The sequence below is a fragment of the Ricinus communis genome, chromosome 6, assembly GCF_019578655.1.
Source record: "Ricinus communis isolate WT05 ecotype wild-type chromosome 6, ASM1957865v1, whole genome shotgun sequence".
Taxonomy (NCBI): Eukaryota; Viridiplantae; Streptophyta; class Magnoliopsida; order Malpighiales; family Euphorbiaceae; genus Ricinus; species Ricinus communis.
Genome location: NC_063261.1, coordinates 21,481,744 through 21,592,398, shown reverse-complemented (window position 1 = coordinate 21,592,398; position 110,655 = coordinate 21,481,744). Strand labels below are relative to the sequence as shown.

The 110,655-nt window shown below is 32.8% G+C and overlaps 17 protein-coding genes, 2 long non-coding RNA genes and 2 other non-coding genes across 29 annotated transcripts in view; 10 read left to right on the top strand and 11 right to left on the bottom strand.

Moving 5' to 3' along the window:
- Positions 1–4,811: 4,811 nt before the first annotated feature.
- On the bottom strand, positions 4,812–6,106 carry LOC8276645 (uncharacterized protein At5g39865). The gene has a single exon (XM_002520724.3). The coding sequence runs from the start codon at positions 5,887–5,889 to the stop codon at positions 5,074–5,076; it is 816 nt and encodes a 271-aa protein (XP_002520770.3). The 5' UTR covers positions 5,890–6,106; the 3' UTR covers positions 4,812–5,073.
- A 1,536-nt stretch (positions 6,107–7,642) lies between these two features.
- LOC8272075 (sister chromatid cohesion 1 protein 1) lies at positions 7,643–14,010 on the bottom strand. Of its 3 annotated transcripts, XM_015720224.3 has the most exons (21): positions 13,611–14,005; positions 12,851–12,919; positions 12,708–12,766; positions 12,591–12,635; positions 12,492–12,511; positions 12,294–12,373; positions 12,054–12,174; positions 11,021–11,096; positions 10,732–10,810; positions 10,487–10,596; positions 10,230–10,294; positions 9,984–10,139; positions 9,605–9,773; positions 9,437–9,519; positions 9,177–9,357; positions 8,983–9,061; positions 8,690–8,823; positions 8,483–8,567; positions 8,276–8,388; positions 8,073–8,161; positions 7,643–7,948 (listed from the first exon to the last, which is right to left on the bottom strand). In XM_015720224.3, exons 1-20 carry the CDS (start codon positions 13,661–13,663, stop codon positions 8,079–8,081), a joined length of 1,860 nt encoding a protein of 619 aa, XP_015575710.2. In that variant the 5' UTR covers positions 13,664–14,005; the 3' UTR covers positions 7,643–7,948; positions 8,073–8,078. The 3 variants fall into 3 exon arrangements, with proteins under 3 accessions (XP_015575710.2, XP_048231365.1, XP_048231364.1); XM_048375408.1 differs by having other exon boundaries at positions 9,984–10,127; positions 12,708–12,919; positions 13,611–14,010; XM_048375407.1 differs by having other exon boundaries at positions 12,708–12,919; positions 13,611–14,007.
- LOC125370352 lies at positions 8,941–10,224 on the top strand. The gene is made up of 2 exons (XR_007216240.1): positions 8,941–9,078; positions 9,319–10,224. It is a non-coding gene; the product is annotated as an uncharacterized LOC125370352 (long non-coding RNA).
- Positions 14,011–15,697: 1,687 nt separating the features above from the next.
- On the top strand, positions 15,698–17,919 carry LOC8272076 (protein VAPYRIN). The gene is made up of 2 exons (XM_002520726.4): positions 15,698–16,815; positions 17,288–17,919. The coding sequence occupies exons 1-2, from the start codon at positions 15,838–15,840 to the stop codon at positions 17,717–17,719; spliced, it is 1,410 nt and encodes a 469-aa protein (XP_002520772.1). The 5' UTR covers positions 15,698–15,837; the 3' UTR covers positions 17,720–17,919.
- A 143-nt stretch (positions 17,920–18,062) lies between these two features.
- Positions 18,063–20,017, top strand: LOC8272077 (peptide-N4-(N-acetyl-beta-glucosaminyl)asparagine amidase A). The gene is given in 3 exon segments (XM_025157630.2): positions 18,063–18,971; positions 18,974–19,081; positions 19,084–20,017. Coding segments are annotated over 3 exon segments (1,155 nt in total). The 5' UTR covers positions 18,063–18,682; the 3' UTR covers positions 19,842–20,017.
- Positions 20,018–20,197: 180 nt separating this feature from the next.
- On the top strand, positions 20,198–22,241 carry LOC8272078 (peptide-N4-(N-acetyl-beta-glucosaminyl)asparagine amidase A). Its single transcript, XM_002520728.4, has one exon. The coding sequence runs from the start codon at positions 20,339–20,341 to the stop codon at positions 22,103–22,105; it is 1,767 nt and encodes a 588-aa protein (XP_002520774.2). The 5' UTR covers positions 20,198–20,338; the 3' UTR covers positions 22,106–22,241.
- An 824-nt stretch (positions 22,242–23,065) lies between these two features.
- On the bottom strand, positions 23,066–27,475 carry LOC8272079 (probable methyltransferase PMT23). Its single transcript, XM_002520729.4, has 8 exons — positions 26,797–27,475; positions 26,240–26,389; positions 25,768–26,038; positions 25,533–25,643; positions 25,100–25,271; positions 24,470–24,724; positions 23,601–23,795; positions 23,066–23,522 (listed from the first exon to the last, which is right to left on the bottom strand). Exons 1-8 carry the CDS (start codon positions 27,265–27,267, stop codon positions 23,336–23,338), a joined length of 1,812 nt encoding a protein of 603 aa, XP_002520775.1. The 5' UTR covers positions 27,268–27,475; the 3' UTR covers positions 23,066–23,335.
- A 1,057-nt stretch (positions 27,476–28,532) lies between these two features.
- Positions 28,533–28,614, bottom strand: TRNAS-CGA. Its single transcript has one exon. It is a non-coding gene; the product is annotated as a tRNA-Ser (tRNA).
- A 77-nt stretch (positions 28,615–28,691) lies between these two features.
- Positions 28,692–28,764, bottom strand: TRNAK-CUU. Its single transcript has one exon. It is a non-coding gene; the product is annotated as a tRNA-Lys (tRNA).
- A 798-nt stretch (positions 28,765–29,562) lies between these two features.
- Positions 29,563–32,966, top strand: LOC8276643 (protein MID1-COMPLEMENTING ACTIVITY 1). 3 transcript variants are annotated; one of them, XR_007216377.1, is made up of 7 exons: positions 29,563–30,209; positions 31,387–31,739; positions 31,829–31,938; positions 32,119–32,190; positions 32,284–32,444; positions 32,600–32,693; positions 32,827–32,966. XR_007216377.1 is itself a non-coding variant. In XM_015720296.3 (7 exons), the coding sequence occupies exons 1-7, from the start codon at positions 29,829–29,831 to the stop codon at positions 32,877–32,879; spliced, it is 1,170 nt and encodes a 389-aa protein (XP_015575782.1). In that variant the 5' UTR covers positions 29,564–29,828; the 3' UTR covers positions 32,880–32,966. The 3 variants fall into 3 exon arrangements, 1 of the variants encoding a protein (XP_015575782.1); XR_007216376.1 differs by having other exon boundaries at positions 32,284–32,488; XM_015720296.3 differs by having other exon boundaries at positions 29,564–30,209; positions 32,284–32,390.
- Positions 32,967–33,144: 178 nt separating this feature from the next.
- LOC8272082 (multiple inositol polyphosphate phosphatase 1) lies at positions 33,145–38,649 on the bottom strand. Of its 2 annotated transcripts, XM_048375773.1 has the most exons (12): positions 38,449–38,648; positions 38,196–38,283; positions 37,029–37,322; positions 36,582–36,740; positions 35,902–36,042; positions 35,730–35,786; positions 35,511–35,649; positions 34,843–34,947; positions 34,504–34,694; positions 33,921–33,962; positions 33,703–33,790; positions 33,145–33,540 (listed from the first exon to the last, which is right to left on the bottom strand). In XM_048375773.1, exons 1-12 carry the CDS (start codon positions 38,547–38,549, stop codon positions 33,518–33,520), a joined length of 1,428 nt encoding a protein of 475 aa, XP_048231730.1. In that variant the 5' UTR covers positions 38,550–38,648; the 3' UTR covers positions 33,145–33,517. The 2 variants fall into 2 exon arrangements, with proteins under 2 accessions (XP_048231730.1, XP_002520778.1); XM_002520732.4 differs by having other exon boundaries at positions 33,145–33,790; positions 38,449–38,649.
- A 5,859-nt stretch (positions 38,650–44,508) lies between these two features.
- Positions 44,509–47,215, bottom strand: LOC8272083 (ferritin-3, chloroplastic). Its single transcript, XM_048375677.1, has 8 exons — positions 46,779–47,215; positions 46,375–46,458; positions 46,230–46,290; positions 46,015–46,102; positions 45,396–45,457; positions 45,142–45,207; positions 44,962–45,025; positions 44,509–44,788 (listed from the first exon to the last, which is right to left on the bottom strand). The coding sequence occupies exons 1-8, from the start codon at positions 47,051–47,053 to the stop codon at positions 44,736–44,738; spliced, it is 753 nt and encodes a 250-aa protein (XP_048231634.1). The 5' UTR covers positions 47,054–47,215; the 3' UTR covers positions 44,509–44,735.
- Positions 47,216–56,823: 9,608 nt separating this feature from the next.
- On the top strand, positions 56,824–58,582 carry LOC8272084 (LOB domain-containing protein 12). The gene is made up of 2 exons (XM_002520734.3): positions 56,824–58,091; positions 58,186–58,582. Exons 1-2 carry the CDS (start codon positions 57,936–57,938, stop codon positions 58,549–58,551), a joined length of 522 nt encoding a protein of 173 aa, XP_002520780.1. The 5' UTR covers positions 56,824–57,935; the 3' UTR covers positions 58,552–58,582.
- A 7,312-nt stretch (positions 58,583–65,894) lies between these two features.
- On the bottom strand, positions 65,895–72,712 carry LOC8272085 (cytosolic endo-beta-N-acetylglucosaminidase 1). The gene is made up of 11 exons (XM_002520735.4): positions 72,081–72,712; positions 71,522–71,659; positions 70,669–70,778; positions 70,466–70,577; positions 70,271–70,378; positions 69,856–69,968; positions 69,236–69,317; positions 68,423–68,503; positions 67,796–67,851; positions 67,432–67,567; positions 65,895–66,846 (listed from the first exon to the last, which is right to left on the bottom strand). Exons 1-11 carry the CDS (start codon positions 72,585–72,587, stop codon positions 66,097–66,099), a joined length of 2,193 nt encoding a protein of 730 aa, XP_002520781.3. The 5' UTR covers positions 72,588–72,712; the 3' UTR covers positions 65,895–66,096.
- A 5,383-nt stretch (positions 72,713–78,095) lies between these two features.
- LOC125370389 lies at positions 78,096–78,755 on the top strand. The gene is made up of 2 exons (XR_007216290.1): positions 78,096–78,463; positions 78,649–78,755. It is a non-coding gene; the product is annotated as an uncharacterized LOC125370389 (long non-coding RNA).
- A 1,335-nt stretch (positions 78,756–80,090) lies between these two features.
- Positions 80,091–84,614, bottom strand: LOC8272088 (cytosolic endo-beta-N-acetylglucosaminidase 1). The gene is made up of 13 exons (XM_002520738.4): positions 83,957–84,614; positions 83,595–83,732; positions 83,363–83,472; positions 83,138–83,249; positions 82,922–83,029; positions 82,708–82,820; positions 82,500–82,581; positions 82,290–82,370; positions 82,072–82,127; positions 81,793–81,928; positions 80,978–81,713; positions 80,634–80,746; positions 80,091–80,528 (listed from the first exon to the last, which is right to left on the bottom strand). The coding sequence occupies exons 1-13, from the start codon at positions 84,338–84,340 to the stop codon at positions 80,286–80,288; spliced, it is 2,412 nt and encodes an 803-aa protein (XP_002520784.3). The 5' UTR covers positions 84,341–84,614; the 3' UTR covers positions 80,091–80,285.
- Positions 84,615–85,425: 811 nt separating this feature from the next.
- LOC8272089 (DEAD-box ATP-dependent RNA helicase 18) lies at positions 85,426–90,564 on the bottom strand. The gene is made up of 11 exons (XM_002520739.4): positions 90,170–90,564; positions 89,154–89,390; positions 88,558–88,815; positions 88,083–88,162; positions 87,880–87,985; positions 87,674–87,787; positions 87,458–87,556; positions 87,227–87,316; positions 86,751–86,857; positions 86,454–86,597; positions 85,426–86,163 (listed from the first exon to the last, which is right to left on the bottom strand). Exons 1-11 carry the CDS (start codon positions 90,440–90,442, stop codon positions 85,893–85,895), a joined length of 1,779 nt encoding a protein of 592 aa, XP_002520785.2. The 5' UTR covers positions 90,443–90,564; the 3' UTR covers positions 85,426–85,892.
- A 968-nt stretch (positions 90,565–91,532) lies between these two features.
- LOC8272090 lies at positions 91,533–93,358 on the top strand. Its single transcript, XM_002520740.4, has 6 exons — positions 91,533–91,697; positions 91,787–91,859; positions 91,957–92,067; positions 92,177–92,275; positions 92,707–92,832; positions 93,069–93,358. The coding sequence occupies exons 1-6, from the start codon at positions 91,662–91,664 to the stop codon at positions 93,206–93,208; spliced, it is 585 nt and encodes a 194-aa protein (XP_002520786.2). The 5' UTR covers positions 91,533–91,661; the 3' UTR covers positions 93,209–93,358.
- Positions 93,359–94,646: 1,288 nt separating this feature from the next.
- Positions 94,647–99,620, top strand: LOC8272091 (putative disease resistance protein RGA4). Its single transcript, XM_002520741.4, has 4 exons — positions 94,647–95,150; positions 95,628–98,753; positions 98,868–98,907; positions 99,324–99,620. The coding sequence occupies exons 1-3, from the start codon at positions 94,848–94,850 to the stop codon at positions 98,874–98,876; spliced, it is 3,438 nt and encodes a 1,145-aa protein (XP_002520787.3). The 5' UTR covers positions 94,647–94,847; the 3' UTR covers positions 98,877–98,907; positions 99,324–99,620.
- Positions 99,621–100,341: 721 nt separating this feature from the next.
- LOC8272092 (40S ribosomal protein S28-2) lies at positions 100,342–100,771 on the bottom strand. Its single transcript, XM_002520742.3, has one exon. It carries the CDS (start codon positions 100,768–100,770, stop codon positions 100,573–100,575), a length of 198 nt encoding a protein of 65 aa, XP_002520788.1. The 5' UTR covers position 100,771; the 3' UTR covers positions 100,342–100,572.
- Positions 100,772–106,936: 6,165 nt separating this feature from the next.
- LOC8272093 (RNA-directed DNA methylation 4) overlaps positions 106,937–110,655 on the top strand; it is a 4,039-nt gene continuing 320 nt past the window's right edge. Inside the window, exons 1-10 of one of the 4 annotated variants that reach the window (XM_015720217.3) lie at positions 106,937–107,115; positions 107,246–107,338; positions 107,742–107,830; positions 108,116–108,187; positions 108,302–108,343; positions 109,214–109,353; positions 109,418–109,617; positions 109,996–110,074; positions 110,196–110,272; positions 110,379–110,655. The exon at positions 110,379–110,655 is cut by the window's right edge and continues 320 nt beyond it. In XM_015720217.3, coding sequence (XP_015575703.2) covers positions 107,001–107,115; positions 107,246–107,338; positions 107,742–107,830; positions 108,116–108,187; positions 108,302–108,343; positions 109,214–109,353; positions 109,418–109,617; positions 109,996–110,074; positions 110,196–110,272; positions 110,379–110,655 — 1,184 coding nt within the window. In that variant the 5' untranslated portion in view covers positions 106,937–107,000. Of the gene's footprint in view, positions 107,116–107,245; positions 107,339–107,738; positions 107,831–108,115; positions 108,188–108,301; positions 108,344–109,213; positions 109,354–109,417; positions 109,618–109,995; positions 110,075–110,195; positions 110,273–110,378 lie in introns of all 4 variants that reach the window. The other 3 variants (XM_015720216.3, XM_015720218.3, XM_015720219.3) reach the window with 3 other exon arrangements.

Genomic DNA, 110,655 nt, shown 5'->3' with positions numbered 1-110,655 from the left:
TGTAACATTTTTATATTCTTTTTTTTTTTTTTTGCCACTTACATATCTCAATCAACTTATAAAATTAATATTTATGATTTGATACTAATATTCCTTAGTTGTAAGCCTAAAAAATTTATAATTAAACTTAAAATTTATTTGAAAATTTATCTTTTAAATTAACTATAAATTTTTAAAGTATATATTGTTTTTATTTATTTAAAGTCCAAAACAATTAGTTAGTTGTCAAATCACTTGAAAACAACTATTGTATTATAAAAATATGATACCAAAATATTAGAGCTAATAAACGATGTTACTATGTTTAATAGTAATTTATTAACGGAGTAAATTATAGAATAGTATTTTTTTATAAAATAAATTATAGGCCCATTTTTGCAAATGAGTGACACCTCAAAATAATTTTTTTATGTGTACTCTTAAAAAATTTGTGTGTCTATTATCAAGTGCATATATTTTTACTGTGTATATATATTAATTTTTGAAACTTAAATTTTTTTTGACATATGTACTTATTTTGACACAAGACATTCAAAGTTATAATAATTTTGTGATTTTTTATTAATTAATAAATTATATTTCTAATAAAATAAAATAATTCATTTAAAACAAACTTTAAGATTTATATATTATAACTACAAATTCATGGTAACATCAAGGGTCACCATCTTCTCTCTTGAATCAGCCCAAGGATAAAGCTTAGTACATAGTTTATTTGGCACAAAATTTGAAATTTTTTTGGACCAACCAATTTCATATATAAAACAGTAGAGGGATAAGGCAACTATTGGAAATCAATAATGAGTCTAGATTGTTGCTATTAGTCAATCGCACAAACTCACATTTATTTTATATATTATACCAAAATTTATAATTTACGAATAAACGTCTTAATAATAAAATTTAATTAAATTTCAAATAAAAGAATTTTAAATTAAAGACATACATTAAATTTCGACATAACATTTTATTTAATATTTATATGCATAAATATATTTATTATTATTATTATTATTATTATAGAATTTATCGCGTTTATTAGATGGTACGTACTATATATCCAACTCAACAATTTGTCGTGGTCGGACCCGCAACTCATTTGCATTTGCTTCTTCTTATGGAAATATGTGGGATCTCATCTCTCAATCTCTACCAAATTTATGTTGGATGTGTTCAATTTTTTTTTTCAAATTCTTTTTTTAAGATATTGTTTGAGAAAAAATAATTTAAAATTTTAACTAAAAATAAAATCAATTTTGATGCATTTACTCCGTATAATAACACTGGATAAATTAAACTTATTTTTTATATAATACAGTTTATATTCTCAGTTTTTATTTTATTCTATTATCTTATTTCTTCTCATATTTTGAAATAGACTCGCTTAGATTATTTAATATGATGCAAATAGTAATTTTATTTTTAAAAATATGAAATACAATAAATTATTTTAATTATTTAATTTTATTTGGCATGTAATTATACTTATTTTCGTTAGACTTGCCACTATCTATTTTCTAAAAGAAATATAAATATGAATATAAATATTTTATTAATGAGAATTAATAAGTTCATTTTATATAAAAAATAAAAATAAAAATTAAATCTTAAAAATACATATAAAGAGATTTTCTCATAATAATCATTAATCATACTAACATAATAGTAGATTGCAATTATAGGGAAATAATACTCTATTCGGTGGCACTAAGTCACATATCGACTTTATAGGTGCCTTTTGACGAGTCCGATTGTTTAAATGTCGGATTGAATCTTTTTTTTTTTTCACCACTCCCATAAAGAGATAATTCAATACCTTCTTAATAAATGACCATAAAACTCCTATAGACGAAGAATTCAACATCTCTATAATTGAGGATCATAAAACTCCCTAAAAAAATATTAATATTTACTTTTAAAAATTAATTAATAACAAAAAAGGAAAAAAATAGTCCTAGACCGATTTAAAAATAATCGATGGTGAATTAAAATATAAAACTTTAATATACAACAAGAAAAATAAAAAATAGAAAAGAGAAGCGAGTAGGGGATATTTTAAGCCATTTTTTCGATTAATTACCAACTTTCGACTAGGTCTTTGGTATAGTGAAAAGAGGTCGGATGGAGGCTTCAAGCTCGAACATTTCTCTTCTTATAATTAAAAGAAAATATAAAAAAGAAAATGTTTTTCTTTGGATAGCCCCGAACTGGATATCTTTGGAGGAACATTTTATATTGGGCTGCCTGGATTTTCATTATTCGAAGCAATTCAGCTGGGCTCTGTTGTTTCAGGCCTGTAATGTATTTTGTGCTTAATTCTTTTTATGGGCTTTATGGGTACACCTTCTTATAATAGTGATGAAATATTAGACTTCTTTATCCTCAACCATGAAAAAGAAAATCTTTGATCATATTTAGACATCTCAAAGCTTTATGAACTTGGGTATGAAATTATTATTATTATTATAATATAGCATGATCAATTATTAGATAATCAAAGTGTAGAATAGAAAAACAAGCCTTTTTTTTTAATTTATTTTATTTTCATTATGAAACCTAATAAGTTTAAGTGGGTAATGATTTTTTATATTTATTTTTGGGTTATGTTTGGTTTTTGGCATTTCATTAATTTAATTTAATTTACTGTTTATGATTGCCATGAGTTGCTTAAATAAGCAAATCTAAAGGGAAAAGAAAGTAATGAAAGGATGAGTTGTCGTTTTGGATAAGATACATCAAAGCTAATTCTTATTTGTCATTCATAGTTAATTTGTAACCGCAATTATCATCGCATCAAAAATTAGTAATAATCAATCATTGTTAGAGTTATCATTTAAGATTTTGAAAATCTTACATTCTCCAAAGATAAACCAAAACAGGGTCCAAAAAAAGAAGAATATTTTGTAATTGTATGGGGTAAAGCCACGTAGGATCAATTTTATAATATAATTTTTTTTTGAATAAAGTATTAAGATCCTGTTTACTCAATAAGAAAATTTTCTCATCTTTATCTTTTAGATTTTAAGAAAAATAAAAACTTTCTCTTTTCATCAAAACTTATAACATATATTTACTTTATAAAAAATTATTTTCTCTTTAGATAATATTTAAGTGAACAAATAAAATAATATTAAAGATAGATCTAAAATAAATAAAATGAAGATTCTTTATTTTTATTTAAAAACAAGTTACTTTCTACATAAAGAAAAACATAAAAAACATATTAAATTAGTTTTTAATTTTTTTAATTTTAATTATAATTTTCTCTTTTAAGTAAACATAAAGTTTTATTTTATGTTTTTATTTAAATTTTTTTAAAAAAACTTACATAATTTTTTTATAAATAAATAGACCCAAAATACTCTCCTCTTTTAATTTTTTAATCTAAATTCTTCTTGAGTAAATAAAAACTTTCATTCAACAAAATAATCAGGAGTAGAATAGCAAAGATACATTCTGAATAAGTAATAATTTTTGCTCAAAAGATTTCAAGTCTCAATTACGTGACTTACATTCGTCTCTTCTGCAATTCATTTTCGATATAGTGAAATTAAATAAGTAAAAGATCCATTTAAACCTTTTTTCGAGCACAATATTTTTACATCACATTAAAAATTATTATAATTTAAAAAAGATAAAAGAAATTTTTTTATTTGTATTTAGTATATGTCATTACTTATATACCAAATCTATTATCATCTAATATCAAAATGTAAAATATTAGAATAATACAAATATTCTTTTATTTATTATGTTGTATATATCAAGTCTAAATAAAAAAATTTAAAGATAAATTTAAATCCAGATAAACTATTTTAAAAAAAGACAATTTCGAATATAGAAAAAAGATAAAAGAGTCGAGTGAATAAGGAAATTTAAATCAAAGGTAGGTTAGACCAAATATTCTTCATCCACTTTTTAATATTAGTGCAAATCTTCAAATCTTGATGTGTGATACATCTAATTGAACACTAGAATTGCATATGCTCATAAATTGTTGAATATTTAATTAACATCTTAACAGTTAATATCTAAATTATTATCACTTAAAAAATATCTAACTTCAACCATATGCTTTGTTCTACATTTCTAATTTTTAACAATTTTAAAATTTGAATGATAACAAATATTTGTGTTGGCCGATTCACACACAATTTAAGTGTAAAACCGGTTCCGGTTCTAATATCTTTTGAGCCGTTTCCAATATGATTCTAAAATGGACCTCCGCCCACCTCATTTTTCTCCTATTTCTCTTCTCTTTCCAACATAAGACAAGTTTCAAAATCTAAAAATGGCAAAATACATTTTTAAATTCTTAAATTTTTTAATTTTATTTTATTCAATCCTTATATTTTATTTTACTTATATTGAAAATTCGATCCTTAATCAAAATAAAAATAAAAATATAAACATTTAATAAAATATATAATTTTTTATGAAATATATAATTTTTTTTAATAAAATTAAAAATAAAAGTTTAGAATTCAATAAATTAAATTAATATTTTAAAAAGTTAATAAAATAAAGAGAAAAATTCAAACACTTAAATAATGATTCTGCCTTTAAAGATTGAATTTTAAAAGGACCCATGAAAAACAAAAACACAAGAAACATATTAGCTGAGTTGTCTGCTACCACAATTGTCATCTCCATATCTCTCTCATTCAAACATATTCAGCTCCCACAAATTCCACTAAAATACATGGAATAATAAGCCATACAAAACCCACAATTCCAGTCTTTGAAAATTCAAAAATAAAAATCTAACAAGATTAAGAAAAGTAAATTACAAAATTTCAGTCAACAAAGCATTAATGACACCATTAAAATATTCTTGTTGGTAAGCCTAAACAAATTTTCCAATTTACAAAAAGGGAAAAAAAAGAAAATCTAAACAAACAAATCCCATAAGATAATTAACAATTAATCCATACATGGGATTAATTATCTCTATTTTCCTATATTCCACACAACTGTTAAATTAAAAAGTAAGAAAAAAAAAGAAAATTAAAAAAGGAAACTGCTAAAAGCCTAAAACTATCCTTTTTTTTTTTTTCCTTAGACATTGAGGTGCTATGATGACATACGTCGCCGGAACAGCGTATAACACAAAGGACACCTGATCAGCCCGTTGACATTGCAAGAATTGCAGCTTCTAAACCCATACTTCTCCGTATAGATCTTGTGGCTACCATTACACTGTTCGCAGAGAATGAATCTGAGCCCTCCACAAAGATCACAGTTATTACTACTATTACTGCTGTCGACAAAAGGTAACCCAGTAATCATTTTCTTCAAATCTCCATTTTCATTCATATCTTTAATCTCTTCAGCGCCGCCCACAAATTTTCCTCCTATAAAAACTAAGGGTAATGTGACTTTTTTTGACCCTGTGATTTCTTGTAGCTCATCTAAATGCTTACTGTCCATGGATAAATCTCGTTCGTCAATTGGGATCCGGAATCCACGGAGGATTGATCTGACGGTCCTGCAGTCTTCAAAGGTTTTTCTGACAATGCGGAGGGTAGTGAAGTAGAGGATTATGTTATGGTCATCTATGTTAGGTGGGGGTGAAATGATGGAGAGCTTTGAGCTGTTGTTTTGCTGGTTGAGGTGGCGGTGTGTGCGGAGGAGGGAGGTGGCGATCCGTACACGGTGAAAGATGGAGGGTATTTTAGGGGAATGGGGTTGTTGGGATATGGATCCGTATTTGGCGGGTGGGTCTTCTAAAACAAGAGTATGGATGTCTTTAAAAGATGAGCAAGAGAAGTATCTTGGGTTTGGGGATGGTGATGGCGGTGCTGCTGCTGCTGCTGCTGCATCCGCTGGTGGCGGCGCTCTTGTTGAGGTGTGACCCCTACTCGGTGATCTCAACCACTCCGGCCACATTAGAGAAAGAGAGCGTGTGTGAAAGGAATGGGTAGAGAGAGAGGGAGAGAGAGAGAGGATGGTAACTTGGTTAGGGTTATAAAATGAGAGTGGGTCTTTTTATGTTATATACAGAAAGGGGATTAGGATGATAATAGTAAGTTGTTTTCTTAAGCCAGGACCTCAAGTTTTGGTATTTAATTTATGGGTTTTTGATAATTTTATATATATTTTTACAGGAAAACTGGAGCTACTTTGGCTAAAATGGCAAGAAGTAATTGCAATTTTATTTAATTATTCCCTTGGTTTGGAGATGTTTAGGAAGATTTTGACTTTATGGGTGTGCACTGAGATCTGCCAATTTTAATTTTATTCTTTATTCTTTATTAATATAGGAGCTAATATTCTTTTCTTTTATATATATCCAAGGAAAAAAGAAAAAGAAAAAGAAAAGGTACCATTATAGCTAATCTGGAGACTGGAGGGATGCCAGTAATTCTGTTTGCCACTATGGAGCTTAATTGCTCGACCTTATACTTCTGCAGAGCATGTGCACTTTGCAGGCACACCTAAAACATTATTATTATTATTATTATTATCATATTTCAATACATTACTTATATATAGAAATTAGAATATGAGTTGTTCTAATGCAAATTAATATACTTCTATTCTTTTTCATACGGAATTAATATCTTTCTCTCACTTATAAAATTTAACATATGATAAATGCATCAATCGATTTAGGCAAAAAAGGATCTAATATTTTCTTCATAAACTTAGAACAAGGCAAAATGACTATCACGAGTTAATAGAGTTATTACAGATAAAAAAGGATAATTACTTCTTGTCTAATTATATTCATTTTGTAAATTAAGAAAAAAGTCACTAGCTAATAGCTGATTGGCTATCTAGCAACTACTACTAATTGTACTAAATCTATTATCCTTATCAAAGATAATAAAGTAATTTTCTGACTAATTTTTTTTTATAATTTTAAAATATTGTATAAAATATTAATTAATATATTTTTATATTTATAGTTTATTTAAGAAAAAATAAGTTTCATATAAGTTAGAATTTATCTTTAATAATATAAATAATAAAGTTAATTATAATATTTAACACTATATTTCATTTTAAACATTTCTTTAGTAAATAAATAATATAAATTACATTGAACACATTATACTCTTAATAATTTATATCACAAACTAACAACAACTAATTAAAATTTAATATGTAATTTAAATTTATTTTGCTACTCAGCTATCATCTGTTATAATAGCTATTGGTATAATTGACTATGAATAACTCAATCAAATTATTAGAAATGACTTATTACTTTTGATGTATTACACTATATATATTTAAAATTTTCTCTCTACACCATTAAATTAAATAACCTGGTGATAATAAAAAAAAATCCCAAATAATTGGCCTGCCTCGTTATGATTTTACTTATTTTCATGCTTCCATGAATCATCCATTATAACAACCGAAGTATTACCCAGTAACTTGGCAAGAGATTTCAATACTTATTTCCTTGCAAAATTCGGCAAACTTACAAGAGCTTAATAAAATCACAAGGTGCAACCAATATTAGTTTGCCAACTCCGATTTTCTTTTACGATTTTTTGACGCCTTTATGACAATTCAACCAACCTTTGACAAATGACTGAAAACAGACCTCTCAACAAGTAAATCTTTTTACTTACAAAGATGAAAAAACAAGTAAACCTTTCTACAACAAGTATCCATGTCCCAAGAAGGATAAAGGAAACAATGACTTGCAACTAATGCTAATAACTTTAATTACCAATTAACATTCAGAAATTACAAACTATGGGCCATAAATGCAGTGGCAAGTTAGAAATTTACAGGAGGGAGAGAGCCATTCAAAAGGATGTGGAAAAAAAAAAAATATTGGGGTAAAAGTAGAAAGAATATATGATCAGGTTTTTAATGCAAGAAGCAAGAGAAAGGTTAAAAAGAAAATAAGAAAATCTCTCAATCTAATATTTTCACTGTGATAATTCAGCACTAGTGTTTAAGTTCAGGTTTTTCCCCAGACAATAAGCTGTAACATGGAAGAAATAAGTGAAGTTAACAACCATGTTATGATAGAAGATAAACAGGTGAAAAATGCAAGATAAAAATGCTGAGAAGTATATGCGTGTACAATACCACCAATAGGTACTGACCTTATATCACAATTTTTCTCCTCTAGAGATTAGAATCTCCCCATAAGGCACTTTCTGTTCAACTCGTAGGCAATCACGAGAAGCAAGGACTGCGGACAAATTAGCCACTCGTCTTAGTATTAATTTGATGGAAGTTATTACAAAATTAAAATGAGGATACTACTGTGGCAGTTAGCATGGAGAGAAATTGTGTTTTTGCATACCACAAGTTTGATAAAAGAGCATTGCTGCTCCTTTTCGGTTCATCCCAGCAGCTAAGTTGTTCAAGGATTCTACTGCAGGGGCTCCTGGCGTTTCAAAATGTGTTTTCATCTGCCTGTATGAAATTAAAGTCCAAGCAGTATGTGCCCACTGATCATACAATATAAATTAGTAGCATGGACAATAGGTAAATCTCAAAAGAGCTGTACATTCGGATGGTGTCAGTCATCTTATCCACAGGCGGATTGATGATCGGCTTCTGAGTTTGGGTAGGTCCAGTTTCGACCAATAATTCTGTGAACAGAATAAGAAAAAAGAAGAATTCAAGGAGTTTTATCCCTTTGATGCCTGGAAAAGGTAAATTTCAACAGCTAACGTTGCTGCAATCAAAAGAAATCACTATGCCAGGAAATTACCTTGATCAGGTGTTAGGTCCTTCTCAGACAGCCTGGCTAACTTGAAATTTGGATCAGGAAACTGCCATGAATTCTCTTCTTCCACTGGTTCAAGGCTACTACCACTGTGTCTAGATCCGGAATAAGGCCTTTTCCTGTTGGATTAGTTAATTCTCAGTATTACAAATCCTCAACTCATGTACATAATATTTTCAATTTGCAAAACTAATTAGTTCAAATTTGATGTCTGTTCCTGAAAATTTCACACACAGCATGACTTAAATCTAGTTGATATTACAGACAGTTTCCCTAACCTTGCTGAATGGACTTCTGACTGATGGGACGGCATACCGTGTCCTGATCCTGAGCTTGGAATGGATCTTACTTCATCTCCTGTAAATTTACAGAAGGTAATATCCTATATAATTATTATCATAGTCCTCTATTTACCACAGGACTTCTGACTAGACAATGAAGCATACGACATAGGAAACAAGATGGAACGTGCCAGAATTTCCAGGTGTTACCAAATTGGCCTCAGTTGTCTTGCTACCATTGTTAACAAGTTTGCTTCTTAATTCATTCATGAGGGTTTCCATTGGCATCACTTCATTGATGATGGTTTTCCGCTGTTTCTCTATGGCACCCAGTGACTCGGAGCCAATTCCACTCTGAAAGTCTTCAAAGGGCTGTAAGTCCCCACAGTCAATCAAATAGGCTGCAGTGCTTTTCCTTGGAACAAGCTAAGGTATTGTTGGAATGACTTACATATCCTGTTGGGTCTTGGTAATCTCCTCTCTCTAGCGGTGATGATGATGATGGTTCTGGAGGCAGAGGCGCAGAAGTCCTTGCTGCTTACACAAGTAGAATATGGATTACTCTTCATTGTCTTTTTTAAGATAATAATCTCAACAGCAACCGTATGTAGACTCTCACCAGAAGGTGAGTCATGGGGGGGTTGGGTACTTTTCATCCAAAGCTCTAAAAGGGGTGCTGGATAATATATTTCTCCATTTGCATTTGCAGATAAATCATCAATAAGTACCAGAGGTGGCAGCTCCATGAGGTTAGCTGTCTTCATTTTAGACATGATATCCCTGCGTGCCTGGAAAGCATACAGTATAGTGTTCAAGACTGCATTTTCTTTTTTGCTGAGTTTGTTATGCATGCAAGTCACATTGACAATCTAAATAATTACAGATAGGGTAGCTCATCCCTTATCTATCCAATTGTCTCCTGACATGCAAGAGTAAGGAAATTCTCAAGTTGTTAAACTTCTTATAAAGGTGAACTGTGTTGGAGAACAAGAAAATACCTTTCTTTTTCTTCCTCTTCTTGAGACAATATCGGAAGCATTCTGAAGCCAGGACTGGTAAGTAGGACCAGGAATAATGGTTTGTTCATAGTCCATTGCGGGGGTTGCCTGCCTTTTTATTCTCTTTTTAGTTGGTCCTTTCCTCTGTTGATCCTCCTTCATCATGCTTTCTAGGTCAGTCAAACTTGTATTATTTTCTTTAATGGTTACGCATAATCAGCCCTGGAGTTGCTTTAGTTAATTTACCTGTTTGGTTACCTTGCATTCTTTTGCTCGACTGGTTTGTTCTTGACGGTCTTGGATTTCATCAGCTGCACTAGGTATGCTAACATATATAAACATCTAGATGATTCTTATGCAAATGTTTATCAAGATAAATATTTATTCTATCAGTTGAGACTAGTAGCCATATTGACTACATATGCATCTCAGTTTGTTGAATTGATCGACGAGTAAAAGAAATGGTTTTAAAGTTTTAAAGGAACTTTATTCATATAACTGACCGCTTGGAGCTTCATCCTGTTTGGGTGGGGATGGTATGAGACTCGTTGGGATCTCTACATGTTCTCCTGAAGTGAAGTTCAGCTGTGTCTCCTCCTCTTCAATATCGAATCTGCCAAGATTAAAAACTCACAGGATGACAGTTCCATAATTATGAAATGTACAAGTTTTTCTGAATTGGAACCGTATCATTAACAGTAATTATGCAAATTCAGATACAAAGATTTCACCATAAAACTGAGAATACCTTTCATAGCGATTGTACATTTCTGTGTGTGTCTGATATAAATCAAAACGTTCAAACAATCTGATATGTTCAGGATCAGCTGAGAAAATAGCACTAAGTTAGAGTATAAGGAACAATTACAACATAACTAAATTTCTGTACCTTAGTGATTGACAACTAGTGAGGAAGACAAGTTAAGGAACTCAATTGTTGTGGTATATGATGTGTTTCAACCTTGGTGGTAGTTTAGAACTCTTTGTTCCACATTGCTAATTAATTACAACATTAATAAAATGCAAATAGAAGATACCTTGATGAAGTTGCTGGGATACGTCTTCCTCCCTGGAATCATTGTTAATGAAGGGCTCGTCCACATCGTCAAGTCGCTGCATATGCAGAACATTATACAGAGATTATCTCCAGGGACTAATGCCGAATAAGCTTAGCAGGCACTATCTCTAGGAAATTTATTGAAATGAACGCTTAAAGGAAATTACCATTATCTCCTGTTTACTCATGCACTATACCAAGTTAGATCATAATTTTTGCACCAGGCAATTATAAATTTAACAGACTAGGAAGGAGGAGGATGCTAATTTATATATTACAAAAAAGCAGGAAGAACGAGATAGTCCTGGCAATAAATCAGGATACATCAACAAACCTCGAAAAGTATCTAATTATGTAAGTTTTATTTCTGTGATTAGAAAAGATTAAAGGTGAATCAGATGAATAATGGAGAAGTTTCATACCCAACACCCAGATATACAGGGGAAGTTTATGTGATGGACATTGCCATGTGGTAAACTTGACAGCCTTTTTCGCTGAATAAATGAATGTAGACAGGAAAAAGTCCAGTCATAGACCTGCAAGTACTGCAGCTCTACTTAAGTGGATGGTTTATTTCCTACAGTAACCAGATTTAAGTCACATGATCAAGTGACTCGCACTGTCAAAATCCAAACCTGTAATCTAATGGTTTGGATTTTGGACTAATCCAATATTCTCTTTTATTTAAATCTGTAAGGATTAAATAAAGACCCTATGTGGCTTCATGGGTTAATTGAGTACATTAATCAACTTCCTCCCAATCAAGAAAAATGAACTCGCAATTTAATTCAATCATAAGATCCAACAAAAGTTCTTTTGGAGTCAATTGCTACCATAAACATTCTTCTTCTTTTTTTTTTTTTCAATTACAAGCGGGTAGGGAATTCCAACCTGAGAGTTGAAAATATGATTATATTTGAAAAATGACACAAACACCCAAAATAATAAATCATTAACTCACTAATACTGCGGGATTTAAAAAACCAATATTGAAGGTTCAACAAATGATTTACCATTGCAAAATAGGCTGTTCGTTGAAACTCCATTGCAGCATTTGCATTGGAGAAATTAACAGATTGCTCAATCTCTCCCGCGTCAGTATCTTGGTTTTCAGGTAAAGTTACAGCTTCTTTTCTATAGATAAAGTAGGATTAAAAAAATAAGAAACAATTTACCATTTTATCTTCAATGATCATTCTAATATCAGTAACCATTAACCAAAAACTCGTTTATTTAGTGAACTAGTGACAGACTTGGCCTGAGATTTCCCTTTAGGAAGAACAGTAGGATCTGGAGGAGCTGAGTTTACTTTCCATGCTTCATTTACTTCAACCTGAGAGAACGACAATTTATCATCAACAATAAAACAAATAAGCTGAAAAAATAGTGGAAATGGGTTTTGTTTTATTTTATTCTCTTATGGGTATAGATTGAAGGTTAGTGCCAAGTACCAGTAAACGAGTAACATCATCTGCAAGAAAACACAAAAGAAACTGTTAAAAGTCGAAATTAAAAGAATAAGAAAATAGTAAAACAGAGATTAGAATTACCGTAAAGGAGTTTCACTTTTCGTTCATAAACAATAACAACTCCACCTGAGAAAAAAATAAAATAGTTATTTTGGTTTTAATTAGGAAATGATTTAAAAAGATAAATAAATAAGGTACCCATGAGAATTCCAGAAAGTCTAAGAGCCATTGGTACAGAAGGATTTAAAATCTCTTCACTGTAAACAAAAAAAGATGTTAAACGACATAGATTGGAAACAGAATTTAAAAATGGAAATGACTTAGAAAGAGTAAGTCTTAACCATATTTTAATGATGTTGAGTTTATCAAGCTTCCTTCGATTGATTTTCGCGTGCATAGTTGCGGCCATCCTTTGTCGTAGCAATACATTAACAGAGAAAGTATAAAACAGAGATTCATGTTAAGTTAAAAATAACTTGAATGTCTAGCAACTACAATACACAAACTCTAATTATCACACACAGACACACCGAAAAGGAAAAAAAATAAAAATCAAACATTGAAAGACACAAAATCCTCAATAGAAACTGAGATACGTGCTTATTTTTAAAAGCAGAGAGCCATTGCTATTAAAAAGAAAATCATATAACGACATAAAATCAGAGAAGCTGATGTAGCTCTGATGAAACAAAAAACGGACACGTTTTATATGCATTAGAAACACAGCACACATATGCAAATAAGAAGTGAGAAAACACTTCAAATAAACACAGAACTGGTACACATTGAGATTCAAGTTCATTTTCCAAAAAACAGAGAGTCATTATTAACAGAGCAGAGAAGCTTCTGTAGCTTGTTTAGACCGCAAACGGTTCAAAACAAAAGCCAACACATAATATATAGACACCGAAACGCTTCATGAAACAACAAAACGCTACGTATAATGGCATGAGTTTTAGATTCAAGCTCGGTTCATCATCTTGAAAGTTTCAAAATGTAGAATCAAAAGCAGAGAAACTAATGCAGCTTATCAAAACGGAAAAAAAGAGAGTGACGTAAAACAGACATAACAAGCAAATAAAGGCCAGGTCATACACACACCATATCTGGCCAAGAGGTGCTTTACGAGCTAGAAGCTGATGAGAATAGAACATGATTACTGCTATTAATTGATAACTGTTAAGTTTTTGTTTTTCCGGGTTCTTGAGATTAGAGAAAAAAAAAGAGGAAAGAAACTAATCTGAAAAAAGAAAATCGTAAACTGTAACAAGAAGAAGATAAAGTAGAAGGAAACAAAAGGAAGAGGAAACGAGAAGAAGAAGAAAGTAGAAAAAGAAAATGAAGTTGATCAACTGTTCTAATTCAGAGACTGTGAGCTCTCTCATGGCAGAGAGGGCGTGTTTCCTTGAGCGAAGAGAATGTTTTAGGTGCTAAAGTAACCGGAGATTAAACAATAATATATTTATGAAAGGCTATGTGAGAGGAAGGTGGACAGAGATTATTGGTTCGTGTTGTGACTGTCGCGTGAGATTAGTAAAAAACTTGTAACGATTTTAAGTTTGTTATTTTGGAGGTTGGGCCTACAGAATCAGCTGCTTGCTTTGCAAGCTTTTTTTTGGTATTGCTCCTGTTGTTCCTCGTGCCATGGGATTCAACCATGCTGACGTGGACTTTGTAAGAAAATACAAACTGTGTAATGTTGTATTATGCCTTTCCATTTCTCTTGTAATTAGGCAAATTAGCTTCTAACTTTAATTTATGAAAATTGTGTAGATAATTGTATTATTTTACAAGATAGACAAAATTAGATTATTTATGACTAATTTAATAATTTAAGTGTCTTACTCTAGATAAATTATTATGTAATTTATATTCATCTTGTCATTAAAAGACTAATCCAATAAAATAACCATATTCATAGGTAAATTTAATATCAAACTCGAACTAGTTCGATTTAGTAAAAAGAAATCAAAATTCCATTTTAATAAAATCCAATTTGAAACCATAAGAAAAATTGGTTTTGTTTCAATTATTCTCCCTTAAAAAATAAGCAAAAATTTCTATCTTTTATTAGTTGGAACCGTAAATATTAATAAGTAAATAGGCCAACATAGCTTTAAATAGGCCCGTCCATGTCTTTTCCTTTTTTAAAAAATCAATTTAAAATTGTTTAATTTTCATTCCAATCAAAATAGAACCACAAGCATCTTTTGGAAGGTAGTTTGATTTTAATATGGGGGACTGTAGATAATTTAATATAGGCTAAAGACATATTTATGCCTTCAAATCTTGATCATTTAGTTAGTTTAATATTATAACTTTTAATATAACCTATCAAATATTTAAATTTAATTTTTTATAAAATTTTAATAATTTTTAACATGTCTTTATTCAATACATTTATATGTATTGCATATAGATATTTAAATATTATTGAAAAATAAGATTTAGATATATATTAGATTAAATTAAAAATATTTATATATTAAGTATTTATTATATTAAATTAAAAGTTGAAGTGTTAAATTAAGGATATAAGGTGATATATTTATCAAATATGATGGTGAGCACATTCATTATCTTTCTTTACATACCGTGATTATTCGAACAACCCTTATTCTTAATAATTCAGAGTTTTAAATTGCTTCGCATGCTAGTATGAGGCATTAGTTAATCTTTTTAGTTGACCTTTTAACTATATTTTTTAGATTATTACACAAGAGTTTAGAGAAGAATTTGATGAAGTATTAGTGCATTTCTATATTCATCAAAGAAAATAATATTACTCAATATTTTGGAAAAATATAAGAAAATAAAAGAAAAAAGAAAATAAATAAAAATTTATTTTTTTCTTTATATTTTGATAATGAGAAAAAAATTTGTGATTTAAATTTTTATTTATTAAATTATTATAGGAGCTTAAGTTGTAAACTCCATTATTAAATTTATAAATTTTATTATATTGAAGTTTTAAATTTCTACTTTATTGTATTTTTATTTCTATTTTTATGCCTATTCTGATTATAGACTGCCGAATAAAAATTTAAAGCTAAGTAGATAAAACCGACAAGTTTAGAAGCTTAACAATGGCTTTTCCCCAATTTAAACCCTTTTTTATGAGTAATGCCAAAATTTTGTGTTCTCCATGTCGTTTTCACATTCTACCGTAGCTGACGACAACTTCAACTTAGCCCCACAATATCACGTGCATCCTCTCCATAATCAAACTCTATAGTATCTATGCCATCCAGCTGCCTTCCTTCCCCTCTCCAGTTCACCATTAACCAAAACTCAAACTCCACCCGCTTCTGCACTTTTTTCATCTCCAATGGAATTAGAGAAGCCACTCGTACAAGTGTCAGATAAAGAAGTCCGCTTAAACTTTGCACTCAACACCAAGTGCAGAGCCAACATTACTTTAAGCTCACTCTCTTCGACAACCCTGGTAGCATTTAAAGTCCAAACATCATCTCCGCGCAAGTTCTTAGTCAATCCACCAACTGGGTTCGTCTCTCCATCATCATCCACCACAGTTCAAATCATTCTCAAACCCCAAACCCATCTCCCTCCCACTTTTCCTCGATCTCCGGCCGACAGTTTCTTGATCAAAACCGCACCTTTTACTCATAATCATCGCCCTGATGACGACGACGATTCTCTCAACTGTTGGTTCTCTTCACTTCCTCATGGATTAGTTACTCAGAGTTTTAAACTTAAGGTTGCTTTTGTGGGTCCATTTCTTCTCCGCCACGCCGTCACTTGTGGAGATGTTAACTCAGCAAAGAATATAATAAAAAAACAGAGGTCAGTTCTTGCTGAGTTGCCACCCGTCGAGGCTGAGTCACTTCTCCGTGTTGCGACCGAGTTGGCTCACCCAGAAAATATGGTGAACTTGCTGCTTGAAGCTGGTTTAAAAATTGACGCACGCGTGAAAGTAGATAATGAGGTGGATAATAAGTGGGAATCTAAGGGATGGAGTGAGTTACACGTGGCGGTTGCTTTTAATCGGATGGAGGAGGTTTTGAATTTGGTGCAGACGTTTGTGCCGTTGGATTTGAGAGATAGGGAGGGGAGGACACCGTTGCATTTGGCGGCAAGTAGGGGAAATATAAGGTGTGCTAAGGTGTTGGTGGAATCGGGTGCTGATAAGGATGCTAGGAGTAAGGATGGCCGGACTGTTTTATATAGGGCAGCGGCAAATGGTGACCGTAGGATGGTCGAAATGTTAATTGAGATGGGTGCTGACCCCACTATTGCTGATGATCGTGGCCGTTCAGCATTTGATGTTGCGCGTGATAAGGGACATGTAAGTTTGGATACTATTGTGCAGAGACCAACTTGTCTTTCCTTTTTTTCTCCAAAATTTTCATTTTATTCATTTCATAAATTAATTTATTTGGTATTATATCGAAATGTATTTAATGATTTGAATATCTGATCTTATTTTATTTGGTACATCAAAAAATTGTAATGACTTAAATATTCAATCTACTGCTTTACAAGATATATGATTGGACTGTACACATTTATATTCCAGATTAACTAAATGGTTGTGAAAAAAGATTATAATAAACTAATACTTGTCACATTTATATTTTATCTATGCTACTCATCGTTAAAATCTAATATTTAAGAAATAATTTGTACTTCAGACTTTCGTTTTCTTTTATTTTTAAAAAAGGCTTGTGGTTCGAGTTAAAATTGAAGTGTGTGCCTGTAACATTAGAACATTTACGCTATACTAGTAGCTCAAAAAACAAAATTGCTAAATGATGCAGGAGGAGATTGTGGGGATTCTGGAACAAGGAGAAGATGTGTTGAGGGCAGCAAGGGGCGGGGACTTGAAGCTACTTGAATCATTACTACGAAAAGGTGCAAATGCTAAATATCATGACCAATATGGTTTAACTTCTTTGCATGCAGCAGCTATCAAGGGACACAAGAAAATAGTAGCAATGCTAGTTGAAATTGGAGTAGATGTGGAATGCCAGGATAATGAAGGACATTCTCCAATACATTTGGCTGTGGAGGGTGGTAGCTTAGAGACAGTTGAGGTGTTGGTCAATAAAGGAGCTAATATTAATGCCAAGAGCAGCCAAGGTGCCACCCCACTCTACTTGGCTAAAGCCATTGGCTACAGGGAGATATCAGAGTTTCTCATAAACAGGGGAGCCTCCTCTTCTTCTCCTCCTCCTTCATTTCATTCTTAATAGTGATCTTGTGTCATGATCAATATTAGTTGTATATATTTTTAGATGGGTACTTCTGATATGATGCGCATATGCATTTTCATGAACAATATGGCATGTGGTTGGGTAGTTCTTAGCTTTCCATTGTCGTTGTATAGAACTTTAGGCAAGAGTAGCATATTAACAATGCTAATGCTAAGTCACTTAATTAGTCCTTCCGATTTGAAGTGTTTTTACTGTTCTGTGCTGAATGGTCAGCCATGTACTTCATACAGAATGAGTTTCTGCAACGGAAATATTCCATATCACACCATGAACAAAACGATTCTAACTGTTTCTATTTCCTAATTCACACTATCTCTGAAAGTGAAAACTTTGACTGTTTTAAGAGACCTTGTCGTGTGCTGTGCAAGGTAAAGGATGCATGATTAATGACCCATTTAGTGCATTTATATATGCTTATTTGTTTATATTGGATAATAGAAGAGAGAGCCTGAAATATCAGATCAAACACTTAGCAAGTCACTTTCTTGCTCCAAAAAATGAAAACATTTCTTGTTCTGCTCGCCTTCCTCTGTATCACTCCATTATCCCTGACGTCTCCAATTGCTTGGATTACCTCACCAGAATCTCAAGAATACTTTGAGATCACCCCTCCGCTACCATCAGATCATCTGGAACCATTATGCGTCCTCCCAGTCATCAACCACAGTTTCACTACTTCCAGCATCTCCCTCTTATCTGTCCCTTACTCTCCCCCCCTCCAAGTGCTCCTCTCCATGGACCTATGTTGTTCTTGATCTCCGTGCTGAATGCAGCAATGACACGTCCTATTGCATATCTGGCTTGTGGCTGGGTGGCATAGAGCTGCTTCGCACTAGCACACCCAAGCTGACTACCAGCAAATTAAGAGACATATGGAAAGTCAGAAAGGACATTACTAGGTATGCTTCTCTTTATGAGCAGACAAACCTTAACCTCACAATGAAGTTTCACACCATTGTTAACAGTGTCTCCAACGGTGTTTGCAATGTTTATGCAACTCTCTTGTTCCACAAAAATAGCTTCATTACTGTTCCATTAGACAGTAAAGGCCTGAAACTTCCAGTGTCATCTGATCAACAAGAAACTAGTGATATGGCTAGTGTGATAGAACGTGCATTGGATTTCTATGATACACCTTCTGATTTAATTATCCCAATATCTAATGATGGAGATAATGGGTTTTGGTTCAGGATGAAAAATGAATTAGATTTGCTTTCAAAGCAAATCCTAATCCACAAAATACCCGTCGGGCTGTTCTGGAACTTTATGTTTCATTTCATGGACATGATGAGTATTGACACTCGAACCCACCAAGTTCCTACATGAGATTGAATAATGTTTGCAAGGTAATGATGCCTATAGAGAGGTATTAGTGCCGATAGACAGGTCCTCTTTGGGCTCAGAGCCACCATTTCCAGTTGTGTTTGCTAGTGAAATTAATCCTTTATTTTGGAAACCGATTGTTGCTATTGGTGCTTTCAATCTCCATTCCTATGATTTCGAGGTGACGCCATTCCTGGAAAAGGTTCTGGATGGCAAGGTTCATGAGTTTGGTGTTGGAGTAGGCAATGCTGTTCCTCATTGGCTAGTTGATGCAAACTTCCACCTGTGGTTAGACAAAGGCTCATCCCGTGTCACATCAGGAACTCTGGTTGCTCATAATCCTTCTCTTTCTTTAGAGAGACATGAAGAGTTTAAGCAGCTTGACGGGTCATTTGAGATAAAGGGGAAGGGAAGAAATGAATCCAAAGGATGGGTTATCTCAAGTGCAGGGAACCTAACCACTCTTATTCTGCAGCAGTTCAAGTTCAAAAGCTTTATAAGATTTGAAAAGAATGGAACTTGCAGATTTGTTAAACTAAAGATCAAGGTATACAAGGAAGTACAGGTGTTAAACAACAGAGGAGAGTTGCTCAACCGCATTATTGTTAGAAGGAAATGCCCTCTGAGTATGATCACTTCAACTCTATCAGGAAGAATCGTCGCGAATGTTTCTCATGCTTTTGAGGAGAGATGTTCTAATGGTAATTACTTGTCAAGTTATATATACAATAACCAGATATCCAATGGATGGATGCCTATTGTGGAGCAACACTAACAGGCTAGTGATCTTGCTGAGGATGCAGCGACTGCTCGGAGGTTGAGTTATAAACACGGGTCCATCTGCTGCTCCAGGACTGATGATGTTGCAAATGGGGTGGTCTCTGCAGATGATTTAAGCTATGGCTGCATCTCAAGTTTCTAAATTATCTTCTTTGCTAATCAGCCTTCCCACCCACTTCCTCCTCCTCCTTCTATCTATAGTCACTAGTATCTTCAATCTGAATCATGTTTGAAACGGTGGACAGAGGACTCGAACTCACAACTTTCTGATTATCATTTAGTAATAATACTATTGGGTCACATTTTGATTTTCAGTATCCTACTTATTTTTAAATATTATTATCACCAGCTTACACTATTATTGTTTGTTATTAGCAGTTAATTTTTATTTAATTTTATATATACTGATTACAGTACCAACGATACCTAACAAGATAACTAACAAGAAGCCATCTTTCTTCACTATCTTCCTTACCCAACACAAACAAAAACATGGAAACACCTTCTTCACTTCTCCTCCTCCTTCTCCTCCTCTTAACTCCCATTTTCCCACTCACACTCTTCTCATTTCCGGATCATTATCTCAAACAACCATCATCATCATCTCCAAGACCTCCTTCATACAAAGAATCCTTCGAAGTAATCCATCCATTACCGTCCGATCATTTAACTCCGTCATGCGCACTCCACATCATCCACCACACATTCGGCAACACAATCAATCATCCACCTTACTCCGCCCCTTACTCTCCGCCCTCCGATTGCTCCTCTCCTTGGCCCCACGTTGCTCTCGAATTCCGCGCCAACTCAATCGGTAATCAATATGATCGTATTTCCGGCTTATGGCTTGGTGGCGCTGAGCTTCTCCGTACCAGCACAGCCGAGCCGACCGAAACCGGTATTTACTGGTCCATTAGAAAAGATATTACTCGTTACTCTTCTCTTCTTAAACAACGAAACGTTAATTTCACTGTCATGCTTGAAAATATCATCAACGACGTTTATACCGGCGCTTATCACGTCGACGTCACCCTCTTCTTTTACAAAGACGCCACCGTTAGTCTTCCGTTTAAAAAAAATCACTTGGCCATGCTTCCTCATCAAATACAAGCTAAAGTTGTGTATGAAACGCCGTCGGATTTGATAATACCGATCTCATCATTTCATGATAATAGAGGTTACTGGTTCAGGATAGAAGACGAATCAGATGTTCAATATAAGAAATTGAGGTTCCCGAGGAATACACGTAAAGCCGTTTTGGAATTATACGTGTCGTTTCATGGAAATGATGAGTTCTGGTATTCAAATCCGTCGAACACTTACATTAGAATGAACAACCTAACTAGTTTACGTGGAAACGGTGCGTTTAGGGAAGTCTTTTTCACAATTGATGGTATGTTTGTTGATTCTGAAGTTCCATTTCCAGTTATTTTTAGCGGGGGTATTAATCCGTTATTTTGGGATCCAGCCGTCGCTATAGGTGCATTTGATTTGCCTACTTACGATTTCGATTTAACGCCGTTTTTAGGTATTCTGTTAGATGGTAAAGATCATGTTATTGGTATAGGTGTTGCTAATGGTATTTCGTATTGGCTTGTTGATGCTAATTTGCATATTTGGTTAGATAAAGGTGCCGCTAGTGTCGTCGCTAAATCTGTTACATATCAAAATCCTGGTTCTTCTGTTAAGCGGCAAGAAAGTTTCAGAATGCTTGATGGATCATTTGCAATTAAGGGTACAAGAAAAACTAAGTTAGTAGGTTGGATTAAGTCGAGCGTCGCAAATTTGACTGTGGCTGTTAGTCATGGGTATAAGTTTAGAAGCTCAGTAAGGTTTGCGAAAAATGGCACTTACAAGCAAGCTAAACAGAGTATGAAGTCAAGTAGAGAAGTTAGAATCATGAATGAGAAGGGTTTGTTGCTTAGTCGTGTTACAGTTAAGAGAATGTACCCTCTTAATGTGATTACTTGGAATTTGCCTGGACCTGAGAAGGATATGTATACACTTATTACGAATGTTTCCCATGCTTTGGTTGATAATATTTCAAGTGGGAAGTTGTCGAGTTCGGTTAACAACAAACAAGTTGCTAATGGTTGGATGGATGTTAAGGGTCATTATGTAGTTTCAGGGAAAGCAATTATGAACCAAACTTTAACTTCCAGGGATGATGAGTCTGGTTGCTATGTTCGTACTGCTGCAGCAATTGATGGTAGCATTGTAAGAGACAATTCAACGTATGCTTGTCCATCTTTTATGTAACATTTGTTTGTTTTTTAAAAAAAATATGTTGATCTTGTTGTAGGTTGTTTCTCCTCTTGTATCTCTCTAGTTAATCCTTCTTTCATATAGTATAATTTCTCAGCATGTCTAATCCAATTCAAGGTTTATTGTTTGAGATTGGCTTGTCCTTGGGCGTGATAAACGGATTGAGATTCCTATAAAAGGGTTGAAGGTATCAAGGTTTCTTGTTTGAGATTTAAGTAAATAACCTGATAAAAAGATAAGAGAGAATGATTCTTTTGACAGTATCCATGGTTATATGGTGGATGCTTGCTTTCCAAGGCTAACCATTAATTGATAGTTAGAAGCGGGGATGATTAGCAAGGACTCGATAAACTCTGTCCTGAATGAGGACAGCCTTTTTTTGTTAATTCTTGTTAATTAGCTTAAAAAGCTATAGAGCAATGTTAATTATGCTATATTGAGATTCCTATACAGCTAGGAAAGCCAAAAGATGGAATCTCAGGAAGATGGAGATAAGCACAGTTACAACCTGCACTTGATAATGCCAAGAGGCCCTCCCTGTATATGAAGTTTCACTGAAATTGCATATTGTCCGGATTCTTTAGAGGCTTAAACTTGAGGATGACAATTGTAGATTGAGCAAATCCACATGTAATTGTACCTATCTGTCGGATCCAGGAAAATTCTATGTACATTTGGTTTGTTTGTCTTTGGTAATTTTAGAATGGAATGTAGAGGGTGAATATTACCATTTCAGTGTCATTGGTTATTTGGCTGTGGCATATACCAAATAGAATTCTTACATTCCCTAGGTGTAATTAATTATCAATTTGTACTAGATTTCTGTCTGAGAGCTTTGAATTATTTATTTAATATCAAAATATGGATGTAAGGAAGAAGTAAATAATACAAGCAAAGGGATCAAGTAACCAAAACAATTAACCAAGTTGCTGCTGTGTCTTGCTAGAACACTGATTTAATGAAGAACAAGCAAGCATCACACAAGTCTTGTATAGCTGAATCAATCAATACAATTCCTTTGGTGTTCCTATGATATCTTCATTTGATTTACACTTTAAAAAGCAGTCAACTGATAGAGGAGAGGAATAGACATAGATTTAGATTTAGATTTCTGAGCTAAAATTGTGCAAAAAGAATCATTTATAGCTTTCGTTTTCTATCAAAACTCTAAAGTGCAATTGCAAGTGGAAGTAGCATCATAATTGGTAAGCTTTGGTTTTGGCATCAGCTGGGGCGCCAGAATCCTTTCCTGCCAATGAGAAATTGCCCTTGATACAGACTTGTTGACCACCGAAGAGAACTCAACATGGAACTAAGCTTTTGAATCATCTCCATGGTATCTTGAATCACAACATATCCACCAGGTCTCACAATGCGATCAATCTCCGCGACTACTTCTATGATGTCACACCTGAGCAGATTTGAACGCTCAAGCCACCGATATTCAGAAGCATAACGAGTAAAGCTTTTTAAGTACTGTGTATCATACCTTTGTGTTAGATTTTTGAAGAGGAAGCTGGAATGTAATAAGTCATATGTTCGCGGATAAGTATTAAATGATTCACACCAGTCATGATAAATTCCAATCAACCCTCTGTCCAAAATAACAGGCAGTGTATCTTGACTGTCAAATGGGACAACATTCATAACCCAGTAAGGAAGATCAACTAGTGCTGCAGCAAATCTGTAAAGAAGGGATTGTCCAAGTCAATATTCAGATTATAACAAGTGAAAATCTTGTATCAGGAAAAATGAGAAATTCTGAAACCAATTTAAAAATGACAAGTCCGAGACCAAGTCTAACAGAACCAAAACTCAAAATCTTCCGAGTCCATCAAATGTTGTAACATCTATGAGTGGAGAGAAATCAAGATAGAAACTATCTTAGAAATCGAGGCTATGAAGAATGTGAACAAGTTAAAGTTGAGCCTTTGGAACTATTGTGGCGGCTGGATTTGACAGTATTTGATATTTGGTTTTATTTATGCACTTTCAACCTGGGAAGAAAGTAGTTGCATGACCCTGAACATACAATAAAACTATGAATATATAAAGCGCGACTAATATATTGAAAAGTCCATGGTCCATCTATCATCTAAGGACAGACTTTATTTTCAAAATGGTAAGAGTTCAAGGTCCTGCTAAAAAGGAAAAAGTTAGGTTAGCAACATGAATTCCTGAACAATTTCAATAATGATGCTGGAATAAAAACTATAGTCAGTACGTCATCAATCCATTTTCATATTTATCACTAAGTCATTATTCTAAATGCACAATTAAGAGCGAATATCCAGTAATTCAGGAACCTAAATAATAAAGGAGAAAAGTACAAGAATCAGCAGACTGAATAAATCTTACCCTCCATAGCCAGCATTCATATCCATTATATTCCGCACGCTTGTCCAGTTTATAGCAGGTGCATTCAGATACACATCAGATACAAGTACCGACCAATGTCTGGTATCCTCATAAAATATTTCTACAGCATCTGATCCAGTTAATAGGCTTGGAGGCACGGTGTTAAGCCTATAGGGCCATCCTGCAGGCCAGCTCATTGCGTTACCTTGGCTATCCATTGGAAGTCTCGAAAGACATCTATTAATAGGCACATACCTGGGAAACCAAAAACAATAGTAATTAATAAAAATGGCCCCTAACTACTTTAGACCAGAGCCTGTTTACTAAGAAAAAAGAGGAGTCTATGGAAAGGGTTCACTGCGGGTTCAATCTATAATGACTGAACGTTTCCGTCATAGGGGTTTCTCTCCATGGAAGGAGTATTCACTACAGCGGTAGGCTGTACCATAATTAATGAGGACAAGAGAATGTAAATTAAATTCTGAAACAAAGATTAACATCCCATACTCTCCCTCTGACATTCACCTGTAAGCATACAATACTCACGCCCAAGGACCCCAAAAGGAAAAAAGGATACTGAAATAAGATGAAATAGATTGCTATAAAAGATGACATTTTTGCAAAAGATACCATGAAACATTCTGTGTATCTTTCTGATCACACAAAGGAGGATCATTTTCTTGGCGTTTCTCATAGCATGAAGGTAAGACAGGCTTCTGATAAATTACAAGCCCAATTCCAGATGAATCCATAGTCTTGGTTACATTCTTCCAGCACATAGAATTTGTCAAAGCTACCATAGCTGCATAAAACAGATAAGGTAAACATCCACTTAGATCATCTTTGAATGCAATCATGCCTTCAGTTTTAACTCGTCACCTGACGATTGTCATCTACTGATAACATGGATAAACAATATAAAGTAGAATTTTAATCATTCAATTCAATTATGAGAGTAAGTCAATGGATACTAAAGGCTTTGCAAAGAAGGGGTAGCAATGGTTCAGGTCCTCCAGGAAAACAGACATGCACACACATAAGAACAGAGAGAATCCCAACTCACCATTCCAAACATTGTGATCTCTCTCATCATCACGGTACACTGGTGTAGCAGACCATACAAAGAAACCTCCAGGTCTAAGTATCCTGTTAAGCTCAATTAGTGGTTTTCCACCTGAAACAATCAACAAAAACTGTCAAAGCAATCTCAAAACTTCCACAATCAGCTGATAGAAAGAATAGAATAATCTGCTTATTCATATAGCACAAGTCAGAAGAGAAAGCAATAACAGATATACCATCTGCATCCCAATGAACCCTGCATCGTGCACAATGAATCATATCAAATGCGTTGTCGGGGTAAGTTAGCTTTTGTGTGCCGATGACAGACAGTGTAGCAGGAATCCCTCGCTCCAGAGCAAACTGTATCTGAGCCTCGTGTTCATCCTTTGGAGCAAATGACATGGTAATTACTTCTTTATCCAGCAAATAGCCACCAAAGCTTGCAACTCCACAACCAACATCCAAAACTACCCTTGTGCGCCTTCCCCATTGGATAATTGGCAAAGTCTGCATCATTATGAAGAAAACTCAAATTTGAGAAAGAGTATATTACTAAAGTATATGGATCTGAACCAGATTTAATATAATAGCAACAAAGTTAAGGAAGCAGAAAGAGCATCAAACTGTAATTAACAAAATTAAGAAAAAGGTCTAAATTTAGATAAACAAGCAAAAATTTTGGGCCAGCAAATCAATTCCACATAGTACCTTTTCAATGAAATTGATGTAGTTAGTAACTCCATCCTTAAATTGAGTACCACCACCTGGAAAAACAAGATAATCACCTTCCTTGCGCACCCAGTTTTGATCCTTCTTATATTCAACAAGCTTAGGGTGTGGGACATTATCATACCAAATCTAGGAAATGAAAATGAAAACCACATTATCAATATTTTCATATCTTAACAAGCATAAATGTATATCACATTAGACTGACAACACCTGAAGCTATAATACAATAAGTAATAACTAATAGTTCAGCAGCCAAATAACTAATTAAAAATCCAAGATAATAAGCTTCAAATGTATATCATATGTACAATTAGATATTGAACCCCTTTCCTAACACTTAAAACCAAAAACGGTATGCAAAAATAAACTACAAGTTATATTTAAAACAAATATCTCCCATTCCCCTTTTCTTCCTACAAGATGAAGTAGCTTCAATCACACTTGATCCGAGAAAAAGCAATCAAACCACCAAGAGCATTGACTCAACAAACTAAAAACCATAGTCTTTACGAAAAAGAAACAATTAATCTTACCATGTCCCTACTCTTAGGCCATGAAACAGGCACTTTATACCCTTTAGGCAAAGGCACCAAACACCTAGGACTAGGCTTAGGACAGTGCCTCTCTCTATGTTCCATATGCCTTCTTGATTGCAATTCTTTAATAGCCTTTGCATTATCCAAACAAGGTATATAATCCACAGCCACATCTCCTCTACACAACTCCCAGTTAATACTCTCTCCAATCCTATCATCATTGTCATTATCGTTATCATCAGTGGTGGGTGAAAGGGCCGCTTTTTGAGGTGGGTTGGGTGTTGGAGGAGGAGAGGAAGATGAGGAGGGAGATGGGTATGATTGTTTTTGGAGATCAGAGACAGAGAAATAAGGAAAAGGAGTGTCATTTGTGTACAAAAAGAAAGTTCCACATATTAGTAATATAAAGAAAGTGAATATGAAAGGGAATTTCTTTTCTTTGATTAGATTTTGTATAGATATTGCCATGTTTCCTCTTTCTTCCTTTTTTTTCTGCTATCAGAAATCTTGGAAAAAGGAACAGAGAATTTATGCAAGTGCCATTCAATAATGAAAGAAATAAAAAAAGATTGCAGCAGTGAGATCTTGTGTCACAGAGGAAGAAACAGAGAAATGTCCCAATCAACAAACAAAAGATAGAAAACGAAAGGTTAAATAAAATAAAAAGAGATTCTTTTTTCCTTTTATGAGTCAGTGTGCAAAGCAATACTTTTGGCACAATCCTGCAACAAATTCTTTTTATTTTTTTTTATGAAAAAAATTACCCAACAGTGTCAAAATATAAATCTTAAATTAGTTTTCCATTATTATAAATGAGAATACAAAGTCCAAGTTACTCAGATAGACTAATGGTTATAATTTGGACAAAGAGTTAATTTGGCCCCTAAACATGTGTCACTGAGTCAATTACAGTGAATTATAATTATTTTCACATACCAAATACATCTAAAATTTTGACTTTAATTCAATTGTGTATTAAAAAAGCACAAGTCTAGAATTTTAATAAAAAGTATTATTATTTTAAATTTAATTTCTTTCTTTCCTTTTTATCTTTCGCTCCTTCAACTTTTATCCCAATCACTTATTGCAATTGTAGTATCATTCTCTTTGTTTATTCTTTCTTCCTTCACTTGTTTCTTTTTGGCCTTTTCTTTGTTAGTCACGACGGTTTCAACAGTCGCACCGTCAATCTCTGTATCGCCTTCAGTCAGTAACACTATTAGTGGCGACATGTGCCGTTGCTCCGTCACCTTCACTGTCGCCCACCATTTGCAGTGGTGTACAACTTGTTTTTATTCTTAATGAGCTAATTCGTTTGTTATTATATTTTATGCATAGAGATTGAATTATTCAAAACACAAAAAAGGAAACATAGTAGGATGTCTGAGGTTTGACTTTCTAATTTATTATTTTAATATAATATTAAAATATAATTAATATGTTAACTTTTAAAATAATTATATCTAATTAGAAAATTGATATATTACTTTTTAGGGTTAAAATATGTTTAATTAGGAATGTAACTTATTAATCAATAAATTAATAAAAAATTATAAAATCATATATAAGTTTGAATCCTATATGTCAAAAATAATACATATATCAAATAAAAATTTTACGAGTCAAATTAGACACATATTAAAAAAAATTTAATTTTTAAAAAATACCGTATATATAAAAATTGGGGAACGGGTTTGAAAATAAAAACCAAAAGAATTCTAAAACAAATGAAGCGTCGACAGCAGGATTCGAACCTGCGCAGGCAAAGCCCAACAGATTTCGAGTCTGTCTCCTTAACCACTCGGACATATCGACAACATGTGGCCTTTGTTACCTGAAAACAATTTAACATAAATTTGTATTCAGCGCACATGATCAAAAGATTCGGAAATCGCCCACCGTGGGGCTCGAACCCACGACCACAAGGTTAAGAGCCTTGCGCTCTACCAACTGAGCTAGACGGGCATTGATGACTGATTGGCTAACGTTTCTATTAATGACGAAAAACACGCAGTTTTATTTTCTAAAGTTGTCCGATTTCATTTATAGTTCGTTCATTGGATTTAGTTATTAGAAGTTTCAAGAAGTCATACTAATTCAGAGCTCACTTCTATCGAGAAAAGTGTTTAAAGTTCTTGCTACAAGCAAGAGAAATGACTTTATAACTTGCTTAGTATACAAGGAGTTTTATGGACAAAAGGTAAAGGTTGCAGAAACAAATGAAATTATCCAGCTGCCCTTCACTCTTTCACATTAAATTCTATTTTAGTTTGATTATTCAGCTTATTATTTTTATTCACTTCAACATATGATTCAATTTATATTTTCTTTTTCTAAAAATTTCTATTTTAACCTCACTCGATTTTTAAAAATAAAAAAAAATATTTCTAAAACTCTAAAAATTAAACATTTTAAATTTTAATAATGAATGGATTTCTATATAAAAAATATATTTTTTTGGGTTTGCGTAAACAGGATAAAATATTATCAAATTCAATTGCAAAATATTGTTAAATATTTAATCAATAAATAAGTGTATCCTTAATTGAGTGTACTTCCTTGATCTCATCAACACAACTTCAAGGAAAGATAGAGAGCATAGCTTTTCCAAATCTGATTTCAATCATTCCTTTATATATTAATCTTAAAATCATTATCTCGTTAATAAACAAGCATGCATGTAAATAAACAAAAGAATACCAAAGTGTAAAAGCACTATATAAACTGAGCAAAAAGCAAAAGAAAAATGGACAAATAAAAGAAATTAAAGACCAAGAATGCTATAATATATATATATATATATATATTTAAAATTAATTTAGAATGGATCAGACACGATCGTTATGAATTATAAAATACTATTTTGCAGCTCTATATTCAAAAATCAAGCTAGAGATTTTAATTAAACTAATCTCATCCCCACCACGTTGGTTGATTACCAATGCTATAATCTTTCTTTCGATTCTCTATATAGTTCCAGATTTCAAGCACTTAATTTCTTGGCAGTTCACACCACACGCACCAAACAGATGGCAAGCATTGCACAAGTAGCAGGAGTAGATGCAACAGGCCTAGCAAACATGATCATATCAGCAGCAAGAAACGCCACCACTCATCGGAAAAACTGCGAGCAGCTGGCTGAGCATGTGAAGCTGATAGGTAACTTGCTAGAAAAGTTAAAATCTACTGACCTGATGAACTTGCCTGCTACGAAAGAACCACTGGATGGCATGGAAGAGGCTTTAAGAAAAGCACTTGATTTGGTGGAGAGTTGCAAAGACAAGAGCTATCTTTACATGCTTGCTTTGGGTTGGAATGTTGTTTATCAGTTTAAGCAAGTCCAAGCTGAGATTGATCGGTATCTTAAGCTTGTGCCCTTGATTTCTCTTGTTCATGAGTTCAGGATGCAGGTATGTAATCAATCTTCATCTTCATTTTTGTTCTTGGAAATCTTCTTCTTCTTCTTCTTCAAATTAAAATTAGTGTAGCTTTTGTTGACTGGAATTTAATTTGGTTTTGATTTGATGAGCAGTTTCACAGATGCTTCCGGTACTATTTATTATGATAAAGTTATTGTTTAATCAGTCATAATTTTTAAATTCTACTTCTGTATTGATAAATATTTTCAGTAAACATACAGATTACAAAAATAAAAAAATTCAGTTGATATTATTAATTATTATTTTTAAAAGTTTATTTATTTATTTATCTGTTAGGTGAGTCACACCTCATTGCACATTCTATTACATAGTTTAATGGCTTCGTACTTTAGTACTCAAAAGATTATGTCAATTAGTAAAGATATTAATAGTAAAAACTTATCAAATTGATATGGATAATAGAGGAAGTAAATAAAATAATGAGAATGAAAGAGCTAGTAATCATTTATTTCTTTTTCAAAAAAAAAATTTGAATATGATAATAATAGCAGAATTTTGGGCAGTAGACACAAGGAGATAATTGATTTAAAACGACCATGTTTTGAATGTTCCTGCCATTTCCTGAGCAGACATGTGCAAGAATAGTTTTCTTTTCTTGAAAACAGATATTCCAAAGAAATGCTGGAGTTCTTGACCAGTGCTCATTCTTGGCTGCAGTTTTTACTAGGTAGCTATAATCTTGATCGTTGATGTCAGGAGGGTCCACCCGCCTTTCCACGACTATGATTCCCATGGAAATTCCACCCTCTAAAGAATCAATTACAGACTTAAAAAAGGAATTATTTCTGTCGGTGTGATTTGATTGAGAATAGTGCAGAGTAAAAAAAAATTTATGTTTGACTATTTTTTTCTTTTGCTCTAGAATGATTAGAGAAACTAATTATATTTGCAAGGATTATAATCTGATAATGCTCTTGTTTGTTTAGATTTCTTTTACAATTGGAAATAAAAATCAGTGTAACATCGAGCAAGATTCTTTAAGAATTTTTTTCTAAAAAATAGTCAAGAAAGTTGTTTTTCAAAAATTGGAGGATACATTTTGCTAGTAGAGTTCTGAAATATAAACAGTTTTAGTTTTGTATGCATATATTCTTTCTGACTGAACAGTAGATAGTAATTTGTTTCTGAATGATAAAATGCTATGCAGAATATAGAGGAAGGCTTACAAGCCATTGAAGGGGATCATAGAGAATACACACTTGAGGAAGAGGATATAGCAGCTCAGAGTGTGATATTGAAACCTGACAGGACAAGAAAAGATGCCAACATATTGGAGAAGTCATTGTCTCGACGGTATCCTGAATTGGAATTCCTTGAAGCTCTCCAAGAAGAGAAAGAGAAACTGCATATTGAGCTGCAAAGATCAAGAACAATCAACGATACAAACCAATGTCGCGTCATAGAACATCTCATTGATGTTACAGAAAATGTTGTAAATGCGATTCCTGAAAAGAAGGTTACTAAACTTCTTGTCAATGAACCAACTTACTTGATTTCGGGGTAAATTCTGAGATACCAGTAAAGCTTTCATAATCAATGGTTTGTGAAAAATTTGCATCCTGGAATGAATTGGGTAGTTCTGGTTTTAGGTACATAAGCAACGCACAGTCCAGCTATGGAGACCTGAAGCCTGATGATGAGAAGGGTCAATCTGAGTGGCAGGTTGATCTTTTTGATTGTTGCAAAGAGCCTTGTTTGAGTAAGTTCCTATAATCTCTTTAAAATTTATAGCACAGTTATTTTTTCTAAATGATATACCCACAAGAACTTTCATACTGCAAGCCAAGCTAGACTCGCTCCTCTAGTTACTGCAAAGTATAGATTGCTGTAAACTATAAGTCCATCAATTGTATGGTAATCTTTCTAGTTGTCTGTGCAGGCTTGAACACTTGCATCTATCCCTGTGGCACATTTTCAAGGATTGCCAATCTTGTGTCAGAAGGGGAAATACGTAAGCTTTTTGTTCACAAAAAAACACATCTGAAGCAACAGGTTTGGTTGTGTGTTTTCTAATTAATTCCGATGCATTTCTTTGGTATTACAGCTCATGAACGTGCTGTCAATGATGTAATGGCATATGCCATCTTCTGTGGATGCTGCTGTTACACCTGCTGCTTTAGGAGGAGAATTCGGCAAATATTTGACATAGAAGTAAATATATTTCTGCATCATGGAAAATTGGAACACCTTCAAATGTTAATATAGGTTTGAATAAACGAATTTAACAAAGCGGAAGCAGCAAAAAATGAGTTACTCTTCTAGCTATGAAACAGTTGCTCCTGTCTTCAACTCTCTAATGTGTCTTGATATAGAAAATCTCAAGTGATTGTTGTAATTTTTAAATTGCTATACCTTTGCAGGGAGGTGCATGTGATGACTTCTTAACTCATCTCATGTGTTGCTGTTGCGCAATGGTTCAAGAATTGAGAGAGCTTGAAGTAAGAGGCTTTGAAGGTTAGTGCAGTAATACATTTTCAACTTCTTTAGCAATCTGTAAGCTACTTGTATTTGGGGTTTCATTTTCAGCTAATAATGTAGAATTATTATCATATTATATAATCTCAACTTATAATTTCCCTTGTTGCAGGTTGTCAAGAGAGAAAGATGATTCCTCCACCTTACCAATACATGAACCCTTGAACCATCCGTCCATCTCTGTACAAAACCTTTGTCATCCAGGTTCTGCTGCAATGCCAGAGGCACAATGAGCGTTTTCTAGTTTTGCAATTAAGATGTTTTGAATGTCGGCATAATTCACTAGAGTACATGAAAGCTAAGCACTTCTCCATCCAAAGGAGATGTTAAAAAACACAACTTGAAAAGAAAATCAGCCATTGCATAAAAGAGAAGAAGACTAACAGATCAAATCATTTGATGACTTCAACAATCCAGAGCCAGTTTGACATAAAGCAAGACAGCAGAACACAGCTTTTTCAATTTTTTTTTTTTTGTTAAATTTAGAGTTCACATGAAAACCGTTTATAGAGAAGAACAGTTGTGGTTCAAATTCTAACAGCATGCCAAAACTGTTTGTTAATAGTTTAATCAAGAAAAACAGCAAATGCTCTATGTAGGGCACAAAAAAGGCTGATTACAATTCCTAAGGCCACTCAGGAATCTGAATATACAATCACCGAGTGATCTTTCAGATCAAGAGAGAATGACGCATTCAAATGCTGCCTCAGATGGATCAGAATGTGGAGCAGGGTCAGTGAACTCATGCTGTTCAGAGAAGCATTGTCAGTATTGGCAATGGTATGAATCCAGATGAAACTCCGCTAAAAGGAAGAGCTGGCCTTGGCTGAAATCACACAAAAATAATGAAGTGCCAACAAGGAAAAAGTGGTGTGTAAGAATGGTTCTCTGTTTGTTTCTTGAATAACAAACTATAATTCAACTCCTGAATGCTGTGTATCATCTGTCCCCAGCGAGAAGAGCCAACGGAACAGTTGTGATAACTTACTGGTTTCAGGCTTCTGCTCTGGTTCCTCCAGCTTAACCGCGCAGACTGCATTAAATTCGTGCTTTATATGAGGAGCAACTATCGTTTCCTGAAAAAAAGAAAAGAGAGAGAAAATGAATCTACAATGAGAATGAGAGGAGTAAAGATCTAAATAAAATGACTGGGCATGAGAGAAAAAATTATCTAAATATACTCTTTTAGTTGGATGACAGTAGTACCTTAAACACTTCAAAGGGACAAAAATCAGAATTATTGCAACCCTGTATACAAGATACAAAATGTTATGCCCAAAACAAATCTAACTAAAAACATTTAATAGAATTCCCAATATTTTGCAATTATTTGTCATAATTTAGAAATTAATAATATTTAAGAAATTTTTAAGTGTCTTTCTTAACAAACCTTTCAATATTATAAAAAAGAATTTAAAAAATATTTATTGATCAAGTTATTTAATTATATATAAAATCGATACCACAGATATAATTGATATGCAATTTTAGGATTAGAAATCATTGTCTAATTAGAAAATAACTCATTAGTTAATGTAACATTAAGAAAATTATTAAGATGTGATTTTTTAGAATTAGAATCATTTTTTAATCAGCAAATTACCTTATTAATTAATAAATCAATTATATAATAGACATGAAATTAACATTAACTCCTCTATTAAAAAATAAGCACATACGTGAAAAAGAATTTATGTGTCACCATTTATATAAATAGATTAGAATCTGGGAAAAGAAAAGGCAGCTAAGTACAGTAAAAGCATTTGATTAAGTGAGCAGAACAATGTACCGGCATTGGAATGGGATGTTCATTGTGGAGTACTTGGACAAAGTACTTGCTTGAAGAGTCTGCTGGACAACTGTGCAGGACCAGCATGTTGTTGCCAGCAAAAGGTGCCACAATGCTGCCCCACCAATTTCTGTTATGGGGAGGTCTTGGCGGAAGTTCCAAAGGTTGTTCCTTTTGTATTTTCTGGAACTCTGAAAGAATCTAAGCATTACTACAGATTCAGCAAATAAAAGAGGCCACACGGATACAGACATAAAAATTCTACATTATTCATGAATATGTAGGATTCATACAGAGATTTGCATATAAAATGGGAAGCCAAATGCCGAAATCACTTACCAGATCCATCAAGGAAAAGACCTAGCAGACAAGTAAAAGGAATCAGAGTCTCTGCATGTGCAAATCGTAGTCTTGCCTTTTCATAACTTCCGGGAGCATGTTTTTCTATGGAACAGAATACAGAAACATTAAAACCCAGGATTAAGTGTGAGACCAAGGGCAAAAAGTCCTTTTAAAAGGCAGCCTAAATTACTAGTGAAAGAAATTGATGCCCTTTATGCAACACTAGCCATGTAGAAGACTTTCATTGGCTTGCTTTAACTAATTATTAGAAGCTAAAATAGCAAAGATATCTGGAAAACAATAATTAACAAAAAAACATTTGAGAACAACAATATAACATTTTGGCAGAAATATGGGATTTCTTTTTTCATAAAAATAAATGACTCACAATCAACTTTGGACTAAGCCTTCAAGTTGAAGATTTGAAGAAATGAAAACTAATTAACCAAAATGACCACAACTAAAGGCAGTGCAGTAGCAATACTGTTAACAAAGCATTTCATTAGGCTTCTCCTCATCCATCATTATTGTCTAAACTACACGAAGATTTATGACTTCTCTATCCAGAGGAGAAGTGCAACAGTATGACTAAAGGGAATGACCATCAGAAATTGCATAAGAGAACTTAAGATGACTATAGACTGAAACTCTGACAAATATATTACCTTCTCGTGCCTTGATAGCTTGCTCCATGGACTGGAAAACATCTTTAAGCAGTGGCACTCCCATCCTGTAGTTTATTGCTTTACCATATCCCTTCAGTATAAACACCTCCAAGTCATCTGTCCACTCCAGCAAAGCCACCTAAACATGTGAATATTTTGCAAGTAAATATCCATGCTCAACAAATTAGTAACACCACATTCAAACTAGACCCAGTCTACCTCAGAAGAAGTGAAAAGACCACAAGCTTGATCGGTTATATCCAACAAGGATGCCTCCTGCCATAAAAATCCAAGGGCAGGGAGCAAAATCAGCTCACAAGCCAAAACTAAAGTATTTTTAAACATAAAGGAATTTGCTAGATGTTGACGATTGCATATCATTACTGATCACCTGTTTACAAAGAAACCAGAAAGAAGAAGTATCCTTCCTTGTAAAATTAAGTTCATAACGACTCCTCAATGCAGCTGTAATTTCGTCCAAGATAGGTTCCTTAAGCTTATCAACAGCTGGCTCTTGGCTTTTCCTAAAAGCCTACATCCACATAGGTAAGAATTTAGAAGAAACCAACCAGCTCATAAATAATGTGACCTGTCCATGCACTGGGCATGCAAATTCATGAATTCCCTGGGCTGTCTCACTTCATCATTTAGAAATGACTGACAGATAACAAAACTAAACCATTAAAACATTCATCAAATGAGAGATAGCTTCAGAGAATCTTTCCCAGACTAAACAAAATGCACACAATTAGTTTTAACTACAATGGCTATAATATCCAATTTACTAAAATGGGTTAACAATTACTCAGAAAAACTATTAGTTGTGGAAGCATATAACAAGGGATGGATGGTTCTCTGTCATGGATTACATCTAAGTGCAGCTACAGTGAAGCAACTGTTTTTGGCCTCAGAAAGATGAGAAGACCGAGAAGAGTATGAAAACTTGAATCTTACTAATAGTTAATCTCTTCTTCATAACAGAAATTTAGAGTTCAAGTGTCTAGATCAATGAATGGTTCATAAAGCTTATAACTCCAAACACAGAAGAAATATGAAAGAAACACCATGTACCTTGTAGTTTTCACAACAATCATGAAACCTAAGCAATATATCACTTGCACGGCTTTCACTGCTAATGGAGAATGCTCGATGATTCCCTCGTCCAAGACTTCCCTTATCACTAAAGAGCCCAATGCCAAATGCCACAGCACTAGCTGATGCCCGAGGAACCTATCAAATTTGTAGCAAATAATGAATGAATATTTGAAAAATAACAAAGCAAGATAAACAATTTAAAAGGAGATGAGAAGCAGTAAGCATTTGTAAGGTTGATGCATCAACCACCCCAGAAATTAAAATAAAGATACTCAATTGCATGCTCAGTCCTCAAAGTAGAACTCCAAAGTAACTAAGAAAATATACAGGGAGTAATTTCTATGATATAAAATCAAAGAAGATGATTAGACTGCAATGGCATTTCATGTAACTATAAAAAACCTGACTTAAGATAGAGCTCACCTGTGTAGCCTTTATTGGATACACATCGGGGTGATATTCCTCTTTGAACAAATCCGGAAATCGTTCTCTGGTCCTGATTCCAAGATCATATAATTCTTCTTCCCCTCTGCTAATTAATTCTCCACCTTTCAGTTCCCCCTTCCAAGGAGATTCCCAACCTTTTAACCAGGCAGGAACTTTCTGCAAAGACAACTTCTGTTCTTCAGCATCTCTTATAAGTTCTTCCAAACGAGAGGACAAGCGGTCCAACTCCCTCTTCCGTTTTTTGGTAGGAGAACGAGTTCCATGTCTTGCCTGTTAGCCAAGAAAATATTGGAACTTATTTCTGTTTCTAAGTTTTAATAGCAAATAATTAAAATCTCTCATGTAAGTATCTTTCCAGGCATTGAAAAAGTCATCATAGCAAAAGTCAAGCACAAATCATTAGGAAGTTGAATCAGAAAGAAAGCATCTCAAAATCATGTAGGAAAATCAAATAACCATGAAGACAACTTAAGTTGTCTTATAAGTTCTTCCAAAATTTGAAGAACATAAGTTGTCTTTCTGCACAGAAAACTTATGTTCTTCAGCATCTCTTATAAGTTCTTCCAAACGAGAGGTCTGAAAATTTCAAATAACCAAGAAAACAGATTCATAGCATTTGAGAAGTCTGAAAATTTCAAGAAATGAATTCAATTAAATTCCACTCAGTCGGTTCTCATATTTAGAATTGCTAGAATTCAGTTTTACAACTTGAAGAAACAAGGCATTTTGAGAGAAATGAAATCACACAACAAGTGATACATTTTTAATTGAATTCTTGCACATGATTTATTCCAAGCAATACCCTTGTGCAAGAATTCAATTCCATTCTTGCAAAATATTTTCATTTCCAAGATGCCTTCAAAATTCTTTGTATGTTTAGTTTGACATAAATGAAATTCTAACAACTATACTATCACCTTTCCAAACATGAGAATTGACTAACTAGAATTCAATTCTCTCATTTTTAACTTCTTGAACACTTAGAAAGTGACTGTGACTATATTAATACTAAGTTAATGCTCCTAGTTTTTACCAGATCAGCAAATAAACATAATCAACAACAGAGAACTGCTATAAAAATAACTAACTACAGTAAAAACTAAAAACCAATAATTCATTAACAAAACCAATAGTAACAATTACCACAAGATTTAAGTGTATAGGAGTGCATCCATCAGGAACATTAGACTCCTCAAACGAATTATAAACCACATCTTTAACGGCACCATATCTGCAGTAAAATAAAGCTTACAAAAAAATAATCAAAAGAAGCACAATAATTGAAAGAAAATGCTGTGGTTTCTAAATATAGTGAATCTACTTTGCATTCTACGAAGAAACCGAAATCAAACAACAAAAATGCGGAATCACGAAGTCGTATTAGAGAAAAACAGACCTTGTAACAGTGGAGAGATGCTGATGGATATTAATGGACTGATCGGCGATGATAATTGATAAGTTAAAAATGATCAAACTAATTATCGTTATCTTCTTCATTTCCACAATATTCAGTCTCTAGAATAAAAGGTTTCTTGATTTTGCTCCTCTGCGTGCTTTTATAGGAACTAATCAAGACCGCCACGCTACGGACTTCAAGAAGAAGACTCAATTCTAGTGCTGATATGGTGTCTCGCGCTCTATCTTCTGCTGCGCTCCGTGGTGTGACTTAGCAAATCGCATCACTCCACGTGTTCAGTTCACTTTATTTTGGTAATTGACAGAGAAAATAAAAAGTGTCAGCTAATGTCTTATTTTCGTTATCCTTTTTAATCCAATTGGTATTTCTTATTTATGAAGCATCAGGTAGGTTACCCATCCATAATGCTATTTGAATTTAAATCTGAACTCCAATCCGTTTAAACTATATTTATCCGAATCCGTTTTAAATCCATTTAAGAAGTTATTCTTATTATTCGAATTCGTCCTAAATTCTAATAAGATTATCTGCAAACTATCTGAATCAGATTAAAAATTTTTTAGATTAAATAATTATTAAATAAAATTTATAGGTATTTAAACGCGTGACAGGTATCTTATCCGTTAAAATCATTTATATAAATATTCAGATAATTAAATGAGCATCCATTTACCGAATCCGTTTACAATAATTTAAATTAATAAAATTAAATAAAAATTACAAAACATAAACTAATCAAGTCTAAGTATTCAACATCAAATGTTCAATGTGTTGATACAAACCAAGCATAAATTTAATAAAATTTAAAACAATGCTGTAAATAATAAAAACTAAATAGAATACAATATTTATTACAATTTGTACATCTTCTAACTCCATATTTAAAGTGCAATTAGATACAAAGTGTAATTGGAGCATTTTTACTTTCAAAAGCCTGAAAATATGTACAATTATCTACTTATTCAAGGATATTATTCGTATTTGACATGTTACAATCTAAAAAAATAAAATTACAATCAACAAATTAGAGTTAAAAATATATGATATATTTAGCAAACATCAATACACTTAATATTCAATTTTAATAAAGGTTATTGGGTAAATAACAGATTCATCTGTCGGTATACCAAATAATTAAGGAGAAGAAGTTGTTTCTATCTATATAATTATGTAACCACCTAAATTTGCATTATTATGTCTCATCCATATATAAAGGTTATATGTAATATATTTCTTTAATTTATTAATAAAAAATTTATTAAATTCATATATATGATATTTTTATTTTCATAGAAATATTAAATATTAATATTATAAAAATAAAAATTAAACTATATAATATATTTAAATTTTAAAAAATTATCTTATATTTCTAGACGTAATAACACTATATATATATATATATATATATATATATATATATTTATTTATTAATATAGAATTTTAATAATAAAAGTGAGATCTATTAATTAAAATTTAAAACTTAAAGTTAAAATTTAAATTTTACTACATAACAATAACATATAAGATTCCTTTATATCATATTAACTAGTTAAAAGAGATAAATTAGATAAGATTATTTAATAAATATGATTAATGTCATGCTAGCACTATATAATCATAATTTAATAACGCTAATATGTTAGGTTGAGCATTATAATAATTTTTTAACGTGATTTAGTATAATGTTCTTTTATATCTTAGTATAATAGTATTATATATATACATTGGTTATGATGATTGATAATGTATTATTAATTTTATTAAAAGAGATTAATAAAATAAATCATATATATATATATATATATGTGTATGTCTTTTTTATAAAAAAATATTAAATGGCTTAATGGTAGAATAACTTTATTTTTTATAAAAGGTCTAATGTTCAATACATATGGAGAACAAAATGATAAAAAGAATTATTAACGGGTCTAATAAGGTTTGGATATCCTATACCCGTATCCATCTAGATAAACGGATTAGAGTAGCGGGTATTCATGCGGTCAAATCCAAACCTGATACAAATATTTAATTTAAATTCCAAATTCATTTATCACCATCCAAATATGTCCCAATAAGATCAGAAATTCAAAAATATCCACCCGGCTCCCATCCCTAGTGCTAAGTTTAAAATGCTTCTACTCATAATCAGTATCCCTAATCCCAAGTTTAAAATGCTTCTACACATAATAAGTAACTTGTCTTGAGATATATATGTGTATTTCAACCATACTGTCTCAGTAGAAAAATAGATAAATAAATAAAGAAAGAAATCTATTAAAAAGAATAAACAGATAAAATGTAAATTTAAAATAATAAAATATATTTAAGTGTTAATTTTTTTTCTCTTTAAGAGAAATATATTTTCTATAATAGAAAAATAGCATGAAAAAGTTTTCAGACTGCCATATTTGCTCTGTTGAGATTATGGAAAAGCAGAAATGATCTTATTTTTAATCAAGGAAATTGCTCTTCGATTGATGTATCTATTCAAGCTTTGAAAGATCAAAGTGAGTTTCTCTCAACTCAAAGCTTACTAATATAAAATCTGATTCTAGAATGCCCGTCTGAGGCTTCACCGGGTAGCACAATGAAGGTGATTATCAATTTTGATGTTGCAGTAAAAAGAACTGCAAAGGGAGAGAGTATTGGTCTCATTGCCAGAAATTTTCAAGGTACAGTAATTGATTCTTATTGCAAGAAAGTGACGTTTATTAATTCTATAGATATTTGGAAGCAATTTGTTCTTCGAGGAAGTACGAACTGGACTATCTCAAAAAACTGTAAGGAAGTCAATTTTAATAGAGATGCCCAGTCTGCCATTAAGATTGCTTCTAATCGGCTTGTTGCTCCCACCTTCGAAAATCTCAAGTCTTCTTTCACCAGATTTTAGTTTTTCTTTGTAAGAAGAGAAGAGAATTTCTTAGCTCATAATTTAGCTAGTAGATGTTTGTATTTGCAGTCTTTGTACTTTAGACATGTTGATTTATCTTAATTAAATCTTACTTTTTGTTAAAAGAAAAAAAGAGAGCATGATTTGGGATGTAGAAATAGTCTGCTAACTTTGATAATTCCCCTATTGTATAACTGCTGTCCTTTGAACTTGCATAAATTTCTATTTAAAAAAAAAAAAAAAAACAAAGTCTAGTCTTACTAATATGATTTTTGTAGTTAATTGTAAATTATAAGATGACTCCGGTCCATATAGCTTTGTGGATTCAAGGGTCCATCCGGTACCGTTTCTATCTTATAATTTGTATACAAATTTCAATTGTTATAATATGGATCGGAGTTTATAACATACGTGTTGTGCATTTTCTTTCTAAGATGTATGATGCATTCTACTTCTAAAGGGTATAACGCATGAACTTTTGTTCCCACTTCTTCATTATTTATTAATTTTATTTTATTAGAAATATTAAATATTCATTATTTGTGATTTAATTTTATTGAAAAGATATGTATATTATAATATAAATATTTATAGTATAACTTTAGTATGATATAATTTTTTTATTTACCAATTGTGTAAGGATGATTTATGTTATGTCTATATTATATATGTTTATTTAAATAAATTAATGGGTAAGATTTTCATCAATGACGAATATCCATTGACAAACTAATGATATTGCCTATAAATGATGAATGTTTATATCAATCAAAAAATATTTTTAATATGCATCACAACAACAATAAAAACTTTCATAAATAGTCAATATTTTTATTTGAGAATATTGATGAACATGATATATACAGGTAGTGAACATTGCAGTACTAGATAATGAACATTAATATTAACACTACTGAATAATACGTTAAACGAAATGAACATGAATATTAACCATAATGAATATTAAATTTATAGATAATGAATATTTAAATATAAAAAAATAATTATTATAAAATATTACATCTAATGGATATTATACATATAGAAAATGAACATTTTAGGACATGTAAATAGACAAAAAAAATATTAATATGCATATAGTCTAATAAAAACGTTTTGATATGTTGTACTATGTTTTAATACGTATGATTTTTAATTTTGACACGTAAAATCTAAATTTATGTATAATATTATAGTTTTTCTATTAATTTATTTATAATTTTTATATTTTTATATTGATAAAATCTTAAAATATATAAAAAAACTAACAAAAACATTAAAAATATTTAATTTATTATTATTGTTAATATTTTAATTAATTATAAAATATTAAAACATCTATTTAATTTTATACATATAAACTTAATTTGTATTATTACTTACAATCAAAATAGTTATAACAGTTGTACAATAGGCGAGTAAATGACCAGTTTTCATAAATATATAAAATATTATTTTTAATATAATATTAATTTTAAATTTATTTTATTACAATTAAAAACATAAAAAGTTATATCAAAAATAGATACACATATCAAAATAAATTTTTTTCAAATAGTGACAGTATAACAACCATATAATACGTAAATAAATGACTAGTTTTTATAAATATATAAAAATTTATTCAATATATAATTTTTTATATAATATTAATTTTTATTAATTTAAAAATTAAAATGACACAATTTTAAAAAAATGTGAAAGAGGGACAAAAGTCTCCGTATTATATAATTTAAAAAGAAATTAAGAGTTGTTATACCTTCCCCCTCCCTCTCTATACATACGTTCTACTTATAAAGTATTGGTAGTTAATAGTTTGGGCTTCCTACCACTTATAGTTCTCGTTTGGAAATATGAAGTCCAAATTCTATTTATGGGCCTGCTTCCACTCATAATAATTAGTTCTTAGGCACTACTAACTAATGAACTTATATGCCATTAAGAGTTCGTAATCGTGGCTGACTCATGAGCCCGACACCAGGAAAATGGTACGACTATTTCCCCTAACCACTTTTTCATTTTAGTCGCCATTGTGGTCCCATTTTCCTGTTGTTTCCAACTCTATAAAAGTAATCACACGGACGTTGCGGTTTAGCATTTACTTTTGCGAGCGCAGCCATTGAGTTGAAAGCTCAGTTACCCAGGTGAAAAAACTCGGGGGTAAATTCTAAATACTAAGATTAGAATTCAATGAGTTCCGCAATGACAAAATGAGATTTAAGCATTGCCATGAAAAAAGTGCTTGAAGTAGAACTCCAGATAAAATCTATCCTGAAAAATGTGCCATATGCGTTCGATTGAAGGGTCTACCAGTTTAAGCGCAGAAAAATCTAATAAGCAGAAGATGACCCTTTTGTGGTCTGATCTCAATTGAAAGTCTAAATCCAGATTCCAGACTCGGGCCTGCCTGCTTCCCTACCGTTCATATTTCACTTGCGACATACCGGGTGGGCACAGGCACAGGCACAGGCACGGTGCGAGCTGATAGGTACCCTTTTACCTCTTGCAAGGACCATTATGAAGCTGTGTCCCATCATTGGGACCAAGAAAATTGCAATTAGATGGATGGACTGAACCTGCCTACAGGCTCTACACCACAATAGAGTAATCCATGCATAAATTGAGACTATGACAATTCCACATATCAAAAGTAATGCAGTGCAAGATGTTGTGGAACTTCCATAGTGGGGGCAAGGCTAACTACAAAGAAGACTAAGTAACTAGCAAGCTAATCTGCATGTTGATTGCATTTCAGTAGCTGATTTTATAGAAACGATTACATTCATGCATCTATCTACGTACTTAGCAGCAGCAGAAACACAATTCCATCCCCTTAAGCAGAAGGAAGATAGAAATCCACATTCTGACACAAAAATGGCAAAAAGAGAATCACCTAGGATGCGGTAGGGACCATATAGATACTATCATGTCTCTTGAAGTGCTCAACAGAATATACGAAAAAAGCAAACGAGATGGCTAATGATTCACCATACCAAGGTCTAGGGACGAGAACTATGAGCCAAACAGTGAAATTGACTCATTTCTCAATGAGAAAAGATGACTAATGATTCACTCCTCCACACAAACCCATACTCAAGTGGCATAGTCAAAATTTTGTGGGGGGATGAGATGAATAACAAGAACCATGAAAAATCAGGAATAAACATCCATTTATTTCAGCTATTTTTAACAGGATCGCCATCTTTATGTAACAGTACCAAATGCGCTTTTAATTCTCTACCATCTATAAACATCATCTAATGTCTGTGCTAACCACACCCCAAAAACTCTGAACAAAGCACTACTAACCCAAAAAGACAGCACTGAGAAACCTTCAAATGATACTTGAGCAGCAAAATAGATATCTCAATCATTATGCAATCACGTTTTCCTCATTGAGAAGCATCTGGTCAAAGTCCCATACTCCTGGTGATCCATGAAGACAGACAGCTTAGACAACAGAAAGATGCAAGGACATATTCATGAGCATAATGAATAAGCATGAGTCTAGAGAAAATATTCGTTGATAATGAGAGAACTTTGTTTAGAAGAACTAGTGGCTGAATAAGTGGCAATAAAACAAGGTTTTCGACTCATACCATGTCCTTTGCCCACTCTTCGCAGCTGAGCAACATATTCAGAGATCTTCTTAATGGCTTCCACCTGCAATTAGGCCAGCATCAAATTTCAATAAATAAATAAGCAGCACCTAAGCACCTCACAGTTGTTAAGAACATATCTCCAATGAACTAGTGAGGTTTATCACATTGAAACTACACCTGTTCTGTTAAGAACTCGCTTTCAACAAAATCTGCCAACTGGACATCATGGTTCCTTTCAGCCACCTGTTGGTTCAAAGATAGAATTAAAATGTGATGCCATGGCTACACCACTAGCAACTCTAAAGAATCCATTTCATTAAACATCCAGTCAGTCTGCGGGGATGACCCTGTTTCATAGGTCACCACAAAGTTGGAACTGAAATAATTACTAAAACTTAAAAAACAACATGAAGCAGTAGAAATTGTCTTACCTTGTGTAAGTTCAGGAGCTTTTCATTTGTTAATTTTTCCAGCGACAATGCAAGTTCCATTGCTGAACCAAGAAAACAAATAAGTTATTGCAAACTTAAGAGATAAATGACGACAGCACTTAAGAAGACAACTATGTTAATAAACAATAGGTCTTAATACCTTGACCATTTTTCAAATAGCTTTGCAATAAAGAACCAGATGGAGAGAGTGTATGTGCCATGAGTTCTAAATTTTATCACTGACTGCACAAGCAGAAGTATTTAATCCACATTACTTGATATCTAACACATTCATAAGAGATCAGACACTACGAGAGGTATAAAAAAATGCAAGTATTTCTTAACATGACTATGTGCAACCTCAGTTTACTGTACATAACTCTACCATAGAATTTAGAACATCCATCCATCCACCCCAATATTCACAAACCATACTATGTGCCACAAGCCAATCAAGCAAGCACGCCTTTGAAGTAAGGTATAATGATATGGAAAGCGCAAACTAGCAGAATATGATGCCAGCATGAATTTGATATGAGAAATACAGCCTCAATAAATCAAGATTCTATTGATTTGGTATAACTTTATGCTATTAATTAAGATTGCATATAATACTCACCATACAATGCATCTCCCTTTTCCACATGATCAAACTCCGAAAGGGGCATCACTATACACTGCAGCTTCACTTTTCCACCACGTTTGTTCTGAAAAATCAAAACGACTAAGTACTCAGTTCTATATTATTATCAGTTTTATTCTATTGTCAAATAGTTGAATTTGCTAGAGCCTAGATTACCAACTACAGATATGAGATGTCAAAGATCAAAACACCTGATATTCCATAAATTTCTCAGCATGCTCTCTCTCTTCGAGACTTGATTCCTTGAAAAACCTATTTGAACAAAACCAAAAGTAAACATTATAGAGCATATAAAGCAACTGCCTATAATGCTAAAAAATTTGGGGAGAAATTTACTTGGCAAGACCCTTGAGCGCAACATTGTCTCTGTCAAAGTAAGCAAACATGGCATGGTACACATAGGAGACGTTGTATTCCACACTGGCAATCCAAAATGACATAATAAAATTCATAAGAAATGCGTATAACAAATGCAAACAAATTACAGTTCATGCTCATAAAACAAGAAAAGCATAAGAATTAAGTCTTTGGATTAGAGTCTCTGCAAGAAACCCAAAAACTCATTGATTTACTTGTTAAGATTTTAAAGAAACAAGAATACAGATTAAAAAAAGACAAATAAAAAAGAAAAGAAACAATTACAAACAGATTACAAATACAAGCACGCCCCATTTCGATCCAACACAAAAAAAGATACCAACTTTACTCAAAGAAAATGAAAAATAATAAAAGAAACTCACTTGATCTGTTCATTAAGAGCAGCTTCACACTCATCACAATACTTTTGTCTAGCAAGAGAAACTTGAGGAACAGTAGGAACTAAATTAAGCTCCTTTTTCACTTCTTCAAAAGGCTCAAAAACCACACCAGTTAATGGCTTATTATTAGCACCACTACCTTTTGTTGCACAAACAACGAACCCAGTTCCAGTTTTTCCCCTAGAAGACAAAGGACCTACCAAATTGTCACCATGAGTGTTCAATAGAGAAAAGCCCGGTGCTGCCTTAAGTAACATGCTTTCTTCCTTTCTTTTTTTTGTTATGGGATTCCTTGAGAGAGGAAATCAAGAATCGATTTTTGAAGAAGACAACTGGAATGAAAATTGAAAATCTAAAACAGAGTTTGTTTTTGTGTGCGGTAGGGAAGGGAAGTGAAGTAAGTACAGATATAAAAAGCAGTGTGACGAAGGAGGGAGTTGAGCCGTTCGATTAAATGGACACGTGGAGAGTGCAGATAGAGAGGTGGGAGTGGGGAGCGTGGCGGGCTCGTGGCATAGTCAGAGAGGGTTCTGGAGATCACATGTGTGGAGATAACAGCAGAATCTGGCTACCCCTTTTTGGGGAATTTTGGTTCCCAAAAATTTTGGGTCTCTTTTTGTTTGCTTTTGGGACAAAAACGAATTTAATTTTAAAATTGGATCTTTTTCTCTTCAGAAAACAAAAAGATTGATGTTTGAGATATCTTGTTTTGATAAAATAGAAAGAAAACAGAAGGATAATCATTGCATTTTGTTTTGGACAATTTCTGAACCATCCCGAATGAGATGAGTCGAATCGTTTTATAAAATTAATTATTACTCGCTGAAATATGCATAATTTATATTTACGAAATAGATATAAGATATTAATTCTTACAGTATAATAATTATTTTTGGTAATTAGATCAAATTTATATTAAATTTAGTCGAATTTAAATTTGAGTGTGCGCTAACGTGATTCATTATAAAAAAAATAAAATTAATTTTATAATTATTAAGCGTCTAGACTTAATGAATGGTTAAAAAATAATAATATTTTTAAATTCATTCAAAAAATAATCAGTTTTTTTCAAATTCGAACTCGGCCAGTTTTAGAAAAAAAAAATATTTCAAACTTAATTTATTTATTATATCTATTATTTTTTTTTAAATCAATATCGAAGCCAAAGCTAAGGGAGCGAATAGGATTAGATACTCCAATAGTTCTAGTTAATCACAATCTTATAATAAGAAGAAGAGATCTTTTTTTATCAATTACAATCTTATAATAAGAAGAAGAGATCTTTTTTTATCAATTCTATTAAACCGAATCTCATCAATCTTTATATAAAATTATAACTCGTTTTGTATGTATATTTTATAGTATAACTATGTCGTCAATTAATAGAAAAAAGAGGGTGAAATATAACGAATGTAATACTGCAGACAGAAGTACCTCTGTAAAACCACCATGTATACCTAAAGAATAAAATATATCAAAAATAATACTGCAACACCTCTGTAAAAACCACCATTAACACCTAAAATCAGAACTCCAAATGGGAAGAAGAGATGAAAGCTCCATCATCTAAAACAGTCTCGAGACTGTAACTTTTTCATATAACAACTCCTCATGATAGCTTTTAAAGACTTCATTGTTGTTAAAATCACAGACAGACAAGAAAGATAGATCATTCTTTAGCCTAATAATTAAATTCAGAAACACATAACAAAAGCAGCCACTTTTCTTAAATCACTCAGACTAAGTCTTTATCATTAAAGCTTGGGCATGTGAGTCTTTCTTCTGTGGTGAATCCTATAATTATTTGTGTTTGAATTCGCGTCCTCCATTTCATCTTCATTTATATTTGCTGCTTTCTTGATAGAATATCTGATAATTCCTTCATCGTGGACTCCTTTAACATTAATGTTAAAGTTGTCATTGTCACCGGTATCCAGATCATGGGCCTAAGAATATATGGTAAAGCTAAGATTAACAGCAATTTACTGTAAGGTTAATAAATCATATGAAGATGACAAAAATGTTTGAAGATGATTGAAATGGACCACTTTGGTGGTGACGGATTTTCCATAATGATCATTCATTACAAAAGTTCATATGCTTGAATTTATAAAGTGAACTCAATTATTTGTATGAAAAAACTTATAAAGCGGATTCAATTATTATTATTATTATTATTATTATTATAAGGTGGCATTCTTCGTCCACTTAATTTAACTACAGTGAAAATTTAAATAAAAGAACGAGAAAGAATATACATAAACAAGCTTTTAAAATATTTATTATCATCTTTTTAATAATTAAAACAGTAATTTTTACATTTAAAATATATCTCAAGTGATAAAGATTATTTATTTTTGAAAGATGGAGTTATGGGTTTAAGTTTTCGCATTTTCATTATATGAATTTCTTTTTTACAGATATTAAAGTGATAGAAAAAAAAATATCTTTTATGATCTCCCATTGTTGTAGTGAATGTAAAGAGATGTGTACTCTATATTGGTATAATTCACAACTCATTAGATTTCGTAAATAATAATATAAAAAAAAACAATAATCTTTTTTAAATTAAATTCAAAACATTTGTGAGTATTTTCTATAAGTAAGACTATCTTTTTAATGACAAATAGTAAATTCTTAAAAGTAAAGTTATTAATTTCTTAGATCTGAACTACCCTTATCTAAATCAAATCCCATCAGTTCATTAACTTTTTAACTTTTCAAAAGAATCTTCATTTGAGAAGAAGAAAACAACAAGAAAAACCCTAAATGACTAATAAAAATATATACATGAGAGAGGGGGACAAGAAACCCCAATAAGGACACATCCCATCTTCATCCATACTAAAATACAACTTTAGGATTAATTGGTTTTTATTTTTATTTTTAAATATATATATGCTCAGAAACTAAAATAATTGTTATTTAATTTTTTAAATTCTTCACTTATTCTATCATCACCATATGATTGACAGAGTGGTTCCAACTTTGTATGGGCTCAAGTTGAGACAATAAGCCCAATCTATTAAGTGAGACACTCTATTACAAGGTTGCCCGCCTGGATGGGCACCAGAAGGTCCATCGTTTCAAGAGGTCCATTATTTCAAAAGGGTTATAGCAATAGATAAACTCCTCAGTGTTCGTAGCTTAATTATAGTGTGTTTTGATTGATTGTCTTTCAAGATTTTCCAAGGTTTTATGAATTGGAATATCTAATTCTGGTTCGGGAAGAAATTACTCTGCATAAGGTATAAGCAATTTAAATTCTTTTAAAGCCTTTCAAATCGATGGATTGAGAAGGTTATGGTTTAAAAAACTCTATATTATCTCTTAAAATCTTTATTTATTATCAGTTATCTCCGCACAAAATAAAATTTAAGAATTTTAATTTATTTGTACCTTACCGTACTCTTAATTTTTCCTAAGGTATTATGGTATAGACAAAGAAAATGATAAGATTTTATTCAAATTGATGTATACACCAATTGCTAATTTAAGTTTATAGATATATTATATGGCCTATTGACATTGCTGTTAGGTAGTCAAAAAATAGATTTAAAAATTAATTTTGATTTTTATCATATTTATCTTTAGAAAAGAATATTAATTTACTAGTGCTTTTCTAGGATGAATATGTTTAAAACAAAGTAATTTATCTTATTTTAAACACCATTAGTCTTTAATTAGCTTAAATTTTATTTTTAAAATTTTATAAGTAAAGATGATTGATAATCTATTGAATCTTTTACAATTTTATAATTACAAAAATAATTAATATTTTACGAAAATGACAATCCTCTTTAGATTTTTCACTTATGCTATTTTTTCATAAATATTACTAATTGCGAAAATGTGAATGATATTACGAAAAGAGGATTGCTTTTATGAAATTTAATGATTTATGAGAAAATCGATAAATTTACGAAAAATACTAATTTTTTTGTAATCGTGAAATACATTGCTAAATCACGAAAATTAACAATTATTTATATATATATTTTTACAAATTAAACTAATTTTCATAAGAATTACTAGTCGCAAAAAAATGAATGATATTATGAAAAAAATTATTACTTTTACGAAATTTAATGATTTAGAAAAATGAAAAATTTATGAAAAAGACTAAATTTTCATAATTGCGAAATATATTGTTAAATTATGAAAACTGAAAATCTTCTTTATATTTTTTTTACAAAATATACTAATTTTTCGTAAGTGTTACTAGTTGTGAAAAAAATGATTATTTTTGCAAAATTTAATAATTTACAAAAAATTTGATAATTTATTAAAAATACTAAATCTTTTGTAATCCTGAATATATTGCTATATTGCGAAAAATGACAACCATTTTTATATCTTTTTACAAATTACACTAATTTTTCGTAGGTGAAACTAGTTGTAAAAAATGAATTAATTACAAGAAAATGATATTTTTTACAAAATTTAATGATTTATAAATAAATTAGCAAATTTCTAGAAAATATTAAATTTTTTATAATCGTAGAATTTATTGTTGAATTACGAAAGATGAGAATCATCTTTATATATATATATTTTTTAAAATTAAACTAATCTTTCATATATTTTAAGGGTATGAATTTTAAAACTATGTTATATTATTTTAGTAAATTTCATTCTAATTGGTAACTTTTAATTATAGATTATTAAATTTTTTAAAAATTATATAAACAAAAATTAGTTATTTTATTAATGAATTAAAAGAAAATATGATCACCTTATATTTAAAACAAATATAGAATTTTCCTGATTTACGTACCTTTTTTGAATTCAAAACTGAAATGATATATATAGTGTTTTTTTTTGTTTTTGTTTCAAAAAGCAAGTTTGAACCGGAGTCCGAAACATTATATCCTTTGTCGGTACATATTTACACATCTCTTCTAGCTACAATATTGTGAGACAAATTAAGCATTACATAATATTTTCGACCCTAAATATAATAGTCATTGCACTCATATGTATGTAAATAGTAGTGGGATTTAGTCTCTATTTTATGTATATATAGAATTTTGCGAGCATATCAAAATGAAGATTCATACCCAAATTTTGTAAATGAGTTTCTATATGTACATGTATCATTAAAAAAATAGTTTTCGAGCATCCATATAATCAGAAAAATTCTTCTAATATATCAATTATAGTTCAGAAAAAATATAAATATTTCATTAATAAAAATTAACAAATATATATTGATATATGGTGATAAAAATAAATTTCAAACATCAAATGAAACATGTAAAAAAGAATGGATTATTAATGTTTTATTTATAATTTCTTTAGAAGGAGTATAATATTCCATTAATAAAAATTAACAAGTATATATTGATATATAAGATAAAAATAAATATCAAACATCAAGTAATACATGTAAAACAATTTATTCTTAATAATCATAGATCGTGTTGACAGAACAATAAATTGTGATTCTGTAAAAAAATAATTTAATCGGTGGTACTAAACCATATATCGATAATAAACCCGATTGTTTGAATATTGGATTGAATCTATTTTTTCTCTTTTCTACTCCCATGGAGAGAGAATTGAACACCTTAGTAATAGAGGACTATGAAACTCCTATAGAAGAATAACTCAACACTCCCATAACGAAAGACCATAAAATTTATAAAAAAATATTAATATTTATTTATTAAAATTAATTAATAATAATAAAAAAAAAGATCACCGTCAATTTAAAAGTGATCAACAGTGTGCTAAAAGATGAAATTTTGATTAGAAAAAATGACTAGAGTTTTTTTAATTCTAATATTTCATTTATAGTTAGATATTATCAATTCAATAAAAATCATAATAATCTAAAAGAAATCTCATGCTTTTCAATGTTTATTTATTTGTAAAGATAATATATGATTCTTCACAATAAATGGATTGTTTTTTTAATTTCTTTCCTTATACCTAATTAAAAAAATTTCAAACAATACCTATAGATAATAGATATATAATACAATAAAATTTTGGGACAGAAGCTAAAGATGATCTTAAAATGACACATAACTTAGCATTGAGATTATAAACATTTAAAAACAATCAAAGGTTTTTAATTATAAAACAAGACAATAGTATTATCATCATAGAAAGAAAACCATGCATCTCGAAAATGAATCTTCAATATTACCATGCACGATGCTCATTTAATGCATTGCCTTGAAGGTCTCATGTTTTTTTTTTTTTTTTTTTCCTTTCTTCTACTATCTTTTATTAAGGTGGTGAAGATGTCTGTTTTTTCTTGTAATTTATTTGGTCGACTCAAACTTTTAAGAATTCCCAGAATCCAAAAAAGGTTCTTTTTCTTCCCCTTGCAGTACCTTGGTCTCAATCTCATCTTCCTAGAAATTAGGGTTTTGAAACTCTTCTATGTGTTAACAATTAATGACTATAAAATATTAATGGGGCACCCAAGTCTTTCTTTGTTAGTGGGTTAGGTTGCAAATTTACCAATTATAGGACCAAACATGAGCTAAGTTCAGATTTATGTATCAAAAATTTCAAAAGAAAAGAAAAATTAAACTCATTATGTTCCTGCAATATGAAACAGACACAAATAGAAATACAAAAATTTTGAATAGCCAACTTAAGTTGAAACCCAGAAAGAAGAAGTTGCTTGAAGCTGCATTGTCGGCAGGGGGAGAAACTTGTCTATGCAAAGAAGATGGAAGTTCCAAATCATATAATGAAAGGGTGCTCAAAGTATATACCTTTCTCAAAATTAATATAATAGTATGTTCTTATTTATTTATTTTAAATGGGCAAAGCATAATATAAAAAGTCTGGTATTGTATAAGTCATCATAAGAGACCAACATACAACGAAAGGAGTGCTGTTTTATTTTGAAAGACAAGAAAAGAAGAGTGGAATCATGTGAGGTACATTTAATGCAAGAGAAAGATGGGTAATAGGGACTACTTAGGGTTCTACAAATTTTATTTTTTTTCCTTACAAGTTTCAATATTAAGCTTCCCCTCCCTCGAGTTGGGTTTCATTTTAATAATCTTCTACACCTTAAGTTCATGTCAGGCTCATTAATTTCTTGGTGGGTTTGTGTTTCTCTCTTTCTTTGGTTTCAGTTTTATTTAATATTTTCTGCTTTGAGTAAGCTTTGCATTATAGTGTCTAACTAATAATCATGCTCCATGTGGGATGAGTCTAAAAGGCTTCTTTATAGACACTTATGTTATAAAATGTGCTACATAATGATATTGAACTGACCTTAATTAAAATTCTTCTTTGGTATAGTACAATTCTTCATGTGGAGGTGACCTTTCTTGCCAGAAGACACTACTATGGCAGCTAATATTAGGTTGGACATGCAAAAAACATCTAATTAATTTGTCAAAACTCAGCAAGCAGTTCTTGAAAAAGTTAATAATTGGTTTTATACTTTTTCATGTAGCATTTTTCTCTTAATAAAATATTAAATGTCCTATAAATGATATATCCATCTCAATTAATAATTGAGTCTTCACAACGTTAATATCGACTGAGTCCTTTTAGAGCCAAGCTTGAAAGAAAGGATTCACTCAATGTTATTAATTAAGTTTAATGATGCATTCCTTCTTCTAAATTCGTGTATATAAAAATTATTTTACAAATATTACCACTAGAATCATTGAGCAATGATTTGAGAAAGTAAAACTAATTATACCACTTCAATAAACTCTCATGATTAGCCTAAGTTATGCATCTTGGCACTCTTTTCTGCACAAGAAATCCCTTTGTAATCATAAAGTGTGTAGAAAAATACAACAATATTATACAGTTTCTTTTCTGATAATATATAACACATTAATTTTCTAGAACTTCTGCACTTGTTATTGTACCTGATATTGACAATTATTATTAGAAGGTTATGAAGCAAGCACACACAGTAGCCTAGCCGTGACTGATATATATATATATATGTCTTAAGACAAAAAAATAATACTTAGTTTTTATTTGAAATTAATATCCAAGTTGATCCCTGTTGATAGTGATAGAATAAGACTAGCTCATCACGAGACCAGTTTGTGGTGACCTACACTAACAAGTTGACACAATACTTACAAATTTCTTATTATCTTCTAATTAATTTCCTTGATTTGAAAGATCTATCAGACAAGGGACTTAAGTTTGGTATGGAGTCTAAAATCAATTAGGAAAACTATATAGATTTTCTCTATCAATTTATAAAAATCTTTTATATTTCACATGTTAATATCATCATACCAAATTAGAGGTTCAAATGGTAATACTTTAGTCTTGAATTATAGTTTATATTATTTGGGTTTCTATGTACTACCAATTTAGAAACAGAATTCAAATAATGACATTTTGGGGAGATTCATTGCATCTTTTAAGTTATCTATCGTTAGATAATTAATAGTTCTTTAATTAATAAATACCTTTTGAAAATGAAATTATGAACAAGCGTTATGCTTGATTTATGAATTAGAATTTTTTACTTTATGAACATCCGTCATGAAATTGATTTAAGAATATAAAATCAAAGAGTAAATCCAACTACTATTTTGAGGTGGCTGAGATAGTAGTACCAATTAATGGTTTTCAAATTGACACGATATTTATATTAATCTCCTTTCTTAATATTTCTTTAAGAGATAAGTAACTAATATTATAACACTAGAATCTTAAATAATAATTTCTTACAAGATTTGGGTCGTATTTTATGTATACTTGTGCATGGTTAGGTCTGAGTTTAAGCAGAAACACCATTGCCGATGAAGTAGGACTACTGGTTGATGTGGTTCTTTAGGTCAAGCTACACATTTAAAGAGAAGAAATTAATTTGTGTGAGAGGTTTCACACGTGAATGTTTGTGTGTTTTATTAACAAACATTCACGTAGTATTATAGAGTCTCTCTTCTTGCTTTGGTGTGTGTTGTTGGCTAGGGTTTTGCACTAGAAAAACAACACACTCTTAAAGCTTTATTTTCTAGTGCTTGTAACCCTTATAAATGCTAACCCTAATTAATCTCCACACACACACACTTTCACGAAAACATGGGTTTCAAATTTTATTAGCTCTCTCTCTCTCTCTCTCTCTCTATATATATATATATATATATATATATATATATAAATTCTTTAGAAGAGACAAAATAGAACGTGGACACCTTACCTGGACATACAAACACAGTGTCTTTAACTCTCTTTGGCGGCGGTCAACTAGAACCGTTGGCCACCTATATAGCATTTTCCTCTCCTTTATAGGGCTAAACTTCTTCTTCTTCTGCTTGTTTTTGTTTTTAAGGATGATTATTGTATATAGAAAAAACATGAGTTCTTTGAATAAAGCTTCAATATATAAAGTTCAAAGTTTTGCTTTGAAAGCAGAAACTGTAGATTTTTAAAACATATATGCCTACTTAAGCTAATAATAAAATGACCCATGAGAAGTTAATAATTGAGATATTAAAACAGCTACATTTTCAAACTCGTAACTTTTTCTTTTTCTGTTACAACAAACTTTCATAATTTATTAATCTACTTATATGTCAATGCTTAAGATATTATTAATTAAAAAGTATTTTTCTAGTTTTAATTATACACCGAATTGCACTGGCATGCTTAATCATGTGATAAGTGCATATAACAACTTGAATAAAGTTTTAAGTTTGAATCTTCATCGTTTAATTTCGAACTAAAAAAAATAAAAAAATATTATACATCGACTTTATAAATGAGTAGAATATACTATTAATATTAAATGATTGAGTCACATAAGCTTATAAATGAATAACATATATGTTATTAATGTTAAATAATTGAGTCATGGATCAATCATCCAATGTCTGTATATATAATACGTGTCATTCATTCATAAAGTGTATACATTAAAAGTGGACAAGTCTTATCTTTGTTCATTTGTGGCAGGTGAGTTTAAATCATTCTACAAAGTGCTATTTCTGAATGTGGCAAACGAGTGCTGTCCTTTTTCTGTATTTGTAAAACATTTGAATGTGCTATTGATTTTCATGTTGGTTAGTCCAAGACTAGAGCCATAATGTAATATATATTTCGTTTTTCTTGATTATAGTACTTGTTTTGAAGCATGAAGATTAAATTAAAAAGGTGAATTAGCATTGAAACGAGATCATCGTGCCAACCAAAAATGAATAAGGAATAAAATTATCTAAAACTCCAACGTGATAAATTCAGAAAATATAAAGTGTGTTTTCTTGGTTTATTAGGCCGTCCAATATTAATTAGCCCTAGGTTATATGATGAGGGTTGCAATGTTTTTCCTTTTATTTTTCTTTGGTGAAATCTTTACCTTTTTTTTTTTTTTCTTTTTTCCATGTATAACTTTCATTATATCGTTCGTGGGTATTAATGAAACTTTATATCAATATCATGAGATTATTGTTATTTTTATGTTATTGTATAAAACTAGTAGTTCTAACATAACTAGTATTCTAAATTCGATTTCTTTTTTCTACACTAAGTGAGTTTTTGCCTTTATAGCTAGTGTAAATGGATGATTACTCTTGTATAGTTTATGATTTGTTTACTCTCCAATAAATAAAAAAATATTATAAATTAATAATTACCCTTTTGAAAAATAAACAGCTTAAAAAAATAAATCATATTAACCTTGCTTTTCTAAAAAAAACAAAAATAAAAAAAGAGCAAAATTTTCTCAACTAATAAGGTGCTCCAAAAAAAATGTGTTAAAAAACCGAGTGATGATTTTTGGAAGATTAACTCATCACCACTGGGTTTTTGATCTAGTGAGAACCCTTTTAATTTTTATTTAAAATGTGTGCAAGTACTACTTTCTCATCTAATCTCATAGCTAGGCTAATTCTTTTATTTTTTCTTTTTCTTTTTTAAATATATATAATAAACTATTAATTACCAAGTCAATTATTTAATCATTAATATCCCTAAACAGTTTGTGCATTTGATCTACCATGTACACGTTCATTGCCATTATAAATATTCACACTTTCCTTCTCATTCTCTCCCAAGTTTTCTTCTTCTTCTTTTTTTGTTTTTTTATTCCTGCTCAGACCATCTACAGCTCTTCCTCTCCTTCTGTCTTCGCCTATCATCAAAAGGGTTCTTTCTCAAGAAATCTTCTGTACACACAGGAACAAAAACATGGGTGGGAATTCTCCATGTGCTTCTTGCAAGTTACTTAGACGCCGGTGCGCGAAGGACTGCATTTTCGCCCCTTACTTCCCTTCTGATGATCCCCACAAGTTTGCCATTGTTCATAAGGTTTTCGGTGCTAGCAATGTTAGCAAAATGTTGCAGGTGCTCCCCTTATGATCATCTCTCAACTATACTGTATTTATATATATATATATAAATATGTGTGAGATACTAACGAGTTTGGTTTGTGAAGCAGGAGCTACCGATTCATCAAAGGGCAGATGCAGTGAGTAGTCTGGTGTATGAAGCAAATGCAAGGGTAAGAGACCCAGTTTACGGATGTGTTGGGGCAATATCTTATCTGCAAAACCAGGTGTCTCAGCTTCAAATGCAGCTAGCGGTGGCTCAAGCAGAGATATTATGCATCCAGATGCAGAATGAGCCAGCAGTGGTGATGCCAACTCCACAGATTGAGCATAACGATGATGATGATGCCAAGTCATTTCTCTACCAACAAAACACTCTCCCTCATCATCACCAGTACCTTAATTTTGCATCTTCTAGCAGTGTAATTCATGATTCTCTTAAAAGAGAGAGCATTTTCGGTGACATTATTTCTTAATCAATCAATACAAACTTTATGTTATGCTTCTCTTTCTCTTCTTTCTTCTTTTTTTTTTTTTTTAAAAAAAAAACCTTATATTAATATATTAGTATTTCATCTAATTATTTTGTCCTTACTTGATGTTAATTAGTAATTTAAGACATGAAAACTTAATTAAAATAACCAAAAAAAAAGAAAAGAAGAAGAAAAGATTTATGAAGGCAACAGAAGCATATGCATTTTTAATGTGCCTTAGAACAATGGTAAGTAATGAGGTCAACTCTAGCATGTGATGAAGGAGTGAAGTAAACTCGAACCATCTCCAGCAATCAACCTATTAAATTAAACAAATACTTAGCGTGGTCGGTGGCTTAATCTCTAATAATCTCAGACATAAATTCTTTTATATATATATATATATATATATATATATATATATCCAAAGGAAATAGCTTCAGCAGTTTACATTTTTTTTTTACTGATATTAAAAGAATATTAACACATATAAACAGTTTTAACAAGACTAATTGAATAACTATATTTTGCGAATTATACAATCACTTCTATATTTTAACTTATAAATATTTAATTAGTATCACAATACTGTTTATATATAAATATAGCTGCAGTGTAGGTAGGTTGAATTCAAATGGATTAAGAGAAACGAAAACTAGCCAAGAAAGTGTGGAAAAGAAAGATGAAAATTGGCATCATATGGATCATCTGCATAGAGGGATATCAGAGATTCTTCTAGTATGTATGTTCACGTGAAGAGCAGGACAAGGAAGTGGTCAGTTCATGGAGATGATCAGTAAGCAAAACAAAAAGACAATCTTCAAAGCTTTCTTTCACACATACTGTTAATTATTGTTAAATCCATCTCTCCATAATATATACAATTAAGTGTCTGTGTTAAAAGTAATATCTTAGCAGAAGGAAAAAGAATAAAAACAAAAAGGAAACAACTGACATCAGAAAGATTCCTGAATAGCTTTGTTTAATGTGGAACCATTTTTCTTCCTCAAAAAAAAAAAAAAATAAAATAAAATAAAAATGTGGAAGCATTTTTCTAAGTCAAACTTGTATGTTCTAACTTATCTTCTTAGTAGCCCTTCTGTAGCAATTCTTTTTATTTTTATAGCTGTAAATAAATTAATCAACAAGCAGCTAGTTGTCACATTTCTATGACCAACCCAAATCAAAGCTTCTACTGAGATCATGTCTGCTCCATCATGTGCACCCATAGCCTTGGCTGCTTCTCTATTGCCAGTATAATGTTTTTGCAGTAGCCAATTTTGCCTCAGCAAGTCATTTTAAATTCGACTAAAAATCATATTAAACATTTATATATATATATATATATTAAAAAACTTTACATAAAATTTAAATTATAAAATACTTAAATCGTATGTCATTTGTGTTTTTAAGTAGGGGAAAATTAGTAGTCTGCTTGATTTATTTAAAACAATGATTTCTTTACAACATCTCAAATCTATTTATAACCAATAAAAAGAAAAGAAATTCTATTTCTAATTATGTGGAATAGACAAGAGAAGATGAAGCAAAAGTTAAAATGAAATATTAAAACGACTATAATACCTTGTATTTACCTTATTTAAGATAATTACTGATTGCAGTAAATCAAATAATTAAATCTTTAATAATACGAGATTAATATATATTCCTGATTATTAATTATTTTCTTGAAAAAATTTCACGCTTGAAAAGTGATAAATGAAATATTAAAAATCAATTCTTGAGATATAACAAAGGTTTTCTCTTATTTTATCCCTGTGTGTGCTAAACACAAGACAAGTAGCTTTTATGGTGTCATGTCCTTTTTTAATCTGCCAAACAAATGCAAACTTTAGAAATTTCTATAGTTACAAATTACTCATTTAATCTTCTTTAATTTATGATTAGCGATGTAAATTTTCAATCTTTTAGGATATCCAATCTATTTTTAGAGAAATGTTTTATTTTGATTATAAGTGACAATAACGGTTGTGTTTTTTTAAAAATGAGAGGTTTCGAATACTCTCTTCTGCATTAAAGGCATGTTTAGTTCAACTGATTAATACAGCTGGTAGCTGGTGGCTGATAGCTTATAGCTGATGGCTGAAAAATTAAATCATTTGATAGAATTTTATTAGTAGTTGCTGTTAGTATGTTTAATGACTATTGAAGGTATAATTTATTATTAAATATATTTTATTATATTATATTATATTTAATGATATAAATTAATAAAAATAATTTATAATAATTAAAAAATTTATAGTTAATTTTCTTGAGTTCAATTATATTTATTATTAAAAATATTTATAAAAATTATTTTAAATGTAGAAATTTAAATTTAAATTCTACTAATAAAAATTTCTAATTTCAAATACCATAATGTTAAATATTATAATTATTTAAACATTAAGAATTATTTCAAAATAATAATTATTTATTTTAAAATATAAAATTTAATTATATAAGATTAATTTAAAGTAAGTTATTGTTAATAAATTTTAATAAGGATAATAGTGTCCAAATAAATAAATAAAATAAAATCAGCTACCAGCTGATAAGAAAAAATTCTAAAATAAAGTCGATACAATCATCAACTGATTGGGACTAAATTAACTATCAATAGTTGTTTCTTAAGTGTTTACCAAACGCTTTAATATAGTTGTTAAGTGAGAAACAACTATCAGCTGCATCAAACATCTGAACCAAATACTCTCTAAATGAGTTTTTGCCTTTACGGCGAATGTAAGGAGATGATTATTTTCTGCTATATATCGTCTCTTTAATAATAAATAAATAAGAGAAAAACAAATTGAACTATAAAAAAAAGTATCAAAAAAAAAAAAGAAAAAAAAAAGGAAAAATCTGAATGACCACACTAATTAGCGAAATGAATGATTTTTGTGTGGCTACAAAGAATGTAATGCTGGCTTGATTCTTGATCATTATTTTTTTTCTTCTACTTTACCAGCCAGAGATACCCACAGACTTTTTACTTTCCATTTCTCGTGGTTGTGAGGAAGAAAGGAAAAATAGATTTGTCAACTTCATCATAAAAGATTGAAGTGAAGAAAAGGGTGATAACAGAAAATAACAGCCAATATAACATTGGATAGAAGAAATTAATATTAGCCAATAAGAAATTGTATTCCATATTATTCTTCTATCTTATTCCCTCACATTTAATTCACAACTTTGGCACTTTTGCTTTCAGTATTATAAAGCCTAAGTTAACTTTACCCTTAGCTGTTTCCTTATTAATCTATGTTCCTTATTGACGATGGAAGATGGTGTATAAAAATTGGAAAGGTAGAGTCTCTCTTTCAGGATGTTTGGTTCAAAAGTTTGATGCAACTGATAATTATTTTTCATTGAACAACTATATTAAAGCGTTTAGTAAAGATTAAGAAACATCAATTGATAGCTGATTTAGTTTCAATCAGCTGCTGATTGTATCAGCTGATAACTGATTTATTTATTTATTTAGACACTCTTATTCTTATTAAAACTTATTAATAATAATTTATTTTAAGTTGATATTATATAATTAAAATTTTTATATTTTATAATAAATAATTATTATTTTAAAAATATTTTTAATAGTTAAATAATTATAATATTTATAGTTATGGTATTTGAAATATAAATTTTTATTAGTAGAATTTATAAATATTTTTAATAATAAATATAATTGAATTAAAAAGATCAACTGTAATTATTTTAATTATTATAAGTTATTTTTATTAATTTGTATCAAATATAATGTAATAAATTATATTTAACGATAAATTATACCTTGAATAGTTATTTAACATATTAACAATAACCGCTAGTAAAATTTTACCAAACGGCTTAATTTATCATCAATTAGCTACCAGCTATCAACTGTATTGATCAACCGAATCAAACAGACTATTTATCGATACAATTTCACTTCTAACACTTGACTTAAACTTTGAAATAGGATTACTCGATAACTTTTTTTCTTTTCTTCTTTTTAAAGTATATTTATTAAAACAATCTAATAATAATTTTTGAGAAGTTTATAATTACGTTTCACTGATGATTAAAAATTTGTTAATTTCTAACTTATTAAAATTAAAAATGATTATCTTATTATGCCAACACAAATCCTCCACTCTTCTATAGTCGTTTTGTAGCTCTAAATAAATAAATGAACAAGTAGCTAGTTGTCAAATTTGTATGATAAACTCAAAGCTTCTAGTGAGACCATGTCTGCCTGATTCTCTTTTTTTCAAAGCATGTGCATCCCTACCTTTGGCTACTTCTCCATCACCGCTACACTATTTTACAGTAGCACATTTTCCATTTTATTCTTTGCTTTATTTATTTTGGATATCATCTCTCTCTCTCTCTCTCTAAACTATCCCAAAACTATTTCTTCATTAATACCCAAAAACAAAAGAGAGAAAAGAAAAGAAATGAATATTGGTGATTCATAAATCTAATTTCTGAAAATAGACAAGATTAGTATTAAATACAAAAAGTGTTATCTACAGAGATATGGCCAATAAAGTTTTATTTCTCAAGGTCATAAACAAACTTTTACCTATTATTAAACATGGTGGAGGTTTCTAATGGTCATTTACAAAAAGACCCTTTTCTTTTCCTCCTAAGAAAAAAGAAAGAAAGAAAAACAATCATTCCTAACCAAAAGAGAAAGAATTTACAAATCAACTATATCAATTTAAATTTAATGATTTAATTTACGGTCTATTTACCTCAATTATATTTTATACTATATTTAGTTGAAATTTGTCAAAAATTTATTTTATTTCAAAGAAAAATATATAAAAAATAAAATAAAAATAATAAATTGGTTGAAATAAATATTTTGATGTTATAATATTAACTTACTAATATGAGATTCATTTGAAAAGACTATCTATTTTATTATAATTTAATTTAATTATAACCAATTCTATACAAGTTTAATTATATAGAATTCTGAACTAGTTCTCATTTTATTTAAAGCATAAATACTTTAGATTTATAGATTTCAACTAAACATATGTTAATTTTAATTTTTCCTTACAGTCGGGATTAGCTATATGAATCCTCATTTTGAATGAAGAAAAAAAAGTTGCCACCTCGTGTAATTTTTTCGACTTAAAAAAGGGTGAATATTAATTTCTTAGTCTAACTAATAAAAAAAGATATCTCATTTCAAAAAAATAAAAAATAATAATATATCTTATTTCATCAAAGCATTACTATTTTAAAGAAAAAGAAAATGGTGGCGTCAAATTAGGGTTAGTGTACATGTGGTTATCAAGAATGTCACTCTGGTTTTCATCATTTTCTTTTCATTTACTCTATGCTTATGAGGAAGAAGGGAAAAGAAATCTCAAAGGTAGAAGAGAATATAACAGCAAAGATAACATTGGATTAAAGTTGGACCCTTTTTTACAGGATAAATTATCTTGTTAGAGAGTTTTTTATTTTATTATTAATTATTATTATTTTCTTTACATTAAAAATGTTTTATTTTTCATTTTTATAATCTATCCATTTCTTCAACATGGCACATGAATTCCTTTTTTTTTTTTTTCTCTAAAATTTATTGTGTCAAGTATATAAAAAGCTTAATCTTTAGTGACCCTTTATATTTTAGTCATTTATCTATTTCAGTTTTAACTTTGCTTGTTCCTAAAATTCTGTGTTATGTTTTTCTTAAACTTTGAGTTTTCTTTTTCTTGCATTATATCTAAATATAGTGGCTTATTTTAAGGTTGACTCTGAGAATTTATGTATTTGATCAATCTGTTGGATGCATTGTTTCTCCTTTGTGAGATTTTGTCCTATTGAATTTTTCCCTCAAAAGTATTTTTAAGGAGGTAACCTTTTGATTAAATCATTTTGCAATGATATCTTTTTTATCTGAAAAAAATATATTATATATTAAATTAATAACTTAAGAAGTAAGTTTATAATAATAAAAGAGAACTACAAAAATAGTTATGACCAATATATTCAAAGCACACTATGTATATAGTTCTATTGTCAATTAATTAATCTATGAGAAATTATACTCTAAAAGAATTTAAAGCTAAATACTTGGCTTTAAATTCAATGACTAATTACCAAAAAAATATATACCCACTCTGAAGTTGCTCATATTCTAGTTTGTCTTAAAATATTTCATTTAGTAATTAGTAATACAAAATATAAAATATAAGCAATTCAATTGTATTTTGTATTTTTCACAAATAGTAAAAAATATGTAATTATCCTTAATTCCCACCCTTAATGCACAATGAATAGTCATGAAGGTATTAGATTCTTGATTAAAGGTTTGGATTTCGATTATGTCAATAGTAGTAAAATGTGTTTCATTTTTCTACGTTCCAATTAGTCTCTTCTACTGCAATTTGGTCATCACAATGGCATCATAATTCTTTTTTTAAAATTTTTTAAATGGTGTAGAGTTGTCTTGTACTGAAGCAAAGGGCCACTAGAATATAAAATCTAGTGAAAGAAGAATAGAACATTGATGTAGAATCAGGATTAACTAAAAGAAACGAAAGATAATTGAAAACCAAACCACCTTGCTTTTGGATGTATTATATATCCTCGAGCCCTCAAAAGACAAGTGAGGATTCTCCTCCTACAAAATCCATCCTCTCTTGTCTCCATAAAGAGGCTACATTCGAGGTTAGCTACAGGTGAAGGGGAGCAGCTGCCTTTGTCTTGTTATGCAACCTTTTGATTTTATCTTTTTGCTTATTTTCAACATTGGCTTCAACCTTATTCTATTTCCACCCACTTCTGAAGTTACATGTACTAACCCTATCCTTGTCAAGTTTTTCTTTTTCTAGCTGTATATTTCTTGTGCGCCATTAGTCGCTTTCAATCATTAGATTTTCAGTAATGGTATAACAATGATAGCCGTCAAGTATGTGCTAGATCATCCATCCACATTCGGTTAGCACTCACATTATCAATTAATGATAGTTTCTTTCACTAATGACATGTTTCACTATTGTCTAATAGTGTTTAATTAAAAAAGGTGGCACCAAGTTCGACCTGGTAACTTCTTTTTGTCTTCTTTTCTATAAAGCTTCTGTTTGTACAGCAATTTAGGGCTAACTTGGCTAAGGGCATGTGAGCCTTTAACTTCCGTTTAAGGCAAAGCGATGCTTCTGTTGGGGAATATTTGTGCTTTGTAATGGTTGTTGGCCAGTGGGTGAAATAGGGTTTCTGTATATTCATTAGAGATCATCATGCTCTCAGAAAATAAAAATTTACTACAGGACTTACCATTTCTCTAAGTGGAAAGGTACTTGTATTTGCCAACAATCTTAAACTTTCCTACAATGCAAGAATAGAAAATCATCCAAATAAATCATGTTTCCTGCATTACAGTGCATGGTCATGAAACACATTTGATTCCATTCAGGACTTCACGAAGCATATCTTTTGACAGCATATAAGCAGAATATTATTTATTGGTCATGGTACAACATTAGCAATGCTATCAACACTTTCTCATAAAGTAATAATTTAGAATAGTAGAAGCAATAAAATTTACTCACCTTCAATATCGAGTTGGAAAGATGGAGAATCATTCAGCTTTTGGCAATCCCCATTAAAATCACACACTTGTATGATGAATTTGAGCCTGTAAGTAGTGGAAGGAACAGAAAGATCAGAAACATAAAATGCTGTAACTTGTGCCACTCCAAGATACTTGCATGCGCCTTTAACTCGTTTATTTGTGTTTCCTTCAACTTCAACTTGTTTTTCCAGTTTCTCAACATAGATATTGTAATGTGAGAACACACAATGATCTCCATCTTTCAGTTGCCAAATGATTTTCACACTAACAAATTTGGATCCCTGAGAATCTGAACTAAATTTGATATTTTGACCTTCAACCAGCCATGAACTGGATGGAAAGAAACATGACTTCCTTTCAGAATTTTGAATTGCAATGTGTCCAAGCACTGCAAAATACCCTGCAGGACTGCTAACTAATGAGTCATCTTGGCCATCTGCTTTGTATTCTGTTCTCAATTTACTCTGCTCAGGCTTCCGCCGGTAGCATACAGCATGAATCTCTGTTAGTATCTGATCATTCATTGCAATACTACCCTCATGCACAACCCATCCCGGATCCATTTCTGGTTTTCTTATTTGATGTGTCATGATCACTTTTCTGAATTTTCCAGAGAAATGACTCAGATCCCAAGATGCCATAAGTATTGATGTCTTCTCATTCTTGTTAGATGAGAACTGAAAAGAAAGGCCCAGTAGTGAGTCGCCCTCTGATTTAACCTGCATTATTCAATGTGTCACAAGTGAACTAGATGGAAGCAGAAGAAACACAGATTGAGAAATATGATGCAATTATTTTCATTCTTCTTTAACCATAGCTTCATGGGTGCAATGACTTGAAATTTTCAGTTCCTAAATGACAGGTAGAGACTCATTCCTATGAGCTTGACCAGCCTAATGGCATTTGAAGGTCTATTTAGCTGGAGACAAATGACATAAGTAATGCTATGCCAGAGACCTGGGGCATTGAACATTACCTCATTCATACTTCTCTAATATTCTTGCTTTTGTTCTAATTATGGATTTATTTTGTTTTCTTCAGTTTGGGTGAACTCAAAAGCGAGCTATATATATGGAGTTGCTTGTATTTGTAAAAGCAAGTGATACTTTGGTTTCTCTCGTATTCAATATGCTATAATTATAATATCTATAGGTTCAAATTGCTAATAGCAATTGCAATCATTTCAGAGGTGGTCATCACGTAGGTGCTCTGCCTTCCCTCAAAATAGCAGGTGTTCTGCTATCACATGTAACAATTGCTTTATATTTTGTCTACCATTTGGGACCACAAAAGAGATGGCTTACAGAATATATAATTTGAATAGGTTTATTGCCCATAACCAGCTCTCCCTGAAAGAGCCTTTTAGCAAAATGACCATCTTCTTCAAGTAATCCTCTAAATGTAATGTTTCCACCTCCAGTGTAAGATGCTTCTTTGACACTACATGTTCCAAATTTATGTTTAAATCAGTTGCAAATAACAGATGGAATATTAAAATAATATTTTTGACTACACAAGCAACCGGTAACTTGCTGATAAAATCAAGAATATTAATATGCTAACAGAACTCTAATATATGCATGACGTCATAAGGTGTAGTGGAATTAAGTAAACAACAGATTAATGGAGTATTAAAGTACATTAAAGCCATTAGGATCATGAACTTACTCCACAAGGACTTGAATAGGTTCAGGAGTTGGACCATCAATGAACTCAAGGAAAGGCTGCCACAAAGAATGGAATAAAACAATAGGAAGGCACATTAATTAGTCTGGTCTCAAAGGCATTACGGATGGTATGGTTAATTATCCAGTGTTTTGGAAATTCTTTTTCCGATAAATAGCAATAATACGAATTAATTCCAGCATTCTATATAAAGAATATTATCAACACAAATCTACACCGGTTTCATATCTCCTCATGACTATTGTACACTACTTTCTGAAAGATAATCTGACATGTATACTCATGCAAATGCAGTAAATGCTCCTCTGTAGGCTTGGAACTGGAACAGGATTACCACTGATTTTGTGATAATAAGATAGTTATATACAGCATTACTATAATACAATTAGCATATCGAACAAGTGCAACATGTTGCAAGAAATGAGTTCCCAGGAAATCAATTTTGAAATGATGGTGAAGATCTCAAGAAAATGATCATTCATTATCATGTAAAACTGCATTCCGAAAAGACAGCAAAAAGATTTTTTCAAAAAAGAAAAGCCACATGATATGAAAATTCAAAAAGAAAACATGCGAAGCTGTTTAAATGACAGCCTGTTTAATGCCCACCTGAAATCCTTGGCAAGACAAGTTGTTCCAAGGAACTTCAGTCACTTGGCCGTCCTCAACTGAAATGTGATAGCCATAACCCTGAAAAGATGTGCTCAGTATTAGAACTGATACATGCAGGTAGCATAAGCAAATGTGACTCTTTCTGATCTCTAGCGTCCTGCTTATTGCTGTCTGCTACGGAAGAAAATTTAATATCTTTAAGCTCCAAATTAAGTCTCGCCAACACTTACTTACTTTGACCACATAAGTTCTATCAAATATCTTAAGAATTTTCCCTCTTAATACTAAGAATACCAAAGCAGAGAGAGAGAGAGAGAGAGAGAGAGAGAGATTACTGGAAGAAACTGAATCCGAAAATCATCTCCCCCTCACAGAATGACAATAAGCAATAAGTAACATTTAAGTTTTATAAGAGAGAGAGAGAGAGAGAGAGAGAGAATTTACTGGGAGATACTGAATCTGAACACCATCTCTCCCTCACATAATGACAATAAGCAATTAGTAACATTTAAGTTTTATGAGAGAGAGAGAGAGAGTTTGCTGAAAGAAACTGAATCTGAATACCATCTCTCCCTCACAGAACGACAATAAGCAATAAGTAACTTTTAAGTTTTTTATTTGGAAATAACCTACTTCATTATTTGCATGCTATAGTTTGAATGATGAATCCAAGAAAGCTAATTTAGTTTCTTTAAGAAAATGTGGTAAACAGAAAATAAATATATCAAAAATTTACAAAACAAATATCTTGGAAAAGTTATTCATCCTAGTCAATTTCAGCTAAAAGAAAGAGTTGGATATGGTAGCTACCTGATCAAAGTTTGAATAGAATGGTAGTATTTTAGGATAATTCTTCATTATTCCCCATGATTGTTCAACAAGGGTCCACCAACTGTTGCAAAGAAGAAGGTACATGAAAATGGAAACACTATATCATCTTTCTCACAAAAGCGGTACGCATAGAAAGAGTAGGGGTCTAAAGCATCTTGAGAGGCATTAACACTGGCATCAAGAATAAAACTATCCTCTTATTCCTACAGTAACACAAGAAAATTGGTTGGCTGAATCTTTATTGAACAGTACAAAGTATACCGACATTTGTTAATATCTCAAAGAACATGAATTTTATAGAAATAAAACTTATCAAAGTCTGAAAAATAAAATCATAAGGAAAGCCAAACATCATTACATCAGAGGATTGGAGGCAGTAAAACTGCAGATCCAGATAATGAATCAAAAAATCATGATGAACATAAAATTTTCCAGTGAAAATATTGACGAGGACTTGACTAGATAAACACTTCTCCTTAGATGCAGAATTCAAAGGAGATCTAGCAGAATAAAATTGCATCAGATTTTTGACATTCCAGCGATTGTAGAGGGAGACTTATACCATTCATGTAATACTGAAAAAGTAACAACTGCATTACCGATTTTGAGCAGTCCAAAAATCAGGCGGTTGCTTAGTCTCGTAGACCCAGCCAGGGGCAAATATGGCGGCAGAAACATTATCATTCTTTATCACCTCAAGTGCAGCATTTACCTGTTGTCCATACAGCTACTATAGTTGATGAAAACAAGCAATGGGAAGAAAAGAAAGAAACAAGTTCTGCATTTATGCAAGACCATAAGATGCCTAATGCAGTAATATTCTACTACAAAGAAGAAACCATATCTCCACTTATCACAGTGGAGAAGAAAGACAGACACTTTAAAGAAGATAAATCAAATGGCAGATCCTAAAGAAAAACAAAATCCACTATATATGTTAGCTGACAATAATATCTGCATGGATTATAGAAAAAATGCAAATTCTCAAGCAAACATGACTGAAGTGGTACTTACGTTCCATTGTCCCCCGCCATAAGTATTCCTTCCAAATACATCTATTCCCATGTAGACATCAAACTTTCTACCGGCAGCAACATCAGCTGACAGTTTTGGATAGTTTCTCTGCACAGCAAATTGATAAACTGGCATGCAAGAAATAAGGAACAAATAAATTAGCATTGGCATGAAAGAGAAAAGAGAAACCAGTACCTTCCATGTATAGTTTACAAATATGCCATCACATATATCAAAAAAAGCTTTATTGTTTTCATTTAGTTGGTCTTGCCACTTAAGTTCTCCATGGATTGTGATAGCATCATACCTGCAAACCAGCAGTTAACAAAACATATTGGTCCAAATAGAATTTCATGATGCTCCATAATTTGAGAGAATATGGTACATCTATCACTCACCAAATTACTAAAGATCCAGGCAATGAGAAATGCATAGTCTTGGTTAGGTGACTGACAAATTCCTTTAAATTAGGAATTTTCTCCATATCCAAATTAATCTCCATATTGATCTGCAAACAGCTATCCCACTGTTACAACTGCTTATGGTCTGTGCAACAGATAGACACCTATAAACCATAAAAATAGAAGGAAAAATAAATATCTCATAACCCTCCCAGTTTTTCTAGGGAAGTGCGTTAATGATGCCACCAGTTACGAATGATTTACTTGTTTTATTATATGCATGTAAAGAATTAGCACTATCGAACACTACTCTTATCTATGCAGGACATCTTAGGATGACAACCCCTCAGCCCTTAGCCACCATTATATCTTCAACTATGGAAAAACTAATACTTGAATAATCTTTTTATAATCTCAAGGTCTTCTCCCTTTCTTCTACTATCAAATATTTATTTGCTTGACATGGGGCACCATGGTTAATGGCACAAAACCATAAATGCAGCCAGACTCATTCAACTTGGACCAGTGCTTAGTTAAGTTCGGTTTTCTTAATCTGTTACTTAAGTTGAGTTCATTAACCCATCCATTACTTTCATCTCTCTTCCTTCCAGGTGGTTATTATAAGAAACTCAATAACATGGCAGATGTAGTTGAATGCATGTGCACTCTAGCTGCATCAATACACAAGTATTTGCATTCCAAAATGTTTTATTATTCTACCAGAAATGAGAGACTCGCATACTTAGATAAGAAATTGTGCTCAAGTGCCAATAAAAACTTGGAGAATTACGTGAAAAAAACATTAAATGCATATCTGGTTTAAAAAATTCAATCATAGCAAACTACATACCAGCCATCCATCAAAGCCTAAAGCAATAGCAAGCTCAGCCAACCTCTCAGCATACATTCGAGCAGACTCCTCCGTTTCAAGCAATTTATTGCACGCAAGTCTCCCTTCCTCCCATTCTGTGAGGAACGTTCCTAACACCTTAGATTCAATTGACACAAGAAACATCACTACATACATTGATCCACAATCCACTCACTTTCAAGCATAAACCAAATCACCGACAAAAATCATGTCTTTTTGTTCACATATTACTGACCAAATTTCTCAATTCAACAATTAAACTCAAACCAATATGGATTAACACTCATTTCATAAACTCATCATTAATTTTAACGCAAAATACTTAGAAAATGAACATACAATAAATAGAGAAGCTATATAGACCTCAGCCGAATAGCTCAATTCAAAAACTAAATCACATCAGCAAGTCATATCTTTCTCTCCTTCACATGTTACTACCCAGATTTTTCTTATTCAAAAATTAAACTCCAAGCCAACTCAAATTAAACACTCATTTCAAATACATATTATATTAAGCAACCAAAAAAGAAAAAATTACCTTGACACCATGTCTATGAGCTGTATTGGTCCAACAAGGAGGAGGCAAATTAACCAAAGAATGAGAGAAGTAAACAAAAACATCAATCAAATACCAATGCCAAATAGCATAAGCATCAGACTTATTCCCTCCCTGAATCCACCTATCATCACCATAACCACCTTGCATATCATGGCAAACAAGAAGCCTAGGCCTATTAGGCAAGAAAACGTCTGAGCTATCAAGGGAAACAGAAGATTTATTAAATGGGTAGTGAAATGATTCAAAGTAAGCTCTAGACTCAAGTTCGTGGAGGGTTTTGATTGGGTATGAGATTGGAGTTGACGGTTCTAATGGATCAAATGGAGTTGGATCAACTGGTGAAGATTGGTGTTGGAGTTCATTGGATTGGGACATAGATGGAAAAGGAAATAACGATTGAATTTTTTTGCTAATTAGAATAAAGATATTGTAGAGGAAGATAAAAACTTGACGATTTATATGGGCGCGAATAAGTGATATAAGCATTTGTGAGTTTGTCTTCTTTTTTTCTTTTTTTCCTGGTAACAAGCAGTTGTGAATTTCGGACTGAAGGAGTAGTAGTTACATTCTGGCATCTCGCTGCACAGGTCAACAGACTGTTAAAGTAAGAGAGGCTAATGATGCACGTTGGTCCGACTTTCACCGAACCGTTCCGAAAAATTAAATTAAAAATATTTATTATATGATATATATTAGTATTGTTTGTTATGTGCACCATGTATGTAAATTATTATTACTAAAATTATAATATAAAAATATTTAATAAATTAATATAGTATAACATTTATTAAATATATTTAATTATTTTATAAATATTTTTTTAATATTTAATGCGGGTGATTGTATGGGAGTTTTACCTTAAAACAATCATCGAGAAGGAATCATATTGGTGTTAGTTTTCTGGCATCAACCCAATACAGGTGCGCAGGTTTATCTCAGAGGTCAAAGCAATTCAGGTCAGAATTTCCAATTTAATGAAAAAACTAGAAGAGTATGTTGTCAAGAAAACATAAGATGGCTGCTCAAACACTTCTTGCAACGGCAAGGAAAGACAATTATGAAGGATTTATTCTTCATGTTAGAGAACTAATTGTTATCGGATTAAAAGTAGACACCTCAGAAGTTAGTGGCAGAGCTGGTGGATGAAGAAAACATTTTTCCTGCCGTTTTGTTGAAAAAAACAGAAAATAACAGCTCTTTTTGGTCTCAGAGGCTGCACAAGCTAGGTTGCTTGTACAGACCTTTCATCCCTGACCAAGGGAAAAAGGGAGCATCCTTTCCTACAAGGCAGGAAAGCTCACTTCCACCTTTTCCCCAAAAACTCAGAAGTATTCGTTAGAAAGAAGACTCAGAATCTCAACATGTATATATTTTCATCTCAAGATGTAATAAACTTAGAATTCTTGTAACATAAACATTTATCATTGTTCTATAAAAATTCACATGGTATCAGAGCTGGTCTAAAACCAGTCATCATCTACCCCATCAACACAAAATTCAAGCCTAAGAAATGGCTCACTCAGAAACCACAAAAATCACAAACATTGTCCTGCGAGGCAGCTAAAATTATTTTGATTGGTCAAAATCTATTTCCATTGCCCTCTGTGGCAGAAAAAAAATTAGGTTTCATTACTAGAAATAAACAAAAACCCAAACCTGTAATTCCAGAAGCTCCAACAGAAGAAGAACTGGACAGAATGCAAGAGTGGCAGACTAATGACCATCTGGTCATGTCCATGCTCACTAATACCATGGAAGCTAGATTTCCCGACTGTGTATACTCATGGAGTCATCAAAGGCAATCTAGAAAAAACTAAAAGGCCTTTACGGGCATCAAAACAATTTTGCTCACATTTTCAGATTGAAGCAGGAACTTTCTCAAATCACTCAGGGAACCAAGAATCCCACATAATATGCAACAGAGATATTAACTAGATGGGAAGAGTTATAAAATTACCTTCCTTCGTCTAATGATCCAGAAGAACTCCAAAGAAGGGCATAACAAGATTTGATTTACACCTACCTCGGAGACCTGGATTCAAGCTACAAAAGCTTGCGTTCTCAGATCCTCCTCGCCTCTCAGCTGTCGTCAATAGACGCTGTGATAGCGACTATCCAACATGAAGAAACCAGACGGAACACTATGAATGGGTCATCAGAGAGCACGGACAGCCACTCATACCTCACCCGTCCAGACCAAGGCCGTCAGAGAGGAGGGCAGAGCGCCATCATGCGATGTGACTACTGCAAAAAGCAGGGTCATCACTGCGATGGCTGCTGGCACCTCCATCCGCAGCTGAGGCCATCAAGAGGGTGGGAGGGGGTTGGCTCGAAGGGAGGCGAGAGGAGAGGCGGGGGGAGCGGAATGAGAAGGGAAGAAAACCATAGAAAGGGTGTGGGAGCACATTCGGGAATGGGGGCGTCATATGCCGAAAAATATATGACGCCCCGACCCGAAATGCAACCCGAATTTCTAGGGTTTTCTCAACTCGACCCGACCCATTTCGATCTAATCCGGAATGAACCAAATCAGGCAACCCGACCCGACCCAATGATCCATGGTCTTCATGGGTTGGACCTTTCCGTTGGGCCAGGCCCATTCTTCAATCAAGCTCAGCAGGCCCATGGGCCAGGCCCATTCTCCAATCAAGCCCAGCAGGCCCATCCAACTCCAAATGACACTTTAATTGCAACATTAATGATGTTTTATTTCTGCCTGAATTTAATTCTAACTTGTTATCTGTTAGTAAGATTACTCAAAATTTGAACTGCAATGTCATTTTCTCACCATCTTCAGTCTCCTTTCAGATCGAAATTCCGGGAAGACGATTGGTAAGGACACTTAGAAAATAGCCTCTACTACCTTCATAGTCCTTCCCGCAATGTCTTATATCAACCACCCCTGGCATGCTCATGCATCAAAGATGTGGGCATCCCTCCGACTCCGTCCTAAATAAATTTTTTTGTTACAATTTAAATTCGAGTAATTGTGATGTGTGTAAATTTTCCAAACACACACGATTGCCTTTTTCCATGTCTTCCAATAGGTCAGAAAAACTTTTTGATTTAATTCATTCTAATGTTTGGGGACCTGGCCCCGTTACTGCCTATAATCATTTTAGATACTTTGTCACTTTCATTGATGATTACTCTCGTAACACCTGGATCTATTTATTAAAAGGAAAAAATGAAGTTTTCTCTCGATTCCAAGAATTTTTTAATTTTATAAAAAACCAGTATAATGCAAAATTAAAAATATTTCGATCTGATAATGGTACGAAGTACGTAAACCACAATTTTTCTAGTTTCTTTAAACAAAATGAAATTTTGCATCAAACCATATGTGTTAATACTCCCGAACAAAATGGTGTTTCTGAATGAAAAAATCGACATCTTCTCAATGTCACTCGCACCCTTCTTTTTCAAAATAATGTCCCTTCTGTTTTTTGGTCGGATGCTCTCTTAACTGCCACATATCTTATCAATCGGTTACCCACTATCACCTTAAAAAATATGAGCCCTCTAGAAGTTCTCAAAGACCGTCAAATAGATTTAGGTCATCTTCGAGTCTTTGGTTGTGTTTGCTATGTCCATATAAAGCGTCAGCATAAATTAGACTGCAGCTCTGTAAAAACCCTCTTTTTAGGATATTCCTCCACCCAAAAAGGATACAAATGTTATGATCCCGTGACCCATAAAATCTATGTCTCTCGCGATGTCAGTTTTGTAGAGAATGATCCCTATTACACCACTCCTACTAGCACAGACTTTACCAATGGTCCTCCCCCCTCCTTATTTCCGTTTAACTCTGATTTCCCTCTTAGCAGCTCGGACCAGGACTGTCAGCTTCAGGGGGAGTCCCCTCTCGTCTCTAGGCTAATTCCTTCAGGGGGAGACAATCCTATTCTAGAGGCCCAATCTCAAGAAGTAGCAGAAGAAGAAATTGCCTTGTGAAGATCTACCAGACCTCCTGTGAAATTTAGAGACTTTGTGTCTCATTCGGTAATATACCTGATTCAGAATTTTATTTCCTATAATATCTTATCTAATCAATACCGCAACTATCTATGTCAGATTTCCAAACTCGTTGAACCCACTAGCTTCTATGAAGCCAACACTGACCCCACTTGGTGTAAAACTATGGAAGAAGAACTCCTTGCTCTAGAAAGGAATGAGACATGGAGCATTGTTCCACTTCCACCAAATAAAAAACCCGTGGGATGTAAGTGGATTCACAAAATCAAGTTCAATAGTGATGGAACCGTTGAAAGATACAAGGCAAGACTTGTAGCCCGAGGTTTCACGCAGACTTATGGAGTTGACTATCAAGAGACGTTTGCTCTTGTAGCTAAAATGAATACGGCCAGAATCCTTCTCTCAATAGCAATCAATCAGGGTTGGAATCTGTTCCAAATGGATGTCAAGAATGCCTTCTTACTAGGAAACTTAGAAGAGGAAGTTTACATGAAGCTACCTCCCGGACATAAGTCAATCTCAGATTCTTCCCTGGTATGTAAACTAAAAAAGGCAATCTATGGCCTGAAACAATCCCCGAGAGCATGGTACGCCAAACTCAGCCGTTTTTTATTAAGCATTCGTTTCAATAAATGTGAATCGGATTCATCTATATTCGTTAGACATACTAACAAACTTACTATTGTTATTTTAGTGTATGTTGATGACATCATAATAACAGAAAATGATGATCAGGGGATAGAAGAGGTCAAACAAAGCCTAAAAAAGGAATTTGATATCAAAGACCTAGGCCAACTTTCTTATTTCCTTGGTATAGAAATGGCAAAATCTGACAAGGGATTATTCCTATCTCAAAGGAAATATACCCTTGACCTATTAAAGGAAACAGGAAAAATAGGAGCTAAATCGGCCATCACTCCAATGGAAACCAAAGTCAAACTCAACCTTGAAGATGGAAAACCCTTAACCAACGTAGGGCATTATCAGCGCCTGGTAGGAAAACTGATTTATTTGACTGTCACTAGACCTGACATTTCATTTGCAGTTAGTATGGTAAGTCAGTTCATGCATGCTCCTCGCTCCAGCCATCTCGAAGCCATAGACCGGATCCTTAGATATCTCAAGAGAACACCCGGTCAAGGAATCTGGATGAAGAAAAACAACTCCACTAACATAGTTGGTTTTTCTGATGCAGATTGGGCTGAAGCTGTGACAGGAGGTCAACCACTGGTTTCTGTGTCTTTGTCGGAGGAAACTTAGTAACATGAAAAAGCAAAAAATAAAGTGTGGTTGCTAGATCAAGTGCTGAAGCCGAATATCGTGCAATGGCATCCACAGCTAGTGAACTCATTTGGATCAAACAAGTTCTCAGGGATATAAAGATTGAAAGCGAAGAACCTATAAAAATGCATTGCGATAACCAAGCTGCCTGTCACATAGCGTCCAATCCAGTATTTCACGAGCTAACTAAGCACATCAAAGTTGATTACCATTTTATCAGAGAAAAAGTCCAGAAATGAGAAATTGAAATACCTTATATTAAGAGTCAAGATCAGTTAGCAGACATATTCACAAAATCTCTTGACAATCAGACTCATTACTCTATTCTCAGCAAGATGGGCTCGATAAACTTATTCGAACCCACCTTGAGGGGGAATGATGAAGAAAACAGAAAATAGCAGCTCTTTTTGGTCTCAGAGGCTGCACAAGCTAGGTTGCTTGTGCAGACCTTTCATCCCTGACCAAGGAAAAAAGGGAGCATCCTTTCCTGCAAGACAGGAAAGGTCACTTCCACCTTTTTCCCAAAAACTCAGAAGTATCCGTTAGAAAAAAGACTCAGAATCTCAGCATGTATATATTTTCATGTCAAGATGTAATAAATTTAAAATTCTTGTAACATAATCATTCTTAGTTGTTCTATAAAAATTCACACGTTTCTACGTGGGATGGGTGGTCATGGAAAGACCATTCTTGTCAAAAAACTTGCCACTATCCCAAAATCCAAAATCATACGTTGTTTTGTTTGGGTTTACGCATCTCAAGAATGAAAAACAAGAGATATATTCTGTTGAGGATTATTTCGAATAAGAAGCGAAGGAGATTGTGAAACTAGAAGATGATGAGATAGCTACAATGCTTTATCAAATACAGCAAACCAATAAATGTTTGGTTGTACTTGATGACATTCGGAATATTGATGCCCGGAGAAGTTTTAGTGCCGGTTATCCTCTTTATATTCAGGTAGCAAGATACTACTAACCACTCGTATCAAAGAAGTGGCCTTTTGTGTAGATCCCAGAGGTTTCGTCCATAAAGTCCCTTGTGTCTAAACTTTAAAGAGAGCTGGGAATTGTTTGGAAAGAAAGTCTGAAGGACTGATGGAACAGGTAATATTTTGTTAGACTTTGCTTCTTTTATATTTACATGAAAGGTAATAAGCGAATGTCATCTTTCCTTATATTAATAGATAATAAATAGTGAATATTACATTCCCACGCTAGATTTTCCAAAAAAAAAAAAGAAGTGCAAATAATGCTTGATTGTATGCACAATTGCTAAAAGGAAAAATTAGTTTTGGATGTCTTACAGGCTACAGAACTGATATTTGCTTGGAAAAACTAGGGAAGGAAATGGTAGGAGAATGTAATGGTTTACAAATTGGCCATAATTGTGCTTGGAGGTTTTTTGTCCACCAAATTTTCATTGAGAGGATGGGATATGGTAAGTGAAAATGTCAAATTATGCTTCAGAGGCAGAAATGCAGATGATGATCAGCAATCTGGAGTTCAAGCTGTGTTAGCTTTAAGGTGTGACCGATTGCCGCGCTAGTTAAAGCCATGCTTTCTTTATCTGGGACTTTTTCCTGAAGATTTGGATATATCTGTTAAAAGACTAATCAATTTATGGATGGCTGAAGAAATCATTATGTCAGAAGAAGAGGAAGAAGAAATCTTAGAGGATGTTGCATATCGGTACTTGTGTGAGCTGGTGGATAGATATATGGTTCAAGTTGAAGAAAGGGGTTTAATGGGAAGGATTAAATCTTGCCGCATCCATGATCTTATGCGAGACTTTTTCTTGTCGAAAGCTGAAAGGGGGTAGAATGTTCAAAATTGTACATCTCAATCACAGAAACATCAGGTTGGATTCTTTTTTTTCATCCGTGGCAACAAGAGCGGAAGCATTACCGGGTAACAATATCCGCAGGCTCTTTGTTCATTTTAAATAATTTTAGCGGCCATTCCCCAATGAAAGGCAAAGATTATCCACCGTATAGGTCTGTATAGGCTTGTCCTTGGATGGACGTATTAGAATCCGTTGTTGACAAGTTCAAGTTGCTTAGGATCTTGGAGATTTAAGAAGTTAAGGGTTTTGAATACCAACAAAATCCGAAACTCTGTCCACTTGAGACTTTCTGAAGGACCTTATCACATCGATCACTCTTCGGAAATTGTTCATAAGAGTAAAAGAAAATAAGACCAAGTTCAGAGAGTTGATGGAAATCTTAAAAGCCCGAAACATGTTTAACTGCCTTCGATTTTTGTCAATAAATTCATATCTTTATGTAGAAACTGATGATGGAGATGCAGAACGACAGTTTCAGAGTAAACAAGAACAAGAAGAAGAGGAAAAAGGAAATCTGACAGCAATGATGATTTAGGAGGACATGGTGAGAGTTAGAAAACCTGTAATTTTTTAGACTTTAACAATTCAAAATATTATTATTCGACCATTAAATAGATTTCATTATACCAGTAATTTTTTAGCTGCAATTTAACAATCAAATAACGAAATTATGAGTTATTAAACTTAAAAATCATGTTATCAAAAATAGATAATATGATAATAATAATTGATTACAATGACCAAAATTGTTAAATTTTTGCCAGTCGAGACTTTTTAACAATTAAATATTTTTTTTGTTATAATTTCTGAATACATACTTTTTTTAATCTAAAACTAACACCATATACCAGAAATTTAAAAAAATTAAAATATAGATTTTTTTTTCACTTATCCCAATATTATTATCCAAATGTTATTTCCAAATAAATATTCTTCCACAATCAAAATCCTAACACCTGTTAACTATAGGAATACGAAAGTGTACTAGCTTAATGAACAAAGTCATAATAATCAGATTCCCAGGTGATTTGGTCTATCAGTAAACCTGAGACATCAGGTTCAGATCTTATCCGAAGCAATCCCTCATTGCAGATGCATGTTTCCTCCAATATTCTTGACAACAATATTGTTTAAAACCCATAAAGAGGTTCCAAATAGAACCAAAGACACCATTAGCAACCAACTTAAACCTGTTTGTTTTAATCTACCTATGATGATTTGCCTGTCCATTTTGCCAACTCTTTGTAGCAAGTCAACAGCCACATATGTAGCACGTCCTTTAATAGAAAGACCATACCATATGGAGTTTCCCCATGGTTTAGATGCCTGCAAAATACTGATCAGATGTATCAATCCAAATCTGATTTTATGCCTTTTTTTTAATCCTGAGATGAAATAAAAGAATATTGAAGAGAACCAAATTCATGTTACCTTGTAATCGTTATTCTTGATAAACCTTCTCCCATGATTCGTATCAGCCTGAGATGTGTTCAATGAGTCCGTTTCGCCATAATTAGAAATGGGAATGGCCACTTGATGAGATGCTGTTGCCATTGCAATGGAGGTTAGTATTGGTGTTAGCAAACAGTTCTGTCTGTAAATTTTAGATAAGAAAGCACATGTACAAGTGTTTTCTTATGATTTTAGTTGTCGTGTTTCTGTGTCAAGCTCTTAATAGTACTGTTAGGAATGTTTTGAAAACTTGATGGCATAATCACCCTTTTACAAGACGCAAGAATGCATACGAGGGAAAATAGCCATTAGAAGTTACTGACCTTCAACATCCAACAGGAATAATGGAGAATCAACCAGTTTCTGGCAAGTTCCGTCTATGCCACACATCTGAATAATGAATTTGACACTAGAAGTGCTACAAGGAATGGAAAGACAAGAAACATAGAAAGTTTCAACACATGCAACTCCAATAAATTCCTGAATTCCTTCTATTCTTCCATCTGAATTTCTACCAGCATTTTTCCCTAGCTTTTCAACATAAATATTAAACTTTGAAAATTGAGAAGTACTTCCATCTTTCAACTTCCAACTGATTTTAATGCTAAGTTTCTTAGAACCCTGAGAGCCTGAAATCCACTTGATACACTGACCCGCAACTAACCACGAGCTAGAAGCAGGAAATACAGGGTTCTCTTTAGAATTCTTGATTGTGATATGACCAAGTACTGCAAAATATTCTGACGGACTTGGACCTGTTGTATTATCATGTCTATCTGATATGTATTCTGATCTCAGTTTTCCATGTTCAGGCTTTGATCTGTAGCATAGAGCGTGGATTTCTGTCAGTGTGTATCCATTCATGTCAATGCTGCTCTCCTGAATTACCCATCCTGGAGCCATTTCTGGCTTGTCAAGTCTATGTGGCACAATCACTTTACTGAACTCATTCGAAAATTGGCTCTTTCCGCAGGGTGCAATAAATACTGATGTTCTTTTATTCAGAGTGGAAGAGAAGTACAGACATAGGCCGATCTGAGAATCCCCATCTGATTTCACCTGCATTACAATTTATGCATTAATTGGTGTAAGCAAAATTGGAGTTAAAGCTTACACAATAAAAGAAGAGTTAGCTTACAGAATATGTCATGTGGAGAGGTAATTCCCCAAGAAGCAACCTTCCCTGAAATAGTCTTGCTGTGAAATCATTGTGATCTTTCAAAGTTCCCTTAAATGTAATGTTTGCTCCTCCACTATAAGATGCTTCCTTAAAACTAACAATTTCATATTTATGTTATTTTCAAATAACTGCATTCTAATCATAACCACAAAAAGTACCATAAATAGCTGCAATATGGTTTTGCACAAAATGCTGTATTTCATCATTACAGAATATAGATGTAAACACAAGACTTACTCTGCAAGAACTTGAATGGTATCTGTAGTTTGATTCTTGTTAAATTCAAGAAAAGGCTGCCAAAAGCGCAGAGAAAAGAGAGCACGATTACGATAATCTTGCTCATTATGGCATGCTATAAGTGCGAAAAAGGTATGCCTAAATCTTCAAGAAAATGTACAGAATTTGATAGGGGAAGAAACTTGATTTAACATGATGAGATATCTACTTTTGCTCACCTGAAGGCCCTGGGAAGATATGTTATTCCACGGAGCATTTGAGACTTGCCCTCCTTCAACAGAAAAATGATAGCCATGACCCTACACAACATCAAACAATTTCATGAGCGCTTGCTCAGCAACCAAAGAGGACATACGTTGATGACAAAATATTTTTCTGGAAATGAAAAAATAAAATGAAAAGTGAAGAGCTACAGGTAGAGTATTCACCTGATCAAAATTTGAATAGAAGGGTAGTGTATTAGGATAGGATTTTACTACTCCACATGATTTTTCCACAAGGCTCCACCACCTGTAAAAAGGAAGCTGATAGTCTTAATTTCAAGAACATATAATCAGGTGATATAATCTAACCGCTAAACAGATGATGAAATGGTGATATTTCAGAGAATTGCACAGGAAGAGAGAAGTGAAATACTTGTTTTGTGCAGTTTGAAAATCAGGAGGTTGCTTAGTCTCATAGACCCATCCTGGTGCAAATATTGCAGCTGATACATCCGCCTTCTTGCACACATCAAGGGCAACATTTGTCTGAAGTTGAAACAGTTTAGTATAGTTTAGAGAGATAATAATGTATAAGGATTCAAGACTAAAAACAATGTACAGAGACTGGAGATTAATGTGTCACTGACATTCCATTCTCCTCCACCATAAGTTCCCCTGCCAAATACATCTACTCCCATGTACACATCAAACTTTCTATCACCAGCAACCACTGCTGAATTTTTCGGATAGTCTTTCTGCAAGGAAAACAAGAAAATTTATATGCACTATGCAACAAGAATGGAAAAAAAAAAAAAAACAAAACCAATTTTCACATGAACAAGAAGAAAGCTATTAGGACATACCGCCCACCAATAATTCGCAAATATGCCATCACATATATCAAAGAAAGGCTTATTATTTTCATTCAGTTGATTCTGATATATAAGTCTTCCATTGACTGTTACACTGTCATACCTGCATACGAACAATGATCCATATTACTAAAGATCATAGTAACATGGTTTAATACGATCTGCATATTTTAAGCAGTAAAACAAATGAGAATTACAATGTTTTGTAACATTTACCATATTACTAAAGATCCAGGAACTGTGGAGTGCATGATCTGAGTTAGATGGCTGACAAATTCTTTCAAATTAGGAATCTGTTTCGCTTCTAACTCAACCTCTATATTCATCTGCAAGAAGTCAGTATATCATGACAACAATTTACTTAGATTCATCTAAAGTCGTTGCTAGTTAGTATGCTCTCAGAAACATAATCAGAAAGCTGGCATAATTCATAAACTATTTATAGTACCAGCCATCCATCAAAGCCCAGATCAGCAGCAAGCTCTGCCAATCTCTCAGCATACATGTGAGCAGATTCTTTTGTTGCAAGCAATTTATTGCAAGTCTCTGTCCCATCACTCCCTTCTGTGATGAAAGTCCCCAACACCTTAAGAGTTCATAAGCAGAAACAAGAATGTGAAAAGTGATCAATTTCAAGAAATACCTTGTAGGAAATAAACATAAACTGATCTTTGTGAGCATAGTACTAACTTAGCCTGTATTCATTTGATATGGTAGAATATTTTCTCAAGCTTTCATCTAAGTTAAAAACAAAGCTAATTTCCACTACAATCTCTATACATTCATTTTATATATAAAACACAAAAGTACCTTAACCCCATGTCTATGTGCTGTATTAGTCCAACAAGGTGGAGGCAATGTAACCAAATTATGGGAAAAGTAAACAAAAACATCAATCAAATACCAATGCCAAATTGCATAGGCACTTTTGTTGTTCCCTCCTTGTACCCACTTATCATCTACATAACCTCCTTGCATATCATGGCACACAAGAATCCTAGGCCTGTTATCTAAGCCAGAGCTTTTAAGAGAAACAGATGACTTGTTAAATGGGTAGTGAAAGGACTTGAAGTAAGACCGAGACTCGAGTTCTTTGAGGGTTTTCAGTGGGTAGGAGACGGGAATGGAGGGCTGTAATGGATCAAATGGAGGAGGATCAAGTGTGGAGGATTGTGCTTCATTTGTTAGAGACATGGTGTTGAAGAGACTAGTGGGTTGTAGCTTGTGAAAGTTACAGAAAGGAAAGCAGATAAGAGATCAGAAGTTGGTAGTATATGAAAGTGGGAAGAAAGGGTGGCATGGAGCATTGTTAATGGTGATTTTGCTAGGAGAGTTTGATAGAAGACGAGACCAAAGTGAACGGCTGATTCGATATGAACATTTGTTTAAGTCTTTTTGGTTGTCTCTAGTCACTGCATGGTGGGAAAAGTTAAAGGAAAGAATACAAATGTTTATTTCTATTTAAACAATAGCGCTTATCCGCACTTTGATTAATTTATCTTTCAAGAGGAGTTGATTGGTACTATGGACTTATGCATTCAAGAATTACCTCTTGATCAAGTCATAGAATGTGGAATGACACGTGTACTCATCCCCACTACTCCTACTACTCCTTTCCTATGAACCATCATGGTTAGGGAAGAGAGACTTGACAAATGTATAAACTTGACTTATTATCACCCAATAGACAAGGCAAAGGCTGAAGACTTCGATTATTTTGATATAAATATCCCTCCAAGTATGGTGATGGTAAGTCAAGGTCCACGCATGAGAAAGACGAAACAGAACAAGTTAGTGCCTTTGGATAATTCATAAATGGTTTCATTTAAAGAGGGAAGACTTATTGATGTTCTACTTCACCAACTGTCCTTTAAGAAAACTGACTAGTTCCTTGATGCTTCTAGTTCTATAGCAAGCAACAGCAACAACACCGAAGTGTTACCAATACCACTGAAGATGTTTCAAAATAATGGAATTAATTCATCCAGAATCTATCGCGTCATCCCTAGACAAACCCAATAAAAATACACCACATCAATTAATGATTTCTTAGTAGACGTCAATGGAGTCTGCCAAACATAACCCAGAGAGCATTGGACGGTTGCATCTGAATTGAACACTTGATTTTAATAATCACTCTCAGATGCACCAGCATAGTATTTTTTGGAAGTTATATAACTTGATCATATGCAAATGCAAGGGAAGCATTGACGCCTAGTAAATCGCACCGCAACTACTTGATTGTCAGACTAGTAGCCAAATGATAAAGAAGCCACATCTAAAGAATTCCAGCTTGAATCTATCCAATAATTGACATATACGTACAAAAATGCATCACCATATGGTAATATTTTGTCTACATTGGTAATCACTGACAATGATTACAACTCCTACAAAATTGTATATAATTTTGTTATACGTTTATAGTAACTACCATCAAAGACAATTCGACATTTTTGGTGCTTTGCTCTAAACAAGTAAAGAATGACAGATGCATCAAATTTCATATGAATGAATACAAATGAAAACAGGGAGTCCAGCTCTTTCTATCTCGGGTTGAAATTTCTTCACCATAAATACGCCCATATGTTTGAGTAGATAGCCTTAGAAACAAACTCCAGATGACTTCAATCTGCCTAACAAGAACTTTGAACTCCCTTTCTTGCTTTTGAAACTTTCACCATCAGGTCCCAGCAGATATCTGATCATGTCGATTCAAAAAATGACCATTTGCAGATCCTGCTTTCTATAGTAGATCTTCTGTTCCTGTTAACTTTGCAAACTCACTTTCATCAATAGTCCCCTTCTTTAGCTTTTTTAATAAACGATATTCCCGAGACAACTCATCTTCATCTTCAACTGTTTGGGCAGCCCGTCTCTGCTTAGCTGTTTTTTTCCTCATAACTGTCGGGGCAGCACTGGGGTTCTTGTTGGGCTTTTGGGGCTTCGGTTCTTGCTGTTGCTTTTCTTTCTTGGCTTGTAAATTCTTCTTCCTTTGTTTCTCACGAGATTTATCCCTGATTACAGTCATTAGCTATTAGAACATGTTATCTTTAGAAGAACTATTAAATTTTTCCATACAGTGCATAAAAAAGTAAAGCCTCAAAGAAACATTCATCAATGGTACAATTGTCACAAGCTGTAAATGTTTAGTGGTAAAAAAAGGAGAACATTATCAAAAAATTTCAGGCGGCGCAAGTTCAGTAACAGGTTCAATTCTACCCCTGATTTCACTTAATGAGATGCACGAAAGGATCATTTAAAAATTACAAAATAGACACATAAAATGATAATGAGTATTTCTTACTTGAACTTGATGTCCTCCAATTTGATGTCTTCAGCTGGAGTAAAACCAACAGTTGAAAGTGAGTGGTGCTTTACCTCCGGCATTGAAGGGAGCTGCAACAAGCCATATCCCATGCCCAACTTCCCAACTTCAAGCTCTTTCCATCTGTAGAACAAATCATTAAATCATCTGACTGCAACCCCACTGAAATATGGTCCTCCGGGGGGAAGACTGATAGTCTCGATCCAGTCGACACAGTACAACTTGAGAGAAGGGAGCAAAAGAAACTTAAGTTCGTAAAGAAGTGCAATTTGTAACCTGAAAATATAAGAGCAATGATGCTCTTTATAAGCACGGATAAATGACACAAAAGCTCTCAGTCCCTTCTCCATGACATCACGGTCCTTCTTGGCAGCAGATCGTATCTGAAAATGATGTGACAATATTTGTTAATCAACCAAGGAAAGGAAACAGCAGATAAGAACTGATAGAAATGGAAGTATTAATGTTGCATAGAGTAGCTTTAGAGCAAGCCAGTGATTAAAATACAGCTCGGCCAAAGCATCAAATAGAGAAGCATACAGGAATTCAAATTCAATTACTCCTTCTGATGCAACATTAAGATAATTGATTTCTCTAATGGTTTCAAGATGTGCTGCTGGCAATCAAAGATCAAGTTCCACTGAATGATAACATGGATATCACGTTGAAAATATTAAATGGTTTCATGCTCACAATGGTTGATCGGAATTAGTTATCAATGAACCAAGTGAATACTACAAATTCATCCTTACCTGTGGAACAACATCAGGAGCATCATCTGTAATTTTCATCTCTTGAAGAGGAACCCTTCTTATGCGCAGAAATTCTACATAAGCTTCCTCCTGCATAAGTAGAGATACACTGTTCACCTTTTTGTAACACAGAATCCACAATGAAATAAATAAATGCACAAAGATAGAGCACTAGAGTAATGCATCAACTGACTAATAGAGATCACATATATAGAGACGTAAGAACTGAACCTTTGGCAACAGGAAAACAATAGCACTTCCCTGTCGTCCCAACCTAGCAGTTCTCCCAACTCTGTGAATGAAAACATTGGGATCCTGAGGGGGGTCGTACTGAAAAAGGAAAAAACATTTTAAACTTAAAAGAGTATGAAGGAAAAAGCCAATAACATTGGCATTCTTTCTTTATAAGATTACAAGACTGCATAATCTAAGTAGTTATCACGTTACCTGTACTATACAATCAACACCTGGAATATCAAGTCCACGTGCAGCAACATCCGTACATAGAAGAATGCCACTTGTTAGAGATGTAAATGAAGCCAAAGCTTTATCTCTTGCAGTCTATGAGCCACAAAATATGTAAATGTCAGAATAAACAATGACTAGTTCATGGCTTAGATTTATGCAAACTATGGTCATATCCCAAAATTTACCTGCTTCATTTTCCCATGAAGGGGAATCAAAGAAAAATCCTTCAAAGCAGTAAGACGGGGAAGAACAACGCCCCAGTAATCAACACAAGCACATGTCATAAAATATCTGCAAATGTAAGAATACATTTTTATCAAAATCATCTTGTCAATCATTAAAATTGATTGCACTACCCATCTATGAGAATATTTAGATAACAGCTCACACTATAATCTTTTTGGATTTGTTCTTATTAAGCAGAGAGACAAGGTGAGATGGTTTCATATCTGCTTCACATTCCAAATACTGCACAAAGAAAGGGAGAGAAGGGAGAGAAACAAAAAATGATTCATCAGTCACAAACAACAAGAGCAAAAGATATCATGTTTATTACTAAGAGAAAAACTCAGTAATATTCCATTGACAGGTTTTTTTAAATCAGTGTTGAATTAATTTTATGTCTTAACAATCGTCAAACTCATTTCACCTTTGCAAGAACTGAAAGAAAAAAATATGAACTATAAATTACATGATACAACACTCTTCATCTTTTCAAAACCGAATGAGAAATCTCTAGTCTTCCTATTGTCAAGACCAAAGCATCACCTACATTATATGTAACTCAAACAAAAAGCAATAAACTAAATGAAAAAATCGACTGCTGTAACATAGAACAAAGAAAATTTCAACAAACTAGATACCTCAAGTTGAAGGCCTGATGGTGTTTTTGAGGATGATAATTGTGAAGATGCTGATTCATTCAGTGATTTTGTTTGCGCTCGAACTTCAACCCTCACAGGATTCCTAAGTCCAGCTTTAGCTAACTCTTCAACTGCCTCAGTTTGAGTAGCTGAGAAAAGACCAGTCCTACGAAGCTTGGGTAAACGGGAGATAATAGAAGTTATCTGTTTCTGGAATCCCATGTCTAAGAGCCTATCAGCCTCATCCAGAATTAAAACCTGTTCCACCATGAACATAAATACCAATAAAATTTGCAGTCATTACTTCATTACATGTCAAGCTATTATTATGATTAAAAATCCTGAATAATAATTTGTTTTTAGATAAAGCATATCTTTTTAGATAAAGCATATTTAAACTAACTTTTTAGAAGGGCCTGTAACATTATGATCTACAATCCTAATTCAGTGGTCACTGTTGCTTTCAGTGAAAGTAAACAAAATAAATGCCACAAATTTCTTTAGAACAATAAAGTAAATCTCAACGAAATTATTTTTCTAATATCAAAAGTAACTATATAAAATTCTCAATCTCATTACATCATTAAGATTACTACCTCAAGGTTTCGAAAGTCTAAGATATCTACGCGTTCCATAATATCAAATAACCTTCCAGGAGTTCCAATCAATATATTAGCTCCTTCCTCTTCTATTTTCTTCACATCAGCTTTCACATCCACACCTCCAACAAGAAGCATGGACTTAACATTTGATAAAGTTTCAATAAAAGGTTGAGCAACATTATATATTTGTGAAGACAGCTCCCTAGTAGGAGAGAGAATTATTCCCATCACCTGAATAACACAAAATCATTGTCAAAAGTCAAAAAGAGAAAAAGCTAATAACAAGTACAAAGAACCAAACCAAGCTCAAAATCCAATCAGCTACACCATTACGTTTTGAGTAATTCGATACTAAACTGAACATTAATTCACTCTATATGGCTAACACTAGTTCTTTTTTTTTAAAAGAAAAACACTGACATAGTAAAACGCTTAAAATTGAAACTTTTCTTTTGTTTTTCTCCAGTGTCAAGTTACAAGGAATCGAACCAAAAGCTCAATACTAATCAACTATACCATTAAATTAAACAATTAGATACTAAACTGAACTTTAACTCAACTTTACAAAGCTCAGAATAGTGAAAAAAAAAATTACTCATTTGACAGTAGTAGAACCTTCCAAAATTGAATATGAGGAACCAAACCAAGCTGCGCTAATCAACTACAGAATTAGATACTGAACCCAGCTTTAGCTCGACTTTATATAACACACAGTAGTGCAATAACTACTCCATGTATAGGGGTAAAACAATTAAAAATCGAAATATTTTGTCTTTTTCTTTTTCTTTTCCCTGTCTAAGATCACATATAATCAAACCAAAGCTCAATACTGATCAACTACAAAATTAAATTTGAGTACTTAGATAGTAAACTGAACTTCAACTCAACTTTATATAACTTCTTCAAGTAACCAAAAAAAAAAAAAAAAACTTAAAGTGTTAAAAAAACTAAATTGAAGCTTTTACTTCTTGTTTGTTTGTTTTACTTGGCAAATAGAGGAGAGAGAGAACCTGGTGCAATTTAATAGGAGAGGAAAGTCGCCGAAGAATTTCCACGAGTGGTACTACAAAAGCTAGGGTTTTTCCAGAGCCGGTGGCGGCGTCGACTGCGACATCCTTGTAACGGCATAGCAAAGGAATTGTAGCTGCTTGTACCGGCGTGCAATACTCGAAACCGGCTTGTGTTAAGGCATGAACAACTGACTCCGATAATGGCGGGTGTAAATCGGCGAAGCGCGTGTCTGTTAAGGCTCTGTTTGGGTATGAAAAATCGGCAGACTTCATTGCTTTTCTGCTGTTGTTTCTGATACCCGCCGTTGCTTCTTCTTTTGTTCTCTTTGTATAAGAACAAGTACATTTCAAGGAATCAGGAACGGTGCCGTCTGAATGACAGTTTGTACAAAGCCCGAAATCAAATAGTACTACTGTCGTTTATATAAGGCCCATAACAAAAATACTATTTTTTATCAATAAAATACGGTAATTTTTTTTATTTTTACTGTATTAAAATTTCAAAAATATAGTTTCTTTCTAACTCTTTTTTTTTTTTTTTAAAATGCGATTTGGTTTCTTTATCTTTTTTATAAAAAAACTAAAAAATAATTGAAAACAACCACATCGCATTTTTAAGAAAATAGTTTTTTTTTTTAAATTTACACAATAAAAATAATTATATTGAAATATCACATATTCATATTTTATGTTGAGATTTATGTTTAGACGGTGGCCATTATATTTATTTAATTTTATTTAATATTTTAAATTTTGATTGTCCAATTTTGTAACTGTAATTTTATTTTTCTCTAATAAACTATAATTGATTCAATTACAATCAAATTAAATTATATTTTAGAGTAGGATATTACCCATTCGTTTAAATTTTAAATTTATTAAATTAAAATAAATTTTTAATTAAAATTTAATATAAATAATTTCTCTATCAATAAATATATATATATTTTTTTAATTTCATCAATTTTATTTAAGCATAAATCGATTTGAACCACCTTCAATATGGAATTGAAAAGAGCTAGATTCTTAATTCAATTCCTTTTCTCTTGAGGTTGCAATGATTCATGAACCAGAACCATTCCTAATTATATATATATATACATGTTCTAGTTTGAACTTAGTCCAAATAAATTTTTACTTTCTAATTTTTAAAGATTATAAAGGATAAGATGGTAATTGTCTTTTATAGACTAATTAAGATTTTGAATTTAAATTCTATGTATTTAGTTGTGTTAAAACTTTTGAAGCAAGATTTTGAGTTTGAATCTTATATATTTAGCAAGTGTTTTATTATTTGTAACATCTAAATTAATTTTATTTTAAATAGAGAAAAAGATCATCTAAGACGACATGTCGTCGTCAAGGGTCAGATTCCAAACGACATATGCTTGAGCAGTTACATTCTTCTTCTGCTGCATCCCACTTCACCTTTACCTTCATCTTCGCCATACAGCATAATTGAGCAAGGTCCATTGACCCTCTTCTTCTTAACATGATGATGCGCAAGTTAGCAGCTCAATTCAACACTGTAATTGCCACTCCTTACTCTTACTTATTCTATTTGATTTTTTTGTTTCAATTAATTTCATTATTGCAGTTTCCCTTCTCAATTTGCAGTATCTGTCTCGAACCAAATCACCGCATCTTAATCAATCCCGCAATTTCTCATCTTCGAAAACAACCACCAAAGGTCTCTCTCTTTTCTCTCAAAAATTAAACTTTTCATTTTGGAATCTTTCTATTTTGTTTTCACTGATGAATCTAATTAAGCTTCAGCAACTTTCTAGATGACATTACTACTATCGAGGAAGATGCTGAAAGAAAGATTGGATGGTTATTGAAACTTATGTTTGCTGGGACAGCTACTTTTATTGGTTATCAGTTCTTTCCTTACATGGGTAATTTTCAGTTTAATGGTTTTGGATTTTGATTTGGATTGGATGCTGCTATTTATTTTAGAGAATTAGAAAAAAATTGTGTGTGGGTGTTTTTTTTTTTAAAATACAGGAGATAATTTGGTTCAGCAGTCTGTTTCACTCTTGCAAGTTAAAGATCCCTTCTTTAAAAGAACTGGTGCTTCAAGATTAGCCCGTTTTGCCATCAGTGGTAATGGTTCTTCTTTCATTTTTAAGACACAGCAAATATTGGGTATTTATGGTTGCTGCTTTTTCCTGATGGATTTTGTGTCTTATGCAGCATTTTTCTTTTTGTTGCAGATTTAAACAAAGCACTTTGTTAGGCATTTTATCTATCTATAAAATATACTACTTTCCTTGAATCAAATTGTTTAAGCCTTCTTTCATTTGTGGATCATTAAACTTTCTTACGAGTTTCAACATTGCAGCATCTTTGCTTTGTTGGTAAAAGATGACATATTTGTGGGTTGAAATAGTGAAGGACAGTATTACCTTTTTAGAACTGACTAGTAATTTAATAAATAAGTTATTGAATTCTGAGAATACAGTGCATTGCTTTTAAGAAAAGGATTGATTGTTGACAAAAATCTCATCTATGTTCTGCATCCTCTTAATTACTAGATGAGAAAAGGATGAAAGTTGTGGAGTTGGGTGGGGCTCAGGAGTTGGTACACATGTTGGAGGATGCTAAGGATGAAAACACTAGGATAGCAGCTCTAAAGGCTCTTGCTGCTCTTTCATACTCTGGTAATTTTATGTTTGTACTTTTTTGTTTGTTCCTTGTATCCGTTATGGACATATGTTTTACAGCACTAGATGAATTATCTAGTCTCAAACTTCTGGAGGCAATTTTAACTGGAAATTAGTTGCACTAATCATTCACTTGGGGAGCAATTGCTATAAGTGCAGAATATTATTAATCAAATGCCAAGATGTTGCCAACATTGAAATTTCTTGGTTTCTAAATCATAAATGTATTGCAGATGAAGCTGTTGGAGCTTTACATAATGCTGGGGCAATTTCTGTCATTAAGTCTACTCCCGATTCTCCTGAGGAAGCAGAGATCAAGAATTACAAATCTAGTCTGCTAAAGAGATTCCAAGAATTGAGATATGATAGTTGATTTTAAGTTGTGACTAAGGTATAACCTTTACCATTATGGGTTGAGAATACGGTTAGGCCAAAAAGTCATGTTCACATTGTAGAACGAGCTCTACTTCACAAAGAGAGGTTTTTGTCCCATGGAATAAAAGGAAATTCGAATATTGCTTCATGGAATTTGCTTCCTTTAATTTTGTTAATTATCCTCAGTTTTTCTCTGATATTTTGTCTGGCTGGAGGCACATCCTCCCAACAAATGAGATACATATGCTATGAGAATTAAAGAAAAACTATCTGGGGATGGCTTGAAGGGCTTCCTGGGCGATGTGGTGAAGATACGGGCGACAGGTTTTTTTAATAACTTGCTTCCCAATTCCTTCATCCAAGAATTGGAAAGTGATGAATATGAGAACATCAGAAGACGTAAGATGCATGATCTTGAATTATCAATTTCCACGTCAGAAATCAAAGAATTACCCCACTCCACTAAACTGTGCCATTTGGAAACACTGAAATTCACCGGGCAGAAATGAGTTGAGCAATTTAATCAGCTTGAGACATATTTATTTCTCTCACGTTCACCACATGCCAGTTAAGGTGGGGAGGTGAAAAATTTCCATAATGGTTATTGAGGATGAAAAGTTTCTAGCAGTGGTGGTGATCCTTGCACATTTAGTAATTTGGTGAGGCTGAAATTTGGAAGGATACAAAAGGTGTGAAGAAATGCCAAGGCTTGGACGTCTTCCCTGTCTCAGATTTCTTGAGATACAAAGAATGGATAGCATCAGATGTCTAGGGAATGAATTTTACCGGTAGCAGTAAGAAACAGAGGCACAGTTGTATTTCCCTGCATTGAAAAGCTGGTTATTTCCAAGTATTCGAGGTTAACAAGCATCCCGCTAAGTCGTCTTCTGTCCTATGTGCATCTCTTGTTCGTTATTATTGATCAAGTTTATCAATCACTTCTTCATTCCATATCAACAAGTTGACATCTCTGTGGGAAAAAAGAATAAAAAAGAACAAGTTGGTATTCCAATATTTAGGAATAACGTTTATGTTATAAACAACCATATTTGGAAATGTAAATAACAAGTAAACGATTATTTAATTCAAACTTGCTTGAGATTCCCCAAACAGCAGTTCTAAAATGATATACAAATAAAAGAACCTGTTATCTCTTTTTCTAATGTGCTGGTTGATAATATGTAAGCTAAAACCACTAATTTCTTTGATTATTTTATATTAGCATCATTTTAGAAGCAACTTAAAATTATTTATTTTTAGAACCAGGAATTGAAAAACAAAAACTAGGAAGTTAATTAGCATTTCTCATATATTCAATCACACACACTTTTTGTGGTGCCTCCATTAATAAAATACAAACTCAATTGTTTGTTTTATATGTGAGATAATATTCTCAGTCGTATATTTCTTAAAAATATTTAATAATCTTCTCTTACGTTTCCTCCCCTTCAAGTGGAGGGAAGAAGAATCCAAGAAAAAATGGAGACAACTTTTGAAACATTCCACTCTAACCTATTAATTATGAACTTGTATGCATATATAATAGCTTCCATTCATGGAATCTGAAGACTAATAATAATAATAACAATCAAACATTGAGTTCTCCATAATTAGGTGCAGAGAAAGAAAGAAAGAAAATGGCAGAGATTGTCCTCAGTATTGTGGTGGAGGAAGCAATAGCCAGGGTGCTTTCACTTGTCACAGAAGAAATCAAACTAGTATGGGGCCTTGATCAAGAACTCATTCGCCTCCAAGACTCACTAGTCATGATACGTGATCTGTTGCAAGATGCAGAGGAGCAACAAGCCAAAAACATGAGCTTCAGGCGTTGGCTAAACAAGTTTAAGGATGTGGCCTATGAAGTTGAAGATGTTCTTGATGAGTCTGCCTATGAACTTCTTCGACGAAAAGTGGAGATCAATAACATGGGCGATACAAAGGTATGCAACATCCCAAACTTTGAACTAATTTTGGAGTTACATCCAATGCTAGGAAGCGAAGTACAGTAGAAGAAACAATCCCTTTTTTCGAATTTATAAGATGCAGTCCTGAATTTAGAACAAATATTTGTTGAGAAAACAAGAATTACAAATATCAATTAATCAAATACATAAAAATTCATAATGCATTTATTAAAATCTAAAGTAGAGAGTGAAGTTTGATCGTTCTTATATAGAGAGCTAAAATCAACATTATACTTCGTATTTAAAAAATTAAAAAATTTACTAAAATGTTATTTTATGACATAATTCTTTAAAATAAAGAGTTTGACCAATTTAAAGAGTAATCGGAGATGTTCTAGGGAGTTGGAATGTTAGGGACACTGTTATAATCTACCAAATCAGAAGGGCCATTTCTTTTTACCCTAATTCTAAAAATTTACACTCTAATTCCGAGTTGGCTTTATTTTCCTACAGTTGTCATTATCAGAAAGAGCTAGGATGAGAAAATTTCATTGGCAAATGGGCCACAAGGTGAAGAACGTAAATCGGTCTCTGGACAACATTAAGAATGAAGCCTTGGATTTTAAGCTTAAAATTATATCTGTAGATAGAAAAATCAGTCTGAAACATGTGACAGACTCGATAATTGACCACCCAATTGTAGGAAGGCAAGCACATGTGACTGAGATTGTGAACCTGTTGTCTAGCTCCTGTGATCAACGTCTCAATGTTGTTCCAATTGTAGGCATGGCTGGTCTTGGAAAGACAGCAATAGCTAAACTAGTGTGTCAAGAAGCAATGGCGAGAAAACTTTTTGATGTTAAAATGTGGGTTTGTGTTTCTAATCATTTTGATGACCAGAAAATTCTTGGAGAAATGTTACAGACTTTGAATGAAAATGCTGGAGGGATAACAAATAAAGATGCAATTCGTGAACATCTCGGAAAGCAGCTAGAAAGTAAGAAATATCTTCTTGTACTTGATGATGTGTGGAACCGAGATTCTGAGTTATGGAGCAGTTTAATGAAGCGTTTGTCGGATATCAGCACAAACAATGGCAACGCCATTGTTGTTACAACTCGCAGTGAGGAAGTAGCGTCCATGCCCACAGTGATGCCTTCTCCTCAAAGTTTGTTTAAACCGGAGCTGTTGTCAAATGATGAATGTTGGTCAATAATCAAAGAAAGAGTGTGTGGTCGTAGAGGAGTAGAACTTGGTGCTGAGTTAGAGGCCATCGGAAAAGAGATTGCAGAGAAATGCAGAGGTGTGCCATTAGCTGCGAGAGTTCTAGGTGGAACAATGAGCCGCGGCATTGGGGTAAAAGAATGGTCAGCAATTAGGAGTGACAGAGTTCTGAATGCATCAAAAAATGAGGTCAGCGTTGTTTCTGTATTAAGTTCAAGTTTCGATCGGTTACCTTTCTATTTGAACCCATGTTTTACATATTGTGCCATTTTTCCTAAAAGTTGTTCAATCTTGAAAGAAGAACTGATTCAGCTTTGGACGGCTGAAGGGCTTCTTGGACTAGATGATGATGTTGAAGAAAAGGGTAACAAGTATTTCAATGAACTGCTTCTTGATTCCTTTTTTCAAGATGCAGGAAGGGATGAATTCGGAAATATCACAAGTTTCAAGATGCACGATCTAGTTCATGATCTTGCTTTGTCTCTTTCCAAGTTTGAGACAATGACTTCAGAAACTTATTTCAATAATGTAGATGATACATCTCATATTCATCATCTTAACCTCATTTCCAGTGGGAATCCAGCGCCAGTACTGTCGTTCCCGAAACGTAAAGCTAAAAATCTGCATTCTCTGTTGGCAATGGATATTGTCCTTTACAAGTCATGGAAGTTCAAAAGCTTGAGAATTTTGAAGTTGATTGGTCCTGATATTAAAGATTTGCCAACTTCAATTGGCAAGTTGAAACATTTGAGACATCTTGATGTCTCAAATACTGAAATCAAACTGTTGCCTGAATCCCTCACCATGCTTTACAATTTGCAAACACTAGTGCTTAAGGGTTGCAAATTACTTGAAAAGGTTCCCCAAAATTTTAAAGATTTGGTGAGCTTAAGACATCTTTATTTTTCTTATGAGAACCAAATGCCTGCCGAGGTGGGGCGCCTAACACATCTTCAAACACTGCCCTTTTTTTCCGTGGGTCCACATCTCGGCGGCAGCATTCAGGAACTAGAGTGCTTGAAGGAACTAAGAGGAGAATTGTCGATAACAAATCTTGAGAAGGTAAGAGAAAGATCGGAAGCTGAGAAAGCAAAACTCCGTGAGAAAAAGAAAATATATGCGATGCGATTTCTATGGTCTCCGAAAAGAGAGAGCAGCAACGATGATGAGGAAGTGTTGGAAGGTCTGCAGCCCCACGGAGAGATAAAATGCTTAGAGATTGAAAATTATTTGGGTGAAAAACTCCCATCATGGTTGTTTAGGATGATGGTTCCTTGTGATTATGATGATGGTTCTTGCTTGTTCAAGAATTTAGTGAAGCTGAAACTGAAACGCTGCAGAAGATGTCAAGTCCCGACACTTGGGCATCTTCCTCATCTTAGATCACTTCTGATATCTGCAATGGACAGTGTCAGATGTCTAGGCAATGAGTTTTTCGGTAGTGATGGTGGAAGCTCGAGCAGTGGAAGGACAGTCTTGTTTGTGGCATTAAAAACATTCGGAATACTAGTTATGAATGGTTTAAGGGAGTGGAATGTACCAATAGACACAGTTGTCTTTCCTCACCTTGAACTCTTGGCCATTATGAACTGTCCTTGGTTGACAAGCATCCCAATTAGTCATTTTTCTTCACTTGTCAGATTGGAAATCTATAATTGTGAACGATTCAGTTCCTTATCATTTGACCAAGAACACCCCTTAACATCTCTGGCATGTTTAGAGATTGTTAACTGTTTTGAATTGGCATTCATTGGAAGCTTACAAGGCCTTAATTCTCTTCGAAAATTATGGATCAAAGACTGCCCCAACTTAGAGGTTCTTCCAACAGGGCTTCAATCCTGCACATCCCTGCGCGGCTTGTATTTAATGAGTTGCTACGGGCTGAAATCTGTTCCCCAAGATTTATGTGAATTGCCTTCTCTTGTTAACTTAGGAATATTCGACTGTCCGTTTGTGATTAATTTTCCAGGGGAAATATTCCGCAGCCTCACCCAACTGAAAGCATTAGGATTCGGCCCTGTCTTGCCCTTCCAGGAATTGAGTTCTATCAAACACCTTACTTCCTTTACTAATTTGAAAATAAAAGGTCACCCTGAAGAGCACGATCTGCCAGATGAAATCCAATGCCTCACTGCCCTCAGGGATTTGTACATAAGCGAATTCCATTTGATGGCAGCTTTGCCGGAGTGGTTGGGCTACCTTTCTTCTCTTGAGCACCTTAATATAACCAACTGTTGGTTCTTGGAGTACTTACCTACAGCTACAACCATGCAACGTCTCTCCAGATTAAGCAAGCTAGAGATTTCTGCATGTCCTATTCTCAGCAAAAATTGCACCAAAGGAAGTGGCTCTGAGTGGTCAAAGATTTCTCATATTCCTGAAATCATCATCAACAAAGTTAATGTGAAATCAAATGTGAGTTTCAATTTCTTCAAACTCAACCAAACTCTTATATTTTTCCATTTCTTTGGTTGTGGATAAAGAATTTGATCGTACTTAACCTTTTCCTGTCTTACTTCAAATTTGCAGGTTTCCTAGACGGTGCAGAAAAATATAATATTGACTTCAGGTATTTCAATTCCTTTCCTTTGCAATTGGGTGTTTCTCAATCCGGTTTTTTCTCAAATTACCACATTAAGTCCAAAATCTTTATCTTCTATATTTTGTTCTTTCTTTTGGCTAAACTGTTTTCTCAGACATAACAAATTTAACCAAGAAGCTTTGCTGAATTCTGTATTTACATCTTGATAATTTTGATACAATCATGTGTTAAATGAGATCTTTCATCTCGGATCAAACTTTCCAAGTTCGCCTTATGTTTATTGTCCAAGAAGCAAGTAATGTGGCGGAACAAGGAATTACATGAATGATTATTATTTAATAGCTCTTTCTCTAGCCTGGTTTTGGTGCAGTTTCTAGTGTTTAAATTACAGGTCTATCATTATGATCAGTTGCCTGTTATGCCATCTGTTATTTGGTGTTTAGTTCAATGATTCGATTGATCATCTGCTCCTCACAAGTTTAATAAGGTTAAGGTGGTCTTCCGGTGATTGATCCGATGATATCTGATGAACGATGCCACTGTTCTTTGTTGGTCTGCTTCAAAATCATTAAGGGTTCGGTTTACAGATCGGCTGCACTTGCTGTTATTATGTCTTTGGAATTGGATGACATCTGTGGGTTTCTTTTGGATTCTGGATTCTGGTTCCTTTATTCTTAAGGTTATGATGGCTGAATTAGTTTTCAGTTTTCACCATGATACTTTAGTGTCGAAAGTTGTAAGGGGGTCTTCTTGCTTTTCCTTTTTCTCATCAGTTGTGAAAGCTCGTGAGTTGCTCTCCCAATTGGTTTTTTCCCCACTGAAATAATAATAATGAATTTAAGTGCTCACAGAAAAACAGTTAAATTTACAAGAGCGCAAGCCTTTCACTTTAAATGCCATTTACAGACTGCATTGTGAAATTGCTATCAAATGGAGACAAATGTGTAATGGAAGTATCAACAATCACAAAGCTAAGCACACTGACGAATGACAATGATTTGAGGCATATTGGTGTTCAGAGGGCTTATTAACACTGGTTTAACAACTGAAATAGGTCAGTCATATCAAAAAGATGGAACAGCAAGTACGAAGAAGAGCAATCCGTTCAAATTTTTTCCAAAATGAAAAAGATAAAAGAAAAAGGCTTTAAGAATTTCGTTTCATGGCACTCTAGTTTCTAGATGCATATGGCCATTACCCAGCTTACACAGTCCACCATAACTTCATATGCTAATTCACTCTGCTTTTTAAACACAACTGTGGTAGCAACAATTATAACTAAAAACTTGTGTTAAATATAAAATACTAAAAGTTCTCTGTTAGAAAATGAAGGTATGACCTAATTTCCCACAGATGCCTCCTATACAGAGTAATACACATTCCTGCAGTGACAGTACGATCAGAAAGATTAAACTAAAGGGAAAAAAGAAAGTAAAGCATAGGGGAAATTAGAAGATTAGGGACACCAAAAGCTTTCACATCCAGTAAAGATATAATTAGCAAATCTTAGTGTACTTCAAACATTTGCATCCGTGACATTGCAATACAACCCATAAATGAAAACTCAAGTCTCGGTAAGAATCAAATAAAAGAACAAAAACTAATAACTAAACATAACAAAAAGGACAGTCTTGTGCTATCATCCATAAACAAGAACAAGAACAAGATGATGCCATTAAATGCGAAAACCTTTCAACGGAGCCTCCTAGCTTCCCTCTCAGACTCAAGAAGGGTAAGCACATCACCTTCTCTAACAGGTCCTTTCACATTCCTCATAATAAATCGATTCTGATCATCAAGAAATTTAACCCTAACTTGAGTCACTTGCCCTCTTGATCCAGTCCTACCCATAACTTTCACCACCACAGCATGCTTAATCTGTGAATCCATCCTGCAAGCAAAAAGCAAATTCAAGACTCGGAGAACTTATAGTAAGTTCCTAATTTCAGAGAAATATTCACTTCAAGAAAGAATGGACTTAACTAGCTAGCAGATACAGAATTGAAATCCCTGATCATAACCAATCAATGTAAAATCCTAAAACTTAACTAAAACTGTGAAATCCCCAATTCTAGCTAAACAACATAAATAAACCCTAATTTAAGCTGCAGAATATAAAATCCCTAGTTTTAGCTACACAAAAGTAAAATCCTAATTTTAATCATACAATATTAAATAATTAATTCTAACTAAGATATGTAGAAATCCTAATTTTATCAGAACAATGTAAAATCCCTAATTTTGACTAAACAATATAAGATCCTTGATTCTAACTAAACAATGTAAGAACCTTAATTTTGACTAAACAACGTAAAATCCCTAATTGACAATGTAAAAAATCCCTAATTTTGACTAGACAGTGTCGAGTATTTAAAAGATACAAACTTTATATCACCATTCTCTCCTCTATTTACCGATAAACAATCAAAATCCCTAATTGACTAAATAACACAAAAGCTAGAAGATTTATCAGATAAATCATAATTAAAAAAAAATATCGAATCATACATAAAATCAGAAATTTAATGCTAGTATATTGAATTGAACTAAATTCAATCAAATTGAACCTGAATGCAAAAGATGAGCAGGAGAGAAGAAAAGAAAAAAAAAAGTAGCCGCTAATTTGCTGCTGTTGCCGATTCTGGGGGTTTTAGAGAAAGGAGTGATTATGGGGAAAGATATTAGGGTTTCGAAAGAAAGAGTGGATATAGAATTACAGTTTTGCCCATGTTTATTGCCGATAAGTTTAGGGTACTATAGTAAAATAAATATTTACGGTTAATTTCTACAAAAGTCCTTAAGGTTAGATCACAATTACAAATGAAACCCTTCTGTTTGACAATCGAAGAAGGTGATCCTCGAGTTTTATGACCCATGTCTGCGAAGTTCTTCCGTTAAATTTCTTAGGGTTTAAGTAGCAAATTGCCCCTTTGGACTTACATTCGTGGTCCAAATCATTCTAAATTAACTTTTGATCTAATTACAAACTACATTTGAAAAAATAAATATTGTGCCCTTCAGGATTCTCCCAAAATATATATAAGAATATTTCGTGCATTTAATTATAAAAAATATAATATTTTCAGTATTTCATAAATTCTAAAGGAAAAAATAAAACAAATAAAAATTATAATTCTTCTATTTTAATCTTCTCTCGATTGTCACAAACAATCAATAAATACAGTTTCTTTAAACTCCAAACATTACTAACAACCATTGTTGTAATTGTTATCGTTGTTGTTGTTTACTAGCTATCATTATCATTGCCATCACCTTCGCCATTATTGTTGTCGCCATCACTATCGCACTATAGTTAACAACTATCACTTTTGTATCCTCATAAATTGGACATCACTGTGAACAAAAACCTCTTTATCTACATCATATCTGTTCTGACTATTTTTTTTTACAAGACCCATTGAAACACTTTCTTTTATTAATTTCTCTAAACCCACTAAAAATTATTTAATTACTAGCAATATTAATACCTTCTTATCTATTCATTTTCCTTTTCCATATAGTTTCATAAATTATTTTATTATGCTTTATAAAGCTCTAATCTATTACAAGTTCTTTTTCAGCTGCTCGCAATGCATAATCCATCATTTTTTATTACTTCACATGAAAGAAAACTCCAATCTTTCATTGTAACAGGAAAAATCAAGGATTAAATGGTCAAAAAAGAATAAATTTCATGCATTAGTGACAAAAAAATGATATTGATAAAAGAAACATATGGAAATGGAGACGGATAATTATAGATAAGAGGAAGGCAAAAGGAAACAAAATGGGAACAAGTAAATTACAATAATATTTTAGCATTTTAATTACTTCTCACTTGCTTTGAGACATGAATGCTGTCACGACCCCACCTGGGCCGTGACCGAAACCCGTAGTAGTTCGACACTCACCGACTTAAACAAATCTCATCTCAAATTAATATTATTAAAGCCACAATTTATCTTAATAGTTATACTTTACAAAATTACTTCGGTCTACCAGAAAAACTAGGCGAGACCCGAAGCTCAGAAAATTTACAACCGATACATTTACTATTACTACTCATGAGAATCTAAGATTTACCAATTTACATACCAAATCAAATACATCACCCGATGATGAAGGAGTCACAATAAGAGTCGCGGAGAACTAAGGTCACGAATCGAAAAAAAAACATAAATGGAGATTGTCGGTCTAGAGTGAGTTAAAATCAAATAATCCGGGGACTATTGCTTCTTCTCGGAAAACATAGATTATTCAAATCGATATCAAACCATACTATAATCATACCCTACTATTTCCTTCACATAAAATATTAATCATTCGAATCAAAATATCAACCATGCACGTAAATACAATCCATATTATAATCATACCATAATAAATTAATAAATAAATAAATAAAAATATATATTTACTTTTACAGGACGAGTGGCTCGGTAGAATCCTAAACCCCAAAATCTAGTAGCCATTCGGCTCTCTTAATCCAATAAGACTGGCGCCCCGAGAGCAATGCTCGACCAGGGACCTTACCTCCCGTGAATTTACACAAATCGGCCCAGAGAGCCATGCTCGACCGTGGCAAACCCATGAAAATCTTATTACATGTCCATGATCATTACCGGCAGACGCTACCCGATGTAACCCATCGTATGCATGTTCTACAAGCCACGTTTCCCAAGACACAATTATCCATTTAATAAATATCATTGTATAATGAAGTCATTCAACCATATCAAATTAATGATTAACAATTAAGAGTAAAACATCAGGCAACTCAGGTGGAAAACTGATAATATTTGAAATTATTATAACATTACTATAATAATACTCATATTATCTTCAATAGTTAATAATCCAGTAAAATTATTTACGTTGAGATATTAATAACCATGTTAAACATAAACTTCCAAAATAGCATATTAAAATCAGACTTAGCAATAGTGCAATGATTAAATGACTTTAACTCACAGAATTGGGCAACCTCCTAGCTCTGCTCCGGTGCCTCAGTTGGAGCGAGCCGAACAGATAGATCATCTAATCACGGAAAATAATTTATCAAAACGCTGAAACAATCGATCATTAATCCTAGGTCTAGACTCCTAGGACTGACTGTCTAAGAATCTCGACTCGGGAGAATTCTATCGAAAATCCGGCAGAACTTCCCTTACAACACGAACATTACCCCCCGTAAAAACGGGTCCAGGACCTGCCAGAAAAACACTCCAAATATCCAATAATATAAACAACGGGAGTCGGGTCCCCAAACTTCACTATTTCCCGACTCCGCCACACAGCACAAAATACGAGGCAAGCAAACTGACAGACAATTATTTATGACTCACAAATATCATCAAATACTCAATATAACCCAATAAACACAAATTTAAAATCAAAGGATTTCTAAGATCAACGGCCAGAGAAAATTACCGAGACGCTCGATCGCTCGGTCGACTCGCCTCCGGCCGCCGGAGTCCGATCGACGATCCGAACACACCATCGGACTCACAACGACGCGCTGATGACGATCCCTCGCTTCCGATTTTCCGATCTGACACCCGATCATCCGGAGAGATTTGCGGACGATCTCGACCGTCGATTTACAAACGAAGCCCGATCGCCACAAAACCGGTGCCAATGCGAAGCTTGAGATGAGGAGAGTCGGGATACGTCCTCCGATCGTCCATCCTCCACCGGATCTCGCCGAAAAAACCCAAAAACGCCGGCTGCCACCATTTTCTCTCTACACCGGATCTTCCGATTCCGGCCACCATTGTCGACACCGCCGCTGCCAAAACAAAGCCGAGGCCGAGAGGAGTCGATCGGCACCAAGATCAACAGCCACCGACGCCGGAACGCCGCGACGGCCAAGGAAGCTTCGGCCATTTTCCTCCTCGAGCCGCCGCTGGCCGCCCGACTGCAGCGCCACCACAAGACTCCGGCCGCCCGACGACGCACGCCACCGCAGCCTCCTCCTTCTCTACTTCTCTCTCTCTCTTCCTCTTTTCCTTCCCTGATCCTTCTTTTCTTTCTTTCAATATTGACATTTGACCCCTGAACTTTTCCTTATTACAATTTGGTCTCTCAACTTCCTTAATTACTTACAATTTCATCCATCAAAATTCCAATTTAAAGCCCTTAACTAATTAATTTGGGCCAAATCCGAATTATTGAAAATACACAATTACAAAAATACCCCTGACCGACATATTTATTTACGAAAATACCAAACTCACAACTTTCCATTAAAACTCCATAAAAATAACATTATACTTTCAATCCTTATTCCAAAATAAATTTCCAATTAAATCCTACACACAATTAAATTAAATTAAATAATCAATTTTCAACTTAAAATTTAATACTACTAATCAATTATAATACAAATTTTTCCAAAATTCTTTTATAAAAACATCCTTTATAATTTCTTCCAAAATTTTCCAATATATAATTTTACTTATATAAATATGCATTTGGAAAAAAAATTTGAATAACCAAAATATAATCATTTCTCAAATAGTTTACTTAATTACTCCTTAAAAATCAAACTAATTGGATATGGAAAATAACTCATTTATTTATCTAACATGAACATTCAAAATTTGTATTTAAATCATTCCAATTAAACCGAATAAGAATAAATGTAAATTAACTTAAATAAAAACTCATTATTAAATATATAAAAAATTCCGGGTGTTACACATGCAGTACAATCTCTTATATATCGATGTAATCAATAGTTTTTATAAATATGTTTTGTGAAAAAGCCAAAAAAATAATTTGAGGCAAATTGGACATGGCTTACAAATTGAGAGGGCAAACAACACTTGAACCATTTTCTGGGTGTTAGCCAATCCAATCAAAGACTAAATTAATATGAAACTTTCAATTTGGTCCTTGCATATAATATAAAGTATCAAACTTAAAAATATTTAATATTTTCCAAATTAAAACAAGTTTGTTTATTTGAATATAATTTAAATATAATATCTAATAAGAAATAATATTTTATTAGAAAAATAATTAATTTATCGTTGCTTTTCTTTAAGACAATAAAATTTACTCCTTGTATTATAAATAAACAGTCAACCTTCCATTTATATGCAGATTAAAAAATATAGATTTTTTGAGTTAATAGTATTAATATTTATCAGTATTTTTAAAAATATTTTTATTAAATTATTTATAAAACTAAAACCTTAAAATATAGAATATGAAAATAAATTGCTTGTGGAAATATTTATGTTTTATTTAATGAAAGGTACTTTTTATGATCATAAAATAAAATTTGATTAAAGACAAATAAAAAGCTATTTATTGTGTCATAAAATTACTAAAAATATTAGCAGTATTTAAATCCACATTTGGGTTTTTTATCGGTATTTATGATTAAAATTTTATATAAATATATTACATTAAAATCGTATTTTATATTATATCAGAGAATTGCGTGATTTGACATTATAATAAAATTACAGTGTATAATTTTGAGAAAACAGATTGCTTTATATATATATTTTGTTTAAAAAGGATAATGTTTGATTTGACTCCTAATTTTTGCAACGAGACTCAATTTGGCTATTTTGGATCAATTTAATCCAAAATTTTATGTTTTCTTTTGTTCAAATTACTTTATTTAAAAGAGAGTGTAACTCACTCTCCATAAAAAAAGTGAATTAATAATTTGATTAATATTCATAAGAAATAAGAAATTTAATATTTATCTAAAATAAAATTTAGTTATTAAATTGAATCAAAAAATATTTTAGTTGTTTTTAAATTATTAATTCAAATTATTTTTAGATTATAAGATAGTTTTCTTTAAGAAATTAGTAATTTTTTTTTTTATTTGATTTCAAAAGAATATCATTTTTTATTTCTCAAGTCATGTAAGGATTAAATTGAGCCATATAGCAAGTTTTGGATTAAATTGTCTCCAAAGGTCAAAAAGGCCAAACTGAGCCTCATCATAAAGTTTGGGGCCAATTCCTTTCGGAAAAAGCCAAGAGACATTAAAACGGCAGAGGGATTTGCGGTTTGGCAAAGCACCGTACCGTACCGTGACATATATATATTTTTTCGAAAAAAACAGTCATTTCATAATCACAGCCTTGATTGCTATGGCGTTTATCAGCGACACCTCATCGGCGGCGGCTAGCGATTTCACCGCCGTCAGAAAACCGGTAGTTGTTAGAGTTAAGCGAAAGTCTTGGCAGTCTCGACTCGATGCCTTATGTTAGTACTAGCGTTTAACATTAAGAAATCTTTAATCATTATAATTGTATATATAACCTTTCAAGAAAAGAAAAAAATTAAATATACTGTTAAAAGTTTTTGAGAATTCGGTTGTTTTGATTTATTATAGGGCTTGAAATTAATGAGAGGCCATTGAAGCGACGACCGGTTTTAGATTTTGACAAGTTATCAATTGATGATGATTATTCACGTCGCGGACAAGGTGCAAAGCACTGAACTTTAGGTTTCTTTCTTCTTTTCTTTCCCGAAGTTTCTTAATTATGGATAATTAGAACGTTATATTACAGACAATCATTGGTGCTTTACAATTTTGAAATTTTTGCTTCACTCAACCAATTGATAAAATACATGTCTAGTTACTGTCACTAACTTAACGATTGTGTGCAATTGACTCAGTGTAGGCTAGTCAAATTAAGTGATTTTGATTATAAATTTGTGCCTGTGTTTTATTAAAGTTATAAATTGGGTAAGTGTTAGATTTTGATCTAAATTTAGGTTTTATAAGATTCTTCTGTGATAATGTGTAGCTCTTGATTGTGGACAGTATGTAGCTTACTTTTGGTTATTTTTCTTTTATCAGCTAATTTATTTTGTTTTTCCAGTAGGGGAATTGAATAGTAAGAAGGTTTTTGTACGGTATGTTGAGACAGTTGGTACCTCAGAGAACATCACTGATGTTGTACAATCGTTTATGGTCAGTATAGAAAACTTTGCTTTGGTTATATATTAATCGCATGATTTGTAATGCTGTGTTAGAAAATGCAGCCTGCATTTAATTTTTAAACCCCCCTCTCTCTCTCTCCCCAAGAAGTCAATTTTATAGGACTGTTTAACCACAAACTTAGATATGCTTTGTTTGAATGTGCTGTCTGTATTAGAATTTTAAACCTTTGCCTTCAATAAGTTAACTGTAACATATTTAGTTGTATGTTCTGGGTTCATTTTAGCAAATGAGTTTTTGCTCTTTTTCTTTTTGCAGTATGATTCTGCTGATGCAGTTGTTAATAAACCAGGAATAAAAGAACAGAAACGAAACTTCAAAAAGGACAGAGTAAGCTCTCTCGCATTCTCCCTGCCTAAACAACCCAGCCAAAATCACCTGCAATGTTTCTTTCTGTACTTATTGTATCTAACACTTCAATTATTTACTCTCTATTGTGTACAGAAACAAGAGGAACTTTTGTCCAAGGGCAGGAGAGATCAAGAGGTAAGAATTGTGAAATCTGGATAAGTTTACATGATGACTCTAAATTTTCAGTTTTATTTATGTCAACTTCTGCTGCAACATTATAAATTCCTAAATAATTCCTTTTGTCTATATGCTTTTCTCTTTCTAAATGTTTCTTTGATCATAATAGTTTTTAGGCAACTCATTATGTCAAGAAGTGTTCCTTGTCTGCGAAACTTATAGTGCTTAATTGTTCTCAAGCAGAAGAAAAAGATTTGAGAGCAATGCTATTATAAGATGAAGAGTTTATGTGTACAAGCCATTTAAAACTTGTTAGTCTTCATATGTTTGAAAATACTATCTCTTCAGAAAGTTCGTAGTCAGTTTGAAAGTAATTTAATTAAATAATTTTGATGAGCAAAGAAGTGGGTGCTTAGAGAGGACTATGACATGAATACAGTTACTTTAGCTTCATTTTAGATTGATTTATGTCGATCCTTGGTCATCTGAGACAGAATGTAGCAGTCATCTTATTTTGGGAACTTTAATCTTTCTAGTCAAACTGGAGAGAGGATGTAACTTGGCTCAATATGCTTGACTATCACTTGTGTAGCTATCATGCCTCTTTTTATCAATTTCAAATTGTTTTTGGGCTAAGAAAGCCGAGATGAATCTTATTTCTCGTTAGCCCAAGAAGGTCCTAGTTGATTTAAAAGTGTTTGTGAAGTCTGTACACATCTGTTTTTTCTGGTTCTTGGATACTTAGCAAAATGATGACACTGTTTAGACCATAGTCTTAATGTTCGCATGGTTAAAGATTTTTATCTTATTACTTAAATGCACAACTATATTTCACTTCCTCACACCATCATCCTTTCCCTTTTCTCTGCCTCCTTTCCTCTGTAATAGGTGTTGGCACAAAATGCTCGTTTTGAACAAATATGGAGGAGCCGTAGGGAAAAGAAAGAAGCATTGCATGATATGTGCCATTTTTATGATGTCGTTCGTGTTCATGATGAGGAAGGATCCAATGAGATGCAAGAGCAGGAGTAAGTTGTCTTTGTAATCTCTTTTATATGTTTAAACTCATTGAAATTGATTAAAACCATTTAGATACTATTGCAGAACCATATGTTTGGAGGATCAGAAGATTCTTAATCGATACTTACCTATACCTAGAGAGTTTATACCAAGTGCAGTTGCCGAGATTGAATCTGACATTTATGCTTACTTGTCTGAGCAAGGCTATGAGGTTATGCCAAGATCATTTGCCGCTATTGAATCTGATATACATGTTCACATGTATGAGCAAGGTTGAGTTCTTTTTTCTTTTCTTTTTCCTGATTCTAGTTAAGAGTATTCAGCAATTTCTGTATTTTTCCTATTTTTGGGTTCTTCCATTCTAAAATTAAATATGAGGTGCTCTCTTGTCCAGCAGTGTCATTTTTGAGTTGGAATTTGTAGTTTTCCATTTTTCCAGTTCTGTCCATTCTAACTTTAAATATAAGATTATATCTTCTCCAGTAATATCATTTTTGTGTTGGAATTAGGAATGGTGAAGGTTTCTTGGGTCATCCTGTTGCAATCTTGCAAAGTTAACTATTAGTTTAACTCTTTCTCTTCTACTATGGCTTGCTATAATTTTTCTTGGTAGTGTTTGTGGTTTCTTATTTCTTGCTAAAGATATACAGATGATTATGTCTACGATTATTATACTGTGAAGAATGACCTGTATATTGGTGAGCAAGATGCTATAAGCTCATTCCCCGTGTAAGTATCATATGTCTCGTATTCGAACGTTGCAACTTTAAGTTGTTATTGTTGTTATCCATGCATATGAGATGGATATTAGTTGTTAGCTATAGTTTTACGTTATGTATTTTTGCTTCAGGGTACAAGTGGAGGATGATGTTCATTTCTATGATGGGCCAGATTACGAATCAGAATATGATAGCGACGATTCCAATGGTACTATAAATTTTGCTGCTGTTGTATCCTTAAAATGCTTTTCCTTGACTTCTTCAACATGCACTTCTGTGATGTCTTTCTTTTTATTCCCTTCAATGGTTCTCAGCTGAAGCTCATCCACAAAATGATTATCCTGATGAAACTTCTGAGGAGGATGCAGCTTCAACTGATGAAGAAAAAGATGAAGAGGAAAAAGGTGATGGTGCCAGCAGTAGATCTGAAGAAGAAGAAGAAGAAGAAGAAGAAGAAGATAGTGATCATGTCAGCAGTATATCTCCAGAATTTGAGGACTTGAGGCGTGTCTTGGCACAAGACGGAGTCCCGTCATGTGATGATGGATCTTATGATAATGACGATGATAATTTTGATTATATGGAAATCAA

Coding starts and splice junctions, on each gene's coding strand:
- LOC8272084 (XM_002520734.3), top strand. CDS start 57,936: ATGGGTGGGAATTCTCCATGTGCTTCTTGCAAGTTACTTAGACGCCGG. Junction 58,092..58,185: donor ATGTTAGCAAAATGTTGCAG/GTGCTCCCCTTA, acceptor TTTGTGAAGCAG/GAGCTACCGATTCATCAAAG.
- LOC8272091 (XM_002520741.4), top strand. CDS start 94,848: ATGGCAGAGATTGTCCTCAGTATTGTGGTGGAGGAAGCAATAGCCAGG. Junction 95,151..95,627: donor ATAACATGGGCGATACAAAG/GTATGCAACATC, acceptor ATTTTCCTACAG/TTGTCATTATCAGAAAGAGC.
- LOC8272079 (XM_002520729.4), bottom strand. CDS start 27,267: ATGGCAATATCTATACAAAATCTAATCAAAGAAAAGAAATTCCCTTTC. Junction 26,390..26,796: donor GGCCTAAGAGTAGGGACATG/GTAAGATTAATT, acceptor TTCATTTCCTAG/ATTTGGTATGATAATGTCCC. Junction 26,039..26,239: donor ACATCAATTTCATTGAAAAG/GTACTATGTGGA, acceptor ATAATGATGCAG/ACTTTGCCAATTATCCAATG.
- LOC8276645 (XM_002520724.3), bottom strand. CDS start 5,889: ATGTGGCCGGAGTGGTTGAGATCACCGAGTAGGGGTCACACCTCAACA.
- LOC8272085 (XM_002520735.4), bottom strand. CDS start 72,587: ATGCTTATATCACTTATTCGCGCCCATATAAATCGTCAAGTTTTTATC. Junction 70,379..70,465: donor TTGTAAACTATACATGGAAG/GTACTGGTTTCT, acceptor TTTGCTGTGCAG/AGAAACTATCCAAAACTGTC. Junction 69,969..70,270: donor ATGGCGGGGGACAATGGAAC/GTAAGTACCACT, acceptor TATGGACAACAG/GTAAATGCTGCACTTGAGGT.
- LOC8272076 (XM_002520726.4), top strand. CDS start 15,838: ATGGAATTAGAGAAGCCACTCGTACAAGTGTCAGATAAAGAAGTCCGC. Junction 16,816..17,287: donor TTGCGCGTGATAAGGGACAT/GTAAGTTTGGAT, acceptor TAAATGATGCAG/GAGGAGATTGTGGGGATTCT.
- LOC8276643 (XM_015720296.3), top strand. CDS start 29,829: ATGGCAAGCATTGCACAAGTAGCAGGAGTAGATGCAACAGGCCTAGCA. Junction 32,191..32,283: donor TGTGTCAGAAGGGGAAATAC/GTAAGCTTTTTG, acceptor TTGGTATTACAG/CTCATGAACGTGCTGTCAAT. Junction 32,694..32,826: donor TGAAGTAAGAGGCTTTGAAG/GTTAGTGCAGTA, acceptor CCCTTGTTGCAG/GTTGTCAAGAGAGAAAGATG.
- LOC8272088 (XM_002520738.4), bottom strand. CDS start 84,340: ATGTCTCTAACAAATGAAGCACAATCCTCCACACTTGATCCTCCTCCA. Junction 83,473..83,594: donor TGGGCTTTGATGGATGGCTG/GTACTATAAATA, acceptor GACTTCTTGCAG/ATGAATATAGAGGTTGAGTT. Junction 82,371..82,499: donor TCTATTCAAATTTTGATCAG/GTGAATACTCTA, acceptor GATGTTGTGTAG/GGTCATGGCTATCATTTTTC.
- LOC8272078 (XM_002520728.4), top strand. CDS start 20,339: ATGGAAACACCTTCTTCACTTCTCCTCCTCCTTCTCCTCCTCTTAACT.
- LOC8272082 (XM_002520732.4), bottom strand. CDS start 38,549: ATGAAGAAGATAACGATAATTAGTTTGATCATTTTTAACTTATCAATT. Junction 36,741..37,028: donor ATCCAATAAAGGCTACACAG/GTGAGCTCTATC, acceptor CAAATTTGATAG/GTTCCTCGGGCATCAGCTAG. Junction 33,791..33,920: donor GTCCCTTTGAAGTGTTTAAG/GTACTACTGTCA, acceptor TCTTTTTTTCAG/GAAACGATAGTTGCTCCTCA.
- LOC8272089 (XM_002520739.4), bottom strand. CDS start 90,442: ATGAAGTCTGCCGATTTTTCATACCCAAACAGAGCCTTAACAGACACG. Junction 88,816..89,153: donor TAGACTTTCGAAACCTTGAG/GTAGTAATCTTA, acceptor ATGGTGGAACAG/GTTTTAATTCTGGATGAGGC. Junction 86,164..86,453: donor TTGGAGGACATCAAGTTCAA/GTAAGAAATACT, acceptor GACTGTAATCAG/GGATAAATCTCGTGAGAAAC.
- LOC8272092 (XM_002520742.3), bottom strand. CDS start 100,770: ATGGATTCACAGATTAAGCATGCTGTGGTGGTGAAAGTTATGGGTAGG.
- LOC8272083 (XM_048375677.1), bottom strand. CDS start 47,053: ATGTTACTTAAGGCAGCACCGGGCTTTTCTCTATTGAACACTCATGGT. Junction 45,458..46,014: donor AAAGGGAGATGCATTGTATG/GTGAGTATTATA, acceptor TTCTTGGTTCAG/CAATGGAACTTGCATTGTCG. Junction 45,026..45,141: donor GCGAGTTCTTAACAGAACAG/GTGTAGTTTCAA, acceptor GCCTAATTGCAG/GTGGAAGCCATTAAGAAGAT.
- LOC8272090 (XM_002520740.4), top strand. CDS start 91,662: ATGATGATGCGCAAGTTAGCAGCTCAATTCAACACT. Junction 91,860..91,956: donor TTCGAAAACAACCACCAAAG/GTCTCTCTCTTT, acceptor GCAACTTTCTAG/ATGACATTACTACTATCGAG. Junction 92,068..92,176: donor TCAGTTCTTTCCTTACATGG/GTAATTTTCAGT, acceptor TTTAAAATACAG/GAGATAATTTGGTTCAGCAG.
- LOC8272075 (XM_048375407.1), bottom strand. CDS start 13,663: ATGTTCTATTCTCATCAGCTTCTAGCTCGTAAAGCACCTCTTGGCCAG. Junction 10,811..11,020: donor ATCCCAGCAACTTCATCAAG/GTATCTTCTATT, acceptor CTATTTTCTCAG/CTGATCCTGAACATATCAGA. Junction 8,824..8,982: donor TCAGAAGTCCATTCAGCAAG/GTTAGGGAAACT, acceptor CTAATCCAACAG/GAAAAGGCCTTATTCCGGAT.